Genomic DNA, 144,179 nt, shown 5'->3' on the forward strand with positions numbered 1-144,179 from the left:
TCTATTATTTAAGGAATAGTATATAATTGTATGTGCTGTAGAGTTGTAATGACATTTCATCTTCATGGATGCATGGCGCTGAACTCTCTTGGCTTCCTCTTTTCTGTATTTTCTTGGAAGAAAAGCAACTGAAGTGAATAATTGGGCCACAGAGCCTCTGTCCCTCATAGCACTCACTAATATAGTACTTTTTCCTTGTCAGTGGATAATGCTCTGAGCACGGAAATGACTCCTTGCTATATAAGCCTTTCTGAGGATGTGAGACGTGTGATATTTGGAGACGACCATCGCAGTGCACCCATGGATCCCCAGGGAGTGGAGAGCTTTGCTGTGTGGGGAGCGCAAGCGTTCAACTCTGGCAGGCATTACTGGGAAGTGGATGTGACCCACTCCTCCACCTGGATTCTGGGAGTCTGTAGAGATTCCACGACAGCAGATAGCAGTATCCTTATTGATTCTGATGAAACATTTTTGTTAATTTCCTCAAAGAGGAGCAATGGTTATAGTCTCTCCACCAACTCTCCACCTTTGATTCAGCATGTGCAAAGGCCTCTGGGTCGGGTTGGGGTGTTTCTGGATTATGATAATGGATCTGTGAGTTTTTTTGATGTTTCTAAAGGTTCTATTATCTATGGTTTTCCTCTTGCCTCCTTCTCTTCCCCTCTGAGACCTTTCTTTTGCTTTGGTTGTACATGAAAAGTTGGTTTCATGATGATTTATTGTGACCTCCCATATATGATGTAAATAGTGTCCTGAGACCTTACGTGTGAGAGCCTGTGAGCTCCTTGTAACTTCATGGAATGTAATTACTTTGTGGTTATACATGGTATAACCACCTTGAATGTGTACATTTGTTAATTAAGTTATTTTAAATAATAAATTATTGTGGAATCTTTACTAGAACATCAATAATGGCTTTTCTTGTGCAAGTTTTGTTGAGATTCATTCACTTACCGTGAAAGTCATGTTCTAATGTATTTAATTCAGAGAATGTTAGTATATCACACGTGTGCAGCCATCAGAACTCTCTACTGCCTGGGCACTTTTATCATTTCCAGAAGAATCCCAATACCCATTAACATTTATTCTCCATTCACCCTCCCCCATTCCTTCACAACACTTAATCTACTTTTTATGTTTTTGCATTCAGGTAAATAAAATCATACAATATAAGTTTTTTTAAATCTGATTTCTTTTTCAGAGATTATGTTTTCAGTTTTTACACACTGTAAACCATTTGTCTTACTTGTATATTTGAACACGCTGGGGTAGAAAAATGAAATGGTATATATCTTATCTTACAAAGAATAAAGAGTGCTTATTTTCTTTTTAAGTCTGACCAAGTTAAGTTGACCTCACAGACTTTACTATTTCTCAACATCCTGGTTATTAATCACATTTCAGCTCATACAACAGTTTCTCAGTGCTGGGTTGCTCTGCTATTACATATTCTCTGAGTATATTATATCAGATTATAATATTCTGAAAACTCTTATTACTACCAGATGGAAAATTCCAAGGGGGTAATGGCACTATTTGTCTTCTTTGCTAATGCAATTTTTAGAATAGATTACACAATAAATAAAATGAATAAATGGATAAGTAGAGGAGTTATGTAATACTATTCTAACATTAAGAAACTTTCCAAAATATAAGTAGCAAAATAAGATAGAACATACTAATGAATATCTAACCAAAAAGTAAGAAATACATTGATTTTCAGATTCATATCAAAGACAATACTGTTATGTTAGGGTTTAAAATAATTGTAGCATAATTTTTTATAGGGTTGATTTCAATTGTCTTTGGTTTTTTAATATAAACCATTGAAAGAGGAAGGTTCCTATATAAGATGATGGGGAACAGGAACAGGACTTAGAATAAAGGAGACTGTCCTGATTTTAACTGACATATACTTTTAATCACTTACTAAGCATAAAGTGGCATGAACATTCTTATGCAGTAGGAAGAACAACATTAGTTTAAATTTTAAATAAGAATCCAGATGATACAGAATGGAAAATTCTATAGTAGAATGTGATAGCTACGTCTCCTAAGGCACCAGCTTATCTGCTTTAACAAAGACCATAAATTTGACATGATTCAGAAGGTGCATTGCTCTCACATGTTTGTACCAATATAAGAGTTGGTCAAGAAGAAGACTAACATCTTCAACAAGTGAATTTTTTCTCTGTGTGCAGAAAACTCCCATTTATTGCCATGACCCATGCAGCAGGAAAGCCAAAAGAAAAGTAGGAGGGACAAGAGTATTGGCTATAGGGAAATCACCTGGTATTCTTCACAATGCTTTTATTCCCATCCTATAGGTTCAAAATTAGGCAGATGGCACACCAAGTTGTAAGATATATCTGGTAATGCTGTTAACATTCAAAACAATATTTATTCTTATCATTTGATTCAGAAAACAAATTAAATGACTGGCACAACAGAAAATAACCCAAGAGATTTGTTCAATGAAACAAAGCAGAACCTCAACCAAAGAGATAAGGTGCTGCCTAAGGTTATCACTAGTCCTTAGTATTCGAGAATGAGTAAACCCTGCTTTTTACCACTGTCAAAGTGTCCAGTGTTGTCCTTTTCAGAGCCTGGCTAGCTGAGGGTTATGTGGCAAGAAACATCTTACTTGTATTTTAGTCCCTCAAATGAATGATTTAGATAGGAATGATTCTCCAAATTTTGAAAATACTTATCAGAAATGTTCTCTTATTCCTTCACTCTATACCACACAGACTCTGTAATAATCTCTCTCTCTTCTGCCTCCACATGTTTATTGCAGAACATTAGGGGTTAGCAGAGAGAAAGCTTCTCACCAGCATCTTTTGGACTCGCTGCTTTTTTCCAAGTGATCTGAGAAGATAAAATTATTCACCTTAGGGCTCCAACCCAGCACTCCTTTTTGATTTTCACGTATGTTTGTGAGCTTTTCTGTTGATGCTAAAACTCTACGCTACAGTCAATGCCTCATAATTTAATTACATTAGTTGTTCCTAGCTTTCAAGGAAAAATTTATTCCCGACATTCTTCTAATTTAGCTCAGATTCACTTTTGCAAAAAGACAGAATTAGCTACTTTACGATCGTTTAGTATTTGACTCTGATTTTGGAAGATGAAAAAGTGTTTGTGTCTATTTAGCATATTTTCTTAGACATTTAACCAAGATAATCTTATTCTATTGATTCTCCCAGAGATACTTTATTTACTCTCTTCACCTGTCAGGATTTATGTTAGACTATTCACCTGTCAGAATTTATGTTAGACTATCACCAAGAATTACTTACAATTGAAATAAATCAAAGAGAGACCACTAAGATCATTGTCAATCATTAATCCAGAAATCTTGAACTTCCTGAGTTGTTTATCCCTAAAAGAAGTTATTTATCTGCCAGGCGCGGTGCCTCACGCCTGTAATTCCAGCACTTTGGGAAGCCGAGGTGGATGGATCATGAGGTCAGGAGATCGAGACCATCCTGGCCAACATGGTGAAACCCCATGTCTACTAAAAATACAAAAAAATTAGCCAGGCGTGGTGGCAGGTGCCTGTAGTCCCAGCTACTGGGTAGGCTGAGGCAGGAGAATGGCATGAACCTGGTAGGTGGAGCTTGCAGTGAGCAGAGATCATGCCACTCCACACCAGCCTGGGCCACAGAGAAAGACACTGTCTCAAAAAAAAAAAAAAAAAAAAAAGTTATTTATCAATAGCCTGGTTAGAGATTTTTTTAATACAATCATTTTGACTCTTTTCTAGTACAGAAAGTAAAAATTGATAAAGAGGATAACTTGGAAAAAATCTAACAAAACTGAGACACATTCTTGATTAGCACTCTATTTCTGTACTAAATTTAGGAGACATGTAAATGGCAGTTTTCTCCAGTGAAATAAGACAGACACACAGAGGAAAACACTTCATGGCCCCACTCATATTTGAAATCTATTTTTAATAGCTCAATACATTAAAAAAGGTGGTTACATTGATGGGAATAAAATAAGTAAACGAAGGGCAAAATTTGTAAAGGTGCAGTAATGTAGAATAAATGAATCTGATGCACAACCTGTAGGTATATTCGATAATCTTGTATTGTTTTAGGGAAATATTCTAAGGGACTAGATTTTTGATGTTCTTATCATAAAAAAGAAGCACAGCTAAGTGATATGATAGATTTGTTAATTTTCTTCATTATAGTAATCATTTCATTATGTATACGTATCTCAAAACAACATATTGTGCACCTTGAAAATATAAAATAAAACAAATTAAAAAATAAAGGTAATTTTGTTATTGTACGTAAGCTGAAAATAAGGGAAGACTGGGTCAGTAATAACACTGCTTTGCTAACTTAAGAGAAGTCTAATAAAATACTTTTCGTTTTGAAGTTATCTGTAATAAAAAAAATAAAAATTGATATAAGGCTTGTGACAGTGGCCATACTTATAATCCCAGGGCTTTGGAAGGCCAGGACAGAAAAATCACTTGAGGCCAGAAGTTTGAGATCAGTCTGGGCAACATAGTAAGACCTTATCTCTACCAAAAAGTAAAAAGAAAATTAGCCTTTCATGGTGGTGTGCACCAGTTGTCCCAGCTACTCAGGAGGCTGAGTTGGGACGATAGCTTGAGTCCAGGAGTATAAGACTGCAGTGAGTTCTGATTGTGCTATTGCACTCCAGCCTGGGTGACAGAGTGAGAATTTGTCTCAAAAACAGCAACTCATTATTTTATGTAGCCATTTTACCTGAAAGGTATACTTCCTTCTTCTACAATTAATAAATCTGCATATGTCTAGGCCAGCTATATGAGGTAGAGCTAGGGCTTCTCTGGGGATGCAGAAGCCAGAAGCAGGGAGCTTGGCGTGCTCGACTGGCTCTCCCTGATGTTGCCCTGGACCCCCGCCCACGCCTCCCGCAGCCTGCATGGTGCTGCTGGCTGGGACCTGGCCGCAGGGTGGCAAGGCGCTCTGCATGCCGTCCCCACCCCTAGGCGCACAGGTCGAGGAGGATCGCGCTTACTACAAAGAGTTCCAGGACTTCTCCAGTCTGCCCGACACCCACCCGCAGCATCGCCTCTGAGGACTTTTTTTTTTTTTTTTTTTTTTTGAGGGAGTCTTGCTCTGTCACCCAGTCTGGAGTGCAGTGGCATGATCTCTGCTCACTGCAAGCTCTGCCTCCCGGGTTCATGCCATTCTCCTGCCTTAGCCTCCCTAGTAGCTGGGACTACAGGCGCCCGCCACCACGCCTGGCTAATTTTTTGTATTTTTAGTAGAGACAGGGTTTCACTGTGTTAGCCAGGATGCTCGCCTGACCTCGTGATCCGCCCGCCTTGGCCTTCCAAAGTGCTGGGATTACAGGCGTGAGCCACCGCCCCTGGCTGGACAATTATCCTTTCCAGGACGAGTAGGAGCACGGCATCGAGAGCGTGGAGAGCGCCCTGGAGGTCGTCCCGGAGGCATGGGGCTGCTGTGGACGCTGGTGCAGCGTGGGGTGACCGTTGAGAAGGCGCAGGAGACTGACCACAATGGCTGGACCGGCCTTAATGTCGCCTGCTATCACGGCTTTGTGGGTAGACCCTGGTGGCCTTAGATGAGTGCTCCCACATTGAGGTCAACTGACAGGACAGGGAGGGGAACACAGCCCTAATCATAGCTGCACAGGCAGGAGCTGCCCCTGGCCCCATGGACACAGTTGCCTTAGACACTGCCTCTCAGCCTGGGCTTCCTGCGTCAGCATCACCTGGGCTGGTTCATTTGCGCTTTAACACAGATCTGGTGGAAACACAGGCTGCCAGGCCCTGCCCCTGGAGTCTTTCTTTGAATGGGCCTGGGGTGGGGCCCAAGAATGAGCAGAAGAACAGGTTTCCTGGTGAGGTTGATGCCGCTGGCCCAGGGATCCCACGTTGAGGACAGAGGGCTTTGAGGTTTTCATGCCTGATGAGGGCCAGGAACCCTTCCTGGTAGGCACTGAAGACCCGCAGAGTCACAGATCCCAGGAGAAATGTCGTCAGAGGGACACAGAGGCATCACGGAATTAAAGTGAAAATCGAGAAAGGAGCTGAGCATCTGTTTCATCACGTTCCTATGCTGTTTTACTAAAGAGGCTGTTCTGGCCCAGTCAGGGCACGCTATCATCAATCACCAACTACTTGTTGAACTATGTCCCGGGTCTTGACCTTGAAGGAGGGACGCGTTCCGGTTGAAAGCCGCCATGCCTGGTCGATCGCATCCCAGCCCTGAGCTGGCAGGGGCGAGTTTCCACCCGAGGGCCCCCGTCGTGGGATGTCGCCAGAGGAGTGGCCGTTTACAAGCTGGCTTCATGCAGAGGCTCCAGGAGCGCCCCTGCGGGTAGCAGTTCAGGGAAAAGTAGCAGCTTCAGCTGTCTCCGCTCCTCTAGAGGGCGCGGAAGCCCGAGTTCTCCAAGAACCGCCTGCAGAAGCTCAAGGACTGCTAGCTGTCCGCGCTGACGCTGCGCTCCGTGCGCGGCCCGGAGGATCTGGGCGCCCTGGATCACATGGTCAGGATGACCACGAGCCTCTAACAGCCCCGCCGTGGCCATCGCGTGCCAGACACTGTCCCCCGAGAGCACTCTGTGCGTGCGTAAGAGGCGGCTGGCGCTGCAGGAAATCCTGGCTCTGCAGGAAATTCTGGCGGCGCGGCGGGGGGTTGGGGGAGGGGGCGGGCGCAGGAGGCAGGGAAGCGGAGGGCGCAGAGCAGCCCAAGCGGCCCGGCCCAGCGGCCGCGGGCTCCCAGGAGGGCTCCGCAAGAGCCGGCCTCCCACCTGCCCCGCTACAGGGGTCCTGGGGCTCCGCTACCCCCGCCCCGCTGAAGGCCAGCCTCTGCCCCTGCAGGGCTTTCAGCGGAGCAGCTTGTGGCCGGCGTGGTGGTGCCCCAGGTCAGCCTCAGCATGGAGCCGGCGCCCACCTTCCAGTCCGGAGAGGTCGCGCGGAAGGGCAGCACAAAGGACAGCAGCCACCTGCGGATACCAAAGTGGCCTTACAAGGTGACCAAGGAGGAGAAACGGGAGGCGGAGGAGGCCTAGAAGAAGTGATAGGCCAAGGTGCAGGAAAAGCGCCCGCCGCCCTGTAAGAAGAGGACATGAGAGTCCGCGGATGCTTGACGTGGGGTTCGAGGGCAGGAGGAGGCCGCGGGGCTGGGCACCATGGCCCCACCCGGGACCACCGGGCCGCGTGCGTTTCCACGCTGTCTCTCTAGGATGCTCCCAGGAAGGGGCTGGGGGAGGAGCCACGTTGATTCGCCTGACACCAACCACCCTAGGAATCAGTACACCTAGCGGGCATGTGGCCTTAAAGACTCCCTTTAGAATACCTCAATGAAGATTTTTTTAAAGATCGATTTATTAGGCCGGGCGCGGTGGCTCACGCCTGTAATCCCAGCCCTCTGGGAGGCCGAGGCTGGCGGATGACCTGAGGTTGGGAGTTTGAGACTAGCCTGAACAAAATTGAGAAACCCTATCTCTACTAAAAATACAAAATTAGCCGAGAATGGTGGCACATGCCTGTAATCCCAGCTACTCCGGAGGCTGAGTCAGGAGAGTCGCTTGAACCCGGAGGAAGAAGTGGCAGTGAGCCAAGATCACGCCATTACACTCCAGCCTGGGCAACAAGAGGCAAACTCCGTCTCAATTAAAAAAAAAAAAAAATCAATTTATTGAAGGGTATTTTCTGTGTAATTTTGTATTTTTAATCGTCATCCGATTTGCTAAGTTTTACAAGTGATAGGGCCCTTGTATCCAAGGCAGTTTTAATACACTTGCCTGAAAACCTTTTATTTAAAATACTGTTTCTAGCAATAAATATTTATGTTACCTGTAGGAGTTTACACAGAAATCATGGGATTCTCTCCTTTTTGGCTGTTTGCTTTGGTCTTCTCATCGTGGGTGCACGTGCACACTGGATGTTCTTATTTATTAGGTTAAGTGAGGCCGGATATTTCTATTTGGTGGAGGTATTGACTCGTTCAGCCACTTAATCAAGTGAGACAGAGAGATCGGATTTTATTGTATCTTTTTAAAAAGTATCCATACAGTCATATATTGGGGGAAAACATTTATCATCAAATTATAAAACAATGCAGCGATAAGCATGTATAGCTTGCTAGAATTAAACCCATTTTAAGCAAGGAGTTTTAGATAAACTGGATACAAAATTTTTAACATATTAAAAATAGACATGAGAAAAACGTGTCATTTGATAAAATGGGGGAAATATAATAAATGATTACCAGAAATACAAAATTAAGCCTTATGTGCTCCTATGTAAATCGAATCCAGGCGTCCTTAAAATGTAAAAAAAGGATGCAGCAAAAGTAAGGAGCCCAGAATGATGCAAATTACAGGAATGGGGAGGAGGTGATATTTAGAACAAGCAAAGAGAATGCAATGGGAAGCAAACTTCTTTTAGGCATATTCTCCTGGAGTGGACCAGGCAGCCCTCTCTTCCAGACTCAGTTCCAAAGAGTCCATTATGTGGAGGTTTCTTTTATTTTTCCCTTGAGGACTGCCCTTGGTGTTTATTTCAACTTCATGCGGACCTCATGGAATTTCGAAGACGTGGGACCTTGGCATTGTGGCACCTTCCTGCCACACATACATAATTCACAGCATTACCAAGTCCCTATGAGCCCTACCCTCACCTCTGTCAGCCGAGGACCCAGCCAGGCAGTGCCACATCGTCTCCCAGGCACGCTTCTCCAAGCCACTTTCCCTGCTGCAAAAGTTCTCAAGGCACTGCTCTGGGCAGTGTCACACGGGAGAGATGGGGAGGTAAATACAGATCTTAAAATGTGATATTCTGTGAATCTCTTCACAGACTGTAAAACAAATGTATGTGGCACATATACACCATGGAATACTATGCAGCCATAGAAAAGGATGAGTTCTTGTCCTTTGCAGGGACATGGATGAAGCTGGAAACCATTATTCTCAGGAAGCTAACACAAGAATAGAAAAGTGAACACTGCATGTTCTCACTCATGAGTGGGAGTTGAACACTGAGAACACATGTACACAGCGAGGGGAACATCACACACCAGGGCCTGTTGGGGGGTGGGGGGCAGGGCAGGGATATCACTGGGATAAATACCTAATGTAGATGATGGGTTGATGGGTGCAGCAAACCACCATGGCACATGTATACCTATGTAACAAACCTGAACGTTCTACACATGTCCCCAGAACTTAAAGTATAATAATAAAAAAATGTTTATGTCTTAATGTTGATGTTAACTTACCATAAATTAAATTATGTGTGTGTGTATATATATACATATATATGCATTTGAAAAATTAGGCATAACATCAAATTCATTTATTTCAAGCTTCTTATTTTATACATTAAAATATTTTATATATGTATATAATTTTCTTCTGCCTGAAAAAATACTTAGTTTCTCTCTTTGATTGAAATGATTCCTGTATCTCATCCTGGTTAATTTTTAAGTTTCCTAACGATTACCTCCCAAAATATCATTCAATATTCTAACTTCTAGTATCAATTAATGGAGTTCACAATTTATCTAAATATATTTATCTATAATATAACATTTGTGTGTTTCAATTCTTCTTCTCATTGAGATTCATTAATTTATTGCAATTTCATCTTATCTTTGTTTTACAGAATTATTTTTTATGATGAGATCACAATTTATTTAGCAATTCTACTGTTGACTAGTATTTATTTTGTCTCCAATTTGGAGCTACAATAAAAATTGATGCAATGATCAACACTGTGTTTATCTTGAAATACACATAGGCAACCTGTGGAATCTATTTTAGAGTTAGAATATCTAGCCCATAAGGAATGCTCATAGTCAGTTTGCCAAGAAGTATTTCAGTTTACATCCCTCCAGCCATGAATAACTTTCACTGATTCTTTGTCTTTCACAACAACACAATATTATGTGTCTTTAAATTTTGCTAATTTTTATGGACGCCTGTAGTTCAACTTATGGATTAATTTTTATTATTCTGAGGACTAATACAAGTAATCCCTTTTACATATTTGTCCAGTTATTTATGCCTCCAATTTTATGAAGTGCCTGTTCAAATATTTTCCCAATTTTATATTGGGTTCATTTTCTTTTATTGATTACATTCATTAATCACATGTATTGTATTTTATTGCATATATGTTGGGTTAAATATTTTTCTCCACTCTTCCTTTGCATTTTAATTCTTGGGTGGTATATTTTGAAACGCAGAAGTCATCATTTTTGATATAAACTCACTAAATTTTCCTTCTTAATTGTTACATTTTTGTCTTGGTTAGGAAATCTTTCTCTGTGAGAATATTTTATTGTGTTCCCTTCACCTTCAGAATGTGAATCCATGTGGAAATGAACTGTGTATGGTTTGAGCTAGGGGTCCGTATTCAGTTATGTCCATTTGAATATTTAATTGATCCAGCATTGTCCTGATCACCTTGTAAATTTCACTGTAGAAAAACACTCTAATAATGTATGAGCATTTGTGTATATGAGATTTAGAAAGATCAGCACAGCATAGGAGGTCAAATAAGATGACCTCAAAGTATAGATTCATAAATAAAACACATGGATAAGTATGAAGAGACAGAAAATATTAGATGAAGAGGCAGAAAATATTGCCAGGTTACCATTGAGTCTTTTCCCTCCAAGTTTTTTCATGAAGCCCAAGATCCCTACTTTGTTCCTTTGATTTTAACTTTGTTTAGACAACTCTGTCATCTATTATTTCACTTTGTGACATTCAGAAATAATGAAAAACCAGAGAATATATTCTATTCCATACATCATGGGGAATGATTTTCCAAAAGCGATTAAACAAAGAACAAATACACGTGGTTTTAAAGTTTTCACCATATTTAATAGAAACACTATAAATGAGGTTTGATGACATTAGAATGCAACTAAAGACATTGAATATAACTTATTTGTCCTGTTTGATGAGGTGCAAAAAAGAGGGCTTTCTGTGACAAATGGGTTCCCACAGCATATAGACACACTTCTGACTTATCTCTCATCAGAAGTGACTACAGCAAAAGACAGGCCTGAGAGGAGGTGAGAAGGAGCAATTAGGGATGGTGTATATCAGGGAACTTTGATCAACATCAACAAAGGTCATGGTTCTACCTTCACAATCCAGGAATAATCCTACCTGACTGGTAGGTCTTGGAACATATTGCACCACAAGTGGGGAGGTGGTAAAGAGACTGCTGTGAGCGTCCTCCTTAACACATCCAAGAAGAAAGAGTCCCTCCTCTCCATCTATCTTATCATTCTGTCTCTTCTCTTTCCAATAATTGTTACAGACACCAAAAGCCCAATTCCAAGAGTCCCCCACATGAACCTCCCAATAATATTTGCCAGATGTGAAAGTCTTAGCACCCCATACAAGAAAACATTCAGATTTTGCAGTGATGTGGGGATCATCCTGAGGGTCACATCCAACATTCATGCTTCTCAAATCTCCATACAGGAAGATATGACTATTGGCTCTTTCAGGCTGCAGAGTAAAATCAACTGCAAAAATAACAAAAAATATATAGATATATGTAAATAATAGAAATTAGATTTCTTGAGGGAAAATTTGTTCTACCAAGAAATTTGAAGTTACAAGGACAGGAGAATTTTGATTACAACATTTAATCAAGTATAAGGATGATTAATATTCTCTATAGGAAAAACAACATCCTAAAAACAGACATTGAAAATGTATTGAAAACTCAAAAATTGAGAGTTGAATATAAAACCAGCCTGTTTTAATCCAATTTCCAATGTAAAAGTGAAATGTTATATGCCCCGAATGCCCTTCAGCTATCAAGGTCATTATTAAAATATTTCTTGTTCTTAAATACTAGTGATATACTTTTGACAAGAATGGGAAGATTTTAGTTTATTCAAGCACTGCTCTAGATAACTGGATAAAAGTCCATATGTTCAAATTATAAGTGGTAACTTAAGGCAGATTTTTGCAAAATATTTCACCAGTCACTCTGTGGACTTCCCTGCTAGCCCTAGATTGAAACTGAATTTTAGATTTTACATGTAGGTCTTCATGTTGTAACTGAACTGAAATTATCATTTCTATTTTTACTTTCTATTTACAAAATAATTTCTTCTTTCTTTTTACATAGCAAGTCAAATTTTTACATTGTATCAATAATACACATTTATTGTAAGAAGATACAAATACTCCAACAAACTGCTGTGAACTCTATTCCCCAAAAAACTGTTTTTTAACAATGCAAGTGAAATACAGTAAAGAAATGTAAAATTTTTATGTAACTTTGGATTATTAAGCTTCCTTCTGAGCATTGTTCCATTTATTCAATTTTTTATTTCTTATGTCATTCCATTTACCCAAAATATAGCTCTATCCATGTGAGCCCAGAACATATTTGTTTTTCACTATGTTTTACTCTTCATGTTATAAATTGGACTATAAATAGAAACACAGATAAAATAGGGTTGCATAGTCATATCGCTCACTTCCTTCTGAAATGAAATAACGATTTGATGAAGGGTAAAATATTACCCCCATGATTCTAACAAGAAGTGATACACTGTGGGAATTCTGCCAATGGGCTGACACTCACCTCTGAATCCATTGAGCCTGTCCAGCAGTCCAGTGATGGGCCCTGCACTGAGCTCTGGATTCGCAGGCTCGGGCACTTGCAGCAGCAGGGACTCATACCTGCAAGGAGAAAGATGCAGTTACCACATCTACAGCCAAAAGGTACATAAAAATCAACTACTTTTATTGAAAAGACATTTCATGAGACTCCCTTTAACCCACACATTTGCTAATTCCAAAATTATCATTTTCTGTTTCAGATTCATTCTTATTCACAGTTCCTGATTTTCAAGCATGATAGAAAAATCTGTCTGAGTGAGAATTCATTTGGGTCTTTCTTCTTATTGCTCCAAATTAGTAAGGATCATTAATCCTAAGACCAAGAGAATATTCAAAAATAAAATTCTGGGTTCCAGACTTCACCAGAATTTCCTGATATCACCATCTGGAAAGGTGGGTTTATTTTTAAGACTGCTGCATCTGTTGCTTCCTTCTCAAGGCCAGGGTGTTGAAATATGCTCCAGGCAGGGAGATCTGCCTTTTATATCTGAGGTTCTCTGGAGGCCTACACAGTTCAAACATTCCAAATAGTTCGTCTCATCTGTTTTTCAGAATTATATATTTAAATATGAACTAGAAATCATCAACACTTTTCACTGCTAAAATACTTTCCTTTTTCTCCCTGGCTTCCCCTGGTTGACTTTGTAGCCATGTAGTAAATGTAACATTTTCTCTTTCAAATATGCAGGTTTTTGAGCAATAAAAAGGAAATTAGGAATAGAGATGCTCACATTCTTACTCTTCTTTCACCGATTTTTTGTTTTCTTTCTTTTTTATTTTTATTTTTATATTTTGTCTGTTTTTTGGTTTTGCAGGACTTTCATTGAACTGCCTAATAAAATCACTGAGTATAGCAACAAAATAGAAGACAACATGGGGTGGGGGATGGAGAAAGTACAACCAGCACAAGGTAACATCAATATCTGAATCAATTATGCCTTCAGTGTCAAAGTTCCTGCTTGGTATTTGTGGAAACTGATAGAGCAGCTCCTAAAATCTTGGTATGCACTCACCTGTGTAATATGTCTTCAAAAGCCTGTAAGATAAAAAAGAAAAAGAAAGGCTTAGTGCTTTCCACATGATGCAATTTCCACTAAGTTCACTGTGAGATTTGGAGGCAGTTTCTGAAGATATTATTTTCCTACAATTTTCCCTCCTGGAAAGCATTTTTTGTTTCTTTTCTCATGAAAATCCCAGTCTGTCATATGTCATGAATTAATGTTCTGATAAAGTCTCAGTCTTGAAGACATTCTCTTTCCAAGTGAAGGAAGAGGAGGCCCCCAGAGTCTGTGCTCTGCTGTAACCATAAAGAAGCTACTCAGTCATCTTCCCTAAGCCCTGTTACCAAAATGAGTGGATCTCAAAATAATATTAATGTGATCCTAGTTTCGCCAACTTCTCCATCATGCCGTGTCTCCAAATTAACCTAAGTGCAAATGAATCACTTCTCATTTTATCCACTTTCAAAAATCCTAAATATATCATTGACTTTTGATGGGAAATATTTCTTGGGGCTGTTACCTTGGTCATTCCACAAAGTTTTGTTGCTGGTGGATAAAGTAGGAGGGACCTTCGGTTGGTAGAATCCATAGGAGAGGCTATAACCTCCCAACTGAGTAGCATTAGTTATAGAAACGTGTTTTTAGAAGCAAATCATGGAAGTAAAGTGGGGTTGGATTTCAGGAGAGAGGAAAAACACCCATGTATGTGAAAGTTCTACATCCTGATACCCCATGGTCAGCCCGTACCTGGAGTAGCTCCACATCTGCTTTATGGCACATTTCCTTCAGATCCTCATACATTCCTCTTAAAAGCTCCCTCGAATGTTCCATTCTGGCTTTGCTTTCATTGAGTTGCTGAAAAATGTCCTCGCCCTCCTTTTGCAGCCTCTCCAAGTGATGTTGCTCTTCTTCATGGAGAAATGCAGGCATCCTCTGATATTCAGCTCTGATTGCTTCTCTCCTTAAACTCACATAATCCTGCAGTGACAATAGTCAAAATAGAAATGTTGTATCCATCTTCTCTTGAAGTTCACTGATTCCTCTTAGCATTCTGAACATCCAATATTTCCACAACATTTTATTCCTCTCCTTTTTTCTGCATTAATATCAACATAGGTGTTTCTGCCCAGTTATGTTTACTTGATTAATGATAAAATGTTTTCTAAGATAGTTATATAAAAATGGATTTCTCTCTTCCAACACACATTTATAGAAAGAAAACACAGTTCTTGCTTAAGAATTAAACTATCGAGCAATATTGGCTAGATAGGAAACCATTCTTTCTCTTTTGGAGAATTGGGGCAATTTATGTAAACCCATTATATGAGAAATTATGCAATGACCACAGACTAGCATTGTCAACTCAATGCATTTCACCCAGCACCACATAGTCTAATTAGGTTTCATTTATTCTCATCCAAACTCACCCTAATCTGCAACATGGATTTCTTTGTGGTTCCTCAACCCCCCAAATAAATGGAAATGAAATATTACTGCACATGCTGTTTCCTATATCTAGAATTATTTTCATATATATACATATTTCTCATATATGTACTCATATATATATTTCTCATATATAGCTATATATGGATATATGAGGAATATCTATGTGTATCTGTGTGTGTATATATATTCCTCACATATATCCAAATATATATATATATATATACACACACCCACAGCCAGATACACATATATATTCCTACATTTATGAGGAAGGGGAAGGCAAACAGGAGGATATATGTATTTCTTATTGATCGATATTTTGTTTCAGTGTGAATTTTTCAATGAGCCTTTTTTCTGACCACACTAATTAAAACCCAAACCCTCATCCCCAGTCCCTAACCTCTGTGCTCCTTTTCTACTTTCCTGCTTGATTGTTCTCCAAATACACTACTACCCTCTAACACATCATGTACTTCACATATCTGCATGGTGACCATTTGCTTCTTTCATTTCAATTGCAAGATTTGTATGTTTTCTTTCTTCTTAAAAACCACTTAATTTTCTAGGTTGATATTTGACATATACTAGGCATTCATAAAATATTTTTCAATGAATTTATATTAGAATGAATTAATGAATTAATATTAGATATCATACCCTCAAGATAAACAGCCACAAAGACAAAATCATTTCTAGAATTCTTCTCAAGTCCCTAAAGTTCTCCTTATGTTACATACTAGTTCCCATATTTCTCGCATATTTGTGTCTTCATCAAGACACGAGTCTACATTTCTTACCACTTTTTCCATTACTTGTTATGACTTATTCAATATTAATTAGTTCTGATACTTAATTTCATGCTTCCTCTAAATTTGCACTCTTGCTCCTTCTGCCTGATATTTAACTCACATTTCAAATATATTTGCCCACCTGGATTCAAATTCATGCTGACTCAGCCTTAGAAAGTTCACCTGAAATTTCCATGTCTGCCAAATAACGCTTGTGCCCAGAAGTTATCCAGGCAGCCCAATGGGAACGCTGTGAAATGGCCCAGTTTCTTGTATTTGCTGGTGTATTGCTATAGGTTTGTATGGAGACAGATGAGCATGCTTGGGTAACATCTCTGGTCTGGTTAGAAATCCTACCAAAGAGTCACATTATCTTATATAAAAAATTAGGGTATTTTTTCTCAAGTGTTTTTTCCTTTTTTATTGAATTCCAGAAATATTATGGATTGAGATCAAGTTCCTATTTTAAGAGTCACCCATTTGTTCACCATAAGTTACTGAAGAAGGTAGAGTAACATGGTACTAACCTTCCAGCATCTGGTTCTGGTGGTTTCCATGTTCAGGTTTCTGTGATTTTCACAAGCTTTTTCCCATAAAGACTGCATTTTCTTCAGGAGCTTCTCCTGCAAAAGAGCCATGAATTGAAGCACAAGTGAAGACACTAAAGTATCATTCACTCTCTAATATACGAAGGACCCCAAATGAGAGACAAATTGGTCCATAGAAAATAGTTTGCTTTGTTTCTCCAAATGTTTGTCAAATCTGAGAGGCGTGAAGCCAAGGAAGCTCATAACAGACATGCTTAAAGGGACACAGAGATGGCATCATCCAATCTCCAAAGAAACAGACTTACAAGAATTTCCTGTGTCCTTTATAGAAATGGATGTTCAGAGGCATCACTTACCCGGTGTTCCTCAGCAGCCCACTCAATGGGACAGTGTTTGTGGTCTCGGTGCTCCTGAGAGTTGGAGCACAGCAAACAGAGCAGACTCTTGTCCACTTCACAGAACATCTTCTTTATCTCTCTGTGAGTCCCACATATCTGCTCCTCAGAGCTAAGGAATTGCCTGAGACTGGCTTTTCTGGCAATGGAAGCCATCTTATTCAAGCGAATGTTAGTTTTCAGGTTTCTCTGCCGTGTTGTCTTCTTGCATTTAGAGCACTGAGCAAGAACCGTGATGTCTTGCCAATTGAGGTAGAAACAGGGCCTGCAAAAGCTGTGCCCACAGTCTATGGTGACTGGGTCTATGAAGTAGTTCATGCAGATGGGGCAGGTGAGTTCCCTCTGGAAGACTTGCACGATTCCAGAATTCATGTTTCTGAGGAAGAAAGAGCAGCATGTCATTTTGGGGTCTGGTTTGGTGAAAATCTCTGAACATGTGGTGATATGTGATAGCTATATTTTCTTCTCAACAGTGCTCATTAAAGCAGAACAAACTATTTCCTCTGTAATAAAACTGAAAAATTTATACACAAAGAGAGTCTTCAAGCTTTATAGCAGACACCACTGACTAGATGACTCACAACCTCTTCTGCTCCTAGTTCCTGGCCATAACATGATGCAAATCTGTTCAATAACCTATTCCCTGGGATTGATACGAAACTTGGGTTTAGTCTTAAGTGGTCTAGATTAAATCATGTTTTTCCCTATTCCTCTTTCAAGTAACTACTGAATGACTATGGGAGAGGAGTAGAAAACCTACACTGGATAAGAAAACACGAGAAGATGGTCAGAGGGCTCTATGGCATATTTTCAGAAAGAGGGACCCAGAAGCCTGGCTCTTTAAAACAAAAGCAACCCCAAAACAAACCAACAAACCAGATAAACAAAAAGACAACAACTAAAGTAGTCTATGTTCACTAGGACAGAAAATAAATAATGAAAGATATTGGATTTATTTTTCTTGTGGCTTAAATTAACTTCTTCCTTGGGCTACTCAAACTGTGAACTCACATATTGTCAGTTTTTTTAAAACTGAAATATGTATAATTATATTACTATGGCATTATTATTAATTTTAGGTGTTGACTTGACTGGATTAAGTAATATATGGAGAATTGGTGAAGCATTATTTCTGGGGGAGTCTGTGAAGGTGTTTCCAGGGAGACATGTGAGTTGGTGATCTGAGTGGGGAACAGCAGCCCTCAATGTGGGTGGACACCATCCAATCAGCTGGGAGCTCAGACTGAAAAAAAGGGCAGAGAGAAGGCCATTTGCTTTCTCCCTCTCCTAAAGCTGATTCTAACTCAGCCAGGATACTGGTATCTCCAGGACACCAGCTTAATGACAGCCTATGTTCAACTTCTCAGACTCCATAATCAAGGGAACAAATTCTTGTAATAGACTTCCTGCCCTGTGCAGTTATGTGTTGAGTGAGGACAGATATATGGTCTGAGGAATGCATTAGGCAGTTTTTTAATTGTTCGAACATTGTAGATTATACGTGCACAAACCTAGATGGTATAGCCTACATATAGTATAGCCTGTTGTTCCTAGGCTACAAACATGGGCAGCATGTCATGTATGGTATACGAGAGGGAATTTTAACACAATGGTAAGTATTTTTTTTGTGTGTGTATATATATATATAAAAGTATCTTTTAATTATTTTGTATACATATGTATATATACACACACAATTTATATGTATTTATAGTTATAGTTATGTATACATCCTATGGTTCTGTCTCTCTGGAGAACCCTGGCTCATACAAACTATAATCTTTGCTTTGGCAGTTTGAAGTCGTTTACCTTACTCTCTCTTATGGAGCAGTGTTAAATTTAAGTGCCAAAAGTGAAAATTTAAGAATTGCAAATATTTAGGCTGGGCGCGGTGGCTCATTCCTGTAATGCCAGCACTTTGGGAGGCTGAGGAGGGTGGATCATCTGAGGTCAGGAGTTCGAGACCAGTCTGACTAACATGCTGAAACCCCGTCTCTACTAAAAACACAAAATTTAGCCCAGTATAGTGGTGGGCGCCTGTAATCCCCACTACTCGGGAGGCTGAGACAGTAGAATCGCTTGAACTCAGGTGGTGGAGGTTGTGGTGAGCCAAGTTCGTGCCTTTGCACTCCAGCCTGGGCGACAGAGCAAGACTCCATCTCCAAAAAAAAAAAAAAAAAAAAAAAAGCAAATATTTTTCAGAAGTCATCTGAGCCATTTCCAGGAAGTTTTCATAGTTTCATCTGACATAAGCCTCGATCAAAATGACAACTAGTATCATGTATCAAATTATGCCTTACACATTTATCCACTCAACAACTGTATTTTGATTTCTAAGCTAGGATATTTTGGAGAGCCTTCTTGTTTCCTTTAGTATCACCAGTTTCATCTCATCGTTGCTTTAGTAATTTAAAATCATGTCTAAAAGCTTAAGGTTATGAAAGCACAACATTTATAATATTCAATAATTCTCTCTTTTTACTTAATTCAATGTACCAATATTAGTACATGCAGTACACACACATATATGTTTTAATGTGAATTCCATGTATTCATTATATATACAAATCTATTGTAGCAAACACTAGACATCTAAAATTTTACAAAAATGTACTGAACACTTCTGGAATATACAAAATAACAACAATTAATACCTCATGTCGTAAAATGAATAGTAATATTAGGAGTTACAAATAATATCATTAAGTAGATTTAAGACAGGTAGATATTTTAATCACTGTAATTTACTATTTCATAATAAGTTGCACTCACCCCTCTAAGCTCTAAGAATGCTTCCTGCAGTGATTTTTCCAAAAAAAACTTATTTTAAGTACTCCCAAGATCAGGAGCTCATTCCCTGCAGAGCTGACTTTCTGAGGCCACCTGAATGCAGGTAACTCTAAGTGCTGTCCTCCTCTGGAGCAAAATGAGCTTCTCTCTTCTACATCCTTTTATATGAATCTTTGGAGACCACACCCACCTCTTTAGTGGTATTTAGCATATTAAGAAAGGTGGAGACATAGTTGATTAGGTTTATGCAATATTTAGCACACACCTTTTCATCACTGATTAAATTAGCATCACACTATCATTGTAAAAACCACTGCTTGAATGAGGCATACCTATCATCAATCTTATCAGGGTAAACATATGCTAGAAATTAACTAAGATTGATTAATACTGTTTCCTGAGTTTCTTCGAAGGCACAGGCTTTCCTCTAAGGGCACATTAATTCATTTGTTTATTTATTCTAGAGAAAGGTTTTCCTGGTGTGCAGTGGTACAATCTTAGCTCACTGCAGCCTTGAATTCCAGGGCTCAAGTAATCCTCTCACTTTAGCTTTCAAATAAGGACTAGAGTTTTATGCCATTGCACATAGCTAATTTTTTATTGATTTATTTTTCTTAAAGACAGGATATGGCTATGTTGCCCAGTCTAGTCTCTAATTCCTGCCTTCAAATTATCCTCTGACTTCAGCCTCCCAAAATGATGGTAATACAGGGTGAGCCACATCACCCAGTCATAAAGCCTCCTTTATCTACATGGTATTCTCAGAGTAGGCCAAAGGGAACTAAAATTTCCATTTTTGTTTTTTAGCACTCTATGAGTATTCATTAATTAATCAAATAATCCCACATAATAATTTAGCATCTTATCAAATTTTCAAAAGTTTTGCCAATCTCATGGGTAAAACACGAGTTATTCTTTTAACTACTTTCCTCCACATAGTGCATAATATCCTAGAATGGCTAGAAAAGTACTATGAGTATTGATTTTCGGATTATAAATATCTATTAGGATGTAGGCAAATTCATGAATGCAGAATCCAGATGATGGGGAAAGACTATGTATGCTTTTTTCTATTCCAAAGTTTGTTTTGTGATATGAAACTCCAAAAGAAGGAAAAGATTCCAGAAGGGGACACCCAAATATCTTCTCACAGCGGAATTATTTGCTAGTACCTCACAAGATTTATGGTCAAGACTGACGGAACTGTGAAAACATATCTATCAGCCATATATCAGTCAAGTTTCAAAGACAAAAGCAGAACCCTTAAGATATATGTACACTTAGGGAGATTCATATATGGATTTAGTACATGGAATTAGTTTACTCAATTGGGGGGCTGATGAAGGAAGTATAAGGTCTCTGGTACAGTCAATCAGGAAAAAACAATCTGCTGTTTGGATCCCAATGGTCCTGGAATAAAGCTTTCAGTAGGGATCAACTGGAACAATAGAGATCCTTCACACTTTAGTCTTGTCCAAGGAATGTCTAAGTCTTCCTTCAGAGGACTTTCACTGGTAAAGTCAGACTTACTGGGGTAGACTTCCTAGTCCTAGAATTAGAACATTTATTTACATCTGAAAACTGCTTTCCCAGCAGGGCCTAGGTTAATATTTCATTGAATAAGAAGGAGGTGTGTGTATGCTACAAAATGGTTGCTGCTGTCATTTCCCTCCTTGTAGTTAAAGCTCACCCACTTGCCACATTGAACAAATCATTACGAGGTTATATGGCATAAATTTAAGAAAGAGAAAACTAGGATTCCTTGTTCCTAAGTTTACTGTGAAGACCACCAACAGAATGAAGCCCCTGGTATACATTCTGTAACTCAATAGATTGAGGTAATCCAAGTGTCCACACAGAGGTGAGATCGGCCCCGGGTGCATGGAGGGTACTGGGGGCTCAGCCCTGCACTCAAGAGTGGGAAGCCTTTGAGACCTTAGTTCATGGACTGGACCCTGCAGATATTCTCTGCTGAGATTCAGGGGCTCCCTGGTGGGGCTCTGGTATTCCATCACAAGGTCTGATGACTATGTGTATCAGAAAGTGTTGGGGCAAGGAGAGAAAGGAAAAAGGGTAGCTTCTAGTTTAACTTCAACAACTTTTTGCACCACATAATTTACTCATCCCAACAGTCAACTTTAGGCAGATGAAGTCTAGAGCCTTGGAAATCAGGAGCTCTCAATCTAGACCTACTTCTGTCTACTGTGGCCTTATTAATGAAACAACTTATTTTCCTACATGAGTCTCAAACCATGAAACAAATATGAGAATGTAAGACCCTTTAGAGTTGACATTTTGTAGGTTCTAAAAGTCCAAGCTAGAAGCGGGATTAGAGATGGGTATGGGCATTAGAGATGTGTGTATGGGCAAGAACAATATATGATGTGGACAAAGAGCACTCTAACCAATTTTGAACACTTCCTCATTTCCCACTGCATCCCCTTTCAATACAAAAGGCTCTTTTTTGGACCTGAGAGTCTGTTTCCATTCTAGCATCTGAAACCTTCCTCTACAACAAAGATTTCTATTGATTTACCATTCTATTTTTGAGAACTGTAAGAGACTCTCTCCCTCATCTGGGTTTCATAATTCATTATAAAATTTTCATACAGGAGTTGGGGATCTATTTCTGCTTTCTCAATATGCATAGAAAACTGAATTTATTTTATTTTGGAAATGTTAATTTTTTAATGAAAATTCAATTACAGCAAATTATTCAAAATTCAACAGTTATAATTCCATTGAAATTGTAATTGCTACTTTATTTTATTTGCTCACATGGAGAAACCTGTGCACAATTTTATCCATGCTAATAAAAATGCATTAATTTAATAATAAATTATATTTTGCTTTGTGGCCTCTGAATGTCCAAGACTATATTTAAACCTCTTAAATTTCTTTCTTTGAAAACCCCATTTATTAGATATTCTTCTGGAAACCCCAGTCATTTTCTCTTCAAACCCCTTATTTATTTCTGTTAAGATAATAAATATATTAGAACAATGTACTCCATGGGCTATGATGTACCACATACTTTGCTATCTCCCTACCCACACCTTCCATAATCCCAACAGAAAATGTCGAATATGTATCCCATTGTCCCAACTTCATACATAAGCACATAAAGGATAAGCAATCTCTTTTCTATCCTGTTTCCTGTATGGGAGGGAGTCAGGAATCAGTCCCATGTCACCAACTCCATAAATCCTCAAATATTTCAATGTATTGCCTTATCTAGAACCACAGAAACATGTGGGATATCTTTTGTGTTTGTCTATCTGATTTTCAGCCTACATTTTGAGGTTTATTTATCTCATGAATAAAGCATTCAGTTGTTGAACATTTTAACATGAGAGAAGCCTGTAAAAATCAGAATCAAATAACACAACAATTCAACATGTCTTCCTTTATGCTACCATAGCTTTTATGTCACAAGTGTTATGCCTTTAAATGTAAGAATGTATTAAATTTATTATTATAAAATAAATCAGAATCAAATAGATTATATTCCTTAAGGAAATAATGAAGGCAGCAATTGCAAACAGTACCATAGATGTTCGATTTGAAAGACTTTTTTTTCTTTTCTTATTTATTTTCTTAGAGACATGGTCTGGCTGTGTCACCCAGGCTATAGTGCAGTGGGTGGTTCCTAGCTCACAACAGCCTCAACTTCCTGGGGTCAAGCCATCCTCCATCTCTGCCTCCTGAGTAGAAAGAACAACTGGCAGGAACTACCATTCTGTTTTTTTGTTTTTGTTTTTGTTTTTGTTTATTTTTATTTATTTCTATTTTTTGTAGAGACATGGCCTTCCTATGCCACCCAGGCTGGTCTCCAACTCCTAGATTCAAAACATCTTCCTGCCTTTACCTCCCAAAGCAGTGGGATTACAGCTATAATCCAACATTTCCGGCCTCAAAACATTTTCATAGCAGATTTAACAGAACATTTTCTTCTATGCTAATGTCTAAATTCAGTAGGCAGAAGATTAATATCCTTTACTCTTCCCATATCTGACTTAGTACCCCTTTCTTACACAGCCTACTGCTAAATTTGAATGCTTGTTTTCAATTTAACAGTTATGTTTCATAGCACAGAATAGTGAAATGAGTAATGTGAAGTAGAGTTCCCATCTTATTTCCTAGCCCCTGCCGATCTAACCGTAGATATTCTAAAATGGCTCATGATCTTACCTGTTTCCCTCCATTGGATTCCAGGTAATGAACTAATGAGTGTTGGGTTTAAAAAGTTTCAGGAATAGAGCAGAAAGTAAGACTAGCGCCTCTTATGGTTCTACCTACTCTAGAACCACTATTTTCACAGGAACTCTTATCGCAATGCTAGGCTCACACTGATTTCTCATCTGAACATGCTTGGAAATAAATATGTTAGCTCTTTCCCCTGATTTTAATTAAAACAAAATAAATCCCCACTCTACAGAAGCAGCCACCAAATATTTCCTTACACAAGCAACCACACCTATAGTTCTCATAATAGGTGCTCTCTTCAATAACCTGTTCTGTGGGCAATGAGCAATAATAAACATTATTAATCAGTTTTCTTCCTTAATAATGATAATCGCCCTAGTAATAAAACTGAAATGGCTCCTTTCACTTTTGAGTCCCAGAAGTAACTCAAGGAACCTCCCTAATGTCTGGTATACTTCTCCTCACATGACAAAAACTAGCCCCTCTCTCAAATACGTTTCAAATTTCTCCATCGATAAACACGAATATCCACGTATCTATCACATTCCTATCCATTATAGTGGGTGAGTGGTTGAGGAGGACTTAAACACAACTACAAAAAATTCTAGCATACTCCTCAGTTACTCACATAGGTTGAATAATTCCACTGTCAATTTATAATCCAAACATTACTATTCCAAACTTGATTATTTACTTTAACAATTACCGCATTTCTAGCACTCAACATGAATATAAGCACCACAAACTTGTCACTATCTTATGCCTGAAATAAATTAACATGATTAACACCCATGAGCCCACTAATCCTAGTATCCCTAGGAGATTTACCTCCATTAACAGGTTTTCGACTTAAAGGACTAATTATTCAAGAATTTACAAAAGACAATAGTCTTATTGCCCAAACCATTATTGCTGTTATAACTCTGCTCAACCTATACTTTTATATATGCCTAATTTATTCCATCTCAGTGACAATATTCCCCACATTGAATAACAAGAAAATAAAATGACAGTTCAAAAAAACAAAACCAATATTACTCCTCCCCCCACTTACCTTTTTCTCTGTCCTCCTCTTACCCATCTCTCCATTAATACTAAATATGATTTAGAAATTTAGGTTAAGTATGACCAAGAGCCTTCAAAACCCTTAGTAAGTAAATTACACTTAATTTCTGTAACAGATCTAAGTAAGGACTGCAAGACTCTATTTTGCATCAGTTGAATGCAAATCAACCACTTTAATAAGCCAAACCCTTACTAGATTGGTAGAATTCAAACCCATGAAAATGTAGTTACCAGCTAAACACCTTAATCAACTGGCTTCAATCTATTTCTCCCATCGGGGGGAAAAGGCGGGAGCAGTCCAGGCAGGATTGAAACTGCTCCTTTGAGTTTGCAATTCAACATGAGAAATCACCTCAGGGCTGGTAAAAAGAGGTCTTGACTTGTGTCTTTAGATTTACAGTCTAAGCTTACTCAGCCATTTTACAACCCCCCCCCCAACACACACACACACACACACACACACATATGTTCGTCAATCATTGTTTTCAACTAACCACAAGGATATGGGAACATGATATCTACTATTCGGTGCATGAGCAGCGATAGTGGGCACTGCCTTAAGCCTTCTAATTGGAACAGAATTAGGCCAACCAGGAACTCTGCTAGGAGATGATCCTTTATTGTTACCACCCACGCATTCATTATAATCTTCTTTACAGTTACACCAATTGTAATTGGAGGCTTTGGCAACTGACTAGTCCCTCCAATAATTAGTGCACCCGATATGGCACTTCACTGGAAAAATAATATAAGCTTCCGACTTCTCCCACCCTCCTTCTTACTCCTACTTGCATCCTCAACAGTAGAAGCCGGCGCTGGAAAAGCTGAGCAGTTTATCTCCCTTTAGCAGGTAGCCTGACACATGCAGGGGCCTCTGTGGATCTTACCATCTTCTCACTCCACTTGGCAGGTAGGTTTTTCTTCTATTTGAGGGGCCATGAACTTTATTACCACAATTCTTAACATAAAACCCCCAGCCATATCCCAGTACCAAACACCCCTCTTTGTCTGAAGAGTTCTCGTTACAGCAGTCCTTCTCCTCCTTTCTCTCCCAGTCCTAGCCGCCAGCATTACCATACTATTAACTGACCGTAACCTTATCACTACATGTTTGACCCCGCTGGCAGGGGTGGCCCTATCTTATATCTTACATGAACATTTATTCTGATTCTTTGGTCACCCTGAAGTCTATATCCTTATCCTTCCAGGCTTCGGGACAATCTCCCATATTGTAACGTATTATTCTGGAATAAAAGGAGCCCTTTGGGTATCTGGGCATAGTATGAGCAATAATATCAGTTAGCTTCCTAGAGTTTATTGTATGGGCCCATCATATATTTACAGTAGGAATACACGTAGACGCATGAGCATGTTTCACCTCCGCCACTGTAATTATTGCTATCTCTACTGCCATTAAAAGTCGTTAGCTAATTAGCTACACTGCAAGGAGGTAACATCAAATGATCTCCCACAATATTCTGAGCCCTGGGATTCATTTTCTTTTTCACAGTAGGAGGTCTAACCAGCGTTGTGCTAGCTAACTCATCACTAGATTTTGTGTGACATGATACATATTACTTTGTAGCCCATTTCCACTACGTCCTATCAATAGGAGCAGTATTTGCCATCATAGGAGGCTTTGTCCACTGATTCTCCTTATTTTCAGGTTACAGACTTAATGGAGCCTATGCTGAAATCCACTTCACCATTATATTTATAGGTATAAATTTAACCTTCTTCCCACAGTACTTCCTTGTCCTATCTGGTATACCTGGATGTTATTCTGATTATCCTCATGTGATCACCACATGAAATATTATCTCATCTGTAGGCTCATTTATTTCAATCACAGCAGTTATATTAACAATCTTTATAATCCGAGAAGCCTTTGCTTCAAAACGAAAAGTTCTAACAACTGAATAATCATCTCCTAATTTAGAATGACTACGGCTGTCCACCACATGGACCACACATTTGAAGAACAAATCTACGTTAAACTCTAGACAAAAAGTGAAGGAATTGAACCTCCAAAAACTGGTTTCAAACCAGTCCCATAACCTCTATGGCTTTCTCTATAATATATTAGTAAAATCATTACATAACTTTGTCAAAGTTAAATTATAGGTTAGATCTTGTATGTCTTAATGATAGTTCCGGTTCTATTAGGCCTTCAAGACGCTACTTCCCCTAGTATAGAAGAGCTACTTACTTTCCATGACCACGCTCTTATAATTATTTTCCTAATTAGTTCCCTTGTCCTATATATTATTTCCCTAATACTCACAACAAAATTAACTCACAGTAACACCATAGATGCCCAAGAAATCGAAACTGTGTGAACTATTTTGCCTGCCATTATCTTGATCTTAATTGCCCTCCCATCCCTATGTATTCTGTATCAAACAGATGAGAGACTCTGTATCAGACAGATGAGATTAACAACACTTCTTTTACTGTCAAAACAATTGGCCACCAATGATATTGAAGCTACGAATATACAGACTATGAAGAATTAGCCTGCGGTTCTTAATACAGTCCCAAGAGCAGACCTAAAGCCAGGGGAATTTTGACTCCTAGAAGTTGATAACTGAACAATTCCACCAATAGAATTTCCCGAATGTATATGAATCTCATCCAAAGACATCTTGCATTCATGAACTAGCCCCTCATTTAGTCTCAAAACAGATGCAATTCCCGGACACTTACATCAAACTACCTTGACGGCTACTCTAACAGGCCTTTACTACGGACTGTGCTAAGAAATTTGTGTATCAAATCAGTTTTATACCGACTGTCCTAGAACTACCTCCTTAAAATACTTTGAAGCCTGATCCACATCCACGCTATAACATGACTGTCAAGCTACTTAGCATTAACCTTTAAGTTAAAGACCAAGAGGACCTACACCTCTCTGCAGTGAATGCCTCAACTAGACACTGCCACATGATCTACTGTTATCCTATCAATAATCATAACTTTTATCTTCATTATTCAGCTACAATTATCAAATTACATTTACTATATACCTCCTATACCACATATAATCAAGGCACCAAAACATAAAACCCCCTGAGAATAAAAATGAATGAAAATCTGTTTACCTCCTTTACTACCCCCAGGATTCTAGGTCTACCTGCAGTAGTATTAATCATTTTATTTCCCACTATACTATTTTCACCTTCTAATTATCTAATTAGCAATTGATTGAGTTCCATTCAACAATGATTAGTTCATCTCGTACTAAAACACATGACAATTATACATAACATTGAAGGACAAACCTGGTCTCTTATACTGATGTCCCTAAGTCTCTTTATTGCCTCAAGAAATCTACTTGGGCTTCTACCCCATTCATTAACACCAACTACCCAATTATCAATAAAGCTAGGTATAACAAACCCATTATGGGCAGGCACAGTAATTACAGGCTTCTGCTTTAAAACGATAAACTCCTTAGCTCACTTTTTACCACAGGCACACCTATGCTACTTATCCCTGTACTAGTAATCATTAAAACTATTAGCCTATCCATTCAACCAATGGCATTAGCTGTGAGATTAACACCCAACATTACAGCTGGCCACCTACAAATACATTTAATCAGAGAAGCCACACTACTACTATCAACTATTAATTTGTCCACAGCTCCAGCCACTCTCATTCTTTTGATCCCATTGACCATTCTCAGCCTCATCGTAGCTCTTATTCAGGCTTACGTCTTTACACTTCTTTATCTATATGACAGCACATAATGCCCCACCAGACACATGCCTATGATATAGTCAAACCCACCGCTGACTACTAACAGGAGCTCTTTCAGCTCTCATAATAACATCTGGCCTGGCCATATGGCTTATCTTTAGCTCTCTTATTCTTTTAACCCTAGGCATATTAACCAACACACTAACTATATATCAATGATGACATGATATTATGCGTGAAAGTACATTTCAAGGCAACCATACAACAATCGTCCAAAAAGGCCTCTGATATGGAGTAATTCGATTTATTGTCTCAGAAATATTCTTCTTTGCCGGTTTATTCTGGGCATTCTACCACTGTAGCCCCAATTCCAGAATTAGGAGGACATTGACCCCCAACAGGCATTTTCCCCCTCAACCCCATAGAAGTTCCCCTCCTAATACATCTGTATTACTTGCATGAGGAGTCTCAATTACTTGAGCTCACCACACTCTAATAGAAGGTAATCGAAAGCTGATAATTCAATCACTATCCATCACAATTACCTTAGGAATTTACTTTACCCTACTACAAATCATCTCAGAATGCTTCAAAGCCCCGTTTACTATCTCTGATGGAATCTATGGCTCAACATTCTTCATAGCCATAGGCTTTCATGGACTTCATGTTATTATGGGGTCAACATTTCTTACTATCTGCCTCCTCCGCCAATTAAAATTCCACTTTACATCCAAACACCACTTCGGCTTTGAAGCCGCCACCTGGTGTTGACATTTCATAGATGTAGTATGGCTGTTTTTATATATCTCTATCTACTGATGAGGATCCTACTCTCTTGGTATAATCAGTACATTGACTTCCAATTAATTAGTTTTGAGAATACCTAAAAGAGAGTAATTAAGCTGACACTAGCCCTAGTTACTGACACCCTACTGGCCCTATTACTAATTATGATTACATTGTGACTCCCACAACTTAATATTTATATAGAAAAATCCAGCCCCTATGAATGTGGATTTGATCCAATAACCATCCGCCCACTTCCCCTTTTCCATAAAATTGTTCCTAGTAGTCATCACTTTTCTTTGATGTAGAAGAATCAAAAATCGCTCTGCTACTACCCCTGCCATGAGCCATTCAAACAAAGAACTTAACACTAATAGTTAGCACAGCCCTTATACTAGTTGCCATTTTAATCCTAGGCTGGACTTATGAATGAACCCAAAAAGGATTACATTGAGTTGAATTGTTAGATAGTTTAAGTCAAAAATAAATGATTTTGACTCATTAGATTATGATAGACCATATTTACCAAATACCCTCTATTTATGTCAATATTATATTAGCATACACCATGTCATTACTGGGAGTATTGGTCTATCGATCCCACCTAATATCATCCTTATTATGCCTGGAAGGTATACTATTGTCAGTATTTATTATAATTACTCTTATGACTTTAAATATACATTTTGCTCTAGCATCCATAATACCCACCATCCTCCAAGTATTCGCTGCCTGTGAAGCCGCAGTGGGCCTTGCCTTACTAGTTTCAATCTCCAATACACATGGTATAGATTATGTACAAAATCTAAATTTACTTCAATGCTAAAAATTATTATTCCAACAGTTATATTGCTACCAATGACATGATTCTCTAAAACTACTTCAATCTGAATTTGCATGACTACCTACAGCCTACTCATCAGCCTCATTACCCTACTATATTTTAACCAGTTTAATGATAACTTATACAACTTCTCATTAATTTTCTTTTCTGACCTGCTGACAACACCCCTTCTAATCTTAACAGCTTGACTACTAACCCTTATAATCCTAGCAAGCCAATATCACCTGTCCAATAAATCACTCCTGTGAAAAAAGCTCTATATCACTGTATTAATAGTGACTTGTATGAATGGACACACGAGGATTCAGCTGTCTCTTACTTTTAATCAGTGAAATGGACCTATCTGTGAAGAAGCGGATATAGATAAATAAGACAATAAGAACCTATGGAGCTTCATTTTATTAATGCAAATAGAAATTCAAAAAGCCTATAAGCCCTAGCCTGCATCAAAAAGTTTGATTAGGATGACCTCGGAGTGTGATTCCACCTCTGAGCAGCCTCAACTAAAACTGTACTATTCTAAGCGAATCAATATATATTGATCCAATAATTTGATCAATGGAATTAGTTACCCTAGGGATAACAGTGCAATCCTATTCTAGAGTTCGATCTCCTCACCTTGTGATCATCCCACCTCGGCCTTCCGAAATGCTGAGATTACAGGCATGAGCAACCGCGCCCTGCCAAACATATACATATTTTTAACAATCCTCTTGCTGTTCCTAAACAGTATGGCATTACAAGTATTTATACAGCATTTACATTGTATTAGGCATTCAAAGTAATCTAGACATAAAGTATTCAGGAGGATAGGTTTAGGTTACATGCAAATCCCACACCATTTACTAATAAGAGCCTGGAACATCTTAGGATCTTGGTATCTCAGGGAGTCCTGGACCCAATCTTCAATGGCTATTGAGGGAAAACTTTATAAATCCAGCATGTTTACATTTACTATGTCTCAGTTTGTAGTAGAGCTAACTTATTAGACATATTGGGCAGAGCTCAAGTAGACAAGGAAAACTGTCCACCGGCCTTTTTTTCCTTTTCATTGGCTCAAATAAAAACAAGAGAAAGAAATTCTCACTTTTTCTTTTTTAAATTTTCAGAAATATGGATTCATACAGCCTGCAAGCCTTCCAGAATGAGATCATTTGCTCCATTTGCATGAATTACTTCATAGACCCGGTCACCATTGACTGTGGGCACAGCTTTTGCAGGCCCTGCCTCTGCCTCTGCTGGGAAGAAAGCAGAGCACCAGTGCGCTGCCCTGAGTGCAGAGAAATCTCAGCGAAGCCCGACTTCAACACCAATGTTACACTCAAAAAGCTGGCTTCCCTAGCCAGACAGACGAGACCTCAGAACATCAACAACTCACACAATATCTGTGTGCTCCATGAGGAGACTAAGGAGCTCTTCTGTAAGGTTGACAAGAGATTGCACTGTGGGCCCTGCTCTGAGTCACCAGAGCACATGGCTCACAGCCATGTGAAAGACGAAAAAGTGTTTGCGTCTATTTAGCATACTTTCTTAGCCGTTTAACCAAGATAATATTATTCTATTGATTCTCCTAGAGATACTTTATTTATTTATTCTCTTCACCTGTCAGAATTTATGTTATTTTGTCACCAAGAATTACTTATAATTGAAATAAATCAAAGAGAGACCACTAAGAACATTGTCAATCATTAATCCAGAAATCTTGAACTTCCTGAGTTGTTTATCCCTAAGAGAAGTTATTTATCTGCCAGACGCGGTGGCTCATGCCTGTAACCCCAGCACTTTGGGAAGCTGAGGTGGACGGATCACGAGGTCAGGAGATCGAGACCATCCAGGCCAACATGGTGAAATTCCATGTTTACTAAAAATACAAAAAAATTAGCCGGGCGCTGTGGCAGGCGCCTGTAGTCCCAGCTACTGCGGAGGCTGAGGCGGGAGAATGGGGTGAACCCGGGAGGCGGAGCTTGCCGTGAGCAGAGATCAGGCCACTGCACTCCAGCCTGGGCCACAGAGAAAGACACTGTCTCAAACAAACAAACAAAAAGTTATATATCAATAGCCTGGTTGCAGATTTTTTTAATACAAGAATTTTGACTCTTTTATAGTACAGAAAGAAAAAATTGATAAAGAGGATAACTTGGAAAAAATAATCTAACAAAACAAACACCTTCTTGACTAGCCCTCTATTTCTGTACTAAATTTAGGAGACATGTAAATGGCAGTTTTCTTCAGTGAAATAAGACAGACACACAGAGAAAAATACTTCATGGACCCACTCATATTTGAAATCTATTTTTAAAAGTTCAATACAATAAAAAAGGTGGTTACATTGATGGGAAGAAAATAGGTAAACGAAGGACAAAAGTTGTAAAGGTGCAGTAATGTAGAATAAATGAATCTGATGCACAACCTGTAGGTATATTCGATAATCTTGTATTGTTTTTGGGAGATACTCTGAGGGACTAGATTTTTGATGTTCTTATCATAAAGAAGCACAGCTAAGTGATATGATAGATTTGTTAATTTTCTTCATTATAGTAATCACTTCATTATGTATACGTATCTCAAAACAACATATTGTGCACCTTGAAAATATAAAATAAAACAAACTTAAAAATAAAGGTAATTTTGTTATTGCACATAAGCTGAAAAAAAGGGAGGACTGGGTCAGTAATAACACTGCTTTGCTGACTTAAGAGAAGTCTAATAAAATATTTTTAGTTGGGAAACTATCTGTATTAAAAAAAAAAAAATTGATCTTAGGCTGGTGACACTGGCCATACTTACAATCCCAGTGCTTTGGAAGATCAAGGCAGAAAAATCACTTGAGGCCAGAAGTTTGAGATCAGCCTGGGCAACATAGTAAGACCTTATCTCTACCAAAAAAAGAAAAAGAAAATTAGCCTTGCGTGGTGGTGTGTACCTGTTGTTCCAGCTACTCAGGAGGCTGAGTTGGGAGGATTGCTTGAGTCCAGGAGTATAAGACTGCAGTGAGTTCTGATTGTGCTATTACACTCCAGCCTGGGTGACAGAGTGAGAATTTGTCTCAAAAACAGCAACTAATTATTTTATGTAGCCATTTTACCTGAAAGGTATAATTATGTCTTCTACAATTAATAAATCTGCATATGTCTAAGCCAGCTATATCAGGTAGAGAGCTAGGGCTTCTCTGGGGACGCAGAAGCGAGAAGCAGGGAGCTTGGCGCGCCACTGGCTCTCCCTGAGGGTGCCCTGGATCCCCGCCCACGCCTCCCGCAGCCTGCATGGTGCTGCTGGCTGGGACCCGGCCACAGGGTAGCAGGGCGCTCTGCAAGCCGTCCCCACCCCTAGGCGCACAGGTCGAGGAGGATCGCGCTTACTACAAAGAGTTCCGGAACTTCTTCAGTCTGCCGGACACCCACCCACAGCATCGCCTCTGCCTTTTTTTTTTTTTTTCTTTTTTTTTTTTTTTTTTGAGGGAGTCTTGCTCTGTCACCCAGGCTGGAATGCAGTAGCTTGATCTCTACTCACTGCAAGCTGCACCTCTCGGGTTCATGCCATTCTCCTGCCTTAGCCTCCGGAGTAGTTGGGACTACAGGCGCCCGCCACCACGCCTGGCTAATTTTTTGTATTTTTAGTAGAGTCAGGATTTCACTCTGTTAGCTAGGATGATCGCCCGACCTCGTGATCCGCCCGCCTTGGCCTCCCAAAGTTCTGGGATTACAGGCGTGAGCCACTGGCCCCGGCTGGACAATTCTTTCTACCCTTTCCAGGATGAGGAGGGGTACCCCGTCCGGGGCGTGGAGAGCGTACCGGAGGGCGTCCTGGAGGCGTGGGGCTGCTGTGGACGCTGGTGCAGCGTGGGGTGAGTACTGAGAAGGCGCAGGAGGCTGACCACAATGGCTGGACCGGCCTTAATGTGGTCTGCTACCACGGCTTTGTGGATATACCCTGGGGGCCTTAGATGAGTGCTCCCACACTGAGGTCAACTGACAGGATAGGGAGGGGAACACAGCCCTAATCATAGCTGCACAGGCAGGAGCTGCCCCTGGCCCCATGGGCACAGTTGCCTTAGACACTGCCTCTCAGCCTTGCGCTTTCTGCGTCAGCATCACCTGGGCTGGTTCATTTGAGCTTTAACACAGATCTGATGGAAACACAGGCTGCCAGGCCCCGCCCCTGGAGTCTTTCTTTGAATAGGCCTGGGGTGGGGCCCAAGAATGAGCAGAAGAACAGGTTTCCAGGTGAGGTTGATGCTGCTGGCCCAGGGATCCCACCTTGAGGGCAGAGGGCTTTGAGGTTTTCATGACTGATGACGGCCAGGAACCCTTCTCAGTAGACATTGAAGACCCGCAGAGTCACAGATCCCAGGAGAGATATCGTCAGAGGGACATAGAAGCATCACGGAACTGAAGTGAAAATGAAGAAAGGAGCTGAGCATCTGTTTCATCACGTTCCTATGCTGTTTTACTAAAGACACTGTTCTGGCCCAGTCAGGGCAAGCTATCATCACCAACGACTTGTTGAACTATGTCCTGGGTCTTGACCTTGAAGGAGGGACGCGTTCGGGTTGAAAGCCGCCATGCCTGGTCGATCGCATCCCAGCCCTGAGCTAGCAGGGGCGGGTGTCCACCCGCGGGCCCCCTTGGTGGGATGTCGCTAAAGGAGTGGCCACTTACACATCCGCCTCATGCAGAGGCTCCAGGAGCGCCCCTGCCTGTAGCGGTTCAGGGAAAAGTACCAGCTTGAGCTGTCTCTGCTCCTCTAGAGGGTGCGGAAGCCCGAGGTCTCCAAGAACTGCCTGCAGAAGCTCAAGGACTGGGAGCTGTCCGCGCTGACGCCCCTCTCCGTGCGCGGCCCGGAGGACCTGGGCGCCCTGGACCACATGGGCAGGATGATCACCAGCCTCTAACAGCCCCGCCGTGGCCATCGCGTGCCAGACAGTGTGCCCCGAGAGCACTTTGCGTGCGGAAGAGGACGGCTGGTGGTGCAGGAAATCCTTGCGGCGCGGCGGGGGGTGGGGGAAGGGTCAGGCGCAGGAGGCAGGGAAGAGGAAGGTGCAGAGCAGCCCAAGCGGCCTGGCCCAGCGGCCGCGGGCTCCCAGGAGGGCTCCACAAGAGCTGGTCTCCTACCTGCCCCGCTGCAGGGGTCCTGGGGCTCCGCCACCCCCGCCCCGCGGAAGGCCAGCATCTGCACCTGCAGCGCTTTCAGCCGAGCTCAAATTTTTCATTTCTTTCACATTTAGTAATTTTCTAACAAGTTATATTTTTCTTTTCGGACTCTGAATATCCAGGGCTATCTTTTCTTTAACCCCTCTTTTTTTTAAATTGCTTCTCAATTGCTTTACCCGTTTATTGTCTATTTTTCTACAAACCCCAGTCATTTTCTGTTGAAACCTCTTATCTATTAGAGTGGAGAGAAATATGTTAGAAAAAGGAAGGGGACAATGTGGTACATGGGCTGATGTACTAGATATTGCGCTGTCTCTATGCACACATTTTTCCTAATCTCCACTGAAAATATGCAATATGTCCCAAGTTTACATATGAGCACATAAAAGCTAAGCAATCTTTCCTTTTTTTTTTTTTTTTTTTTTTTTTTTGACACTGAGTCTTGCTCTGTTGCCCAGGGTGGAGTGCAGTGGCATGATCTCTGCTCACTGCAAGCTCCGCCTCCCAGGTTCACTACATTCTCCTGCCTCACCCTCCTCAGTAGCTGGGACTGCAGGTGCCCACCACTACACCCGGCTAATTTTTTGTATTTTTAGTAGAGACGGGGTTTCACCGTGTTAGCCAGGATGGTCTCGATCTCCTGACTTCGTGATCCGCCCGCCTCAGCCTCCCAAAGTGCTGGGATTACAGGCGTGAGCCACCGCGCCTGGCCATAAGCAATCTTTTTATGGTCCTATTTCCTGTATGGGATGGATTCAGGAATCAATCTCATGTCCTCAACTCCAGAAATCCTCAAATCTCTTAAGGTATTGTCTCACCTAGAGCCACAGAAACATATAATTTCTTTTGTGCTTGTGTGTTCAGGTGAGGTTCAGTCTACATTCTGAGGTTTCTTTCTCTGATGAATGAAACATTCAGTTCTTGAATATTGCTGCATTATCAGTAGCCTATAAAAATCGGAATCTAATAGGTTTTCTTCCTTAAGAAAATAATGGAGGCAGCAATTACACACAGCAGCGTAGGGGGTAGATTTCAATCATGATTTTTTATTTTTCTATTCTTTTTTTCTTTTCTTAGAGACAGAGTCTCACTCTGTCACCCAGGCTATAGTGCAGTTGCTGGATCATAATTATTGCAGCATCAACCGCCTAGTCTAAGCGATCCTCAACCTCGGCCTCCTGAGTAGCTCTGACTACAGGCAGGTACCCCCACTCCAGGTCAGTTTTTAAATTGTTTGTGGAGATACTGTCTTCTTAGGCTGTTCCGTCTGGTCTCAAACTCCTGGACTCAAACAATCCTCTTGCTTCAACCTTCCAAGGCACCGGGATTACACGTGTGAGCCACTGTTCCCAGACTCAAAGTATTTTCATGGCAAAGAGTTAACAGAATATTTTCTTCTCTAGATGCAGTAGACACAAGATTCTTGTCTTTTATTCTTCCCATATCTGGCTGAGTATCCTATTCTCAGACATTACATTGCCAAATTTGTTTTCCAGTCAGCTTTCCAGCACAGTATAGAAAAATGAGTACTGTGGAGTAGAGTTTTCACATTCTTTCCTGACCCCTGCCAGTTCTAATAGTGCTCATAGACTTAGCCATTATCCCTCACTGGAATCCATTGTTGTTTATAAACAAGAGTAAGTGTTGTTTATTAAATTTCCAAGGAATAGGGCAGAATGTAAGGTTAGCATGTCTTGTGCTTTTACCTACCCTAAGCCCAAAGGATCATGAGTACTACATACAGAAATCTTTCCTCCTTAACCCTGTCACATTCTACTTGGATGCTGTGGAGAAATAAACCCAGTGTATCCCCTTCTGCTATATAAAATATTAATATTTGGCTAAAAATGATGTTTGTAAAATTTCATCCACAGATTTCAGTCACATTTTCAAATAAATGCATCATAAAACCATGTAATACAAGTTGACTGTTATTCACAATGTTAGAGCAGAAGAATTTCAGGTTTTGGATATTTGTGGATTGTGGAATATTTGCATATGCATAATAAGATATCTTGTGTATCAACCCAAGTGTAAACACAAAATTTATGTTTCATGTACACCTTATTCAGATAGGCTGAAGATAATCTTAGATAATATTTTAAATAATTTTATTCATGAAGCAAAGTGTGTGTACACATGCCATTTTATTTCCTTTTGTGAGTGCTCTTCCTTGGGGACATCTGGGTGGACATAGAAAGATATATTGCAACTGAAGGGGCTGGGAGAGACTTTGGTCCACTGAGAACAGTTTTGACCGTAACTGCTCACATGAGGTCATGTGTGGGATATTTCACTTTTGGTGACATTTCAGAGCTCAAAACATTTGAGATTTTGGAGTATTTTGGATTTTTAGATTTTTTGATTAGTGGTGCTCAACCTGTGTGGTATTTCATATTTTTCTTCTCTAGGTAGGAATGGAATTTGCATTTTTGTTTTCACTTGTATTACACACTTTTTTCCAACTCAAATTCATTATGCATATTAGTTAGATCTCTTCAAATTTTGATGAAAATTCTCATTACATCAATTACTATTTTCAAAAAATTTTTATAATAAATCGATTAAATACCATGATAATCCACAGTTAAAAAATAAACATAAATTCATGTTCATGTATTAGAATTGGGTTTTTTTCCCAAATGATGAGCATTAATGAAATAGTATGCCTTAAAAACCTTTTTCTAAATATATTTGAGAATATTGTTTGAAAGTAAAAAATTGAAAAAGACTGAGCATGCTATAATAAATGACATTTGTGCTTAAGAAGACTTTTTCAGAGATTATTTATAAAATAAAAGTACACATTTCTAATATTCCTTGTCCCAGTTAAGAGTTTGTTACTGATGAGTTACTTATGATGTTGAAAGTTGTTAGGCTAACAGGATGCACTGGTAATAGTACACTGTCAAGCTGAACTTTCCCGATTTAAATGCTATCTCACCATTCCTGTGCTGTACGTTTTTATTAGAATTCTAGCAGTATGTACTTTATATTGTGGCCTAAATAACAAGCACACACAAAAATGATTTCACACTGTGTATGCTGATGTATTTTAAAGTATGTGAAAAATATTGTAGGTGTCAGCAAGTACAACAGTGCTTCGTACATAGAAAGGGACCAATTAATGCTAAGTAAATGTTATTAGTTACTTAAGAACGTTGTATTACGTAAATACATCCAAATCAATTATTATTTCGTTGGTAATATGATAGCAAGGCTAGATGCAGAGTTAAGGAGAATATTGAGCAAGAATGGGTTAGGAGGGTGTGAGGAGTAGGCCCCGGAGAAAGTGAATACCAACAGTTTGCTGAGTCAAAGTTGAAAGCACCCATAGGCTAAATAGATACCTCCCATTATGACCCAGTTCAGCAAAATATTTGAATCTTCCGTGGTTTTCATAATTCTGGGAGTTTAGAAAATGCTTTAGAGAAGTGAATGAGCTACTATAGTTTTATATTCATTTATTTATTGTATTTGGTGATTTGAGAATTTCTCTAAGTCACTAGAGATAGAGCTTCAGAATACTAATCTCAGGTTACAAATTAATTTTTCAATTTTATACCCTTAAACCAGTCCCCAAAGATCACCCCACTGTTAAGTAATAGTAAATTATCTTCAATGTCATTTAAGTTCACCAGTTTCTTGTGAAGTATTTTTAACTTTAAAAAGTTTAAAAACACAAAAAACTATTCTTTAAAACAAAACAAGTATAAATCAAGTTCTTAAAAACCAATCCAGGCTGGGCATGGTGACTTAACCTCAACACTTGGGGAAGCCGAGGTGGGCGGATCCCTTGAGGTCAGGAGTTGGAGACACGTCTGACCAACATGGCAAAACCCTGTATCTAATAAAAATACAAAAATTAGGCTGGCATAGTTGCACTGACCTGTAGTCCCAGCTACCCAGGAGGCTGTGGCAGGAGAATCTCCTGAACCTGGGAGGCAGAGGATGAAGTGAACCCAGATTGTGCCACTGCAATTCAGCCTGCGCAAGAGAGCGAGACAACATTTCCAAAAAAAAAAAAAGGCTTCAACTCTTTAAAAATCATGGAAAATATAGTATTGTAGATAAAAGTAGAAAGCAAAATTGTTGTTAATGTATGTTAGGTTTTAATAAAGTTATTAAAAAGTAATTACAAAGTCACTTTATGTGGACTTAAAAAAGTAACATCAGGCCGCTGTGGTGGCTCACACCTGTAATCTCAGCACTTTGGGAGGCCGAGGTTGGCGAATTACCTGAGATCAGGAGTTTGAGACCAGCCTGGCAAGCATGGAGAAATCCCCTCTCTTCTCAAAATAAAAAAATTAGCTGGGCATGGTGGCAGGCACCTGTAATACCAGCAGGAGATTTGCTTGAACCCCGGGGGTGGAGGTTGCAGTAAGCCGAGATTCTGCCACTTCACTCCAGCCTGGGTGAAAGAGCCAGACTCCATCTCAAAAGAAAAAAAAAAAAAAAGTAACATTGTATAATGACATCAGACATCCGATTTACTTATCTATCATTGGAATGTATTTGTTGAAGTTTTTTTTAATTTTAATTGATAAAGCAATTATAAAATTAAATAGAGCCAATCAAAAGGACTAGGTTTTGCCTTTGAAACTGCAGAAACCTAATCTTCAAGAGTGTATCCATGCATAGTTTAAATTTTTCAAAAAATACATACATAAAAAGAACATAGGGAAGTGTTTTAAGAAAAGTTTGTAACTTTGGAAATTCTACACAGTGTATATGGAACAAGGTTCTGTCTTTCACATTATTTAAAAAAATAGAAACCCTCAGTGTTGGCCATCAGGATGCCAAGATATATCCAGTGAATGCTCAATTATAAAGCATCTAGCCTGGCTCACTTTGAAAACTTGTCTTCTAAAATTGTCTTCCTGGGGCCTTTAATACTTGAGTCTAATTTAGAGTTTTAGAAACGATTGAGTTTAAAGAAAGTAAATTCCAATCTATCCTTCTTTTTAAAACTGAAGTAGGCTTAGGACTTTCTTCCTAAAATGTATAAACATTATTATTCAAGCCTGTCATCCCAGCACATTGAGAGGTGGACACAGGAAAGGAGTTTGAGACAAGCCTAGGCAACATGGCGAAACCTCGTCGTCTCTCCAAAAAAATGAAAATTAGTGGAGCATGGTGGTATGAACCTGTAGTCCCAGGTACTGGGGAGGCTGAGGTGGGAAGATTGCTATAGCCCGGGAGGTTGACACTGCAGCTAGACAGGATCTAGTCACTACACTCCAGCCTGGGCGACAAAGCCAGACTCTGTCTCAAAAAAAAAAGAATATAAAATATCTCACTAATATTTTTCATGTTTATTATGTTGAAAACATTTTGGATATATTGGGTTAGAAAGTGTTATTAAAATTAATTTCAATTGTTACTAGTTGTTTTAAATATCATTAGAAAAATGTACTCCCTCCCCTCTCTTTTATAGTTTCCCTGCAAATACATGCACTAAAGAAAAACAATGAAGAAAATATGTTTAATTAAATAATATTCAAAATACAAAACAAAAACCTTTTGAAATGTATTTAAGACAATGCGAACAAAAAATGTATATCATTAAATGCATCTGTTATTAACAAAGAAAGGTCTGTCACAAACAGCCAGGTAAAAGCAAATTCATGTTAAAAAACTAAAAAAAATTTTTTTAATTGCAGAAAATTGATTAAAAAACATGCACAAGATAAATCAATAAATTCAAAAGTAGGCTCTTTAAATAGATAAATTAAATTAATAAATTCCCAATGAGATTCATTTAAAAAACGGAGAGGAGGAGTTCAAATGAAGAATAAACAGGCAAACTCATAGGTCATCCAGATATCAGTAAGTCAGTACAAATATTTTAAGAACAATTTACGCCTATACATTTGAAAATTTTGCTGACTTGAGAAAATTTCTCAAAAAACACAGCTGACTAAAACAGACAGAAGAAAACATGGGAAAATGAAAGATACGATTTAGATTCTTAAAATTTCCTATGTTATTTAATAAACAAACCTCACAAAGGAAACTCCAGTGATCTCTTTCAGTGAAATTTTCAAAGCATTTTTGAAAGAAATAAGACATTTTTAGACAAATTCTTCTAGAGAACAGGGAAAAAAGAAACACTTCCTAACTTATAACTTTGTTTTTCTGTCATTTTTTTCTTTCCTTCATTTAGACAAGTTCTCCCTCCGTCACTCAGACCAAAGTGCAGTGAATGATCATAGCTCATTGCAGCCTCAAACACCTAGGCTCAAGTGATCCTCCTGCCTGGTCCTCCTGATGAGCTGGAACTACATGTGCTTGCTTCCAGACCTGGGTGAAATCATTTGGGTTTTTTTTAGAGACAGGAGTCAACCTATGTTGCCTGGGGAAACCTGGAATTCCTAGAGTCAAGTGACCCTTTTGCCCAGTTGTCCAAGTAGCTGGAATTACAGACAGGAGTCACCATACTCTATTCAAAGTTAGTTTTCTGTATGTACTTTGTTAAAGGTAATTGCACACATAATTATTGTTTAAATAATTATTTATGACATTGTATCATATTTTAATATAAATATACATGCTATACATCTTCTACATGTCCATACATATATACTTATGTAAAGTAACTAATTTAAAATTATTCACCACGGTGTAAAATCCAAAAAACACATTGATTTTTGCATAAATTACCCATTGAAAAGAGTCATAAATAGGGAAGAGACAGCACTTTGGGAGGCCGAGACGGGCGCATCGTGAAGTCAGGGATCGAGACCATCCTGGCTAACACGGTGAAACCCTGTCTCTGCTAAAAATACAAAAAAATTAGCCGGGTGAGGTGGTGGACGCCTGTAGTCCTAGCTACTTGGGAGGCTGAGGCACGAGAATGACGTGAACCCGGGAGGCGGAGTTTGCAGTGAGCTGAGATCCGGCCGCTGCACTCTAGCCTGGGCTACAGAGGGAGACTCCGTCTCAAAAAAAAAAAAAAAAAAAAAAAAAAAACCGGGAAGAGAACAAAAAAATAGGTGAATTCAGCAACTGTTGTATATAAAGGTATACTATTTAAAATACAGCTAAGTACCTAGGTGCACTATTTTATAAGAGAGTTCCACCGATGGGTTAGTTATTTCATTTAATATTTTAGAGTTGTACATATTCAGATAAATAATGACTGGAGACTTATTTAGCAATGATGTATTTTAAAAGTAGACTGAGACTTCACTGGCTTCCCATAATTTCTACGTAAGGAACTCATCTTTTCCATGTTCTGAAATCTGTACCTGCCTCTGCAGCCTCATCTCCCAACAGACCACGTTCATTCTTGTCACTCCAGCTCCAATGGCCTGGAGCTCAACTGTACCAGGTCTCTTCCATCCAGGAAGCTTTTGCATCTGCTGCTGTCACTGCAAAGAAAGTTTCTCTCTATCGCTCTTTGCCAAGTTAATGTGTTCCTATTCCTCAAATCTCAATGCTGTCATATCTTCATGAAAGCCTTGTGTAAGCTTGCATTCAGCACATACCTCCTACTACAGACCCTCAAAACATGTACTGCTCATTTACTGAGCTCATAGTTCCAATTGTGTATTTACTTGTGTGATTCTTTAATTATGACACATCTCATTCGCTAGTCTGGATGTTCTAGCAGGACTGAAATTGTCTATTACAGTTTAATATAATTTATGTCTAATAACTATTTCATTGTCATTAGTATATGCTTGTTGAAGAATAAACAAAAAATCTTTAATGGAAATATAGATGACACATTTCAGTTTAAAATAATAAAGCAATTGTTTTTCATTGCGAAGGCATTGTTCGTGAAATAAAACATTACTTAATGAAATAAGTGTTTCAGTTTTAATGTCCATGAACAACCTATGTCAGGTCAAGATTCTTGCATCTCACTCCAAAATCCTCTACCTTCTGTTGGGCTATAATGCCTTAGGCATGATTGTATATAATAAATCCAATCATCCAATGTTACACCCTTCTGTGTAACCTAATCTTCTATTTCCACCTCTTTCTCCAGACAGTAGCCAATCCCAGGAAGTGGGAGTCTAATCACTTAAAAAACACAGTTGTCCAGAGAAGACCTCTTCAGAGAAGTCAGATTGAATTTGTGGATGCTGGGCTTCGGTGAGCTCAGTGTTGCTGCTGACCTGGATAACCACGAATCTTCTAGACTTGGGACCATATATTGCAGATTCTGGTGTGTATGACATTTGTAGTAAAGACTTTCATGCTTAATTTTCTTATAAAAATACTTTAAACTCACCTGCCGGGACACTTATATCTTGTCTAAGCAAACAAGTAGCTTACCCAGTTATTTGAAATAACATAATTGTTCAAAATACCTGTTATTAGAGCATTTACAATATATTGATTTGTGTCATATCAAGTTATTTGACTGGGTTTTCTTTTTGAGATAGGGTCTCACTCTGTCACCTAGGCTAAACTGAAGTGGCACTATCGTGGCTCACTGTACTCTGGACCTCCTGGACTCAAGCAATCCTGCCCTCACAGACTCCTGAGTAGCTGAGACTACAAGCATGTGCCATCACACCAGCATTATTTTTAAAAGAAAAAAATATTTTTTCTCACTCTGTCCATTGTCTTCTCACTCCATTGATTGTTTCCTTTGCTGTGCAGAAGCATTGCAGTTTCAGATAACTCCAGTTGTTGATTTTTGCTTTTGTTGACTAGGCTTTTGTGATATTATTCGTACATTTTTTTTTCTCACATTAGTGTCCTGGAGCATTTCTCCTATGTTTTCCTCCAGTAGATTTGGTCTTTCAGGTTTTACATTAAGGTTTTCAATCTATTTTGAGTTGATTTTGGCATAGGATGAGAGGTGAGGGTATAATTTTATCCCCTGCATGTCAATATCCAGATTTGCCAGCAGTGTTGATTGAAAGACTGTCCTTTCCCCAGTAAATACTGTTGCTACCTTTGACAAAATTCGGTTGGCTCTAGAGAGGTGTAAGAGTTTCTGCGTTCTCTGATCTGTTCCACTGGTTTACCTGTCTATTTTTACACCAGCACCTTGCTGCTTTGCTTACTGTAGCTTTGTAATATACTACATGTCAGTGTGAGTTTGAAATGTGTAGGATTAATTGTAAAACCCTTGTTGTAAAGTTTATGTGTGTAGTCCTTTTCAAATCTTCAGTGAGCTGACTGGATTTGAAAAGTGTTCAAATATATCCCATGAACTGGTAAAGACTCCCAGGAAGTAGGGACTTTGATCACTGTGGGAAACACCGGGAATAAAGATAAATTGGTGGTCATGCTTCCATTAACTCCATCTCTGAATTCTTTAAAGAAAAAATTCCAGTGTTTACTTTCTTTTTTGGTTTGTTTTAGGTAAAAGTTGATTAATTGTTGCTGAGTCCTTTCATAGCTTGATTAGTCACCATTTCAAAATATGAAGATACTCTGATGGTCTGAACTCATTCTGAGCAAAAACATTGTCTTGAATAAGAAATAATCATTTTTCATTGTATTTATGTAAAGGTTGGATTTTGTGATTAACCTTAGAAGAATAAGTTCAGCAGTTTATAGCTATAGGAGTTAAGTGCTGAAGCCCATAATGATTAAACTAAACACACTTAGATTAAACTTAACCAATTTTTAACTGTCTTTAGAAAAGTACATCTGTTACTTGGGTGCCAGAGAGTGAGACTAAGTATCCCTTATGAGTTATACTCAAAGGATCTTGGAGGAAAAGAAGGAGAGAGAGAGAAAGGGATGGGTTTGTATGGATTTCTGGAACAATCAGCTAATAGAAGTAACTGTGAAGTTATCCTAATTATTCCTCTCTACCCCAATATTAAGCTTGTCCAAATAATTCATAATTGAGAATATTGCTTGTTTTAAATTACAATGACGCTTGTCTCATTTTTCCACTTGTGTTATAGTATAAACCCAACTTGCCTATATTTACCATATCTAGGTCTGTACTGGGCTTAAGCTAATGGGTAGATTGAACAGAGCTGAAGCAGACAAGAAGAACTAGCCACAGGCCCTTCCCCCTCCATGTGGTCAAAAAATAATTTTCTCACTTAAATTTTCCTGTTTTAAATTTCCAGAAACATGGATTTGGGCACACTGCAAGCCTTCCAGAGGGAGCTCTGTTGCTCTATCTGCAGGAACTACTTAATAGACCCGGTCACCATTGACTGTGGGCATAGCTTTTGCAGGCCCTGCCTTTGTCTCCTCTGGGAGGAAGGCCAGGCTCCAACGGGCTGTCCTGTGTGCGGGAAAATCCCCCAGAGGACTGACTTCCACACCAATATTGCTCTCAAGAGGTTGGCTTCTCTTGCAAGGCAGAGCAGACCTCACAACATCAACAGCTCAGAGAAGCAGATCTGTGTGCTACATGAAGAGGAAAAGGGGCTATTCTGTGAGGCTGAGCAGAGACTCCTCTGTGGGCCCTGCTCTGAGTCACCAGAGCATGAGGCTCATGGCCACAGCCCAATAGGACAGGCTGCTGAGGAGTGCAGGGTAAGTGACACCTCCAATGCAATTGGGAATCCACATGATCCTAAATGAGAGAGAAAATGAGAGCTTATGATAATAAAGGTGGAGAGAATGGAGATGGGGAAGATCTGAATTTTCTATATAAATCTCTAGATATAAATGTGTCCTGGGAACATGGTTTGCTTTTGCTGCAAGCTTGACTTCTCTAGATCCAGGGTATATGAAAGTCAATTTCTTAGAAAATTGATCAGCTGTTGGGTCTCCTCAAACCCTCTACGATATGCTTCGGTTGCCTCTGATATTCCAAATATTAGAATCAAATTAGGTTATCTTGTAAAAAAACCTGACCACTTCACGGGAACTCAAATTTACTGTTCTCTCAACAACAGGCTTTTCTCATAAAAAGGGAATAACATATCCAGTAATGTCTTATCTGCTACTGAAGGTCATGTCTACTTTGCAGGAGAAACTTCTAAAGAAAATGGATCCTTTATGGAGGAGCACTCAAGAAATGCAAAACAATCTAAATCAGGAAATTAGCAAAATCCATTCATTAATGGTAGGGATATAAAGGTTTTATATTTTTTCATGTAGATTGGCACAATGCTAGCTTAGACTTCTTAGCTGAATTCCGCTTACCAGTTACAAAATAGCAGTGTCTTCTTCCCAGAAAAAAACAAAGAGTGGTTTCAAATGATCTATCAGCAATTATCATTATACAGGCCAACAGGAGCTGGTGCAAAAAATACTAGTATGTATATGTATATGAAATAAACAGGGCATGATAGGTATTCCTGATGTAACCTTGAGGGTTTGCATAAAACTTCCAAGGCACTGAGAGTAGGATAGCATTGAGTTCTTCAAAGCATTGTATTCACATTGAGTAGTTTAAAGTTTTGCTGTGAAGGGGAGGAGAGAAATAGAGATATAAGTGGGGAAAAAAAAACCTGAAGTAATTTCTTTAAAAACTCGGTAGTAGAGTGTACACTGAAATATTTAAAATGTTTAGAAGAATCAGGCAAAGGAACAAGAGAAAATTAAGAAAAACCAAGTAAAAAAGACAATAATTAATGAAATAAGAATCCCGAAGAAGCATCACAAGAAGGGATCTTGAGTCCTTTTGAGGTATCGATTTATACAGGAAGGGAGACTAAGAGGAGCATGAAAAACGGATGGGCAGAGGAGATAGCAAATTTTCAAGAATCTTTCCAAGTATGAGACATAGAGTTTATGAGTTTACTGCTGGTATATCCTAGGAGAATAAAATTTGAAGTGTTAAGTGTTTTGTGGAGAGTGAAGAGATGCAATTCTTTTAACTGAGTATCTCTGCAGGACTATGCGGCCTTCAGGAAAGGGATGATCAAGTATCAATATCAGAAGATGCGCCAATTTCTCCTGGAGGAGGAGCAACTCCATCTGGGGACACTGGACAGAGAAGCAGAAGAGATTGTTCGGCAACTCCAAGACAGTGAAGTAAGAATAACCCAACATATAAAAAAGACAAAAGACATGTACAGAGAGCTGTGGGAGATGTGCCACATGCCTGATGTGAAGCTGCTCCAGGTGAGGAGGGAGGGTCCGTCATCCAGAGTCAGGAAACCTTTGTTGGGCAATGCTGCCAGGACATTCATATGTTACCTGCAAATGCAACTACTCTTAGCTAAGTGACACATGCTCCTTGACTCCGTCATTATGTTTGTCCAGTCACTTATTTTTGCATATTGCGGTAATCTTTGGGAGGTTTTTGCCATTTTGGTAGATCACTTAGGACAAAATCTTCTTCAGTATAATCAGGAGTACTAGCCACAAAGAAATGTTATCCAAAATCAATCAAATGCTAGGCCAGGAGAATATTAGCTTTGTTAATAAAACTCAATTTATGTTCCTAGTACATCCACACTTCTTGAGATTAAGCCTGGAGGATGAGTGACACTGACAACCTACATTGCCATGTACATCATTCCACAGTCTTATTCTCAGCTCCTCATTCCTATTGCCCACTGAGGAAGCCCACCATTGTTCAGTTGAGGTTCTGTTATTAACACAGCCTTGGATGGTTCCTTAGAGGTGTATCAATAAACCTACCTTGTTAACCCAGAAAGACAACAAAGAATACTAGGGAAAGTAGGAGAGAATTCTCCTGATTACGTACTTATGTTTTTCTTTGCAGGACTTGGAAAACATACTGGAATGGTGAGTTACACTAATGAACTTTGATTTCTGCGAAAGTCATTCCTTTATTGATAAAGTCAATGTACCATGAAAAATGTGGGTGTTAGGTTCACTAACCAGTTTCCTGCAATTCCCCAGAGCTGAAAATCCAAGTATAACTTCTGCCTTTTCCAAAACCAAACTATGAATCACCTCTTATTGACTGGAAGCCTGTCGATACCATAAATAGTCAATTAACGTATATTGCATGTTATATGTATTATATGCTGTATCCTAACAATAACGTCAGCTGGAGAAAAGAATATAATTGCAAAAATTGGAAGGAAGAGAAAATATATTTATTACCCATTAAGAGGTTAGTCACCATAAGGGTCTTCATCTTCATTGTCTTCACATTGAGTAGGCTGAAGAGGAGGAGGAAGAGAAGAAGGTGTCTCAGAGGTGGCAGAGACAGAAAGAAAAGAAATGGAGGAAGTTGAGCAGGAGGCAGGAGAGGCAGGCAAGCTAGGTGAAACTTTCATTGAAAAAAATCCACTTAGAAGTGGGCCCCCAAATTTCAAACCCTTGTTGCTTAAGGGTCAACTATATGTTTTGAGGTATTTAGCATTGATCTGTGGCTATATTCCACTTTGGTTTCAAAGGAGAACCTGAGACCTTAAGCTTCTTTGTCTCAGAAGTGTCCTTCTTATGTGGCTGAATGAAAATGTATCTAACAACAGTGTGCCATTCTGGATTTTCTTCTACCCACTCACCCCATCTTCTCCAGCCCTGCCCCAGCAAATCTTAAGAAGAAGATTACTCTGAGTTATCACAAAGGAGTCTCCTATTCTGGAGAGGGGAGAGGTGAAAAAGAGAGGAGGGAGGGAAATGCCCTAAGGACAGGAAAGGGAGGGAGGTTTTGTTCCCAGGGACATCAATAGCCAGGCCCTACTCCATCACTGCACTCCCCTGTTATAGGCAGAATCTAAGAGGGGAATGGCAGCCTCAGGAACCTCAGCACCAGGGCTGACAGGCTGGAAATTGACTCCTTTGGTTTGAACAAAAGTTCAAAACCTTTAGTGTCAGTGGGCATTCCCTGTAAGACCCTGACTGCATCATTGGTGACATCTACAGGTTGAGGTCCCAAAGGCTTTGGCTGAGTTTTCTTCTCTCAGCAAGAATCCCAGGATATCTGTATACTTTGAAGAGGCTGGAGGGGCAGAGGGAAGAAATGACACTCAGTAATTTTAAATTTGGATCATGTGTGAGAGAATGGAGAAACTGTACTTTAACATGTTAAATTTAGATAAAAGTAACATTGCTATATCCCCAATATGGTTGAATAAAATGTATACTGAATTTAACATAAAAGGGAGATTTCTCAAGAAATATCTTGGATGAAAATCTGAAACATTGGTATGACTGTGTGATTATCCCTGGGCCTGAAAGTGTAACTGAGGTTGTTCTTTGCAGGACAGAGTTGGTGCAAATGGAAAAGCCCCAGCCAGTCAAGCCAGAACTGACTTCCCGGCCCATCACTGGAGTGCTAGATATGCTCAACAAATTCAGAGGTTAGAGACAGCTGCTTGGCAGTACAGCCTCAACTTCTGTTTAGTGGGTTGCTTGGTTGAGCCATTTCCCATTTTAGTTTTATTTCTTCTGACATAAAAGTGAACTTACAATATATTATAGAATTAATATTTATCATAAACATTAGAAATCTTTGACCAACCAACAAACTAAAGCTTCCATAAACGAAACAACTCTACTGATGTAAGATACATTTCACAACAACTGGAAGCTGAAGGTTCTGTGAAAATGGCCCAAACATGTAAGGCAGCCGTTAGACAACAGAGGGCTAAAACCAGAGCTAGACTAAATGAAGCAGTGGCTGATCAGGTGACATAAAAGCAGAACATGATCATTATTTTCAGAAACTTCTCAACTGCACATGTATGGATGTCCATCAAATTTTGATGTTTAAAAATGGAGCAGGTGAGACTGGGCACGGTGGCTCATGCCTGTAATGCTACCAAGGCTGAGGTGGGCAGATCACCTGAGGTCAGCGGTTGGAGAACAGCCTGACAAACGTGGCCATCTATACCAAAAATACAAAAATTTGCTGGGCATCGTGGCACATGCCTCTAATCACAGCTACTCGGGAGGCTGAGGCAGCAGAATCGCTTGAGCCCAGGAGGCTACAGTGAGCCAAGATTGCACCACTGTACTCCAGCATGGGCAGCAGAGTGAGACTCTGTCTCAAAAAAAAAAAAAAAAAAAAGGAACAGGCACCATTTATATCCCATTGATTAGGAACATAATATAAGAGTGAAGTCTATTTGTTAATTATATTGAATACAAGCAATCCAAGTGGCATTTTCTACTAAATAAATAGTTACATGTCTCTTAAAACAAATCAAGCAAAGCCAGACATTAAATCATTGATTCACACAATTAATGACATTTGTTTATTTGTTTTTCTCAGTGATTTTAAGGATTCTTTTGTGCTGTGGAAATCATAACAACTCTTGATCTTCATAGACAAGAGCCTCCAAAGTCTTTTTTCTCCCTGTATTCTGTCTCTTACAGGAGGTACTAATAAAGCCAGTACATGGGCAGATAACATCTGAACCCCACCTAACTTCTTGATCTGATTTTGGTTCTTTTTGCAGTGGATGATCCTCTGAGTAAGGAAAGGGCGAGTCACTACATGAACCTTTCTGAGGATGTGAGAAATGTGATATTTGGAGATGACCATGATGGTGCGCCCAGGGAGTCCCAGAGAGCAGAGAACTTTGCTGCATGGGGAGCTCAGGCCTTCTCCTCTGGCAAGCATTACTGGGAAGTGGACGTAACCCACTCCTCCAACTGGATTCTGGGAGTCTGTAAAGATTCCAGGACAGCAAACACAAATGCTTTTGAGGAAGCATTTTTTCTATTTTCTTCAAAGAGAAACGACCTTTATAGCCTCTCCAACATCTTTGCTCCCTTAACTCACTATGTGCAAAGACCTCTGGGTCAGGTTGGGGTGTTTCTGGATTACGACAACACAGTTGTGAGCTTTTATGATGTTTCAAAAGGTTCCTTCATATACAGCTTTTTCCCTTCATCTTTGTCTTCCCTTTTGACACCTTTCTTTTGTATTGGTTCCCCATGAAAGTCAGGTTTCATTATGATTTCTTAGGGAGCTCTTTTGTCTGAAAAATATTCCAATCTCGAGACCTTCTCATGTGAAACAGTAGGACAATGTGTGAGCATCTTTGAGCTCATTGTAACTTGAGGAAACAAAATTATTATCTGGTATGAAATGGGATAACCACATTGACATTATACATTTGTTTCCTAAATTTTACTTTAATGAAGGGTTGTGAAAAACCATAACTGTCTGATTCCTGGACATTTTTTATACCCCAAAATGAAACCCAAAACCCTTTACCATTACTCTCTATTCATTGCACCTTCCCCACCCATTCGACTCACAACGCCTTTTGTACTTTAGATCTCTGTGGATTTGTGTATTGCAGACACTTTATGCAAAGCAAATAATACAAAATATAGTCTGGATCATCAGTTACTAAAAATTACTGATTTTTGTAAACGTGTAAAATATATTAATTATAAGAGTTAACTGAATTGTCTTACTGATATACACACTCAATGATAGCTCTTGTTTTCAATGGTCCTTGTGTGCATTCCAAAGTAGCATTATAAAATGTAAACTTAGACTGGAAAAACTTTGAAGAAGTTTGTTTTGATGTAAATAATTTTTAGCCGAAAAAATTTTTTTCTTTCTTTTTTTTTTTTTTTTTTTGGCTTGTAGCATAGATTACTTATTTATTATTTTAGTTTTTTGAGACAGTGATTCCCTCAATACCCCAGGCTGGAAATACAGATGTCTGACATGGGCTCACTGCAACCTCTGCCTCTCGGGTACAAGTGATTCTCAGTCTCCTGAGTTGCTGGGATTACACGCCCATGTCACCATGCCTGGCTAATTTTTGTATTTTCAGTCGAGACAACAGGATTTCACCATGTTGGCCAGGCTGGTCTCTGACTCCTGACCTCAAGTGATATGCACGCCTCAGCCTCCCAAAGTGCTGGCATTACATATGTGAGCCACCAAACCCGGCTGATTCTTATCTTTAAAGTTCTCAGAAACGCTGGATTCAGAAAAACTACTGGTTTATCAAAATCATTATATTATCATCTATGTTTTCTTCAATGTTAATGTCAAATTGGGAGTCTTGGTCCTAAAAGATCAGTAATTGTGGATTGTCATTCATGATAAATTTGCTCCATCCTTACTATGTGCCATTCTTTGCAAAGGATAAACAGCTTGTGAGTCAGATCTGGAGTTAATGAAACCTTCAGATTCTGTAAGCAAATAAGTAGAGATGCTATGTTTAAATTGTCTGAAACCATCTTTGCCTCTGTGACATTTCCCTCTTATTGGGAAGCTAACTGATATGGCTCTAGAAATAGTGTACTCCTAAGTATTGTTAAGAGTCTGCAGGTAGGTAAATCTTCAATGCTTTCAACGAATTTCCCTTTTCTTAAAAAGTCTCTGTGAAACCCATCTTCTAAAACTTCTTGCTTCAACGTAATTTTAGAAAAAACAGGAACCAAAGACAGAGGTGGTGGCAAAGGCTACAGCCAAATTGAAGGGTCACAGCAGCATCGGAGGCAGGATGCCCAGAAGAAAGCCACGCAGAAAACATCAAAACTTCTGGAGACTACGCATGCGCCTTGTGCTTCTCTTGAAACCCGTGCCAGCGGTGACTCCAGCACATCTATGGTCCTTCAGTCTTGCTGTCTCCAGATCCAAGTCCCCTATTACAAAAGTTTTAGAATCCGTTTTCATTTGGATAGAAAAGGGGGTCAGAAAATTTAGAACCTTACCAGATTTAGGCAGAGCAAGCTGGGATGGCATGGTCGGGATTGAGATTAGCTGTGGATAAAGAAACTTGTACTTGGAGAATAGGGGAATTTGTTGTGAATTTCTCAAAGACGATATTTAATCCCTAGTTAAAAGTTTGTAAATAGATTATTTTACAGGACTCTCCCTGAAAAGTGAAACTTGAAGAATGACCTGTGGGTGGTATTAGGAAAGAAATAGAGGCCATAGTGAAGGAAGAAAGGAGGGATGAAGGCAGAAGAGAATGTGAACTGGCATGCCAGACAGACTAAAAAATAATGAAAACAAAAGCAAAAATTACACATTTCAGACACTTATCAAAGGAAAACGTTTATGCAGCCATCAAACGTGAAAAAAATTTTATAATCCCTGATCATTAGAGAAATGCAAATCAAAGCCACAACGAATTATCATCTCAAGCCAGTTAAAATGGCAATCATTATAAAGTCAGGAAACAACAGGTGCTGAAGAGGATGTGGAGAAATAGGAACGCTTTTACTCTGTTGTTGGGAGTGTAAATCAGTTCAACCATCGAGGAAGACAGTGTGGTGATTCCTCAAGGATCGAGAACCAGAAATACCATTTGACCCAGCAAACCCATTACTGGGTATATAGTCAAAGGATTGTAAATCATTCTACTATAAAGACACATGCACACGTATGTTTATTCCAGCACTGTTCAGCATAGCAAAGACTTGGCACCAACCCAAATGCCAATCAAGGATAGACTGGATAAAGAAAATGTGGCACATATACACCATGGAATACTATGCAGTCATAAAAAAGGATGAGTTTGGCCAGGTGCTGGGGTCATGCCTGTAATCCCAGCACTTTGGGAGGCTGAGGCAGTTGGATCACAAGGTCAGGAAATCGAGACCATCCTGGCTAACACGGTGAAACCCTGTGTCTACTAAAAATACAAAAAAAAAAAAAAAAATTAGCTGGGCATGGTGGTGGGCACCTGTAGTCCCAGCTACTGGGGAGGCTAAGGCAGGAGAATGGTGTGAACACGGGGGTGGAGCTTGCAGTGAGCCAAGATCACGCCACTGCACTCCAGCCTGGGTGATAGAGCCAGACTCCTTCATAATAAATAAATAAATAAATAAGTAAATAAATAAATAAAAATGGATGACTTCATGTCCTTTGCAGGGACATAGATGAAGCTGGAAACCATCATTTTCAGCAAACTAAAACAAGAACAGAAAACCAAACATTGCATGTTCTCATTCATAAGTGGGAGTTGAACAATGAGAACATATGGGCACAGGGAGGGGAACATCATACACCAGGGCCTGTCTGGGGGTTGGGGGATAGGGGAGGGATAGCATTAGGAGAAATACCTAACGTAGATGACAGGTTGATGGGTGCAGCAAACCACCATGGCACATGTATACCTATGCAACAAACCTGAACATTCTACATATGTATCCCAGAACTTAAAGTATAATATTTTTAAAAAGCACAAAGAAATAAACAAAAACCCTACAGATTCCAAGAAAGTGTGGCTTAGGTATTTGATATGTAGAGGAGAAAAGGTAGGTGAAAATTATAGTAAAGCAACATTTACTTTGGAGTTTGAAGAAATCGGTGGGTCTTGCTTTCAATATGTCAAGGATGTGACTTCTGAATGTGTGAATAACAACATCCCCCAACAAATCTGTGTGCTAATTAATAACAGACACTCCCACATTTTTATCATTAAGGTCCAACCTAATCCTAATTCAGATATTCATTCTAATTAATGCCGTCATCTCAGAATTTCAAAGATATTTGTTGGCCAGTTAGTGACTATTAGTTATCCTTAGAAAGAAACTATTTGAGAGGAACATTTGGAGGTACCTATCAATTTTTAATTCTACATATATTTTAAACCTATAATATCATTAGTATGGAAATTTCCATAAAAATGCACAAGGATATATGTTTATTATGTATATTGTGGCAGTATTTTCAATTAACAAGGGAGAGAATATAGTTTAACAAAACACTGTGTAATCTATTGCACTCTCTATAAATATGAAGAACATCTGCACATACTCATAACCAGCCACTTGCTTAGCTAAAAAATGTGATCTCATGGAATTAAAAAGTAAAACAGAAGATCCTAGTGGCTAGGAAGTGTAGAAGGCAGAGGGAGAGGTACAATATTAAATATAATTAAATATAATGATTAATAAAAGAGAAAATAAATACAATTTAAAAATACAAAATTATACATAGATGGAAGGTATAACTTATAATGTTCTATAACATTGCAAGATGATTATAGTTAACAATAATATATATACTTTCAAATAGCTAGAATGAGGGTATTGCAGGTTCCCTAAAAAAAAAAAGATAAATGTTTGGGATAATGTTCTAAATAGTCTGATCTGATTACTATGCATCATATGTATCAAACCATCACTATCTACTCTACAAATATGTAAAAGTATGTATCTATAAAAAATAAAAAAATTTAAAGTACTGATTCCTTGATATCCTTGGATAGCGGTAGTTTATTTTTCTAATATTCTTTTAACGGGCAATCAGACAAAAAATGGTTTGATCTGCAAGATAACAAGAATAAATGTGAAAATATATGAGTCAGAGAACTCATATAATATTTTAGGTATGTTAGTGGTTCTTTCTTGGAGCAGGGGGCTATTGAATTTTCTCAAGTCAGCAAAATTTTCAAATGTATAGGCATAAATTGTTCTTAAAATATTTGTACTGACTTATGGATATCTGGATAACCTATGAGTTTGCCTGTTTATTCTTCATTTGAACTCCCCCTCTCCGTTTTTTAAATGAATCTCATTGGGAATTTATTAATTTAATTTATCTATTTAAAGAACCTACTTTTGAATTTGTTGATTTATCTTTTGCATGTTTTTAAATCAATTTTCTGCAATTTTAAAATTTTTTCTTAGTTTTTTAACATGAATTTGCTTTTACCTGGCTGTTTATGACAGACTTTTCTTTGTTAATAACAGATGCATTTAATGATATACATTTTTTGTTCTCATTGTCTTAAATACATTTCAAAAGTTTTTGTTTTGTATTTTGAATATTATTTAATTAAACATATTTTCATTGTTTTTCTTTAGTGCATGTATTTGCAGGGAAACTATAAAAGAGAGGGGAGGGAATGCGTTTTCCTAATGATATTTAAAATAACTACTAACATTTGAAATTAATTTTAATAAAACATTGTAACCCAATATATCCAAAATGTTTTCAACATAATAAACATGATAAATATTAGTGAGATATTTTATATTCTTTTTTTTGAGACAGAGTTTGGCTTTGTCGCCCAGGCTGGAGTGTAGTGACTAGATCCTGTCTAGCTGCAGTGTCAACCTCCCGGCTATAGCAATCTTCCCACCTCAGCCTCCCCAGTACCTGGGACTACAGGTTCATACCACCATGCTCCACTAATTTTTATTTTTTTGGAGAGGCGAGGTTTCGCAATGTTACCTATGCTTGTCTCAAACTCCTTTCCTGTGTCCACCTCTCAATGTGCTGGGATGACAGGCTTGAATAATAATGTTTATACATTTTAGGAAGAAATTCCTAAGCCTACTTCAGTTTTAAAAAGAAGGGTAGATTGGAATTTACTTTCTTTAAACTCAATCGTTTCTAAAACTCTAAATTAGATTCAAGTATTAAAGGCCCCAGGAAGACAATTTTAGAAGACAAGTTTTCAAAGTGAGCCAGGCTAGATGCTTTATAATTGAGCATTCACTGGATATATCTTGGCATCCTGATGGTCAACACTGAGGGTTTCTATTTTTTTAAATAATGTGAAAGACAGAACCTTGTTGCATATACACTGTGTAGAATTTCCAGAGTTAGAAACTTTTCTTAAAACACTTCCCTATGTTCTTTTTATGTATGTATTTTTTGAAAAATTCAAACTATGTATGGATAAACTCTTAATAGAAGATTAGGTTTCTTCAGTTTCAAAGGCAAAACCTAGTCCTTTTGATTGGCTCTATTTAATTGTATAATTGTATTATCAATTAAAATTAAAAAATAACTTCAACAAATACATTCCAAGGATAGATAAGTAAATCAGTTGTCTGATGTCATTATACAATGTTACTTTTCTTTTTTTTTTTTTTTTTTTCTTTTGGGATGGAGCCTGGCTCTTTCACCCAGGCTGGAGTGAAGTGGCAGGAAATCGGCTATTACCAAATTCTGAAAAATAGATTTGTAATTCAACAGGAAACTTTGTGGTAGAGGTAGGTTGCAGATGCTAGAATGTTCAAAAAAGTGTCTTTTTTATTAAAAAGAGAAGCACTGGGAAATTAAGAGGTATTCCAAATTGGCTGGAGTGTCCATTATCCATTATTCACATCATGGATTGTTCCTGCCTATACCCATCTCTACTCTCTCTTCTGGATTGGTTAGGACTTTTGGAACCTACAAAATGCCAACGGTAAAGAGAATTACTTTCTTATATTTGTTTCATGGTCCTAGACTTAAGTAGGAAAACAGGTTGTTTCCTTAATAATGCCACAGTAGACAGAGGTAAGTCTGTAATGGAAAGCTCCTAATTTCCAGTGCTCTAGGCTTCACCTGCCTAAAGCTGAGTGTTTGAATACGTGAATGATGTGGTGCAAAAAGCAGTTGAAATAAAATCAAAAGCTACCCTCCCTTCCTTTCTCTCTTTGCCCCAATTCCTTCCTGATAAACAGCATCATCAGACCTTGTAATGGAGAACCAGGGCCCCGACACGGAGCTCCAGAATCTCAGCAGGGTATGTCCACAGGATCCAGTCCATGACCTGAGGGTTTCACAAGTTTCCCACTTGGAGTCCAGGACTAGGCTAACAGGGCCCCCACAAACAACCAGCGCAGCTCTTACTTCTGTGTGGACACTTTGATTAATTACTTAGATTTATTGAGGTACAGAATGGATATACAGGGTGGTCAGTCAGTCAGTGGTCTTGGACAGTAAACTGACAATAGAACAAGAAAATTTAGTGTTCAATTTCTTGTATTTTATGAAATACAAACTCGAGATGATTTTATGATGGGTCAACCTGAGTACATATACGTACAAAGAGGGAAATGAGAGCAGTAGCCATTCTGTGGCATAGACATACCTTCTTATTCTTCAATGAAACACTTACTTAGGAAGCTGCTGGGAAGGCGTTTTGCAGATGCAAGCAAAGGTCCTAATCCTGTGACTAGGAAGTATATGCAAGTAAGCCTGACTTTGTCAGTGAATGTCGTTTAAAGAAAGACATGGGCATCCCTTGAAAAACATTTTAAACAACAAATGGGACTCTAATCTTCCAATTGCCCCCTATTGACTTTAAACCAAAGCTTTGATTCATGACCACTGGGATCCAGGCAGCGGGGGATTTCTTTTCCTGATGGACTGTACCAAGGATCTCACATTTGCTTAAGCAACCCCCTTAATTGTGTAAGCCAATTCCTTGCACTTACTTCACATGTGAATCTCCCTAACTATACACATATCGTATGGCTTCTGCTTTTGTCTTTGAATCTTGGCAGTCATGGGTCTGGTAGATTTGTCTTCACTGTTTTGACAATCTCGACCATAAGTCTTCTGGACCATTGGCAAAGAATTCCTCTGTTAGAAGATATTTGAGTAGTACCTTCTGAAATCTCTTTCTTTTAAAAAAAAAAAATTCATATAACTATAAAAGGATTTAGTACAGAAAGAAAAATATAGTCCATGCCTATCTTTTGGATTCTGCATTTGTGAATTTGCCTATATCCTAAAAGTTATTTATAATCCCCAAAATAATTCCTGTAGTGCACTCATAGTCATTGCAGGACATCATGCACTATGTAGAGAAAAGCGTTAAAATAATAACTCATCTTTCACCCGTGACACTGGCGAAGTTTTGTAAATTCAATGAGAGACCCCAAGTTAGTGGGTTTATTTGGTTAACCGGTGGTTTCTCTTAGAGTGGTAGAAAATGGAAAACAAAAAGGAAAGTTTTATCTTCTGTTGGACTTCTCCGGAAATATCATACAAATGTACTAAAGCAGTATTTAAACTGGATGAGGTGATTTATACCTGTACTCCTAGCAATTTGGAAGGCTGAGACTGGAGGACCACTTGAAGCCAGCAGTTGGAGAACAGCCCGTGCTACAGAGTCATACACTGACTTTACCAAAAAGAGTCGTTTGCGTCTGCAGAGGTTTCTGCTGCTTTTGTTGTTATCTGTGCCCTGTCCCCAGAGGTGAAGTCTACAGAGACAGGCAGGTTTCCTTGAGCTGCTGTGAGCTCCACCCAGTTCGAGCTTCCCAGCTGGTTTGTTTACCTACTTAAGCCTCAGCAATGGCGGGCGGCCCTCCCCCAGCCTGGCTGCTGCCTTGCCGCGAGATCAGAGACTGCTGTGCTAGCAATGAGGGAGGCTCTGTGGGCGTGGGACCCTCCCGGCCAGGTGTGGGATATTATCTCCAGATGTGCCTGTTTGCTTAAAGCGCAGTATTGGGGTGGGAGTTACCCGATTTAGCAGGTGTTGTGTGTCTCAGTTCCCCTGGCTAGGAAAAGGGATTCCCTTTCCCCTTGCGCTTCCCAGGTGAGGCGATGCCTCGCCCTGCTTCAGCTCTCCCTGGTCGGGCTGCAGCAGCTGACCAGCACCGATTGTCCGGCACACCCTAGTGAGATGAACCCAGTACCTCAGTTGAAAATGCAGAAATCATCGGTCTTCTGTGTTGCTCGCGCTGGGAGTTGGAGACTGGAGCTGTTCCTATTCGGCCATCTTGCTCCGCCCCCCCTCCACCTTTCTTAATATGCTAAATACCACGAAAGAGGTGGGTGTGGTCTTCAAAGATTCATATAAAAGGATGTAGAAGAGAGAAGCTCATTTTGCTCCAGAGGAGGACAGCACTTAGAGTTACCTGCATTCAGGTGGCCTGGGAAAGTCAGCTCTGCAAGGAAGGAGCTCCTGATCTTGGGGAGTACTTAAAAGAACTTTTTTTTGGAAAAATAACTGCAGAAAACATTCTTAGAGCCCTGGGGTGAGTGCAACTTATTACCAAGTAGTAAATTACAATGATAAAAATATCTACCTGTCTTAAACCTACTTAATGTTATTATATGTAACTCATAATATTACTACTCATTTTATGACATGAGGTATTAATTGTTGTTATTGGCTCAGATGACCTCTGAAAAATATTTGCATTTTTTGCTTTTTTTTTTTTTTTTTTTTTTTTTGGAGATGGAATCTTGCTCTGCCACCCAGGCTGGAGTGCAATGGCATGATCTTGGCTCTTGGCTCACTGCAACCACCACCACCTGGATTCAAGTGATTCTACTGTCTCAGCCTCCCGAGTAGTGGGGATTACAGGCGCCCATCACTATACCTGGATAAATTTTGTATTTTTAGTAGAGACGGGGTTTCAGCATATTAGTCAGGCTGGTCTCGAACTCCTGACCTCAGATGGTCCACCCGTCTCAGCCTCCCAAAGTGCTGGCATCACAGGCGTGAGCCACCGTGCCAGGCCTAAATATTTGCAATTCTAAAATTTTCACTTTTGGCACTTAAATTCAACACTGCTTAGTAAAAGACAGTAAGGTAAATGCCTTCAAACTGCCAAAGCAAAGATTTGGAGGTCAGGGATCTCCAGAGAGACAGAACCGTAGGATGTATACATAACTATAACTATAAATACATATAAATTGTGTGTGTGAAAGCAAATGGCCTTCTCTCTGCCCTTTTATTCGGTCTGAGCTCCCAGCTGATTGGATGGTGTCCATTCACATTGAGGGCTGCTGTTCCCCACTCAGATCACCAACTCACATGTCACTCTGGAAACACCTTCACAGACTCACCCAGAAATAATGCTTCACCAATTCTCCATATATTACTTAATCCAGTCAAGTCAACACCTAAAATTAACAATAATGCCGTAGTAATATAATTGTACATTTTTCAGTTTTAAAAAAACTGATAATATTTGAGTTCATAGTTTGAGTAGCCCAAGAAGGAAGTTAATTTAAGCCACAAGAAAAATAACTCAATATCTTTCATTATTTATTTTCTCTCTTAGTGAACATAGACTGGTTTAGTTGTTGTCTTTTTGTTTATCTGGTCGGTTGGTTGGTTTTGGGGTTGCTTTTGTTTCAAAGAGCCGGGCTTCTGGGTCCCTCTTTCTGAAAATATGCCATAGAGCCCTCTGACCATCTTCTCGTGTTTTCTTACCCAGTGTAGGTTTTCTACTCCTCTCCCATAGTCATTCAGTAGTTACTTGAAAGAGGAATAGGGACAAACATGATTTATTCTAGACCACTTAAGACTAAAACCCAAGTTTCATATCAATCCCAGGGAATAGGTTATTGAATAGATTTGCATTATGTTATGGGCAGGAACTAGGAGTGGAAGAGGTTGTGAGTCATCTAGTCAGTGGTGTCTGCTCTAAAGCCTGAAGACTCTCCTTGTGTATGAATTTTTCATTTTTGTTGCAGAGGAAATAGTTTGTTTCACTTTAATGAGCACTGTTGAGAAGAAAATATAGCTATCACATATCACCTCATGTTGACAGATTTTCACCAACCCAGACCCCAAAATGACATGCTGCTCTTTCTTCCTCAGAAACATGAATTCTAGAATCTTGCAAGTCTTCCAGCGGGAACTCACCTGCCCCATCTGCATGAACTACTTCATAGACCCAGTCACCATAGACTGTGGGCACAGCTTTTGCAGGCCCTGTTTCTACCTCAACTGGCAAGACATCACGGTTCTTCCTCAGTGTTCTAAATGCAAAAAGACAACATGGCGGAGAAACCTCAGAACTAACATTCGCTTGAATAAGATGGCTTCCATTGCCAGAAAAGCCAGTCTCAGGCAATTCCTTACCTCTGAGGAGCAGATATGTGGGACTCACAGAGAGGTAAAGAAGATGTTCTGTGAAGCGGACAAGAGCCTGCTGTGTTTGCTATGCTCCAACTCTCAGGAGCACCGAGACCACAAACACTGTCCCATTGAGTGGGCTGCTGAGGAACACCGGGTAAGTGATGCCTCTGAACATCGATTTCTATAAAGGACACATGAAATTCTTGTAAGTCTATTTCCTTGGAGATTGGATGATGCCTTCTCTGTGTCCCTTTAAGCATGTCTGTTATGAGCTTCCTTGGCTTCATGCCTGTCACATTTGACAAACATTTGGAGAAACAAAGCAAACTATTTTCTATGGACCAATTTGTCTCTCATTTGGGGTCCTTCGTATATTAGAGAGTGAATGGTTCTTTAGTGTCTTCACTTGTGCTTCAATTCATGGCTCTTTTGCAGGAGAAGCTCCTGAAGAAAATGGAGTCTTTATGGGAAAAAGCTTGTGAAAATCACAGAAACCTGAACATGGAAACCACCAGATCCAGATGCTGGAAGGTTAGTACCATGTTACTCTACCTTCTTCAGTAACTTATGGTGAACAAATGGGTGACTCTTAAAATAGGAACTTGATCTCAATCCATAATATTCTTGGAATTCAATAAAAAAGGAAAAAACACATAAGAAAAAATACCCTAATTTTTTATATAAGATAGTGTGACTCTTTGGTAGGATTTCTAGCTAAACGACAGATGTTACCCAAGCATGCTCATCTGTCTCCATACAAACCTATAGCAATACACCAGCAAATACAAGAAACTGGGCCATTTCACAGCATTCTCAATGGGCTGCCTGGATAACTTCTGGGCACAAGCGTTATTTGGCCATCATGGAAATATCAAGTGAACCTTCTAAGGCTGAGTCAGCATGAATTTGAATCCAGGTGGGCAAATATATTTGAAATGTGAGTTAAATATCAGGCAGAAGGAGCAAGAGTACAAATTTAGAGGAAGCATGAAATTAAGTGTCAGAACTAATTAATATTGAATAAGTCATAACACGTAATGGAAAAAGTGGTGAGAAATGTATACTCGTGTCTTGGGGACACAAATATGTGAGAAATATGGGAACTAGTGTTTAATATAAGGAGAACTTTAGGGACTTGAGAAGAATTCTAGAAATTATTTTCTCTTTGTGGACATTTATCTTGAGGGTATGATATCTAATATTAATTCATTAATTAATTCTAATATAAATTCATTGAAAAATATTTTATGAATACCTAGTAATATGTCAAATATCAACTTAGAAAATTAAGTAGTAAAAAAGAAAGAAAACACACAAATCTTGCAACTGAAATGAGAGAAGCAAATGGTCACCATGCAGATATGTGAAGTACATGATGTGTTAGAGGGTAGTAGTGTCTTTGGAGAATAATCAAGCAGGAAAGTAGAAAAGGAGCACAGAGGTCAGGGACTGGGGATGAGGGTTTGGGTTTTAATTAGTGTGGTCAGAAAAAAGGCTCATGGAAAAATTCACACTGAAACAAAATATCGATCAACAGGAAATATAGATATCCTCCTGTTTGCCTTCCCCTTCCTCATAAATATAGGAATATATACGTGTATCTGGCTGTGGGTGTGTGTGTGTATATATATATATATGTGGATATATGTGAGGAATATATATCTACACACACAGATACACATAGATATTCCTCATATATGCATATATAGCTATATATGAGAAATATATATATGAGTACATATATGACAAATATGTATACATATGAAAATAATTCTAGATATAGGAAACAGCATGTGCAGCAATATTTCATTTGCATTTATTTGGGGGGTTGAGGAACCACAAAGGTGTCCATGTTGCTGACTAGGGTGAGTTTAGAAGAGAATAAATGAAACTTTCTTAGACTATGTGATGCTGGGTGAAATGCATTGAGTTGACAATGCTAGTCTGTGGTCATTTCATAATTTCTCATATAATGGGTTTACGTAAATTGCCCCAATTCTCCAAAATAGAAATAATGGTTTCCTATCTAGCCAATATTGCTCGATAGTTTAATTCTTAAGCAATAACTGTGTTTTCTTTCTATAAATGTGTGTTGGAAGAGAGAAATCCATTTTTATAAAACTCTTAGAAAACATTTTATCATTAATCAAGTAAACGTAACTGGGCAGAAACACCTATGTTGATATTAATGCAGAAAAAAGGAGAAGAATAAAATGTGGAATCTGAGAATTGACAAGACTGAGGGTTAAAATATTGGATGTTCAGAATGCTAAGAGGAATCAGTGAAATTCAAGAGAAGATGGATACGACATTTCTGTTTTGACTCTTGTCACTGCAGGATTATGTGAGTTTAAGGATAGAAGCAATCAGAGCTGAATATCAGAAGATGCCTGCATTTCTCCATGAAGAAGAGCAACATCACTTGGAGAGGCTGCAAAAGGAGGGCGAGGACATTTTTCAGCAACTCAATGAAAGCAAAGCCAGAATGGAACATTCGAGGGAGCTTTTAAGAGGAATGTATGAGGATCTGAAGCAAATGTGCCATAAAGCAGATGTGGAGCTACTCCAGGTACGGGCTGACCATGGGGTATCAGGATGTAGAACCTTCACATGCATGGGTGTTTTTCCTCTCCTGAAATCCAACCCCACTTTACTTCCATGATTTGTTTCTAAAAACACGTTTCTATAACTAATGCTACTCAGTTGGGAGGTTATAGCCTCTCCTATAGATTCTACCAACCGAAGGTCCCTCCTACTTTATCCACCAGCAACAAAACTTTGTGGAATGACCAAGGTAACAGCCCCAAGAAATATTTCCCATCAAAAGTCAATGATATATTTAGGATTTTTGAAAGTGGATAAAATGAGAAGTGATTCATTTGCACTTAGGTTAATTTGGAGAAACGGCATGATGGAGAAGTTGGGGAATCTAGGATCACATTAAAATTATTTTGGGATGCACTCATTTTGGTAACAGGGCTTAGGGAAGATGACTGAGTAGCTTCTTTATGGTTACAGCAGAGCACAGACTCTGTGGGCCTCCTCTTCCTTCACTTGGAAAGAGAATGTCTTCAAGACTGAGACTTTATTAGAACATTAATTCATGACATATGACAGACTGGGATTTTCATGAGAAAAGAAACAAAAAATGCTTTTCAGGAGGAAAAATTGTAGGAAAATAACATCTTCAGAAACTGCCTCCAAATCTCATAGTGAACTTAGTGGAAATCGCATCATGTGGAAAGCACTAAGCCTTTCTTTTTCTTTTTTTTCTTACAGGCTTTTGAAGACATATTACACAGGTGAGTGCATACCAAGATTTTAGCAGATGCTCTTTCAGTTTCCACAAATATCAAGCAGGAACTTTGACACTGAAGGAATAATTGACTCAGATATTCATATTACCTTGTGCTGGTTGTACTTTCTCCATCCCCCACCCTATGTTGTCTTCTCTTTTATTGCTATACTCAGTGATTTTATTAGGCAGTCCAATGAAAGTTCTGCAAAACCAAAAAAAACAAAAAAACAAACAAACAAATAAAATAAAAAAGAAAGAAAAAAATGAAAGAAGAATAAAAAAGTGAGCATCTTTATTCCTAATTTCCTTTTTATTGCTCAAAAACCTGCATATTTGAAAGAGAAAATGTTACATTTACTACATGGCTACAAAGTCAACCAGGGGAAGCCAGAGAGAAAAAGGGAAAGTATTTTTGTAGTGAAAAGTGTTGATGATTTCTAGTTTATATTTAAATATATAATTCTGAAAAATAGATGAGACAAACTATTTGGAATGTTTGAACTGTGTAGGCCTCCAGAGAACCTCAGTTATAAAAGGCAGATCTCCTGCCTGGAGCAAATTTCAACACCCTGGCCTTGAGAAGGAAGCAACAGATGCAACAGTCTTAAAAATAACCCCACCTTTCTAGATGGTGATATCAGGAAATTCTGGTGAAGTCTGGAACCCAGAATTTTATTTTTGAATATTCTCTTGGTCTTAGGATTAATGATCCTTACTAATTTGGAGCAATAAGAAGAAAGATCCAAATGAATTCTCACTCAGACACACTTTTCTAACATGCTTGAAAATCAGGAACTGTGAATAAGAATTAATCTGAAACAGAAATTGATAATTTTGGTATTAGCAAATTGCGGATTAAAGGGATTCTCATGAAATGTCTTTTAAATAAAAGTAGTGTTTTTATGTACTTTTTGGCTCTAGATGTGGTAACTGCATCTTTCTCCTTGCAGGTATGAGTCCTGCTGCTGCAAGTGCCCGAGCCTGTGAATCCAGAGCTCAGTGCAGGGCCCATCACTGGACTGCTGGATAGGCTCAATGCATTCAGAGGCGAGTGTCAGCCTATTGGCAGAATTCCCACAGTGTATCACTTCTTGTTAGAATCACGGGGGTAATATTTTACCCTTCATCAAATCGTTATTTCATTTCAGAAGGAAGAGAACGATATGACTATGCAACCCTATTATATCTGTGTTTCTATTTATAGTTCAGTTTATAATATGAAGAGTAAAACATAGTGAAAAACAAATATGTTCGGGGCTCACATGGATAGAGCTATATTTTGGGTACATGGAATGACATAAGAAATAAAAAATTGAATAAATGGAACAATGCTCAGAAGGAAGCTTACTAATCCAAAGTTACATAAAAATTTTACATTTCTTTACTGTATTTCACTTGCATTGTTAAAAAACAGTTTTTTTGGGAATAGAGTTCACAGCAGTTTGTTGGAGTATTTCTATTTTCTTACAGTAAATGTGTATTATTGATATAACATAAAAATTCGACTTAATATGTAAAAAGAAAGAATAAATTATTTTGTAAATAGGAAGTAAAAATAGAAATGATAATTTCAGTTCAGTTACACCATGAAGATCTACATGTAAAATCTAAAATTCAGTTTCAATCTAGAGCTAGCAGGGAAGTCTACAGAGTGACTGGTGAAATATTTTGCAAAAATCTGCCTTAAGTTACCACTTATAATTTGAACATATGGACTTTTATCCAGTTATCTAAAGCAGTGCTTGAATAAGCTAAAATCTTCCCATTCTTGTCGAATGTATATCACTAGTATTTAAGAACAAGAAATATTTTAATAATGACCTTGATAGCTAAAGGGCATTTGGGGCATATAACATTTCACTTTTACATTGGAAATTGGATTAAAACAGGCTGGTTTTATATTCAACTCTCAATTTTTAAGTTTTCAATATATTTTCAATGTCTGTTTTTAGGATATTGTTTTTCCTATAGAGAATATTAATCATCCTTATACTTGATTAAATGTTGTAATCAAAATTCTCCTGTCCTTGTAACTTCAAATTTCTTGGTAGAACAAATTTTCCCTCAAGAATTCTATTTTCTATTATTTACATGTATCTATACTTTTTTTGCTATTTTTGCAGTTGATTTTACTCTGCAGCCTGAAAGAGCCAATAGTCATATCTTCCTGTATAGAGATTTGAGAAGCATGAATGTTGGATGTGACCCTCAAGATGATCCCCACATCACTGCAAAATCTGAATGTTTTCTTGTATGGGGTGCTCAGACTTTCACATCTGGCAAATATTATTGGGAGGTTCATGTGGGGGACTCTTGGAATTGGGCTTTTGGTGTCTGTAACAATTATTGGAAAGAAAAGAGACAGAATGATAAGATAGATGGAGGGGAGGGACTCTTTCTTCTTGGATGTGTTAAGGAGGATGCTCATAGCAGTCTCTTTACCACCTCCCCACTTGTGGTGCAATATGTTCCAAGACCTACCAGTCGGGTAGGATTATTCCTGGATTGTGAAGGTAGAACCATGACCTTTGTTGATGTTGATCAAAGTTCCCTGATATACACCATCCCTAATTGCTCCTTCTCACCTCCTCTCAGGCCTATCTTTTGCTGTAGTCACTTCTGAGGAGAGATAAGTCAGAAGTGTGTCTATATGCTGTGGGAAACCATTTATCACAGAAAGCCCTCTTTTTCGCACCTCATCAAATAGGACAAATAAGTTATATTTAATGTCTTTAGTTGCGTTCTAATGTCATCAAATTTCATTGATAGTGCTTCTATTAAAAATGGTGAAAACATTAAAACTATGTGTATTGGTTCTTTGTTTAATCGTTTATGAAAAATCATTACCCATGATGTATGGAATAGAATATATTCTCTGGTTTTTCATTATTTCTGAATGTCATAAGGTGAAATAATAGATGACAGAGTTGTCTAAACGAAGTTAAAATCAAGGGAACAAAGTAGGGATCTTGGGCTTCATGAAAAAACTTGGAGGCAAAAGACTAAATGGTAACCTGGCAATATTTTCTGTCTCTTCATGTAACAATATTATACTTATCCATGTGTTTTATTTATGAATCTATACTTTGAGGTCATCTTATTTGACCTCCTGTGCTGTGCTTATCTTCCTAAATCTCATCTTAAATACAAATGCTCATGCATTATTAAAGTGCTTTCCTGCAGTGAAATTTATAAGGTGATCAGGACAATGCTGGATCAATTAAATATTCAAATGGACATAACTGAATACTGACCCCTACCTCAAACCATACACAATTCATTTACACATGGATTCACGTTCTGAAGGTGAAGGGAACACAATAAAATATTCTCACAGAGAAAGATTTCCTAACCAAGACAAAAATGTAACAATTAAGAAGGAAAATTTAGTTAGTTTATATCAAAAGTGATGACTTCTGTGTTTCAAACTATACCATCCAAGAATTAAAATATAAACGAATTGTGGAGAAAAATATTTAACCCAACATACATACAATAAAATACAATACACGTGATTAATGAATGTAATCAATAAAAGAAAATGAACCCAATATAAAATTGGGAAAATATTTGAACAGGCACTTCACCCATCCTGGCTAACACGGTGAAACCCTGTCTCTATTAAAAAATACAAAAAACTAGCCGGGCGAGGTGGCAGGCGCCTGTAGTCCCAGCTACTTGGGAGGCTGAGGCAGGAGAATGGTGTAAACCCGGGAGGCAGAGCTTGCAGTGAGCTGAGATCCGGCCACTGCACTCCAGCCTGGGCGACAGAGCGAGACTCCGTCTCAAAAAAACAAACAAACAAACAAAAAAAACAGGCACTTCATAAAATTGGAGGCATAAATAATTGCACAAATATGAAAAAGAGATTACTTGTGTTAGTCCTCAGAATAATAAAAATCAATCCATAGTTGAACTACAGACCTCCATAAAAACTAGCAAAATTTAAAGACACATAATATTGTGTGTTGTGAAAGACAAAGAATCAGTGAAAGTTATTCATGGCTGAAGGGATGTAAACTGAAATACTTTTTGGCAAACTGACTATAAGCATTCCTTATGGGCTAGATATTTTTACTCTAAAATAGATTCCACAGGTTGCCTATGTGTATTTCAAGATAAACACAGTGTTGATCATTGCATCAATTTTTATTGTAGCTCCAAATTGGAGACAAAATAAATACTAATCAACAGTAGAATTGCTAAATAAATTGTGATCTCTTCATAAAAAATAATTCTGTAAAACAAAGATAAGATGAAAATCAACAAATTAATGAATCTCAACGAAAAGTTTAAGAAGAAGAATCGAAACACACAAATGTTATATTATAGATAAATATATTTGGATAAATTGTGAACTCCATTAATTGATACTAGAAGTTAGAATATTGAATAATATTTTGGAAGGTATTCATTAGGAAACTTAAAAATTAACCAGGATAAGATTCAGTAATCATTTAAATCAATGAGAGAAACTAAGTATTTTTCATGCAGAAGAAAATTATATATAATATATATTTTAAATATTTTAAAGTGTAAAATAAGAAGCTTGAAATAAATGAATTTGAAGTTATGCCTAATTTTTCAAATGCATATATATATACACACACACACACATATAATTTAATTTATGATAAGTTAACATCAACATTAAGACAAAAACCTTTTTTTATTATTATACTTTAAGTTCTGGGGACATGTGCAGAACATTCAGGTTTGTTACATAGGTATACCTGTGCCATGGTGGTTTGCTGCACCCATCAACTCATCATCTACATTAGGTATTTATCCTGGTGATATCCCTCCCCTGGCTCATTATCCCCCAACAGGCCCTGGTGTGTGATGTTCCCCTCGCTGTGTACATGTGTTCTCAGTGTTCAACTCCCACTCATGAGTGAGAACATGCAGTGTTCGGTTTTCTTTTCTTGTGTTAGCTTCCTGAGAATAATAGTTTCCAGCTTCATCCTTGTCCCTGCAAAGGACATGAACTCATCCTTTTTTATGGCTGCATAGTATTCCACAGTGTATATGTGCCACATACATTTGTTTTACAGTCTGTGAAGAGATTCACAGAAGATCACATTTTAAGACCTGTATTTACCTCACCATCTCTCCTGTGTGACAAAACCTAAAACTACAAAGGGAAAGATAAGGAATGCCATTGCCCTTGGGACATTGGTAAAACTAACTGAACTTTGGAAAGGGGAAAAGGAAAAAAGAGGAAAACCATATGTGGATGATTTAGATCTACACCTGAAGGTTGGACAGGATCATTAAGAGGGTTCCAATCATGAAGACCTAGAAACAGTGTCGACCTGTCATTGAGCTTCATCAGAATGACAGAGAATGCTTCTCTATTCTCTTCACCGCCCCCAACTTGTTGAGTAACAGGTCAAAGCAGTGTCTTCTGGGGGACTGAGTGGAATTTCGAGGGAAACTTAAGGATGAGGATACAGCAGATACTGAGAAAAGCTGCTAAACTAGTCCAATCCGGAACACAAAGTATTGCTAGATGAGCAGGAAACCTATGGTGCACCGGAGTTAACTCTAAGAGGAATAAGTCCCAAAACCAAATCAACTCCTGATTAGATTGATTCCACCTTCTCCCTCAAAACACACATACACAGCCTAGTAAAAGGGAACACATGTGGGTTTTGCTTTCTATATTAGTCTACTCTACATAGTTCACTTTTTGAGTAAAACTTACCAGACATATATAGAAACAGAAAAGATACATAAAGGAAACACTGTTAAGAGACAAAGCAATTAATAAAAGCGGATTCAAATGTGGCAGAAGTGTTGGAATTATCTTTCAAGTAGATCTCATGGGTACTGTTCTAGAAGCCCTTAGTAGGGTATAAAGCCCCTTTATTTTTTTATTATACTTATGTGACAAGATCATTCTTATATCCTCTTATATAAAAGGTATTTCCAATCCACTTTCATCTCTGTATTGGCAGTCACATTTTTTGACACTTTGCAAATATTAGTCCACTGTCTTATTCTTACATTTACAATTGTGGAGCAGTCTGTTGTCATTCTGTGAAGTGTTCCCTCACAATGAAACAGTTTACTTTGGCTGATTTTAAGAGATTCTTCATGTTTGGTGGTGGTTTCCAGCTTAAACACATCATAATGAATCAGCCACCAAAGAAGAGAAATACTAAGGATCAGGCAAAAATATATTGTTTTGCACATTCAAAACAAAGTAAATTTATGTCTTACACATCCAAAATGAGGATTGTTTGACTTCCTGAATACAATTCATTTGTTTACTTTGAAAAAATTATCAAACGTTATACCCTCGAATATGTACTCTCCTCATCTTCTCTACTTAGCTCTAATTTGTGCTACAGCCAATCACACATTATGCTGTTTGTAAAGCACATATATGATACTCTCATCCTCCATGTGTCACTATCACTCTCCTAGTTTACCTCTATTTGTCCATCTGTGAAGCCCTCATGATATATCTTTATTATCCAATTCACACTTTCTGCAGCTTCATTTAAGTTGCTAAACAAAGTTTTCACTAAACAGCAAATATTACTTATTTCACTTTTCACCAATATAAATTCTAATTTTTATTCTTCAATGACTGCCAAATATGAAAAAAATTCATGCATATATTATATATATAGATGTATGTATGTGTTATACATACATACACAAAATTGCTACTGGTAACGGTGGTTTTCATAGGAGTCTATAACTACTGGAGATTTTGGGTTTCCTTAAAGATATAGTATAGTATTTCCTTAAAGATATTATATTCCTTAATTTATCATAAAGATAATTCTTATGCTTTTATTAAAAACATAAATTAATAGGCTGGGTGCAGTGGCTCACATCTGTAATTTCAGCTTTTTGAGAAAATGAGGCAAAAGGATCACTTGAACATAGCAGTTTAAGGCTGATTTGAGCTGTGATTGCATCACCGCATTCCAGCCTGGGCTACAGAACCAGAATATATATTTTTTTATATATATAATGTATAATGATATATCCTTTATATATATTATATATTTTATATATATAATTTGTATATACATATATAAATTGACAGTAATACATTAAAATCTAGAATCAAGTTCTAAAAGCAACAGCAATGTGCATTTCCAGTCTAGTTTAGTGACTATTAGAATTAAAGCCAACTTCAGGCAAGACATTTCCAAAAACATAAGAAAAAAAACAAAAAGAAAAAGGAGAAAATATATTCCAGACTTTTGAAGACATTTATTAAAATCATAACTTGATGGTATCCTCTTTCTCATCTTTTGATGAGTAAAATATTAAAGTACTCCAATACTTTAATATTTGATGAGTAAAATACTTTAATATTTGATGAGTAAAATATTAAAGTACACACTGGGTCAACACTGCCTTTCAGTAAAGACGTGGGCTATGATGACTCCAGCTGTGTTCTGCGCCACAGTGGGCAGAGTGCTCACAGTGGGTCCCTGGACCATCGGAGACCCTGTTAAATACACTGAACAACATGCCATCGAAGCACTTCCCATCTGACACTGCCCAGGGCCCACAGCAAGCTACAGCATCATCACAACCTTTGCCAGCACAAAGCCCGGTGTCCTTTCACTTTATCTGTGTGTATGAACACACACACTTATGCTCGCCTGTGCAGACCCTCACACCATAGTGTACACTGTCACAGTGGCACCGCCAGCTACTGAGGGCTGTGCCTTTTACCAAGTCTTATTTCAGGCTGGCTCAGCATGAGGACATTGTGCATGCAATACTGACTTTGAACTGAGTCACTCAAAAATTAGTCAAATCAATTCAGGTAGTGTGTGTTTTTCTTTCTCCTGCTTTTGAAAACAACCTGCAGAGGAGTTTTTTTAGCCACTAATTTAAAATGTTAATGAAGGAACCTGTGAGTGCAGAGGCACAGAAAAGAGCAGTTGATTTAAGAGTCATTCCAATGCATAAGCAAGTTCCAAATGCTCTGAAAGGCGAGGAGGGGAAGACGCAAAGGGTGCCTTGAGAAGAACTGCTTTTGCAGTAATGCCCTGGCAGCTCCCAGCATGCTCGCTGTGATGGCATTCACCCCACTGAGGTTGTCATCATGAATGTGACTTTGTTGTTTTACAAGGATCTGTTGGGTCAGGGTTCCACCTGTCCTTCTCCATATCACGGCCCTCCAGGCAGTTCCTGGCAGGTGCTGACCAAATGGGACTTGGGTAGAAAAAAAGGACCAGGCCTGCAGAAACAGGAACCCCGGGGGCTTCCAAGGGGGAGAGCTGACTGCCAGGTGCAGAATCCATAGAATTATCCACTGTGGGAGCTGGAGGGACCTGTGCAAATCCCTGGGGAGTGTGTTAGAATTTCCCCAAATACTGTACAAGGGAAAAGTACTCACATTTTATCACGTGAAAGACTAATGATGTCTAGGAGCTGACACAGAACAGGGGGACTCTGTCCACTGCAGGGACAGTGAGCTGTGTCAGGACAGAAATGAGCAAGCTTGAGTCTCCGGGGACACCTGTGGAAAGAGTAATGCAAGGCACACACCAGGGCTGTGACTCACTCCTCAGAGCAGGCTTGGGTCCCCAGAGTAAGCATGAACAGACAGCCTTCCCACATCATGTAGTGCGAATGGCAGGGCTGCAGGGGATGTAGTGCTGTTGCCGGTGGGCTGCCAGAGACCTGTCAGTCAGAACCACTTCTTAGTGAGGTTCCCTTCATTTCCTCTCTGTGATGTATTTCATCATATTCACTTGTTACCCACGATTTTTCCTGACAGTCTGCAAGCGTGGCATCTTTTTCAGGCCTGTCGTCTGGCCCTACCCCAGGGGATTCTCGCTTGCACACCAGGGACCTGGTTGCTGCTGACAGCAGGGAGAGAAGCAGGCAGAGAGGTCCAGCACGGGCCTCCCGCATTCATAAATCCTATTTTTCAAACAACATCGAGAACTGCCTGTCTCCTGCTCAAAGAGGAGCCTCAGGTCTCCGGAGTGGTCAATGCTGAGCTGACAAAGCTATTGCAATTCTGATCTCCATAGTCTTGAGATCTCTAGTGTTGCCAGGAGACTGTCGGGAGGACCTTGAGAAGAAAGAGGCACAGGATGTTTCACACTGCTTTGTCCAAGTGCAGTCAAGGGACAGCCCCTGCACACTGAGGTAATTCTAGATGAATGTCTCCACGCTGTTCCCTCCTCCTTTCTGGAGAGTTTAGTGCTGGCTGACTGTAGAAGACTTTATTCACAGAAGCAGTTAGAAAAAAACGTCACTCTTAGTTCACATGCTCCAATGTCAGACTGGGAGTAACCGGTTCTAGAGGGAAAAGCCAGGACTGGATCATTTGTATTCTCATCAGCCGCCTCCACGCACATGGAGATGGATTTCACTGGTGTCGATACATGTGTTCACGTCCACAAGAGGCCACTCAGAGGGACTGAAGTGACTTCACACCCACCGCAAAGCCATTTCTGCTGCCAGAGTCTCCAAACTCCAATCATCAGGAAATTCTCCACCAAGGGGCCAGCTCCAGGCATCTCACTTGTAATCAGTAGCATCGACATTGTCTGAGAAATATTTATTCTGTCCAGTTTAAGCTTAATTTACACAAACACTAAAAAGTGTAAAATAGACTTTAGCTTTTCCTCTAACTATATTTATATATCAATCCCTGAGCAGGTAGCTGTCAACTTGAAATTCCCTATGTACAGTTAATAAACATCAGGGTGCAGGGAGGGACCATGAGCCCCTTCCCTGTGCACAGTAGGGGCTGGGCTGTCATTGCAGGAGAGCAAACCTGGCCTCCCATCAGAGCAAAGAGGAGGGGGTGGGAAGGGCACGGTGGTGTAGGAATTCTTACACATCAGCACAGATGCTTGAAGGCCTACTGTTCAGTCACTTTGGGAGCCAGGATGTCCCACCCTGATAACACCACATTGCCTCACAGAGGTGCCGGCTTTTCTGTCCTTTTAGACCTCCAGATAGGTGGTGTCAGGGATGATAAATAACTTAACCACCTGGGAGAAGAAAACAGGCAAAGGAAGGAAGAGTGAATGAGGAAGAAGAGACAAGGCCACAGGGGTGGGAGAACGTAGTGATAAAGCCGGGGTGACAGTGTGGTGGTAACTAACAGGAGAGGAGAGGGTGGTCCATGCCCATCAGTTTCCTCCTTCCTGAAAAACATGAGGGGTGCAGGGAGGGCGAGCCCTCAGGGAGTGAATGCAGCAGTTCAAAGAAACAAAAATAGACAAAAATAATAAACATTCTCCAAGGACACCAGGATTTTGGAGAGGAAACTGTGAGACCTCTGAATGCCTGATGCCCAATAGTGCTGAGTGGGTAAGTAACAGGAAGCCTGCACCCCCCAGCCCTGTGCACAACCGGAGACCAAGGAACCTGTGTCACCACTACCTAGGGCTAGAGGAAAGGGCTTCCAAATGGCTCAGGAAGATGAGGGGGCATTTCACTCCACCTCTGGGACCAGATGACCACAACTCCCCTGAGGAACCCCATACCAAAAAGAATTGAACATAATAGTATTGCTTAAATATAAGCTGGCTCATCTGATCAACCCGATACTGACCCCAGGACACCTCCCTCAAGGTGGCTCCAGTTCCCTATCATCTCGACTTTTCTCCCTGGCCTCCCATACTCCCTGAGCCCGCCTGGAGGGCCCCTGTCCCCTCTGCTGCCCACTCCAAAGAGAATAAGAAACCAAGAGCATAAGCACCCCACAGGTCGAGGAAAGTGGCTTGGCAACACTTCTTTCCCTTGGAAAATTCCTCTACTAGCAAATCTGCTTCCAGGTGGCAAAAATGAGAAGTGCTGGGCCAGCAGCCAGGTGCACAGCTGCAGAAGCTACATAGACCTGCCTCAGGGGCCAAAGGGAAGGGCTGCCCACAGGCAGGCCACGTCTAGAGTGAGTCTAGAGGGACCAGAGAGAGTCTGGGATCCAATCAGGGATGACCCTTCTTTCAGTTGGGTCTGGCAGATTTTCAAAATCCGGTCTTTCCACTGAGGCCATACCAAAGCTCCCCAGGACGTCAGACTCCCCAGTCCCCCCAGATACCCCCATGAAGCTGTCATTTCCTCTCAAGTTGCATGCACTGGCCAGGTAAAGGCAGTTTCTACTCACCAGGCAAGTGGCCAGCTCGCCTTCAGATTTACCAAAGAAATCCGGGTCCTGCCCCACACTTGCTGGCTGAGCAGGCTTTTCAAAATGCAGGTATCTCTGGAACTGTTTTGTGGACACCAGGAGCATTAATGCACACGCCCTGTGCTGGTCCCATGGTACCCTGTGCACCTGGGTAAGGCTGGAACACATTGGGGTCAGGGCCCCGAAATGCCCACTCTGGGACAGCGTGGGACCTGGGGAAGTCGTCAGTTGTTTGCTGTCCTGTCATTGCTGTTCTACACATCCCTGGAGACTATGAGCATGGGTTGTGGTGCTGTAGTGGCTGGGCAGGACTAGAAATGTCCAGTTTTGACCTGGAAGCAGCAGACACCCAAGGCTTAGGGTAGAAGTAGGGGCTCCGTAGCATTCCCAGTGCCAACTTCCCATGGCGGAAACAGGAAGGAATGTCTGGCAACCCACCAAGGGTCAGACGCCATGGCAACCCTAGCAGAAGCTGCCTAACCCTGGCTGTTCCAATGACAGTTAGACATTCTCAGGAAGGTGGAGCCCTTTGTGGGAGCTCAGGATGGGTGTCCTGGAAGTACCACTTAAAGGCCACTGAGGCCTCTCAAAATCCCTGTGTTAGAGCTGCAGCTCTCCATGTGGGCTACAGTGTAGTCACCTACAGAGCTTTAGGACAAGCCCAGGGCTCAGCTGCCCAGACCAGTGCCTTGAGAACTTTTGCAGCAGGGAAAGCGGCTTGGAGAAGCGTGCCTGGGAGACCATGTGGCACTGCCCGGCTGGGTCCTCTGCTGACAGAGGTGAGGGTAGGGCTCATGGGGACTTGGTAATGCTGTGAATTATGTATGTGTGGCAGGAAGGTGCCACAATGCCAAGGCCCCACGTCTTGGAAATTCCATGAGGTCCACATGAGGTTGAACTAAATAACAAAGGCGGTCCTCAAGGGAAAAATAAAACAAACACCCACATGAGGGACTCTGTGGAACTGAGTCTGGAAGAGAGGGCTGCTTGGTCCACTCCAGGAGAAGTTGCCTAAAACAAGTTTGCTTCCCATTGCATTCTCTTGGCTGGTTCTAAACATCACCTCCTCCCCATTCCTGTAATTTGCATCATTCGGGGCTCCTTACTCTTGCTGCATCCTTGTTTACATTTTAAGGATGCCTGGATTTGACTTACTTAAGAGCATATAAGGCTTAATTTTGTATTTCTGATAATCATTTATTACATTTCCCCCATTTTATCAAATGACACGCTTATCTCATGTCTACTTTTAATATGTTAAAGATTTTGTATCCAGTTTATCTAAAACTCCTTGCTTAAAATGAGTTTAATTCTAGCAATCTATACATGGTTATTTCTGCATTGTTTTATAATTTGATGATAAATGTTTTCCCCCAATATATGACTGTATGAATACTTTTTTAAAAGATACAATAAAATCCGATCTGTCTCACTTGATCAAGTGGCTGAACGCGTCAATCTCTCCATCAAATAGAAACATCCGACATCACTTAATCTAATTAATAAAAACATCCAGTGTGTATGTGCACCCACGATGAGAAGAAAAGACCAAACAGCCAAAAAGGAGAGAATCCCATGATTTCTGTGTAAACTCCTACAGATATCATAAATATTTATTGCTAGAAACAGTATTTTAAATAAAAGGTTTTCAGGCAAGTGTATTAAAATGGCCTTGGACACATGGGGCCCTATCACTTGTAAAACTTGGCAAATCGGATGAGGATTAAAAATACAAAATTACACAGAAAATACCCTTCAATAAATTGATTTTTTGTATTTTTTTTTTTTTAATTGAAACAGAGTTTGGCTCTTGTTGCCCAGGCCGGAGTGCAATGGTGCGATCTTGGCTCACTGCCACCTCTGCCTCCGAGTTCAAGCGACTCTCCTGACTCAGCCTCCGGAGTAGCTGGGATTACAGGCATGTGCCACCATTCTCGGCTAATTTTGTATTTTTAGTAGAGATGGGGTTTCTCCATTTTGGTCAGGCTAGTCTCAAACTCCCAACGTCAGGTCATCCACCAGCCTTGGCCTCCCAGAGGGCTGGGATTACAGGCGTGAGCCACCGCGCCCGGCCTAATAAATTGATTTTTTTTTTTAATGTTAATTGAGGTTCTCTAAAGGGAGCCTTTTAGGCAACATGCCCACTGGGTGTACTGATTCCTAGGGTGGCTGGTGTCAGGCGAATCGATGTGGCTCCCCCTGCCCCCTCCTGGGAACATCCTAGAGACAGGGTGGAAACGCACGCGGCCTGGTGGTCCCGGGAGCGGTCATGGTGCCCAGCCCCGAAGTCTCCGCCTGCCCTGGAACCCCATGTCAAGCACCCGCGGACTCTCACGTCCTCTTTTTACAGGGCGGCGGGCGCTTCTCCTGCACCTTGGCCTGGCGCTTCTTCTAGGCCTCTTCTGCCTCGCGTTTCTCCTCCTTGGCCACCTTGTAAGGCCACTTTACTATTCGCAGGTGGCCGCTGTCCTTTGTGCTGCCCTTCCGCGCCGACCTCTCGGGGTTGGAAGGTGGGCGCCAGCGCCTTGGTGAGGCTGATCTGGGGCACCACCACGCCGGCCACAAGCTGCTCCGCTGAAAGCCCTGCAGGGGCAGAGGCTGGCCTTCCCCGGGGCAGTGGTGGCGGAGCCCCAGGAACCCGGCAGCGGGGCAAGTGGGAGGCCGACTCTTGCAGAGCCCTCCAGGGAGCCCAAAGCCGCTGGGCCGGGCCGCTTAGGCTGTTCTGCGCCCTCCTCTTCCCTGCCTCCTGCGCCCGCCCCCTCCCCCACCCCCCGCCGCGCCCCCAGAATTTCCTGCAAGGCCAGGATTTCCTGCACGACCAGGATTTCCTGCACCACCAGCCGTCCTCTTCCGCACGCACAGAGTGCTCTCGGGGCACACTGTCTGGCACGCGATGGCCACGGCGGGGCTGTTAGAGGCTGGTGGTCATCCTGACCATGTGGTCCAGGGCGCCCAGGTCCTCCGGGCCGCGCACGGAACGGGGCGTCAGCGCGGACAGCTCCCAGTCCTTGAGCTTCTGCAGGCAGTTCTTGGAGACCTCCCGCTTCCGCGACCTCTAGAGGAGCCCAGTCAGCTCAAGCTGGTACTTTTCCCTGAACCGCTACAGGCAGGGGCGCTCCTGGAGCCTCTGCATGAGGCGGACGTGTAAGTGGCCACTCCTCTGACGACATCCCACCAAGGGGGCCCCGTGTGGACACCCGCCCGTGCTAGCTCAGGGCTGGGATGCTGTCGACCAGGCATGGCGGCTTTCAACCCGAAGGCGCCCCTCCTTCAAGGTCAAGACCCGGGACATAGTTCAACAAGTAGTTGGTGATGATAGCGTGCCCTGACTGGGCCAGAACAGCCTCTTTAGTAAAACAGCATAGGAACGTGATGAAACAGATGCTCAGCTCCTTTCTTCATTTTCATTTTAATTCCGTGATGCCTCTGTGTCCCTCTGACGACATCTCTCCTGGAATCTGTGACTCTGCCCGTCTTCAATGCCTACTGAGAAGGGTTCCTGGCCCTCATCAGGCATGAAAACCTCAAAGCCCTCTGCCCTCAAGGTGGGATCCCTGGGCCAGCGGCATCAACCTCACCAGGAAACCTGTTCTTCTACTCAATCTTGGGCCCCACCCCAGGCCTTTTCAAAGAAAGACTCCAGGGGCAGGGCCTGGCAGCCTGTGTTTCCACCAGATCTGTGTTAAAGCTCAAATGAACCAGCCCAGGTGATGCTGACGCAGGAAGCGCAAGGCTGAGAGGCAGTGTCTAAGGCAACTGTGTCCATGGGGCCACGGGCAGCACCTGCCTGTGCAGCTATGATTAGGGCTGCATTCCCCTCCCTGTCCTGCAGGTTGACCTCAGTGTGGGAGCACTCATCTAAGGCCACCAGGGTATATCCACAAAGCCGTGGTAGCAGACGACATTAAGGCCGGTCCAGCCATTGTGGTCAGTCTCCTGCGCCTTCTCAACGCTCACCCCACACCGCACCAGACTCCACAGCAGCCCCAGGACTCCGGAACTCCCTCCGGGACGCTCTCCACGCCCTCGATGCCGTGCCCCTCCTCATCCTGGAAAGGGTAGAAAGAATTATCCTGCTGAGGGCAGTGGCTCACGCCTGTAATCCCAGAACTTTGGGAGGCCAAAGCGGGTGGATCACGAGGTCAGGCGATCATCCTGGCTAACACAGTGAAACCCCGTTTCTACTAAAAATACAAAAAATTAGCCAAGCGTGGTGGCAGGCGCGTGTAGTTCCAGCTATTCGGGTGGCTAAGGCAGGAGAATGGCATGAACCCGGGAAGCGGAGCTTGCAGTGAGCAGAGATCAGGCCACTGCACTCCAGCCTGGGTGACAGAGCAAGACTCCCTCAAAAAAAAAAAAAAAAAAAAAAAGTCAGAGGCGATGCTGCGGGTGGGTGTCGCGCAGACTGGAGAAGTCCTGGAACTCTTTGTAGTAAGCGCGATCCTCCTCGACCTGTGCCCCTAGGGGTGGGGACTGCATGCAGAGCGCCTTGCCACCCTGTGGCCAGGTCCCAGCCAGCAGCACCATGCAGGCTGCGGGAGGCGTGGGCGGAGGTCCAGGGCACCTTCAGGGAGAGCCAGTCGCGCGCGCCAAGCTCCCTACTTCTCGCTTCTGCGTCCCCAGAGAAGCCCTGTCTCTACCTGATATAGCTGGCCTAGACATATGCAGATTTATTAATTGTGGAAGAAAGAATTATACCTTTCAGGTAAAATGGCTACATAAAATAATTAGTTGCTGTTTTTGAGACAAATTCTCACTCTGTCACCCAGGCTGGAGTGCAATAGCACAATCAGAACTCACTGCAGTCTTATACTCCTGGACTCAAGCAATCCTCCCAACTCAGCCTCCTGAGTAACTGGAACAACAGGTACACACCACCATGCAAGGCTAATTTTCTTTTTCTTTTTTGGTAGAGATAAGGTCTTACTATGTTGCCCAGGCTGATCTCAAACTTCTGGCCTCAAGTGATTTTTCTGCCTTGGCCTTCCAAAGCACTGGGATTATAAGTATGGCCACTGTCACCAGCCTTATATCAATTTTTTTTTTAAATACAGATAGCTTCCCAACTAAAAATATTTTATTAGACTTCTCTTAAGTCAGCAAAGCAGTGTCATTACTGACCCAGTCTTCCCTTATTTTTAGCTTATGTGCAATAACAAAATTACCTTTATTTTTAAGTTTGTTTTATTTTATATTTTCAAGGTATACAATATGTTGTTTTGAGATACATATACATAATGAAATGATTACTATAATGAAGAAAATTAACAAATATATCATATCACTTATCTGTGCTTGTTTTTTATGATAAGAACATCAAAAATCTAGTCCCTCAGAATGTTTCCCCAAAACAATACAAGATTATCGAATATACCTACAGGTTGTACATCAGATTCATTTATTCTACATGACTGTGCCTTACAACTTTTGTCCTTCATTTACCTAATTTCTTTCCATCAATGTAAGCACCTTTTTTAATGTATTGAACTTTTAAAAATAGATTTCAAATATGAGTGGGGCCATGAAGTATTTTGCTCTGTGTGTCTGTCTTATTTCACTGGAGAAAACTGCCATTTACATGTCTCCTAAATTTAGTACAGAAATAGAGTGCTAGTCAAGAATATGTCTGTTTTGTTAGATTATTTTTTCCAAGTTATCCTCTTTATCAATTTTTTTTGTACTATAAAAGAGTCAAAATTCTTGTATTAAAAATGTCTGTACCCAGGCTATTGATAGATAACTTTTTTTTTTTTTTTTTGAGACCGTGTCTTTCTCTGTGGCCCAGGCTGGAGTGCAGTGATGTGATCTCTTTATATTGAGTGAAACAATAAGAGAACATTTCTGATAAGTATTTTCAAAATTTGGAGAATCATTCCTATCTAAATCATTCATTTAAGGGACTAAAATACAAGTAAGATGTTTCTTGCCACATAACCTTCAGCTAGCCAGGCTCTGAAAAGGACAACACTGGACACTTTGACAGTGGTAAAAAGCAGCGTTTACTCACTCTGGAATACTAAGAACTGATGATAACCTTAAGCAGCACCTTATCTCTTTGGTTGAGGTTCTGCTTTGTTTCATTGAACAAATCTCTTGGGTTATTTTCTGTTGTGCTAGTCATTAATTTGTTTTCTGAATCAAATGATGAGAATAAATATTGTTCTGAATGTAAACAGCATTACCAGATATATCCTACAACTTGATGTGCCATCTGCCTAATTTTGAACCTATAGGATGGGAATCAAAGCATTGTGAAGAACACCAGGTGATTTCCGTATAGCCGAATACTCTTGTCCCTCCTGCTTTTCTTTTGGCTTTCCTGCTGCATGGGTCATGGCAATAAATGGGAGTTTTCTGCACACAGAGAAAAAATTCACTTGTTGAAGATGTTAGTCTTCTTGACCAACTCCTATATTGGTACAAACAAGTGAGAGCAAAGCACCTTCTGAATCATGTCAAATTTATGGTCTTTGTTAAAGCAGGTAAGCTGGTGCCTTAGGAGACGTAGCTATCACATTCTACTATAGAATTTTCCATTCTGTATCATCTGGATTCTTATTTAAAATTTAAACTAACTTTGTTCTTCCTACTGCATAAGAATGTTTATACCACTTTATGCTTAGTAAGTGATTAAAAGTATATGTCAGTTAAAATCAGGACAGTCTCCTTTATTCTAAGTCCTGTTCCTGTTCTCCATCATCTTACATAGGAACCTTCCTCTTTCAATGGTTTATATTATAAAACCTAATTGAAGTAAACCCTATAAAACTTATGCTACAATTATTTTAAACCCTAGCATAACAGTATTATCTTTGATATGAATCTGAAAATCAATTTATTTCTTATCTTTTGATAGATATTCATTAGTATGTTCTATCCTATTTTGTTACTTATATTTTGGAAAAGTTTCTTAATGTTAGAATAGTATTACATAACTCCTCTACTTATCCATTTATTCATTTTATTTATTGTGTAATCTATTCTAAAAATTGCACTGGATAATGGTAATATATTAGCAAAGAAGACAAATAGTGCCATTACCCCCTTGGAATTTTCAATCTGGTAGTAATAAGAATAAGAGTTTCCTGAATATTATAATCTGATATAATATACTCAGAGAAGATGTAATAGCAGAACAACCCAGCACTGAAAAACTGTTGTATGAGCTGAAATGTGATTAATAACTAGGATGTTGAGAAATAGTAAAGTCTGTGAGGTCAACTTAACTTGGTCAGACTTAAAAAGAAAATAAGCACTCTTCTTTATATATATAAAGATACATAAGATATCCACCACTTCATTTTTCTACCCCACCCTGCTTTAAATATACAAGTAAGACAAATGGTTTACAGTATGTACAAACTAAAAACATAATCGCTGAAAAGGAAATCTGATTTAAAAAGAACTTATATTGTATGATTTTATTTACCTGAATGCAAAAACATAAAAAGTAGATTAAGTGTTATGAAGGCATGGGGGAGGGTGAATGGAGAATAAATGTTAATGGGTATTGGGATATTTCTGGAAGTGATAAAAGTGCCCAGGCATTAGAAAGTTCTGATGGCTGCACAAGTGTAATATACTAAATTCTCTGAATTAAATACATTAGAACATGACTTTCAGGGTAAGTGAATGATTCTCAACAAAATTGTACAAGAAAAGCCATTATTGATGTTCCAGTAAAGATTTCACAATAACTTATTTAAAATAACTTAATTAACAAATGTACACATTCAAGGTGTTTATCCCATGTATAACCATAAATTAATTATATTCCATGAACTTACAATGAGCTCACAGGCTCCACACATCGGGTCTCAGCACATTATTTGCATCATATATGGGGGGGTCACAATAAATCATCATGAAACCAACTTTTCATGTACAACCAAAGCAAAAGAAAGGCCTCAGAGGGGAAGAGAAGGAGGAAGGAGGAAAACCATAGATAAGAGAACCTTTAGAAACATCAAAAAAACTCACAGATCCATTATCATAATCCAGAAACACCCCAACCCGACCCAGAGGCCTTTGCACATGCTGAATTAAAGGTGGAGAGTTGGTGGAGAGACTATAGTGATTGCTCCTCTTTGAGGAAATTAACAAAAATATTTCATCAGAATCAAGAACGATATTGGTATCTGCTGTCCAGGAATCTCGACAGACTCCCAGAATCCAGGTGGAGGAGTGGGTCACATCCACTTCCCAGTAATGCCTGCCAGAAGTGAACACTTGTGCTCCCCACACAGCAAAGCTCTCCACTCCCTGGGGATCCATGGGTGCGCTGCCATGGTCGTCTCCGAATATCACACGTCTCACATCCTCAGAAAGGCTTATATAGCAAGGAGTCATTTCCGTACTCAGAGCATTATCCACTGACAAGGAAAAATATTATATTAGTGAGTGCTATGAGGGACAGAGGCTCTGTGGCCCAATTATTCACTTCAGTTGCTTTTCTTCCAAGAAAATACAGAAAAGAGGAAGCCAAGAGAGTTCAGCACCATGCATCCATGAAGATGAAATGTCATTACAACTCTACAGCACATACAATTATATATTATTCCTTAAATAATAGAGAAAAAATGTGACCATATCACTGGGCGAAGTAATGATTAAATGTCTACCTCTGTACAGTTTCTTTCAGGACTTATCTAAAATTTTTTTTTCTTTAATAGAAAATCTTCTTGTATTATTTGTCTTTAAGATCATCAACAGGCAGACATCACTTTCCCGTGATGTGAGTATTAATTGGAATGTAAGTTATGCCTGTTATAGTCTCAAACCTCTAAACTTTGCTAGAAATTGACACATGTAAAGTTTATAAGTTTCTGAAAGGAATACTCTGGCTTTACAATATCTCTTTAGCTCCTGATTCAATCTACTCTGCATTCCTGCCCTCTGGTACCTAGACCTGCTCTCTTGAATGGAGCTAACATGTTTAGGCCATGTTCACAGATCCCTCCCCTTTCAGTTGTTACATATCTGATGGCATTAAAATTGTCCTGATTATGGATATTTTAGTCATTTTTGTATCAAAATGCTCTGATTTTGTAAATAATAAAGGTTACTTGTAGAATGCATGTAAATGCACATAGAATAGAGCCAATTAAAAACCATTATGCGAAATCTAACCCTCAAAATTGAATTAAATTGAATAAACACAAAATACTGATGCCACCGTGACAACTAGTGTCCTCATAACTACATGATCTGAATATTCTTTATCCTCTTATTCTGAAGACAAAGTATGTACATTGCTTTACATTTTTTTCAAACTCTAACTCAGGAAATTGAGTTTTGATCTTTGTAGTATTACTATGCAGGTGGAGAAGATGCACATGTTTTGGAAAACTATGTATTACCTACATATCAAAAATTATAAAACATAAATGGGAAAAGCCACCACCAAGGGATCCAATAAGGAAATGATTTGAGGCTGGACTGCCAAGCAGCTGGCTCTTACCTCTGAAGTTGTTGAGCATGTCTAGGACTCCAGTTATGCGCCATGAAGGGAGCTCCGGGTTCACTGGCTGGGTCTTTTGCATCTGTGCCAAATCAGCCCTGCAAAAAAATGGTCTCAGTTATATTTCCAGGCCCAGAGCTAATCACACAGTCATACAAAGATATCATATTTTCATCTAAGATGTTTCCTCAGAATTCTGCCAGTTTTGGTTAACTGCACGTGCATTTTATTCCACACTCTAGGGGCCATACAAATGTTACTTTTTCTGAATTTTCTTGCATAAAAACCCAATTTCCCCAGATATGTTGTTTTCAGACATTACACAACTTCTAAACTCATTAAAAGACATTGCATCCCTCTGCCCATTACACCCCGAGGGTATGCAAAAATCCTGGAAATATTTCAGAGAGCAAAAATCTCAGACAAAAGTCTTTGGGACCTCAGCCTGTACCTGTCACTAACACTAGTCAGCGTCTAACATAGAATATGAACTGAGACAAAAAGCTTTAATCTTTTGAGCAAAACAAAGGAGTCTAATTCCAGCCTGAGAACACTGATGCTGAGGGTCCTAAGGCAACCATTTTCCTGTGGTCTTTCCTAGAACTGGGTATATTGTGATGGAGCAAGTCCTGGTCATTGATGCTTCTAGGAACAAAACCTTCCTCCTCAGCCCACCCAGAGGGAATCTCTCTCCTCCTTCTGTCTTTTTTTTTTTTAACCTCCCACCCTCTACAGTAGAAGAAAACACTATGATTCTGCAGATTAATTTTGTATTAAGATCTGTGGGGTGAGGCTGGTAAGGATGGATGGACTGGGAAGAACAAACTTCAGAATGGCAAACTGTTTTTACATATATTTGAATTCATACAAATTTTAAGATGAAAACTTTCCAGACCTAAGAGAAGAAGACCTCAGGCCCTCTTTTGAAACAAAAATGGAAATAGCCACTCAGAATGATATTAGTACCTCAAAATGTATACATCCCCTTCATTCACAAGAGAATGAACTTTTCAGAAATAGCATTTTTTTTTAGTGTGAACTCACCTTGCCGATACATTTCTCATATCCTGCAAAAAAATAAAAGATAATGTTAATTGTGAGAGATTTTTCCTTCTGCATCTTTTCTCATACTCTTGTTTCTTTCTGTTTTACTGTTTTAAAAATGTCAATCTTTTTATTCCCCTCTAAGGAATCATTCTAGGCTACGTTAATAACAGAACCTCAACTAAATATGAAAAGCTTCATCAGTGGGCATGAAGAAGAAAGGAGCTGAGCAAGAGATGGTGGAGTAAAGCAAAGATATCTAGGTTTCCAGTGTCATTAATTTCCTAATCATATTTCCAAGGAAAGGTCTGACCACACATGACAACTATTAAAACAAAACAGAACCATATGAGAAACGGAGTACACGGACATTGATGAGCAACTTTTACAAACCTCACCCAGACAAGGGGAAAACCCTCAACGTCTTCAGCAAATCACTGTTGTATGGGACATCAGAGAGTGAGGAGGAACTAGGGCATATAAATGGAGTATTACTAACCTTCCCCTAGCCTCAAGTTCTAATGATTTTAGATGATCTCACTGTGTGGATATTACTCCAAATTATATTGAAGAGAATTTTGTTATATGTGATCTGCGAAAATGGTAAAAATTTCCCAAAGATTACCAAAGTATGCAGTAATAAGTGACTGGACAAATGTAATGTAATGGTGGGAGTCAGACAGCATGTGTCACTTAGCTTAGAGCAGTGACATATGCAGGTGACATGTACATGTCCTGGCAGCAATGTCCAGCAAGGGTTTCCTGTCTCTGAAGATGGACCCTCCCTCCTCACCTGGAGCAGGTCCACGTCAGGCATGTGGCACGTCTCCCACAGCTCTCTGTACATGTCTTTCATCCTTTCTAAATGTTGGGTCATTCTCACTTGACTGTCTTGTAGTTGTTGGAAAAGCTCTTTTGTTTCTCTTTCCAGTGCCTGCAGATGCAGTTGCTCCTCCTCATCGAGAAATATATGCATCTTTTGATATTGAATAGTGATTATCACCTTCCTTAATGAGACATAGTCCTGCAGAGATGTTTGGTTAAAAGAATTACATGTTCTCACTCTCAATAGAAAAGTTCAAATAATTATATGCTGGGTGTAATCAAACAATTTGTAAACTTTCTGCTTCACTCTTGCAAAGAGTCTTGAATATTTGGTGTTGTTTTCTGTCCATCTTTTTCAATATTCCTATTCTCTCTCCGCTTTTAAATCAAAACTTATATAAAGACTTCTGGTTTCTGTCACTGTGATGCTTCTTTACAGTTCTTACTGAGTCCATTATTTCCTCTATTTATTTCTCTTTTAGGATTTTTCCATATGTGATTCGCCTAAATGTTAAAGAACATTTAGCCATACAACATATTATGCTTTTTTTCTTTTTTACTTTTACTATATTTTAACTCTATATACTCTTCTATTTCTGTCCTCTTCCTCACACCCAGTCTTAGTGAAATGTTGTCTCATCTGCAGTGTCTGAAAAGGTTTATACCAAACTTCAAATTTGACTACAATACATATCATACCATTTATCCAGTATACTAGAATTAATTTGGCTAGCTTGTGTGGGCTGCTCTCTTTGCGATTCCTATTATATCAATTGAAATCACTACATTTTCTTGTGATGAAATCACTATCTTTTAACTGGTAGTTGGAATTTAGCTAAAAAGTATAAGCCAACATTATGTTTATTTGCATAAAAATAAAGGAAATACTTTCATTCTTACCACTAACGAACGAAATTTGCTAGTTTCCTGATTTAGATTATTTTGTGTCTCTTGATTGGTTTTCCATAAATAGTCCATTTCTTTTGTAAGTTTCTCCTGCAAAAGAAGCAAGAAGCTTAGCAATAATGAAGACAGTATACTAGATTTCATTCCCTTATCAATTAAATAAAAAGGCTGTAATTGAAAGAAACATAAATTCAAGTTAGAGTGGAGTGGTCAGATTTTACCATGTTAAACAAATTTGGTTCTAATAATTTAGATTTGAAAAGTCATAGAAATATAATAAAGAGTTTTAAGGGACCCTGCAGATAATATCATCAATTTTCTGAGAAACTGGCTTTTATATTACATGACTTTGAAAAGTGTTCTTGGTGCTGGTCACCTGTTCCACAGCTCCATTCTACACGTTTGAACAATGTTTCTAAAGAAACCTCCCTTAGTGAAGTGTCAACACAGCTATGATTAGAGTGCCAAATTAGTCAGCAACATTGAAAGGATACATTTGTGTTATGATTGACATGGAATAATCACCACCTCCACCATCTGCATTCTCATCACCATCATTGTCATAGGCCCTCATCATTCTTATTTGGGATTATATACATATCAAACTGCCTTAGAGGCATCACATACCTTGCATTCCTCAGCAGCCCATCCTATTGGACTGTGGCTGTGAGCCATGTGCTCTGGTGACTCAGAGCAGGGCCCACAGTGCAACTGCTTGTCAACCTCACAGAAGAGCTCCTTAGTCTCCTCATGGAGCACACAGATATTGTGTGAGTTGTTGATGTTCTGAGGTCTGGTCTGTCTGGCTAGGGAAGCCAGCTTTTTGAGTGTAACATTGGTGTTGAAGTCGGGCTTCGCTGAGATTTCTCTGCACTCACGGCAGCGCATTGGTGCTCTGCCTTCTTCCCAGCAGAGGCAGAGGCAGGGCCTGCAAAAGCTGTGCCCACAGTCAATGGTGACTGGGTCTATGAAGTAGTTCATGCAAATAGAGCAAATGAGCTCATTCTGAAAGGCTTGCAGGGTGTCTGAATCCATATCTCTGAAAATGAAGAAAAAGGTGAGAATTTCTTTTTCTTATTTTTATTTGCCCTGATGAAAAGGAAAAAAAGGCCAGTGGACAATTTTCCTTGTCTACTTGAGGTCTGCCAATATGTCTAATAAGTTAGCTCCAGTACAAACTGAGACATAGTAAATGCAAACATGCTGGATTTATAAAGTTTTCCCTCAATAGCCATTGAAAATTGGGTCCAGGACTCCCTGAGATACCAAGATCCTAAGATGTTCCAGGCTCTTATTAGTAAATGGTGTGGGATTTGCATGTAACCTAAACCTATCCTCCTGAATACTTTATGTCTAGGTTACTTTGAATGCCTAATACAATGTAAATGCTGTATAAATACTTGTAATGCCATACTGTTTAGGAACAGCAAGAAGATTGTTAAAAATATGTACATGTTTGGCAGGGTGCGGTTACTCATGCCTGTAATCCCAGCACTTCGGAAGGCCGAGGTGGGAAGATCATGAGGTCAGGAGACCGAGACCATCCTGGCTAACATGGTGATACCCTGTCTCTACTAAAAATGCAAAAATTTAGCCGGGCATGGCGGCACGTGCCTGTAGTCCCAGCTATTCAGGAGGCTGAGGCAGGAGAATTGCCTGAACCCAGGAGGTAGAGGTTGTAGTGAGTGGAGATGATGCCACTACACTCCAGCATAGGTAATAGAGTGAGACTCTGTCTCCCAAAAAAAAAAGGGATATGTTGTTCAGTACAGCTGCTTTTTTCTTCCTGTAAATATTTTTTTCTGAGATTAGTTGAATCCACGGGTATGAAACTTATGGATATGAACAACCACTACGATTCAAATGAGAAAATGAGATGAGAGCCCTCATGGTATTTTGTTAAACAAGCCATGCTCTCAATCATTCCCAGTTACTTAGCAAGCTTAAAGCCTGGGTAGACGCTAAAAGCTGAGATGATTTCTCAGTCACTTATATAAGCTGATTCTTATTTCTTAATCTCATTCTTAAGAACATTCTTAATCTCGTTCTGTCTCTGTCATTCTCTCTCAACGATTCCATGATGATAATATATGAAAGACACTTAGTATCTCTGCTATTATTCTGTACTCCCTGCCTCCAAACTCACCTATGAAGTTTGCTCACACAATTATAAATGAAGTAGGTTTTATCTAAGATTGATTAATCAGAGTGGACTATCAGCTCCTAAAATTATCAATCATTAAATTTGTCCTTTTAACTTTAATATCAAAACTCTTCCTTTCAAAACATTAATTGTACATAATATCTATTATTTTTAATTTAGAAAATTTTTTCCATAGTCAGTTCAGATGATTAGAGAGAACACTGTCACATTCTGAAATAACGAATATTTAAACTGTAATAATTTAAAAGAATTAATCAACAATTAATTATCTTGTAAAATAACAATAAAAGTGAACACATGTATTAGATTTTCCACTCTACACTAGAAAATCTGGGAATGCAGTTAATGGAAGCCTGGCCACAAATTCATCTCTCCTCTTAGTGACTTGGGAGTTGCAGCCTCTTGGGAGCCCTTGTCAGAGGGTTATATCTATTTTCTTTCTTTCTTTCTTTCTTTCTTTCTTTCTTTCTTTCTTTCTTTCTTTCTTTCTTTCTTTCTTTCTTTCTTTCTTTCTTTCTTTCTTCTTTCTTTCTTTCTCTCTCTCTCTCTTTCTCTCCCTTCCTTTTTTTTTTTTTTTTTTTTGTTGTTGTTGTTGTTGTTGAGGTGCATTCTCACTCTGTCACCCGGGCTGGAGTGCAGTGGCGTGATCTCAGCTCACTGCAACCTCCGCCTCCCAGGTTCAAGCAATTCCCCTGCCACAGCCTCCCAAGTAGCTGGTATTACAGGCACCCATCACAATGCTAGGATAATTTTTTGTATTTTAAGTAAAAATGTGGTTTCACCATGTTTGCCAGGCTGGTTTCTAACTCTAGACCTCAAGCGATCTGCCTGCCTTGGCCTCTCAAAATGCTAGGCTGCAAACATGAGTCATCATGCCCGGTCAATTAAAACTATTTTCAACGGCTTTCCCATCTAGTCTGCAAACTGCAAATTTTGAAGAGACGCAAATAAGACCTTTGCAACAAGAATTTTCAAAGTAATTCAACATTTTTAACATTGACTTTGGTGTACATTATAACCATTACTACATGCCCACATTCTACCGAACATTTTAGGTATTTTATGGGTTCTATCATTGCATGAAACTATCGAAATATATCTTTTCACACTTAAAAAAATCTAACAATACAGAAAATAGTCACATAAGAAGAATCAAATGGCAAGGCAACACAAACCAGATGTTACAAATTGAAGATGCTTTATACGGATTTTCTGTAAAATCACTAAAACAGTTACCTGTTTCCTTAGAAAAGAACCAAGCATGCTGCCAGGTAAATTTAAAGTATTTTTAAGAGAAAAAGTGAGCATGATGGGTTTACTGCAAATTTTATACTCACAAGGCTACTATGAATGGTCTCAGTCTAGAAGCTCAGTAGATATCCAGATACAAGTAACTCCTGGTGCTCCAAAGCCCAACAGCCACAAATCTGGTGGGTCCTCACTGAAGGAGAGAGAAGTCTCTGGACAAGCATCCTTTTAAAGGGTATGGGCCTATGAAAGACCACACCCACTTCCTGAGGTTGATTAGATTGCGCAGAAAGGAGTAAATTGGCTGATTAGGTTTATAAAGTATTGAAAACCACACTTGGGGGCTCAGAGCTCAACAGACAAGTTCGGAATGAGATGTAAGAAAGTTGACTTAACACAGGTTAATCAAAGAAATATTTTAAGTACAAGAATTATTTTATTAAACATTATCACATGCTAATTTTTTTTTTTTTTTTTTTTTTTTTTTTTTTTTTTTTGAGACGGTATCTCACTCTGTCATCCAGGCTGCAGTGCAATGGCTTGGTATTGGCTCACTGCAACCTCTGCCTCTCGAGTTCAAGCAATTCTCCTGCCTCAGTCTCCCAAGTAGCTGGGATTACAGGCACCCGCCACTAAGCCCAGCTAATTTTTGTACTTTTAGTAGAGACGGGGATTCACCGTGTTTCTCAGACTAGTCTTGAACTCCTGACCTCAGGTGATCTGCCCACCTTGGCCTCCCAAAGTGCTGGGATTACAAGCGTGAGCCACTGCACTGGGCCACATGCTAATTTTAAAATTTTGTTTCTCACTCTGTTTTAAAATTATAATTGCTCAAGTGCCTAGCCATTATGTATCTGAATATGTTCAAAGATAAAACATTAACTGTGATTACCAGCACATCTGTACTGTGTAACTCTCTTGTTTCAAAAAGTATAGCAAAGAATACAATTGTGTTTCACATAACTGTATATATGATGGTTGATAGAATTAGTTGTATCAGCTTGTTTTTCTTATATTTACTATTTTGACTATTTCCTAATGATTGTTTTCACTATTTCCTAATGGATTTACTGCAAATTTTGTACTCACAAGGCTACTATGAATGGTCTCAGTCTAGAAGCTCTGTAGATATCCAGACTACAAGTAACTCCTGGTGCTCTAAAGCCCAGCAGCCACAAATCCGGTGGGTCCTCCCTGAAGGAAAGAGAAATCTCTGGACAAGCATCCTTTTAAACTGTATGGGACCACGGAAGACCACACCCACTTCCTGAGATTGATTAGATTACACAGAAAGGGGTAAATTGGCTCATTAGATTTATAAAGTATTGAAAACCACACTTGGGGGCCCAAAACTCAACAGACAAATTTTGAATGAGATGTAAGAAAGTTGACTTAACACAGGTTATTAAAAAATATATTTTAACTATAACAATTATTTCATTAAATATTATCACATGCTAATTGGTGTTTTTGTTTGTTTTTGTTTTTTGCTTTTTTTGAGATGGTATGTCGCTCTGTAGCCCAGGCTGGAGTGGAATGGCTCGGTCTCGGCTCACTACAACCTCTGCTTCTCGAGTTCAAGTGGTTCTCTTGCCTCAGACTCCCAAGTAGTTGGGATTACAGGCACCCACCACTATGCCCAGCTAATTTTTGTATTTTTAGTAGAGACGGGGTTTCACCATGTTGCTCAGGCTGATCTTGAACTCCTGACCTCAGGTGATCTGCCCACCTCTGCCTCCCAAAGTGCTGGGATTACAGGAGTGAGTCACTGTACCAGGCCACATGCTAACTTTAAAATTTTGTTTCTCACTCTGTTTCAAAATTATAATTGCTTAAGTGCCTAGCCGTTATTTATCTGAATATGTTCAAAGATAAAACATTAACTGGGATTACCAGCACATCTGTACTGTGTAACTCTCTTGTTTAAAAAAGTAGAGCAAGGAACTCAATTGTGTTTTACATAATTGTATATATAATAGTTGATAGAATTAGTTGTATCAACCTGTTTTTCTTATTTTTACTATTTTATGATTATTTCATAATGACCGTGTTATATGAAAATAAAATTTGTTTTTTATTCATCCACCTTTTTCAATAATTTTAAAACTGATACTTTACATATATATGTACATAACTATCTATATCAATGTTATGTATTCATATTTTTTAAATTATATAATAATTATTTACACAATAATAATAATTATTATTACTTTTTTTTGAGACGCAGTCTCCCTCTGTCACCCAGGCTGGAGTGCAATGGCACGATCTCGGCTCACTGTAACCTCTGTCTCCCAGGTTCAAGTGATTCTCCAGTCGCAGCCTCCCGAGTAGCTGGGATGACAGGTGTCTGCCACCATGACTGGCTAATTTGGGTATTTTTAGTTGAGATAAGGTTTCACCAACTTGGCCAGGCTGGTCTCGAACTCCTGACATCAGGTGATCTGCCCATCTCAGCCTCCCAAATTGCTGGTATTACAGGCATGAGCCATGGCACCTGGCTGCTATTTACACAATAATTATGTGCATAATTACCTTTAACAGTGCATGAAAGTTATTTTTAACACAGTTGCCATACTAACAGATTTTGTTGTTGTTTACCATGATTTAATAAATTCATAAATTATCTAATGTTTGGGGATTTAGGTCATTTTTATAAACTGAAAATTACAAACCTTGCTAGAAGTTGAAAAAGTAAAAATCTATATAAAAATCACCATTTATATATTAATAGACACTTAAAAAGTATAAAATTTATAAAAGCCAGAATATCCTAGGAAAAGATGAAGTGGCTGTCTTTTTCATCAGTCCATGGCATTGCAAATTAGTATGTTTTCTGAAGTGTCATTTGATCAGCATTATGCTTCAAAAAAAAATCCAATAAAGTTAAGAAAAGGTAATCATAGATACTTATATGCAGACTTTTCCAGAAATGTCGTTCTTTGAAAACTGCTTCAAACACTTCTTAAAATGTTGCATATTATCTAGCTAAGTGTAGAGAAGAAAGACTTTCTAGCATTCTCACTTCTCAGTAAAAATTCAATTCTATATTTTGTAGACTGCCCTGTATTAGACAGAAATAAACAATAAGCAACTTATGAGATGCATATAAAAGAATAGAAAATAGTTGCAAATTGTATCGTTAGTAGCTGAAAAAGTTATTATCTATTTTACTACAACTGTGTTCCCATGCAGGATAGGTAAGAGAGAAAAAGCAGTATTTCCTTGCCTAACTAAAAAATACCCTGTCATTCAAGTGAAAATATCAGACATTTATTGATTACCAACTCTGTGCTAAAAACTGTTCTGAGTGCTTCACATGTTCTAACTTACTTAATTCCTACAACAACCCCATGAGATAAATAATATTTTACACTGATTTAAAGATTAAGAAATGTAAGAACAGGAAACTTTAATAATTTGCCCATAGGCATACTCTAATGAAGTAGGAGAGCTAGGGTTTGAAACCAGGCAGTCTCTGAAACCTGTTTTCCTTTTAGTGACATGACATACGTTGCCAAAGTATGTTCCTAAGCCACCAAATTACATACGATATTTTTGGGGGGATGCTTCTTGCATGCTGGCAGAATTGATTGAAAGTTCACTAATCTTTCAAGTAGTCCATTTTTTTTGAATAACAATATGCACACTGTCCCACATCTACCATACTGTCCAACTCTCTATCAATGACATGACAAAAAGCCTGTGAGCATGCTCAGCCAAACCCTATAACAAAGGCATTGTGGAAATCCTAGTGTGCAGTGCAGCTCTTCTTTTCAAAGCACAGAATGTCTCAGAGGGTCTCATATGCGCGCTATTCTGATCACTCACAAAATGAGTGTCTACTATGAACTCTCCTTACTGCTAGAGATTGAAGCCAAAATAGTAACAAACCTGCACATTCTGCATATGTATCCCGAAAATTAAAGTAAATTTTTTTTTAAAAGTATAAATTTAAAAAAAAGACTAAGTCCTTAAGGAGCTCATGGTTTAATAGTTGATAGAAAGGAAGGGACAGTCATCCTAAAAGTCTTCCTAAAAGAAACAATACCTAAGCTAAAACCCAAAGGATGAGGGTAGTCTTATCTTTTCTGATAGTAAAATCTATGTGACAGTAGTTGTCATGAGAAAAGATTTCGGGACGTGGCATGGTGGCTCATGCCTGTAATCCCATCACTTTTGGAGGCCTAGGTGGTTTCACCAGTCAAGCTGAGAAATTCGAGGTCAGCCTACGCAACATGGTGAATCTCCATCTCCACAAAAAATAGAAAAATTAGACAGACATGATGGTGCACGCCTGTAATCTCAGCTACTTGGGAAACTCAGGCTGGACAATTGCCTGAGCACAGGAGGCAGAGTTTGCATTGAGCCGGGATTGTGTCACTGACTCTCGCCTGGGGGACAGAGTGAGATCCTGTTTCATACACACAAAAGAATATTAGTTCTGTCTTCTTGCTGGCTTGATGTCCTTCCATTACATCTAGGCCAGAATGCTTGATGAAATGCAAATGTGCCTATATTCCTACCTGCTTAATCTCATTATGGGATTTAGATAAACTATAAGAAAGTAGTTACACTCCTCTCAATGTCTTCCAAAACGTACTTGATGTATTTGGTCCTCAATGTATGAAGTGTTCCTCCCACAAATGCCTTGGACTCTAGTAAGGGTGAGTTCTTTGTATTTCTTTAACTTGCCACAATCATCCATACCACTATTATATTGTATAACATGATTACCTTGTCAGTGGAAATATAAATAAGTGAAATTAGTTTGAATCGCTGTGGCATTGCCCAGTAGAATTGATGATCCACAAATTATATAACCCAGACATTCCACCTATCAGAAGATACTGTCAGGAAAGAAAATCTATTGAGTATTTGCATTAGGAGACATGTTCACAAAAATCAAAATATGAAAATCATTCCAAATATACAACAGCAGAAAATGAATAAATATATTTTATGATGCACCATTTATCCAACTTTGGGTTATCCGCTACAAACTCACTCTTGATTGTTTACATAAATAGATCTGGATCCTTTAAATGTTTTTCCTTTGCCACGTGTTATGATGTCAATCTTTGTGAGTAGAAAGCTTTGGAGAGAAATTCCAAAAAAGAGCTTCCAATCTGCTTTGGAAATGACACCTCCAGTGTCTGGCCCGGAGGGCATACAGGGATACACCAATGCCCAGATTGTGTAGTTCAGGCTGCTGCTGTAGCACCCACTTCCTGAAGTTCACTGGGGCCCACGAGAACTCAGCAGCCACGAGCTTCTCCTGATACTGCCCTTTTCCATATTTGCTGTGGAGCCCGTCTGGCATGACATTTCTTCATAAACAGCTTCACCAGTGGCCCAGAAGGCAAGTCTCTGGGAGCTCTGAAGTGTGGATTTAAAGCAAGTTTTTCAAGAGCAACAGCACAGCGACTTCTAAACATTCTGTGAGGCCGAGGGGTGAGCGGAATCTTCATTGGCTACTCCAACTTCACCCTGGAAACAATGGCAATTCCTTATACGTGCTCACCACATATTATTTAGACTTCCCCTTACATTCTACTAGACAATATGTCCTTGCTCAAATGCTGTTATAATTAATTATTCTTTATATTAACTTTCCCCATTCACATTATTATATGTTTTCTCTTTCTTGACAGACCATGAATCTTACTTTCATTTGAATAAATGCTATCCATCTATCTGTCTATCTACTTACCTATCTATCTATCTGAACACTTAAACACCAGTGAAAAAAAAATCAAGTACCATAAAACTATACATGGTATGACTTTATTTTAAAGAGTTCAAAACTACCTAAAGCCAAACCATGAAACATGTAAATAATATAGCCATGTGTGATAAAATTATAAAGAATAACAGAGGAAATAAAGATAAACATAAAATTCAAGAAAGTGAAAAAACACAACTGTCATTAGTGCATGGGGAACCCAAAGATATTGGAAATGTTATTTTCTTAATACGGTTAGTAAGTTCACAGATATTCATTTCATTATTATTTTCCTCTATACTTGTGTGTTACATGAGAGTCTTTTATATAAATAAAATATTTTCAATTAAAAAATAACTATTTCTTATGCTATAGAGGGATTACGTTTACTAAACGTGTAATTTAATCAGTGTCCCAACTAGTGTGCTGAGATCATGATCCTCTCAGCCTTGGGAGGCCTCAGGCAGGGCGTGAGACCTCTGGCTTGGAGCAGTTGTGCATATTCTACACTGTGCTCTATGACAAACTGATGTTTTCCCATGTGTGAAGAGACATGAACACATTAGACTTCATTCCTCGATAATACCAGATGAGAGTTTTATGATATTTGTCTGTTCCCCTTGGATTTAATACTGAGTTTGGGTCTTCCACTTCAGAATAACCTTGTATGATTATAAATTTTAATTTTTTTATTTTTTAATCCATTACAAGAAAACAAAAGAAAACATATATGCAAACATATATATGGACACTCACATAACTGTATATAATATCTAGCTTTATTTCTAATATACTAATTTAAAAATTCATCAGTAGAACCCATCATGATTCTTCCTGAGTGATATACCACACAAATTCAATATAGGTTATCTAAAGAATCCCCATAGGCTACTTGTTTCAAAGCCTCGGAAACTGCCTGCACTGTGAAGGCTGCAACAGAAATTTTTCTCTTCACTTCTCCCCTAGCCTTGCAAGGGTCCACTTTGCTTTTCATTTCAAACAGAGCATTAGAAATTCCTGGAAATGACTCCCCTGAATACTTGCTGTGGCTGCTTGGAGCATAGATGACATGCCTCCTGATAAAACAGCTGCTGTTTACTAGTTCCCAAATGATATAGAGGAGAAACACAAGAGCACTCTACAATTCTAACACTGAATATTTCTAATTTAACAATTTGAATCAGCCACTTGTCAACTGAACTTCTACATTCAATCATCTCTAAAGACTCCTGTGGCCGGGTGTGGTGGCTCAAGCCTGCAAGCCCAGCAATTTGGGAGGCCAAGGTGGGTGGATCATGAGGTCAAGAGTTCAGGACTAGCCTGGATAACATGGTGAAACCCCTTCTCTATTAAAAACACAAAATAATTAGCGAGGCACGGTGACACGTGCCTGTAATCCCAGCTACTCAGGAGGCTTAGGCAGGAGAATTGCTTGAACCTGGCAGGCGGAGGTTGCAGTGAGCTGAGACGGCGCCACTGCACTCCAGCCTGGGCTCCAGAGCGAGACTGTCTCAAAAACAAAGCAAACAAAACAAACAAACAAAAACAACCAACAAAACAAACAACAAAAAATGTAAAGTGATAAGTGGTTCAATGCTATAATAGTAGCAACGATATAGTAACCACAGCAATCATGCTCGGTATTAAAGTAATTACTTATAATTTTCCTAATTCTTTAAAATAAACTACATACAGTTGATATTAGTATTTCACAAAGGAGGAAACTGAGGTCTGAGAAATCAAGTGACTAAATGATTTGTCCCAAGGCACATTACAAGTAAGTGCTGAATTTTTATTACATTACGAAAAATTATAGCACAACTCTGATCATCAAAGTCTTGTGATTAGCCAACCTTCTATTCTGTTTTTTGTCCTTTTTAAAAACTTCACACTACTATGTTAGAATATTTAACATAAAACATGAAGAATCATCAAAAACAATTTTGTAATGTTTCACATGACCACAGCAGAAGAATGTTTATAGAATGGGCTAAGACAGTTCACACGACAGACCTAGAAAGGAAGGACGAATAGAAGTAAAGAGATAAATAAGGCCAGGAACAGTGGCTCATGCCTGTAATCCCATAAATTTGGGAGGCTGGGCTGGGAGGATTGCTTGAGGCCTGGAGTTGTAGACCTTCCTGGGCAACACCGGGATACTCTGTCTTGACAAATCTAAGTACAAATATTAGCTAGGCATTCTGGCACGTGACTGTCGTCCTAGTGATTTTGGAGGCTGAGGTGGAAAGATTGATCAAGCTCAGGAGTTTGAGGCTGCAGTGAGCTGAGATTGCACCACTGAACTCCAGTTTGGGAGACAGTGTGAGACCGTCTCTTAAGAACAACAACAACATAAGTGGGGGCGATGGGTAAGTTAAAAAATATGTTGCCATTGGCCAAACAATCAAACTGTTTGAACATGCTCTTACTCCCGATCCTGACCCTTTGATAATCCCTGGACAGAAAGATGGAGCCATTTCTGGTTGTCCAATGACCTAACACCTTTGGCAATATATATAAGATCAACATGGGGATAGTCAATGTTTGGCAGAAAAAAATTGCAATAGTCAACATTTAGGAGGGAAAAAATCTTCTAAATATAAACAATGGGAAAAAGAATAAATAAATATGTTTATTATATAAATTATATAGAGAGAGATTTACTCGGTTTCCTGTATACATAAACAAAAATATATTTAAAATAGGAAAGGAACTACAATTATACACACAAGAATATAAATATGACTTTATATTTTTCTGACGGAATTAGAGAGATATTTATTTTCTGTTGTTGCTTTCTTGATCTTTACATTTTCTAAAATAAAAATATATTCTTTTAAAACAAGAAACAAAAAGATACTGAAAATAAAGCTATGCAGAATTATGTTACATTGTATGAGAAAATATGATATTTATCATTTACTACATATATTTTGAAATTTTCTATTGGCTTGCAAGAAATCAACTATGATATTTATCCACAGTACAAAAAAAAAGAAAAATTGATATTATAAGAGGGGGTCATTTTTTAATTTCCTACCTATAAAAAAGCCTATCTGGTAACCCTAAGGATCAATAAATATTCATTACAGAAACATCAGTTGATCATTCATAATTCTTAATAATATTGGAATGAGAAATGAACATAGTTATAACTTCGTGAAAATTTTCAACACACAAAATAAAATTTTCAGAACGAAACTGAACTTAATCAGTCATCTCTGGGAATTGGTTCCAGGACCCTGATAGATATCAAAATTTGTGCATACTTAAGTCCTGCAGAAAAGACATATATCTATGAAAAGTTGGCCCTTCTCTTCTGTGGAGTTAACAAGCAGAAAGTGAACAAACAACTAAACAAATCAAATCGACCTATCAGAATAATAATCCAGATTTTAGTATAAATTTTTTAATATTTCATCTTTTCAACTGATTTTCAGAATAATGTAAGTACAGCATTCTCACAGTCTGATAAGACTTTCTGGATTACCTTGCTCTGCCTCAGTGAGGAAAGGTAGCTGTGTATGTGGAATCTGAAGTCAGATTAACTGGCCATAATATAACTCTCACCACATGCTTAATGCCCTTTGACATCCTGGTCTTCATATTAAGACAGTGAAGTAGGCAATAATATAAAACAGAAAATATTTCTGAAATACATGGCTAAGAGTCCAAATGGAATGTAACAGTATTGTTTTATTTACTTTTGTTTTTTAGAAAAGCATTCATAATTCTCTTACTTTACATTATTCATTAGTTCTTTATTAGCTACATCTGAGGTTCTCAGATTCAAGCTCATGTAATGAGTGTCATTCTTTGATAAAAGTTCTAACATATCAAAGCTAAAGGAAAAATAATTGTTGAGATTTGTTCCATAGAACTAAATTTGCTCACTTAAAAGCCTTGTTTCTGGATTTATGTCCTTCCTACTTCGTAATATTTTTAACAAAATCATTTATGCAATACTAATATTTGAAAATATAAGTTTGAAAACAAAAAAAAAATTTTGGCAAAATAAAGCTTACCATCTTTAAAAATAAAAAGTTGGCCCCCATATGTGTGGATTTCTTTCCTTCAGTACTGCATTTTATTTCATTTTCTTAAGAAATGGAGTCTCACTCTTTCATCAGGCTGGAGTGCAGTGGCTTGATCATACCTCACTAAAGCCTCAAACTCCAGGGCTCAAGCAATCCTCCTTTCTCAGCTTCCTAAGTACCTGTGATTACAGTGAATAAAACTGTATTTTCTTTTTTTTTTTTTTTTTTTTTTTTGAGACGGAGTCTCGCTCTGTCACCCAGGCTGGAGTGCAGTGGCGCGGTCTCGGCTCACTGCAAGCTGCGCCTCCCGGGTTCACGCCATTCTCCTGCCTCAGCCTCCCGAGTAGCTGGGACTACAGGTGCCTGCCACCTCGCCCGGCTAGTTTTTTGTATTTTTTTAGTAGAGACGGGGTTTCACCGTTTTAGCCAGGATGGTCTCGATCTCCTGACCTCGTGATCCGCCCGTCTTGGCCTCCCAAAGTGCTGGGATTACAGGCTTGAGCCACTGCGCCCGGCCTAAAACTGTATTTTCTATCCACCTTTGCCTGCTGATGTGAAATCTACAGATAGAAAGGGCTGACTATATATATTTTTTAAAAAATTGTGACCCGGGCATGATGGCTTACTCCTGTAATCCCAGCATTTCCGGAGGCCAAGGCAGGTGGATCACGCCATTCTCCTGCCTCAGCTTCCTGAGTAGTTGAGACTACAGGCGCACCACACCATGACCGGCTAATTTTTTGTATTTTTTTTTTTTTTAGTAGAGACGGGGTTTCACCATGTTAGCCAGGATGGTCTCCATCTCCTGACCTTGCGATCTATCCGCCTGGGTCTCCCAAAGTGCTGGGATTACAGGCATGAACCACCACACCTGGCCAAAAACAAATGATATTAAAGACACTTATAAACACTAAGAAAGAAATCCAGTGGCTCTTTGTGAACACTTCTATGTACTAAGAAATAAATCAAATAGCTCTGTCTGAAAGACAGAGAGAGAGATCATCAGCTTAATTATTCATAAGTCATCCTGATTATTTAAAGGTGATATCTTTAAGGATATTACTTACAATACTTTGTTCTTCAATATATCAAGTGCCTACTGTGTCTTAATAAGCATTCTAAGCCAATGCATAAATGAAAAAAAGGAGACAGATTTTCTTGCACCTAAAGAGCTAGTGAGGTTGTAGGATGAGAAACACAAGTCAACAAGTCAAAATGTAACATTCAAAAAGTGAAGCTGGCACAGTGACTCTGGCATGTAATACCAGCACTTCAGGATTCTGAAGCAGTAGGATCACTTGTGCTTAGGAGTTAGAGACCAGCCTCAGCAACAAAGTGAGAGCCCATCTCTAAGAAAAGATAAACAAAATTAGCTGGGTGTTTTGGCAAGTTCTGTAGTCTCAGATACCGGCTCAGGTGAAAGGATTGCTTGATCCTGGGAAGTCAAGGCTGCAGTGAGCTGATATTTCACCACGCTTACGCCTGGGTGATAGAGCAAGACCTCGTCTTGAAAAAACAAAAATTTTTTTTTGATAGAGTGGCACATTGTGATAAGTCCTTTAGAGAAAAATACAGCAGGAAAGGAAAAGAAAGAAAGTAGCATAGACAAAACTGAACTTTTAATATCGTATTCAGAAAAGATATAATATAGCATATCTGTGGGCAGATACCTAAAGGATGCTAGAAACTAAGGCAGGTGGCTGTTCCATGTATTTTGGCTTTTTCCTAGCTTTTTAGGAAGCGATAACTACATTAAAAATATCTCAATCCAAACTGATTTCTCCACACCATATTTGCCCCCATTGTCTATTATGAAGCTTCTGATACGAAGGAGAAAGAAAGAGAATAGAGAAAATTGAAGCCAGGCCTCAAGGTTGAGAGTAACTTATTTATGATCAGTAAAGTCTCGTAATATGTATAGCAATTTAAACATGGTAGGTGAGTTTTATTCTGTGTGAAATGAATCAAAATCTTACTCAGAATACTGAAAGTAAATATGACAAGAGTATATGGAGACCAGAGACAAGTGCCCTGCTGCCTTTGGCACAGAGCACAAGCAATACTTTTATGTTTCATTTCTTGTTTCTGAATATAAGAGGAGGGGCGAATGTCTGTCTATTGACCTTGACAGCGCTCTCCTGCAAATACTCAGCCCTCATTTCGCTTGTCTTAGAATTCTCTTGACCTGCCCCTCCTTCATTTGATTGGCTCTGTGTACTTATGTTAGAATCAGAAGATCTGGGGGAACTATGGCTTCTAAACATGTACACTAGACTCTACCCATATCCAGTCCTGTGACCTTATAAACCTGCTCAACTGAATTTTCTTCCCATAGAAACTCTCTTCCTGCTGAGTTTCTCTCCTCTGCTCCTAGAACCAAATGGCATCTCCTGTCCTATCCCTGGATGGTTTAACCCAGGAAACCTCCTGGATCCCAGAGGAGTCAGACAAAGAAACAGGAGCCTTGTGGGTCCTGAGTTTCTCAAAGATATAAAGGGGACATTCTGAAATCTAGAGTTTCTTCTTCGCCTTTTCCCTCCCTTACAGCTTCTGCTGCTCCTGGGAGCTTTACTCTATCTCTCATCCAGCTCAGACTGTTGCTGGACCTGATAGTTTTTGCATAGCCAAGGTGGTTCTTGAAGAACTCTTGTCTGCATGAGGTCTGAGCTGCTTCTCCAGAATCTGCAGCATGGTTTTCTACGACTGCGTGAAGATCTGGAGCCACTGGTAACTAGGCAGAGAATGTTCTCATGTGTCCAACATGGCATGCCATTCCTCTCCATGAGCAGTGGCATAAACGCATTCAGATGAAGCCCTGTCATCATTACTTTGTCAAGTAGAAATACATTTCAATTTACCTTAGAGCAACATGTCCTACACTACCATGGACCTGGGAGGTCCCTGAGATGGAGCTTTCTAGACTTTCTCTCCATTACCCTTGAGTTGGGTTGGGCAGTGCCAGGTAATATAGGAGGGAATCCTACATCCCGTTGTTGAGAGACCCTTGGAAGGCTTCATCTGGAGCATGAGGAGCAGGAGAAATATCCCTTCTGGAATGGATGCCAACAGTGTTCTTAAATTCTTATATTACAATAAAAAAACCAATCAGCTGGGTGTGGTGGCTCACGCCTGTAATCCCAGCACTTTTGTAGGCTGAGGCGGGTGGATCTCTTGAGGTCAGGAGTTCCAGACGCATCTGGCAAACATGGTGAAACCCCCTCCCTACTAAAAATCCAAAAAAAAAAAAAAAGAGAGAGAAAAGAAAAGAAAATTAGCCAGTGACAGTGCCAGAATCCTTTCAAAAAGTACATATATATATAAATAAAAATAAAATTTCTATTTTGAAGAGATTTAATCATCTATATTAACACCCTCCTACACCCTCTGAAATGCAATCAATTGGAAGAAAGGGGTGTGGTCTTCAGAGATTTATAAAAGGACACTTCAGGAGCCAAGCTCATTCTTCTCCAGAGCCCACAGAGCAACTTTGCAAGTGGCCTTGGAGACTTCCAAAAGCTACCAACACTGCACTGTGAGACTCTCATCCCTGAGCGGAATCCATCATATTCGACAGCAAGCTTTGGTGAGAACATAGATACATTTCTGAGGTAAGTACACAAATTCCAGAGTAGGAGCTACTATTAGCTTACAAACCAAAACAAAATTTGGGGAATTTAATTTATCCGCAAACTTAGATTATTTTTGATTCAATGATCTCATTTTCTGAGTTTTAAAAATGGCTCCATTTCTTTTTTTAAATTATATTAAACATAATCCATAGGTTTATGGATTAAACATGGGCCACCATGTTCAGCTACTTATTTATTTTAATTAATTAATTAATTAATGTATTTTGAGATGGAATCATGCTCTATTGCCAGGCTGGAGTGCAGTGGCGCCATCTCGGCCCACTGCAACCTCCGCCTTCCAGGTTCAAATGATTCTTCAGCCTCAGCCTCCAGAGTAGTTGGGACTCCAGGCGCCTGCCACCACGCCCATCTAATTTTTGTAGTTTTTTTTTTAGTAGAGACGGGGTTTCTTTATGTTGGCCAGGATGGTCTCGATCTCTTGATCTTGTGATCCGCCCACCTCGGCCTTCTAAAGTGCTGGGGTTACAGGCGTGAGCGACGGCGCTGGGCCTATTTTTTAAAATTTATGTAAGTTTTTTTTTTTTTTTTTTTTGAGACGGAGTCTCGCTCTGTCACCCAGGCACTGCACTGAGTGCAGTGACCGGATCTCAGCTCACAGCAAGCTCCGCCTCCCGGGTTTACACCATTCTCCTGCCTCAGCCTCCCGAGTAGCTGGGACTACAGGCGCCCGCCACCTCGCCCGGCTAGTTTTTTGTATTTTTCAGTAGAGACAGGGTTTCACCGTATTAGCCAGGATGGTCTCGATTTCCTGACCTCGTGATCCGCCCGTCTCGGCCTCCCAAAGTGCTGGGATTACAGGCTTGAGCCACCGTGCCCGGCCAATTTATGTAAGTATTTTTAGAGACAGAATGATCTAGACATTTTGCTGTGTTGCCAGTCTAGAGCTCCTGAGCTCAAAAAAACCTGCCGGATTGGCCTCCCAAACTTCTGGGATTACGGGCTGGAGTCACCTTGCGTGGCCTAGGTTTTTATTTCTATTTTAGCAAAATATACATTCATTTAAAACGCTGACTTACTGTCTAGTGCCAATGTTTTATTTTTATTATTATTTTTTTGGAGACAGAGTCTTGCTCTGTCGCCCAGGCTGGAGTGCTGTGGCGCCACCTTGGCTCACTGCAAGCTCCGCCTCCCAGGTTCACGCCATTCTCCCGCCTCAGCCTCCTGAGTAGCTGGGACTACAGCTACTGGCGCCCGCCACCACACCTGGCTAATTTTTTGTATTTTTTAGAAGAGACAGGATTTCACCTTGTTAGCCTGGATGGTCTCCATCTCCTGACCTCGTGATCCACCTGCCTCGGCCGTCTCGGCCTCCCAAAGTGCTCGGATTATAGGCGTGAGCCACGGTACCCGGCCTCTAGAGCCTATTATTATTGCATGATACTTACTGTTTTTCTGACTGTGTGAAAGAATAATGATAATGCTTCAATTATCATTATCTTTCTGTAAATTTAATTATATGTCTTTTAAGGATGTTGTAATATTAACCAGTATATCCCCAAATTAACAGACAGTGCAGGAACAGTAAATATGCCAGAAAGTTTTTGTTGATTGAATTACCATAGCAGCCTAGAAAAACAATGATTCTTAGCTTTGCCTTGGAGAGGTACCTTACCTTGATTTGACTGTTTTACCTTGGAGAGTAAAGGCTAGCTTTTTCAGATTTTGGTCAAGGCATGAGTTCTGCTCTACGTTTTCAAGCAAGGTCCTTCTGAAAAAGTCATTATAGATGGTTGTTGTAGTTAAAGAAAATAATGAGAGTAGAAGAGCTTAGTGAGCTTTCCTTCTCTAAACCAATCACTGGCAATTAAGAGTGTTACTGATTTTCAGATCATTCAGACTCACCTCTTGAGTTTATAGGTTGATGAAACCTTTGAAGCCTAAGCAATTTAGTGGACACTAACACCTCAGAAAATCTGACATTCTTCTATGCAAGAAAGTAGAGTTTGGAAAGCTGGACATGTGTCGATTGGAGAACAGTCATTTTTTCTAGAGGTTGATGTCTCTTTGTGCCTTAGTTTTCCATTTTTCCTATTTCTGTCATTGCAAATTAAATCCTATACTTCTCTAGAAAAAAAGGATATTATTCAATCACAACCTGATTCAAACTTTGCTTGGATCTTTGTCTCTTCAGGGTAGGAGAATAAATTCTTGTGGTTTTCTTTCCTTAGGAAAATGGACTCAGACTTCTCACATGCCTTCCAGAAGGAACTCATCTGTGTCATCTGTTCGAACTACCTGGTAGACCCTGTCACCATCTGCTGTGGGCACAGCTTCTGTAGGCCCTGTCTCTGCATTTCCTGGGAAGAAGCCCAAAGTCCTGCCAACTGCCCTGCATGCCGCGAACCATCACGGAAACAGGACTTCAAAACCAATATTCTTCTGAAGAATTTAGTGACCATCGCGAGAAAAGCCAGTCTCTGGCAATTCCTGAGCTCTGAGAAACAAATATGTGGGACCCATAGGGAAACAAAGAAGATGTTCTGTGACGTGGAAAAGAGTCTGCTCTGTTTGCTGTGCTCCAACTCTCAGGAGCACGGGGCTCACACACACTATCCCATTGAAGGGGCCGCTGAGGAACACCGGGTAAGAGATAGCTCTGCAATCACCTGGAAGCTGGAGGGTGGCAGAGTTAAAGAGATTAGAAGGACGATGAGAATCATCATGGTGATTACTCTCTTCTTTACTGAGTGCCAGGTGCTGTTCTTGGTATCAATTATGACATTTGGATAAAATGTGCAACTCTACGTTCCTTCATGGAGCTTGCACCCAAAAAGAGACTAAGTAAATGTTCTTATTATTGACTCTACAGTTCAATGCTAAAGGCATTGAAAAGCAACCAAAACTACAAGTGCAAAGAAACGTATTTTTGAAATATATTTATATTACTGGACAAATGAGTAAGGGGATAGCACACTACAAAATCAGGGGGCTAGCATAGTGGGTTCTGAAGCAGGATGTTTCACTGAACATTAGCCAGGTTACAGGAAATCTTGACTCTTCAGTTTTCTAAACTGTTCTATATTCTGAAACCTCAGAACTGAAAATATCAATTGAGGATGAGCAGTGAAAAAATTGTTTTTTTCCCTTCTCTCTAATGTATTTATAGATTACATCCCTTGCCTGCGTATATCATTCAGAGTGTGGAATCTATGGTATTTGACTTTCTGTTTTTTAACCTCATAATTCTTTTGCAGGAGAAGCTCTTAGAGCAAATGAGGATTTTATGGAAAAAGATTCAAGAAAATCAGAGAAATCTAAATGAGGAGAGAAGAACAGCCCTCCTCTGGAGGGTAAGTATGAGACCGTGAGTCCTCACAACCAGCTTGAGATAAGCATGCTGACAACATTTATATTAGCAACTTGAGTTGAAATTCTCATATGCCAGATTTTGTCCTGTGTTTATTCATAGGCTGGAAAACAAGCAGACTCTTCAATATAATGCTTGTTCAGGTTTTTTGGAAATGTTCTTCAGATAAGTAAAAAATAAATATAAATTCTGAAGGGCAAGTATGTGCTTAAAATTAATAAATATTTCAGGCAGAGTTTTCTGAATAAGTTGAATTATATAATATTGATTACATAGTACATAATTGAGAAATAAAGTTATTTAATGTTGAATATGATGTTGGCCAGGGGGAAGAAATCAGGTAGGAACAGTCATTTAAGAAATGTGCCTGTGCTGGTGAAGTCTGATAGCAAAGGACCCAGATGATGCCAGTGCATGTAGGAGAAAATGTAACATGATGAAAAGCTGAGGAGAAGGGGTAAAAAATGACTGGGGGAGTGAGAGAATAACTATGTCAATATTGAGAGGAGAGACACAATGGAATGGAGATTCATGTTCTTAGAATGGCAGGGCAATACAGAGCCTATGGCTTTTGACAGAAGAAAGATAGGAGACAGAAAAGAGGTAGTCGGTTTGAGAGATGGGGGTTAAATTTTTTACTAAGATCCTTTTTGTGTGATGGCTTCTGATTCTGATTATAATATACTAAAATCATTTCTACTGACAGTGATTCTTTAGTCTGTGAAGTACAGAGATTTGAAACAACAAACTAATTGAGTAACAAAGATTATATATATTATCCATGACAATTTGACAATCAATCATAAATTTTACTTGTTTTCTAATGGTATTTCAGATTTAAGAGGACATATATTTAAACATTTAAATCTGCAGGGCTAATTTGCAGGTGTTTGGGAATTGATGAATTACTTAAATTTTGAAGGAAGGTCTTGTTTAACTCATCAGACTGTTTGTAAATGATGGAAAATAAAAGAAGGAATGAGGAGGATGAATTTGTGGGTTCTGTGAGGTGGAAGTAGGCCTGGGTATGTAACCTACAAAATCCATGTCCCTACAGGGCGATGTGGTTTTACGGGCACAGATGATCAGGAATGAGTATAGGAAGCTGCATCCAGTTCTCCATAGGGAAGAAAAACAACATCTAGAGAGACTGAACAAGGAGTACCAAGAGATTTTTCAGCAACTCCAGAGAAGTTGGGTCAACATGGATCAAAAGAGTAAACACTTGAAAGAAATGTATCAGGAACTAATGAAAATGTGTCATAAACCAGATGTGGAGCTGCTCCAGGTAAGAATGGAGGATGCCCCTTGAGATACTTTGTATTAGCTGCCCTTTACATCTTTGCCTTCCATTGGGTACCCAAGACATTATTTCTTCTTCTCCCACATTGATGGTGAGAGCCATATAGAGATAAACGATAACTGCTAACCTAATCTTCGAAATAAACCTTTATGAAATTGTGCAACTAGATTTCCATAGAACATTTTCTACCACAAGCTTCCTCCTCCAGCACATTTCATTAAAACTGTGGAAGAAAAAATTTCATGTGAAAATTCTACTTTTGTCTCCAGTGGATAATCCATAGAAATTATGGAAAAACTAATATTTCCTTCTTCCTCTTTTTGGGAAGTCCTAGGTTTGAAATGCTCTTAATTTCAGCCATATTAACCTTTGGGGGCTAGCCCTAAAAAAGACTACATTGTAGACAGCTGCAGCAATGCGCAGTCACTACTCACACCTTTCTCTCTCATGCAAATTTAGGGTCCTGAATTTATCAGAAATTGATTCTGTCAATAGGTCTTACTGGTATAATTGCTAGAGATGAGAACACATTTTAAAAGAGTTGCAGTGATAGTATATGGCAATTCTAAAGTTTTCAAAGCTAAAGACCAGATAGGCAGAATAACAACGTTTTTGTTTGTGTGTTTGGAGAAAGAGTCTTCTTCTGTCACCCAGACTGAAGTCAGTGGCCCAATCTCAGTTCACTGCAACTTCTGCCTCCTTGGTTCAAGTAATTCTCCTGCTTCAGCCTCCCGAGTAGCTGGAACTACAGGCATGCACCACCACATCCAGCTAATTTGTTTGTATTTTTAGTAGAGATGGGTTTTTGCTATGTTGTCCAGGCTAGTCTGGAAATCCTGACCTCAGGTGATCCACCCACCTTGGCCTCCCAAAGTGCTGGGATTACAGGTGTGAGCCACCTCACCCAACAAGAATAACAACTTTCTAAAGAAGTCATTTTTTCTTTCTCTCTCCCTCTCTACAGGATTTGGGAGACATCGTGGCAAGGTATGTCTTTGGTCATCAGTGCAAGCTGGAGCACAAGGCATGCTATGAAAACATCAAGCTGTTTCCAACAAAATGAAAACATAATTTACTAACACCATAATGTGCCAGTGTGATGGTGTGTGTATGCGCGTGTACTCGTGTGTTTGTGTGATGTGTTGAATGTTACCTATGCCTTTTATCAGACATTAACCTTTTCTTAGTTTCCCAAGTGACTCAGGGGGTTATGTTTTGAATAGTTCAATGCAGAAGTTGCTAGAATACAATTGCCTGTTTTTAGGATTCAGAATCCTAATTAGAGATAAACTATTTGGTGGCAGATAGGGAGAGAGGCATTTATCTTTCAGTGGCAGTAGGTTAGAAATGGAGTGAATAGTTAGAAAGATTCCCTAAGAGCCACAAACCCATCCTAGGATTGTGAAGGTACATTACCATATCAGAAGTGGATTTGAATGAAGCATTTTCTGTTGGAATCTATTAAACACAGACATGGGAAACTTAACCAACTCAACCAACTTCCTTGCAGGAGTGAGTCTGTGCTGCTGCACATGCCGCAGCCTGTCAATCCAGAGCTCACTGTAGGGCCCATCACTGGACTGGTGGACAGGCTCAACCGCTTCCGAGGTGAGTGTCGCCCTCTTGGTGGGATCAACATGTAATGCCTTCATTTATGGTTTTCTATGGGCAGCTTTACCAGTGTAATCATCTTTCATCTAGAAGAAGTGAATAGTCTGTGAATAGGTATTTCTATTTATAGTTTCACTATCATCAAACTGACCAGAATAAATAAAATCTGGTGAAATGTAATAGGAATCAGCCACATAACAAATTTCTTAGAAAAATAAAACATGCAGAAGGGCCCTTGAGGACTTTAGGAAGCATTCCCTGATACAATTTCATGTATACAATTATTACATGAAATATACAGAACTAAATTAATTTAGGACATTTCCATTTCAAATTTAGTGCAGTTAACAACTGATTTGAGTGACAGTGTTTTTTAAAATACATTTCAGGTGAAGTTTCACAGCATTTATAATTTTAGTCACGTTTTTAATCAACAAAAGCATACATGAGTAACTTATATAACAGCGCAAAAACTGAGAATCTGTGAAGCATAGAAACGTGATTTAGTGGTTGATGAGGCCTTAGATAGAACTCCAGGATAGATGATGATAAATCTAGCAGACGAAAGAAGCCTGTGTCTGAATCTGACATGAAAGTCAGATAATTCTTGCAAGGAATCTGCACTTTTCAGAAGGCAGATTCAGATTTTCTCTTTAAGTATGAATTTGCTAGCTTCAGTGACAGATTATAATATTTCTGGCAAAATGGTAACTTTTTATTTGGGTCTAGGAATGCTCCCCACCTCATCTCCCGTCCCCAGCCTCCTGCTCTGCCCTGACAGAGAAGAGGCAATGGAGGTTAATTTTATTGCTATGGACTTGGCTGCAGGGCAAGAGCTTCCAGTTTTTCAGTTGTTACGAAAGGTCGCTCAACTAGACATAGACATGACCTTCCTCCCCTTTATACTTTTTGAGTTTATCGAAATTGTGATCATTGTAGTTTAGCTAATTACTTGTACAGATATACTAACACCCTTTGATTCCAACATTTTTCCAGACAGAAGTTTCTTTCTAATCTTGACCTGTGTTTTCTAGTGAGAGTCTCTTTCTTATCTGAACATGAGAATTGATAAACTACTTTTCACTTGAACATTCTCTTTTTTCTACAGTGGAAATTGCCTTCACTTGGGAAGTCACCAATCACAATATCAGGCTGTTTGGGGATGTGAGAAGATTGATGTTTAGACGTGGATCTTTGAATTCTGACAGATCTGACTATTTTGCTGCATGGGGAACCTGGGTCTTCTCCTCTGGGAAACACTACTGGGAGCTGGATGTGGACAGCTCTTGGGACTGGGCTCTGGGAGTCTGTAAGGACTCCTGGATGAGGAAGAATAGCACAATGGTTACATCTAAGGACATATTTCTTCTTTTGTGCGTGAAGGTGGATAATCGTTTCAGTCTCTTGACCACCTCCCCATTGTTTCCTCACTATGTAGAGAAACCTCTGGGCCGGGTTGGTGTGTTTCTTGATTTTGAAGCTGGAAGTGTGAGTTTTTTGAATGTCACCAGGAGTTCCCTCATATGGAGTTACCCGGCTGGCTCCTTAAATTTTCCTGTCAGGCCTTTCTTTTCCACTGGCCACAGATGATCAGGATTAAGAACCCTGACTGTTTGGTAACTCCATATAGAAGGGATCCCTTCACTGTTGATACAAAGAAATCATACTGTTCAGGCTTTTATCTATGTTAGTGTCACTTCATTTTGTTGCTATTAAATAGAAAATATGTAAAATGCAAAACCTTTTTGTACATTTTCTTACAAGTAAAATAATCTCCTATGGCCAATTTCCTAAAATATGTATTGTGATTTTCAAGTGTTTGTGAATTTATTGGATGCAATTCTGGAAATATGTGGGTGTATGTTTCCAACTTAATGATCTCATGCAGAAACAAAATTTGCACATCACGGACAGACAGGATTTTGTACAATGCACTTGTAAGTGTGAACGTTCCCTCCTATTAATACAGTAAATACTACACCTCATCACTTTAGGGGGAAAAATGTACTTTACACAGAAGTTTTCACTGAATCTTTGGGCTAGAATTGGAATTTAAAAGTCATGCATCCTATGGAGACAAAATACATTCTGAGAAATGCATTATTAGGCGATTTTATCATTGTGTAAACATCAGAACACACTACAAAAACCTACGTAGAATATCCACCTACAGACATAGGCTAATGGTACAGTCTATTGCTTCCCTGAGAAGTTGCTAGCAATGTCTGAGCAAGAACCAAAAGAGTTTAACCCACATGGAATTCTGGAGCTATTTATTAAAGCAAACAGCATCACCCGGGGAAAAATAGACAGATGAGCAGACTGTCTGTATTAAATGTGTTTATACTTCCAATTCACACAGACTGAATCCTCATTGATAATCTAGAGACCTGAGACATAACCATCACCTCATGTTACAGTGGAAACATATTAGTATCAGGGAAAAAAAAAACAACTAACTAAATTAAACCAAATCAAAAAACAAAACAAACATAACCCAGTTCTGATGAAAACCCAGTTTATAGTGAGTCCATTGAGTCTGTCTGCCCACCAAATGGTCATTTTCATGATCACTGATTAAATAATGGAAACAAACATTCTACTTCCAGTCCAGCAGATGATCCTGGCTGATATCTGGGGTTCTTTGGTTGGGGCTGTTACCTAGAATATATTCAAACGGCCTCTCCAGGTAGTCGCTTGGCCTTGCTCACAGCATGGTAGATAATTTTCTACAGTGAAGATTCCCATAGAGTCAGGAGAAGTCTATACTACCATTATGCTACAGAGTAAAACATCAGCTGCTGTCACAACCCTACACAAAGTAAAGGAACTAGAACACACACAGCAGTAGCAGTCTTGAAGTTACATCACAGAAAGACAATGGGGGACTGAATATATATTTTAGCACTTTTTAGAGAGAATGGGGGAGGAATATAACCTACTACACCTACTCTTCCTAAGAAGTGGACCTTGAGTATCTATATCCAGAGACTCAGGGTCCTGTAAAACATGAGATCCAACGAGCCCCTTACAGAAACACCATTCAAGTTCCAGATTCCTGTAAAGGGGCAATCAACAATTAACCACGTTAATATTCTTTTGGAAATTTTCTTCAAGATTTGGTATCAACTGGACAATCATTATGAACACAACACAGCAAAATCACTGAGGTAGATGCACACGATACTAGAGTAGAGGGGTGGAAGGAGTGGTCCATCTCCTTCAAGATGACCATGTACAGATACAGTAATTCTAGGACAGTGAGATAAAAAAAGGTCAGTGAATCCTTGTCAGGAACCCCCTTCTGATGTCTATATGTGGCTGCAAGCTATTCATGCAAGTCTTCTGAATGCCTTGTGCTTCCCAAGATTTCTTGATATTAAGATTCACTGACTGGGGTTCCTAGTACATAGAATACCTTCAGCATAGAGGGTGACAAAGTCTTTCCCTCAAAAGCCAGAAGTTCAGAAACCTGTAGCCTAGTCATCCACTGGACCTTACCAGTAATTGTGGACTGAAGAGAGAGTCATTGGTTTTAAGCTCAGATAAAAGCTGTTCCATTGTAGACTCTCATACTCAAAAGGGAAGGTGAGGCTAGGTCCTGTGACTCTTCATTCTTCCAGACTGTGGAAGTTTTTGATGCTGACTCAGAGATATGTTCTCTGTTTACTAAAATCTAATGTCTATTAACATTCTGCTGCAAAAGAGATAGGCCGCGTCCTGTCACAGGCCTCTCACCCTGTGCCCATATGTTCCACTCCTCTGGCCCTTACTGAACCATGATGCCTGCCAGAATCACTCTGAAATTCTTCTGTGCCTCTGTCAGTCTTCTGGCCCAGTTCTCAGAACACAGGTCCCTGTCTATCCGCTTTCCAATGATCTGCCCTTGCCCTTCAAATTCACAACATAAGAAAAGTTGGTCATTAAAATAACCCAGAATGGGAAATAGGGGTTGCCTGTTTTGTCTGAGACCAGTAATGCAGATGCAGGACCCGAAAGGAGAAGGAGAAAGCAAAAGTTGATGCCTTTGAAACTGCTCGGTCACACCCTTATGACATCTAAAAGGGTAAAAGGTATTCGGGGTTAACTAATGGCAACAGAAAGAGGACAGTCAAGTTCAGGCGTATATGGAGAAAGAGAGTTTCTATCAGTGTCTGACACAAAGTAAAACTCTCTTTCTTTACCGGAATGCACCCATAAATGTGTCAGAAAAGTAAAGTTTGGTGAGGAAAAGCCAAGTTGTAGAGAACAAGGGATACTGATAAAGAAGACAAGAAGCAACATTTCCTGCACATGTCAAAATAATTCTTGAGTCGTTACATTTCCTGGAATTGGCATGAGGTTTCCACTGTGTATTTTCCACTGTGAAAAAGTCAGGCGAGAGTAATATGGTATCATGGTTAAGAGCGATGTCTTGAAGCTAAATTGCCTGGGTTTGACTCCCAAACTCACTGCTCATAATCCTCATTCCCAGAGCTCATACCCAGAGCAAAGTGCCTTTCTCAATGCCTTATGTGTGGGTGTGGGATATACATTTTTTGTTCGCATTGTCTTAAATACATTTCAAAAGTTTTGTATTTTGAATATTATTTAATTAAACATATTTTCTTCATTGTTTTTCTTTAGTGCATATATTTGCAGGGAAACTATAAAAGAGAGGGGAGGGAATACATTTTTCTAATGATATTTAAAACAACTAGTAACAATTGAAATTAATTTTAATAACACTTTCTAACCCAATATATCCAAAATGTTTTCAACATAATAAACATGACAAATATTAGTGAGATATTTTATATTCTTTTTTTGAGACAGAGTCTGGCTTTGTCACCCAGGCTGGAGTGTAGTGACCAGATCCTGTCTAGCTGCAGTGTCAACCTCCCGGGCTATAGCAATCTTCCCACCTCAGCCTCCTCAGTACCTGGGACTACAGGTTCATGCCACCATGCTCCACTAATTTTTATTTTTTTGGAGAGACGAGGTTTTGCAATGTTACCTATGCTTGTCTCAAACTCCTTTCCTGTGTCCACCTCTCAATGCGCTGGGATGACAGGCTTGAACAATAATGTTTATACATTTTAGGAAGAAATTTCTTAGCCTACTTCAGTTTTAAAAAGAAGGGTAGATTAGAATTTACTTTCTTTAAACTCAATCGTTTCTAAAACTCTAAATTAGATTCAAGTATTAAATGCCCCAGGAAGACAATTTTACAAGACAAGTTTTCAAAGTGAGCCAGGCTAGATGCTTTATAATTGAGCAATCACTGGATATATCTTGGCATCCTGATGGCCAACACTGAGGGTGTCTATTTTTTTAAATAATGTGAAAGACAGAACCTTGTTCCATATACACTGTGTAGAATTTCCAGAGTTAGAAACTTTTCTTAAAACCCTTCCCTACGTTCTTTTTATGTATGTATTTTTTGAAAAATTAAACTATACATGGATACACTCTTTTTTTCTCTTTTCTTTTTTTATTTCTTTATTATTATTATACTTTAAGTTCTAGGGTACATGTGCATAACATGCAGGTTTGTTACATAGGTATACTTGTGCCATGTTGGTGTGCAGCACCCATCAACTCGTCATTTACATCAGGTATAACTCCCAATGCAATCCCTCCCCCCTCCCCCCTCCCCATGATAGGCCCCGGTGTGTGATGTTCCTCTTCCCGGGTCCAAGTGATCTCATTGTTCAGTTCCCACCTATGAGTGAGAACATGCGGTGTTTGGTTTTCTGTTCTTGCGATAGTTTGCTGAGAATGATGGTTTCCAGCTGCATCCACGTCCCTACAAAGGACACAAACTCATCCTTTTTTATGGCTGCATAGTATTCCATGGTGTATATGTGCCACATTTTCTTAATCCAGTCTGTCAATGATGGACATTTGGGATGGTTCCAAGCCTTTGCTATTGTGAATAGTGCCGCAATAAACATACATGTGCATGTGTCTTTATAGCAGCATGATTTATAATCCTTTAATAGAAGATTAGGTTTCTTCAGTTTCAAAGGCAAAACCTAGTCCTTTGGATTGGCTCTATTTAATTTTATAATTGCTTTATCAATTAAAATTAAAAAATAACTTCAACAAATACATTCCAATGATAGATGAGTAAATCAGATGTCTGATGTCATTATACAATGTTACTTTTTTTTTTTTTTTTCTTTTGACATGGAGTCTGGCTCTTTCACCCAGGCTGGAGTGAAGTGGCAGGATCTTGGCTCACTGTAACCTCCACCCCCCGGGTTCAAGCAAATCTCCTGCTGGGATTACAGGTGCCTGCCACTATGCCCATCTAATTTTTTTATTTTGAGAAGAGGGGGGGTTTCTCCATGCTTGCCAGGCTGGTCTTGAACTCCTGATCTCAGGTAATTCGCCAACCTCGGCCTCCCAAAGTGCTGGGATTATACGTGTGAGCCACCACAGTGGCCTGATGTTACCTTTATAAGTCCACATAAAGTGACTTTATAATTACTTTTTAATAACTCTTTATTAAATCCTAACATATGTGAACAACAATTTTGTTTTCTACTTTTATATACAATACTATATTTTCCATGATTTTTAAAGAGTAGAAGACTTTTTTTTTTTTTGGAAATGTCTCGCTCTCTTGCGCAGGCTGAATTGCAGTGGCACAATCTGGGTTCACTTCATCCTCTGCCTCCCAGGTTCAGGAGATTCTCCTGCCACAGCCTCCTGGGTAGCTGGGACTACAGGTCAGTGCAACTATGCCAGCCTAATTTTTGTATTTTTATTAGTTACAGGGTTTTGCCATGTTGGTCAGACGTGTCTCCAACTCCTGACCTCAAGGGATCTGCCCACCTCAACTTCCCCAAGTGTTGAGGTTAAGTCACCACGCCCAGCCTGGATTGGTTTTTAAGAACTTGATTTATACTTGTTTTGTTTTAAAGAATAGTTTCTTGTGTTTTTAAACTTTTTAAAGTTAAAAATACTTCACAAGAAACTGGTGAACTTAAATGACATTGAAGATAATTTACTGTTACTTAACGGCGGGGTGATCTTTGGGGACGGGTTTATGGGTATAAAATTGAAAAATTAATTTGTAACCTGAGATTAGTATTCTGGCTCTATCTCAAGTGACTTAGAGAAATTCTCAAATCACCAAATACAATAAATAAATGAATATAAAAGTATAGTGGCTCATTCACTTCTCTAAAGCATTTTCTAAACTCCCAGAATTATGAAAACCACGGAAGATTCAAATATTTTGCTGAACTGGATCAGAATGGGAGGTATCTACTTAGCCTATGGGTGCTTTCAACTTTGACTCAGCAAATTACTGGTATTCACTTTCTCCAGGGCCTACTCCTCACACCCTCCTAACCCATTCTTGCTCAATATTCTCCTTAACTCTGCATCTAGGCTTGCTATCATATTACCAACGAAATAATAATTGATTTGGATGTATTTACGTAATACAACGTTCTTAAGTAACTAATAACATTTATTAGCATTAATTGGTCCCCTTCTATGTACGAAGCACTGTTGTACTTGCTGACACCTACAATATTTTTCACATACTTTAAAATACATCAGCATACACAGTGTGAAATCATTTTTGTGTGTGCTTGTTATTTAGGCCACAATATAAAGTACGTACTGCTAGAATTCTAATAAAAACGTACAGCACAGGAATGGTGAGATAGCATTTAAATCGGGAAAGTTCAGCTTGACAGTGTACTATTACCAGTGCATCCTGTTAGCCTAACAACTTTCAACATCATCAGTAGCACATCAGTAACAAGCTCTTAACTGGGACGAGGAATGTTAGAAATGGGTACTTTCATTTTATAAATAATCTCTGAAAAAGATAGTCTTCTTAAGCACAAATGTCATTAATTATGGTATGCTCAGTCTTTTTCAATTTTTTACTTTCAAACAATATTCTCAAATATATTTAGAAAAAGGTTTTTAAGGCATACTATTTCCTTTTTTTTTTTTTTTTGAGACGGAGTCTTGCTCTGTCACCCAGGCTGGAGTGCAGTGGCCGGATCTCAGCTCACTGCAAGCTCCGCCTCCCGGGTTTACGCCATTCTCCTGCCTCAGCCTCCCGAGTAGCTGGGACTACAGGCGCCCACCACCGCGCCCGGCTAGTTTTTTGTATTTTTTTTTAGTAGAGACGGGGTTTCACCGTGTTAGCCAGGATGGTCTCGATCTCCTGACCTCGTGATCCGCCCGCCTCGGCCTCCCAAAGTGCTGGGATTACAGGCTTGAGCCACCGCGCCCGGCCCAAGGCATACTATTTCATTAATGCTCATCATTTGGAAAAAAAAAAAAAACCCAATTCTAATACATGAACATGAATTTATGTTTATTTTTTAACTGTGGATTATCATGGTATTTAATCAATTTGTTATAAAAATTTTTTGAAAATAATAATTGATATAATGAGAATTTTCATCAAAATTTGAAGAGATCTAACTAATATGCATAATGAATTTGAGTTGGAAAAAAAAATGCATAATACAAGTGAAAACAAAAATGCAAATTCCATTCCTACTTAGAGAAGAAAAAAATGAAATACCATACAGGTTGAGCACCACTAATCAAAAAATCTAAAACTCCAAAATACTCCAAAATCTCAAATGTTTTGAGCTCTGAAATGTCACCGAAAGTGAAATATCCCACACATGACCTCATGTGAGCAGTTACGGTCAAAACTGTTCTCAGTGGACCAAAGTCTCTCCCAGCCCCTTCAGTTGCAATATATCTTTCTGTGTCCACCCAGATGTCCCCAAGGAAGGGCACTCACAAAAGGAAATAAAATGGCATGTGTACACACACTTTGCTTCATGAATAAAATTATTTAAAATATTGTCTAAAATTATCTTCAGCCTATCTGAATAAGGTGTACATGAAACACAAATTTTGTGTTTACACTTGGGTTGATACACAAGATATCTTATTATGCATATGCAAATATTCCGCAATCCACAAATATCCAAAACCTGAAATTCTTCTGCTCTAACATTGTGAGTAACAATCAACTTGTATTACATGGTTTTATAATGCATTTATTTGAAAATGTGACTGAAATCTGTGAATGAAATTTTACAAACATCATTTTTAGCCAAATATTAATATTTTGTATAGCAGAAGGGGATACACTGGGTTTATTTCTCCACAGCATCCAAGTAGAATGTGACAGGGTTAAGGAGGAAAGATTTCTATATGTAGTACTCATGATCCTTTGGGCTTAGGGTAGGTAAAAGCACAAGACATGCTAACCTTACATTCTGCCCTGTTCCTTGGAAATTTAATAAGCAACCCTTACTCTTGTTTATAAACAACAATGGATTCCAGTGAAGGGTAATGGCTAAGTCCATGAGCACCATTAGAACTGGCAGGGGTCAGGAAAGAATGTGAAAACTCTACTCCACAGTACTCATTTTTCTATACTATGCTGGAAAGATGACTGGAAAACAAATTTGGCAATGTAATATCTGAGAACAGGATACTCAGCCAGATATGGGAAGAATAAAAGACAAGAATCTTGTGTCTACTGCATCTAGAGAAGAAAATATTCTGTTAACTCTTTGCCATGAAAATACTTTGAGGCTGGGAACAGTGGGTCACACGTGTAATCACAGTGCCTTGGAAGGTTGAAGCAGGAGGATTGTTTGAGTCCAGGAGTTTGAGACCAGATGGAACAGCCTGAGAAGACAATATCTCCACAAACAATTTAAAAACTGACCTGGAGTGGGGGTACCTGCCTGTATTCAGAGCTACTCAGGAGACCGAGGTTGAGGATCGCTTAGGCTAGGTGGTTGACACTGCAGTAATTACGATCCAGCAACTGCACTATAGTCTGGGTGACAGAGTGAGACTCTCTCTCTAAGAAAAGAAAAAAAGAATAGAAAAAGAAAAAACATGACTGAAATCTACCCCCTACGCTGCTGTGTGTAATTGCTGCATCCATTATTTTCTTAAGGAAGAAAATCTATTTGATTCTGATTTTTATAGGCTACTGATAATGTAGCAATATTCAAGAACTCAATGTTTCATTCATCAGAGAAAGAAACTTCAGAATGTAGACTGAACCTCACCTGAACACACAAGCACAGAAGAAATCATATGTGTTTCTGTGGCTCTAGGTGAGACAATACCTTGAGAGATTTGAGGATTTCTGGAGTTGAGGACATGAGATTGATTCCTGAATCCATCCCGTACAGGAAATAGGACCATAAAAAGATTGCTTATGGCCAGGGGCGGTGGCTCACGCCTGTAATCCCAGCACTTTGGGAGGCCGAGGCGGGCAGATCATGAAGTCAGGAGATCGAGACCATCCTGGCTAACACGGTGAAAACCCGTCTCTACTAAAAATACAGAAAATTAGCCGGGTGTGGTGGCGGGCACTTGCAGTTCCAGCTACTGAGGAGGGTGAGGCAGGAGAATGTAGTGAACCCGGGAGGAGGAGCTTGCAGTGAGCAGAGATCTCGCCACTGCACTCCACTCTGGGCGACAGAGCAAGACTCAGTGTCAAAAAAAAAAAAAAAAAGGGAAGACTGCTTATCTTTTATGTGCTCCTATGTAAACTTGGGACATATTGCATATTTTCGGTGGATTAGGAACAACGTGTGCATAGAGACAGCACAATATCTAGTACATCAGCCCATGTACCACATTGTCCTCTTCCTTTTTCTAACATATTTCTCTCCACTCTAGTAGATAAGAGGTTTCAACAGAAAATGACTGGGGTTTGTAGAAAAATAGACAATAAACGGGTAAAACAATTGAGAAGCAATTTAAAAAAAAAGGGGGGGGGGTTAAAGAAAAGATAGCCCTGGATATTCAGAGTCCAGAAAGAAAAAATGTAACTTGTTGGAAAATTACTAAATTTTGTTAACATTGGAAAATATATGCAGAATTCTCTCCATGTGAGCAAATAAAACAAACAAAATGTCAAAGGAGTTATATTTACTCGGTTTTAAATGGTATTTATCATAGAATGGCATTTGTATAAAAACTTTAAAATTTCCAGAATTAAATAAAGTCAGATTTCTACATATGTTAAGGAAGCAGAAATAGATCACCAAATTTCATACAAAGATTTTGCAATAAGTTTTAGAACTCAGATGAAAAAAATACTCTATTACCAGATTCTGAAAAATAGATTTGTAATTCAACAGAAAACTTTGTGGTAGACGTAGGTTTCAGATGCCAGAATGAAAACAGTCTTATGTACAAAAAACTATCTTTTTTATTAAAAGGAGAAGCACTGGAAAATGAAGAAGTATTCCAAATTCGCTGGAGTGTCCATTATTTACATCATGGATTGTTCCTGCCTATACCCATCTCTACTCTCTCTTCTGGATTGGTTAGGACTTTTGGAACCTACAAAATGCCAATTTAAAGGGAATTACTTTCTTGTGTTTGTTTCATGGTCTGAGACTCAAGTAGGAAAACAGGTTGTTTCCTTAATAATGCCACAGTAGACAGAGGTAGGTCTGTAATGGAAACCTCCTAATTTGCAGTGCTCTAGGCTTCACCTGCCTAAAGCTGAGTGTTTGAATGAATAAGTGAATGATGTGGTGCAAAAAGTGGTTGAAATAAAAGCAGAAGCTACCCTCCCTTCCCTTCTCTCCTTGCCCCAATTCCTTCCTGATAAACAGCGTCATCAGACCTTGTAATGGAGAACCAGGGCCCCGCCACGGAGCTCCAGAATCTCAGCAGAGAATGTCGGCAGGATCCAGTCCATAACCTGAGGGTTTCACAAGTTTCCCACTCGGGAGTCCAGGACTGAGCCAACAGGGCCCCCACACACAACCAGCGCAGATCTTACTTCTGTGTGGACACGTCGATTAGTTACTTAGATTTATTGAGGTACAGAATGGATATAGAGGGTGGTCAGTCAGTTGGTGGTCTTGGACAGTAAGCTCACAATAGAACAAGAAAATCTACTGTTCAATTTCTTGCATTTAATGAAATATAAACTCTGGATGATTTTATGGTGGGTCAACTTGAGTACATGCACGTACAAAGAGGGAAATGAGGGCAGTAGCCATTTTGTGGCATAGACTACCTTCTTATTCTTCAATGAAACACTTACTTAGGAAACTGCTGGGAAGGCATTTCGCAGATGCAAGCAAAGGTCCTAATCCTGTGACTAGGAAGTGTGCCCAAGCAAGCCTGACTTCATCTGTGAAAGTCCTTTAAAGAAAGACATGGGCATCTCTTGAAAAACATTTTAAACAGCAAATGGGACTCTAATCTTCCAATTGCCCCCTATTGACTTTAAACCAAAGCTTTGATTCATGACCACTGGGATCCAGGCAGCGGGGATTTCTTTTCCTGACGGACTGTACCAAGGATCTCACATTTGCTTAAACAGCCCCCACTGTTTGTAAGCCAATTCCTTGCACTTAATTCATACGTGAATCTCCCTAACTATACACATATCTTATGGCTTCTGCTTTTGTCTTTGAACCTTGGCAGTCATGGGTCTGATAGATTTGTCTTCACAGTTTTGATAGTCTTGACCATAAATCTTCTGGACCATTGACAAAGAATTCCTCTGTCAGAAGGTATTTGAGTAGTCACTTCCGAAATCTTTCTTTAAAAAAAAAAATAATTTTCATATAACTACAAAAAGATTTGGTACAGAAAGAAAAATATAGTTCATGCCTATCTTTTGGATTCTGTATTTTTGAATTTGCCTATATCCTAAAAGTTATTTATAATCCCCAAAATAATTCCTGTGGTGCACTCATAGTCATTGCAGGACATCATGCACTATGTAGAGAAAAGCGTTAAAATAATAACTCATCTTTCACCCGTGACACTGGCGAAGTTTTGTAAATTCAATGAGAGACCCCAAGTTAGTGGGTTTATTTGGTTAATCAGTGATTTCTTTTAGAGTCGTAGAAAACAGAAAACAAAAAGGAAAGTTTTATCTTCTGTTGGACTTCTCTGGAAATATCCTGTAAATGTACTAAAGCAGTATTTAAGCTGGATGAGGTGGTTTATACCTGTACTCCTAGCACTTCGGAAGGCTGTGACTGGAGGACCACTTGAAACCCGCAGTTGGAGAACAGCCTGTGCTACAGAGTCATACACTGACTTTACCAAAAATTTCAAAAAAAAAAAAAAAAAATTAGCCAGGTTATATAGTGTCAGCCTAAAGTCTTAGCTACTTGGGAGGCTGAAGCAGGAGGATTACTTGGAATTCAAGGCTGCAGGGAGCTGCGATTATGCCACTGCACTCCAGAAGGAGACCCTTTCTCTAGAATAAGTAAATGTGCAGTTAGAGGAATGCCTATATCATGGAAGAAACCCAATAAACAGTATAAAATGCATCTTAATTTATTTCTAGCCTAGGTCTACTCTGACAGGATTTATGTTACATATGATTCATTCAGGCACTGGTTTTCAGAATGAAAGTGTGACGATAATTTAATCAGAGCTGCAAAGGTGTGTTCTAAATGCTGCATAAACCTAATCATCTTTGTCTCCACCTTTCGGAATGCTCTAAATACCCTTAAAGAGGTGGGTGTGGTCTTCACAGATTCTTATAAAAGGAGGCAGAAGAGACAAGTTCAGTTTTCTCCGAAGGAGAAGGACAGCACTTAGAACTGCATTTTGGTGACCTCTGAAATTCAGTACTGCGGTGAATGAGCTTCTGACCTGGAGGAGTACTTAACAAAATTATTTTTGGAAGAATCGTTGTGGGAACCATTAAAAGAACTCCAGGGTGAGTGAAACATATTGATAAAATTATATCATCTTTCCTTTACACAATAATAAATGAGTGTTAAAATATCTCATTTTCTTAAATCTACACAATGATACCATTTGTAACTCCTGTTGTTACCATAGATTTTATCAATTGTGAGGATATTAATTGTTATTTTGTGTTTTCTATGATTGTCTAATATAGTTTTGAAAAACTTTAACTAATGTTTACTGCAACAGATATGTATGCATAATGAATATATGTAATTGATACATATATGTACACATAGGTGTTTGTATATGTTTGTAATAAGTGTATTAATATTGTTGAATTCAATTGAGAATACACTAATGAATGATGTAAGTTATGTGCTTTCATAACATTCAGGTTTTAGACATGACTTTTAATTAGTAAGGTAATGATGAGCGATGCAAAATAGTGAAACCAAGACAATGAGAAAGCTCCCCAAAATATCCTACTTTAGAAATCAAAACACAATTTTTCGACCAAATAAATTTATGAGACCTAATTTGATATGTGATTGTGATTGTCATCTCACTTGAGTCTTAATCTTATCAAACTGTGAAAAATTTCTTAAAATGTCTTAGATGAGCTCTGGCAAATATTTGCAATTCTAAGATTTTTCATTTCTTTCACTTAAATTCAGAAGTGATATCAAAAAAAGCAGCGTAAAGGACTTAAAATTGCCAAAACAAAGATTATAGTTTTTATACTAGTCAGGGTTCTCCAGACAGAACCATAGGATGTTTATATATATGTGTGCAGATATATTAATAGGCCATTTGAGTCAACCACAAACCACATATGGCGGTCCCATAAGATTATAATACCAATATGTTTACTGTACTTTTTCTGTATTTAAATATGTTTGGATACACAAATAGTTATCATTGTGTTACAATTGCCTACCGTATGCAATACAGAACATACTGTACAGGTTTGTAGCCTATTGTAGGAACTATAAGCTATAGTGTATACCATAGGTGTGTAGTAGGCTATAGCGTCTAGGTTTGTGTAGTATATTCTATCATATTAAAACAATAAAACCGCCTGGCTGGGCACTGTGGCTCATGCCTGTAATTCCAGCACTTTGGAAGGCCAAGGCAGACAGATCACTTGAGACCAAGAGTTCAAGTGCAGCCTGGCCAAGATGGCAAAACCCCGTCTCTACTAAAAAATTACAAAAATTAGTCAGGCCTAGTATCACGTTCCTGTAATCCCAGGTGCTCGGGAACTTGAGGCAGGAGAATCACTTTGACCCTGGAGGTGGAGGTTGCAATGAGCCGAGATCATGGCACTGAACTTCAGCCTGTGTGACAGAGGGAAACACTGTCAAAAAAAAAAAAAAAAACTAAAAACACCTGACACATTTCTCAGAACATACATCGTGCACAAGCTATACATGATTCTACATGGGGTAGAATTCATTAGGAAAATTAATTTGCTTGATTATGGAGTCTGGGAGTTCCAATATAGGCTGTCTTTAAGCTGGCGTCCTGAGGATACTGGTATACTGGCTAAGCTCAAGTCTGAAAGCCTCAGGACCAGTTTCAGGAGAGAGACGGAGGAAATTGCCTTTTCTCCGCTTTTTTCTTTATATCTGAGCTACCAGCCTATTAGATGGTGCCTACACACATTGAGGGATGAGGTTCCCACTCAACTCACCAACTCACATGTCTCTCTCCTCTAGAAACACCTTCACAGACTCACCCAGAAACAGTGCTTCACCTGTTCTATAGGTATTGGTTAATCCAGTCAGACTGATACCTAAAATTCACCATCACACCATGGAAATATAATTACACCTCTCTGAGTCTAACAAAAAGCTCCTATATGTTAGTTCAGAGTTTCTGCAGCCCTAGGGGAAGTTAATTTAATCCGCAGGAAAAGAAAAAGACCAGATATCTTTAATAATGTTTCTTTTCTCTACTAGTAAACCTTGATTGGTTTAATTGTAGTCTTTTCCTTTATTTGGTTGGTTGGTTGGATTTTTTTTTTATTTTGTTTTGATTTGGGTTTTTGTTTTTAATGTAATTTAATTTAATTTTAAGTCCTGGGATAACTGTGCAGGACATACAGACTTGTTACCTAGGTAAACTTGTGCCATAGTGGTTTACTGCCCGGCTTTTGCGTCCCTCTCTAAAAATATGTCACAGAACACTCTGGCTATCTTCTCATATTCTTGGGCCCAGGTAGTTTTTTCCCACTCTTTCATAGTCATTCATCAGTTATTTGAAAGAAGAATAGGGAAAACTACGATTTATTCTGACCACTTAGAATCAAAACCCAATTTCCAGATCCACATTCAGAAAATTGGTAATTGAATAGATTAGTATTATGTTACAGACAGGAACTAGGAGCAGAAGCGACTGTGAGTCATCTAGTTAGTAATATCTACTCTAAAGCTGGGAGAATCCCTCTGTGTGTGAATTTTTAAGTTTGTAACAGAAGAAAGAGTTTGTGGTATTTTAATGAACATTGACAAGAGAAGAAACTAGAGCTATCACATATCTCCACATGTTTAGAAGCCTTTCATCAACCCAGGCCCCAAAATGACACGTTTCTCTTTCTTCCCCAGAAACATGAGTTCTGGAATCTTGCAAGTCTTCCAGAGGGAGCTCACCTGCCCCATCTGTATGAACTACTTCATAGACCCAGTCACCATAGACTGTGGGCACAGCTTTTGCAGGCCCTGTTTCTACCTCAACTGGCAAGATATCCCACTTCTTGTTCAGTGCTCTGAATGCAGAAAGTCAACAAGGCAGAGAAACCTTGAAACCAACATTCATTTGAAGAAGATGGCTTCCCTTGCCAGAAAAGCCAGTCTCTGGCAATTCCTGAGCTCTGAGGAGCAAATGTGTGGCATTCACAGGGAGACAAAGAAGATGTTCTGTGAAGTGGACAGGAGCCTGCTCTGTTTGCTGTGCTCCAGCTCTCAGAAGCACCGGGATCATAAACACTGTCCCATTGAGTGGGCTGCTGAGGAACACCGGGTAAGTGATGCCTCTGAACATCTACTTCTATAAAGGACACATGAAATTCCTGTGGGTCTATTTTCTTGGAGATTGGATCAAGCCAACTCCTCCTCCCTTTAAGCAGCTCTGTTTGGGCTTTCTTAGCTTCAAACCTCTGGGCTTTGACAAACATGAAGGGAAACGAAGGAAATGCCATTTACTACTAGGAGCTTATTTGTCTCTTATTCTGGGCCCCCTCCCTGTGTCACAGTCTGCACTGGTGCTTCAGTTTATGGCTCTTTTGCAGGAGAAGCTTTTAAAGAAAATGCAGTCTTTATGGGAAGAAGCTTGTGAAAATCACAGAAACCTGAACATGGAAACCACCAGAACCAAATACTGGAAGGTTAGTCCTTTACTACTCTCCCTTCTCCAGGAGCTTATGGTGGGCAAATGGATGACTCTCAAAATAGGAACTTGATAGCAAACTGTATTGTTTCTGGGATTCAGAAAAAAAAAAAGAAAAGAAAAAAGAAAACATTGAGAAAAAGTGGCCTCATTTCTTATATAGAACAGTATGCTTATTAGGTAGGATTTCTAAGAAAACCACTGATGTCACCCAAAGCATGCTGGTTTGTTTCCTTACAAACCTGTAGCTATACACCAAGAGATACAAGAAACCGAGATACATCTCACAGCATTCTATAGGTGCTGGTTGGATAAATGCTGGGCACAAGATTTATTTGGCAGTCATGGAAAGCTCAAGTGAACCTTCTGAGGCTGGGTCAGCATTAATCTGAATGCTGGTGAACAAGTAGTATGTGGAATTGTATGGAAAATTTTAGGCAGAAAGTGACAGGGGAAATCTAGGGAAACCATGAAATTAGGAATCTCAACTATTTAATATTGAATAATACATAACATATGATGAGAAAAGTGGTGAGAAACACAGATTTGTGTCTTGAGGGAACCAGTATCTAAATATACGGAGAACTCTGAGGACTTCAGAAAAATATTATAAATAATTTTCTCTTTGTGGATATATACTTTGAGGGTATGATAGCTAATATTAGTTTGTTGAAAAGGATTTCATGAGAACGTAGTCTATGTTGAATATTAAATTAGAAAATATACTAGCAAAGAAGAAAAGAAGCACTTTTGTACTCACAGATCATACAATCCAAATAAGAGAGTCAAATGGTCAATATGCAAATATATGCAATGCATGATGTACTTGAGCGTTGTAGGTTTTTTGTTGGAGAATAATCAAACAGGGAAGTAGAAAAGGACAATACAGGCCAGAAACTGGAGATGAGTGTCTGAATTTTAAAAAGGGTGGTCAGAAAAATGCCTCACTGAAAAATTCAAATTGAAACAAAGTTTTGAAGAGGAGAGGGAACAGAGATGTGTGTAGGGATATATATGTGGACCATGAGTGTGTATATATGTATATGTATGTATGTGTGTGTGTGTTTGTGTGTATCTATATAATCCTAGTTGGAGAGAAGAGCATATGCTGTAATTTTGAGTCTGTGTATATTTGGAGGCCTGAGGAACCACAAAGAAGTCTATGTTTCAGATTGGGATGAGTTAGAGAAAGAATGGAAGGAAATGAATTCAGAGAGACAAAAATGGCCAAATCATAAATGCAACCTTATTAGGATAGGTTTCGCTGGGTGAAATGCATGTAGCTGGACATGCTAGTCTAAGGTCATTTCACATAGACTGAGTTTAAGCAACTTGCATGTGTCAATGAGACAGAAAATAATTATTTCCTTTCTAGTAACAATAGCTGTATACTCCAACTCTTAAGCATGAACTGTTCTTACTTTTCCATAATATGGGCTGGAATAGCGAAATTCAAATTGTGTGTGTGTATGTGTGTTTATTTACAACTATCTTAGAAAACACATTATCTTGAATAAATTTAATGTAATTGGGCAGATACATCTATGTTGATCTTTATGCAGAAAGAAAGGAAAGGAGCAAAATTTTGTGGATTCTAAGAACTGGCAAGACTCAGGTTTAAACTCTTGGATGTTCGAGAGACAAAAGGAATCAGTGAGATTTCATAGGAGATAGATAAATACATTTCTCTTTTGATTAACCCATTATCATTGCAGGATTATGTGAATTTAAGGCTAGAAGCAGTTAGAGCTGAGTATCAGAAGATGCCTGCACTTCACCATGAAGAAGAAAAACATAATTTGGAGTTGCTGAAAAAGAAGGGGAAAGATATTTTTCATCAACTTCATTTAAGTAAAGCCAAAATGGCTCATAGGAGGGAGATTTTAAGAGGAATATATGAGGAGCTGAAGGAAATGTGTCATAAACCAGATGTGGAGCTACTTCAGGTACGAACCCACAATGTGGTTCAGGTTTTTGAATATTCACATGTATAAGTATTTTCCTCAAGGCTGAAATCCATCTCCCTACCTTTATTTCCATGATATGTTTCCAAAAACACATTCCACTCATTTGGGTAACTGGCTCAGCTAAAGATGACTGAGTAGGTTTTTCGAGGTTACCACAGAGCATGGACCCTCTGGGCCTCTTCTCCCTTCACTTATTTATAGAATGTCTTCAAGACTCAGACTTTCCCAGGACGTGAATTAATGACAATACAACTGACTGGGTTTTTCATTACAGAAAAAACAGAAAATGCTTTCCAGAAGCATATGGTAGGAGAATGCTATCTTCAGAAACTGAATACAAATACAAATCTGAATACAAATCTCACATTGAAGTTAGTGAAAGATGCATCTTGTGAAATGCACTGAATCTTTCTTATTTTTTTTACAGGGTTTTGGAGACATATTACACAGGTGAGGGTGTACCTACATTATAGCATATGTTCTTTCAGATTCCACAAATATCAAAGAAGGCTCTAGTAAGGTCATGGCATAAATAATTAAGATATTGATATTACTTTTTTTTGCAGCTACTTTTGTTCCCACAACTTAAAAGACAAGGCCAAAGAGTAAATAAATGAATACAAGAAGAGTGAACTAAAACAAACATTTTTATTCCTGATTTTGTTTTATTGCTTAAAATCCTGCATAGGTGAAAGATAGAGTTTTGTTTCGTGGATGGTAAGAAAGTCACCAGAGGAAGCAGGAGAGAAGAGGGGGAAGTATTTTAGCAGTGAAAATGTGTTGATGTGTTGTTTTTTATACATATATACAAATCAGTTAAGAGTTCTGAAAAATAGATTGAAAAAAACTGTGGAGTGTTAGAAGTGTGTAAGTCTCTAGGGAAGCTCTTTGCTAAAAGGCAGATCTCCCTGCCTAGAACAAGTTTCACAGCCTTTATGTTGAAAAGGAAGCAGTGGATGCAGCAGTCTCCCCAGAACCCTGCTGTTTCAAAGATGTCCGGGGAGTCTGCCAAGAAGTGGAACTCGGAATTTCAATTCTAAATATTATCAAGGCCATAAGGCTGAGGGCAACTTACACATTTGGGGCGAAAAAAGAAGGATCAGATTGAATTCTGACTTAGACTCTTCCATCGTGCTTTAAAATTTAGGAACTCTAAATAAGAATTAATTTCAAAAAAGGAAGTAATAATTTTTGAATTACCAAATGTGTAGATTCAAAGGATTCTCATGAAATGTCTTTTACATACAAATAGTGATTCTTACTTATTTTATGGTTGTAGATGTTGTAACTGCAGGTTTTTCCTTGCAGGAGTGAGTCCGTGCTGCTGCATAAGCCCCAGCCTCTGAATCTAGAGCTAAGCTCAGGGCCCATCGCTGGACTGATGGACAGGCTCAACCAATTCCGAGGTAAGTCTCCACCCACAGGCAGCACTCCCACTTTATCTAAATATTATTATTGTTAGGATCACATAGGTAATATTTCATCCCTTACCAAATATTTTACTTCTTTTAAGACATAAGTGAACAATATAACCATGCACCCCTTTGGTGTCTGTGTCTATTTATAGTCACATTTATAGCATTAAGTTTGAAAGATAGTGAAAAGCAATACTCTCTGGCATAATATGTATTGAGTTATGTAATGGGAAAAAGGTGTAGGGTAGCAAATTTCAAAAAGGAGCAAAAGAAATAATGCTCAGAATGCAGGTGAATTATTTAATGTTAAATAAAAAGTTGTACATTTCTTTAGTGTATTTGTTGGAACTGCTAAGACTGTTCTTTGGGGGAATATAGTTTACTGGAGATTCTTGGGGGTTTTGTATTTTTTAAATGGGTATATATTCATATATTGCAAACATTTGAATTAATGGGTAAAAATAAAAGGAGGAAATCATTTTGTGAATACAAGTAAAATTACAAATGAAAATAAGTTCAATTTAATTGCAATATGAGGAGCTACACGTTAATTCTAAAATCCAGCTTCAGTCCAGAGCTAGCATGGAGGACCACAGAGAGACTGGTCAAAGATTTTGCAGAAATCTGCTTTAAATTATCACTTATAACATGCACATATACATTTTTATCCAGATATCTAGAGCAGTTCTTGAGTAAGTGAAAATCTTCACATTCTTTCCAAAGTGATAGCATTAGCTTTTAAGAATAAGGAACATTTCTAAATAAAAATCTTGATAACAGTACAGCATTTAGGGCATATAATGTGTACATTTTACTTTGAAAATTGGATTGAAAGAAGTTGGTCTCACATTTGGCTCTCAATATAGAAGTTTTCAAAAAAATTTCATATCTGTGGTTAGGGTTTGGTTTGTCCTGTATATAATATTAATCATCTCTATACTTTACTGGAAGTTACAAGCAAAACTGTCTTTCTGACTTTACATTTCCTGGTAAAGTAACTTCTTGATAGAACAATTATTTTTTTCTAATTTACACGTGTCTATGCATGTTTTTTCTTTTTTTATTTTTTGCAGTGCATATTACTCTGCATCATGAAGAGGCCAACAGTCATATCTTTCGATATGAAATTTTGAGAAGCATGTGTATTGAATGTGACCATCAAGATGTGCCCTATATCACTGCAACACCTAGAAGTTTTCTTGCATGGGGTGCTCAGACTTTCACCTCCGGCAAATATTACTGGGAGTTCCATGTGGGGGACTCTTGGAACTGGGCTTTTGGTGTCTGTAATACATATTGGAAAGAGAAGAATCAGAATGAGAAGATAGATGGAGAGGAGGGACTCTTTCTTCTTGGGTGTGTTAAGAATGACATTCAATGCCGTCTCTTTACCACCTCCCCACTTATGCTGCAATATATCCCAAGACCTACCAGCCAAGTAGGATTATTCCTGGATTATGAGGCTAAGACTGTGAGCTTTGTTGATGTTAATCAAAGCTCCCTAATATACACCATCCCTAATTGCTCTTTCTCACCTCCTCTCAGACCTATCTTTTGCTGTATTCACTTCTGATCAGAGACAAATCTGGAACGTGTTCACATGCTGTGGGAATCCCTTTATTCCACGAAATCCTCTTCCTTGTGCCTTAACATACACGACAAATAGGCTCTATTTTATGTCTTGAACTACCTTCTAATGTTATCAAAACTCATTTATTGTGTTACTATTAAATATGCTGAAAACACTAAAAGTATATGTATTGGTTCTTTATTAACTAATTTTTGAAAAATCATTATTCATGACCATGGCATACAGTATATTCTCTTTTTTTTTTTCTTTATTTCTGACTGTCACTGAGTGAAATAATAGATGACAAACATGTCTGAATGAAGTAGAAATCAATGGAAGACAGTCAGGATCTTGTGCTTCATGCAAAGAAACTTGGAGTGAAGTCTGAATGATAACTGGGATATGTTTTTCTTCCTTTTTATCTGACTATATTACACTTATCCATCATGATTCATTGTATTAATCTATCCTTTGAGATACTATTATTTGACCTTCTATGTTCGGCTTCATTTTGCAATTCTCACTACAGATGTAAATAATCCTTCATTATTAGTGTGCTCTTCTACATTGAAATACCCAAGGTGATCAGACCAATGCTGGATTAATTAAATATTGGAAAAATGTGACTAAATATTGACCCCTACCTCAAAGCATACACACTCATTTCCAGATAGATTCAAGTCCTGAAAGGAAGGGGAATCTGATACAATATTCTCATAAGGATTTCTTAACCAGGGCACAAATTAATAATTAAAACAATTCATTCATTTATATTGATAATGATGACTTCTGTGTTTCAAAAAACATTACGCAAACTAGTAGTGGAGAAAGATATTCACCCCAACATACATAAAATAAAATATAATACATATGCATGATGAATACTTAAAATGTAATAAATAAAAGACAGTGAACTCAATAGAAGATGGGGTAAAATATCTGAACAGACCCATTACAGAACTGGATACATAAATAACTAGCCAAATATAAAAAAGTGCTCACTTTCATTAGTCTTACAAAATTAAGAATTAATCCACCAGTTGTAACACAGGCCCCCATAAAAAAAATACCAAAATTTGAAGTCACATAATATTGTGTGTAGTCAAAGAATAAATGAAATTTATTCATGACTGGGGAGACGTAAATGGAAATTCTTTTTGGGAAACTGACTATTAGCATTTCTTATGGGCTAGATATTCTAATTCTAAAATATAGTCAACTGATTGCCTACATGTACTTCAGCATACACAATATTGTTCACTGCATCAATTTTTATAGTAGCTCCAATTTAGAGCCAAAATATTCTTCAACAGTAGAATAGCTAAATAAATTTGGTGTTATTTATTATTATTGGTGCAAAATAATCCTGTAACACTGAATGCAACAAAATTGATGAATCTCAGAAACAAGTTAATATATATATGCCAATTTAAATAATAAAATTGAAGTTAAGAAAGGACTCTTCCATGTATATAATATATTGGCAATTGTAAGCTCTTTGTGGGTTCCATAATTACATGAACACTATGGAATTAGAACTCTTAAGACCCAAAATGTCAAATAATGCATAAGATAGTAGAATACAAAAGGAGCCCAGGCATGGTGGCCCACACCTCTAATCCCAGCACATGGGGAGACTAAGGTGTAAGAATGGTGCCGGGCGCGGTGGCTTAAGCCTGTAATCCCAGCACTTTGGGAGGCCGAGACGGGCGGATCACGAGGTCAGGAGATCGAGACCATCCTGGCTAACACGGTGAAACCCCATCTCTACTAAAAAAAATACAAAAAAAAAAACTAGCCGGGCGAGGTGGCGGGCTCCTGTAGTCCCAGCTACTAGGGAGGCTGAGGCAGGAGAATGGCGTAAACCCGGGAGGCGGAGCTTTCAGTGAGCTGAGATCCGGCCACTGCACTCCAGCCTGGGCGACAGAGCGAAACGAAACTCCGTCTCAAAAAAAAAAAAAAAAAAAAGAATGGCTTGTGGCCAGGAGTTCCAGACCAGTGTAGGCAACATAGTGAGACCTCATGTCTACTAAACTTTCTTTTAGAAATCAGCCTGGCATAACGGCACATGCTATATTCCCAGCTACTCAGGGGGCTGATGCAGCAGGATGGTTCGAGTCCAGAAGATCCAGGCTGCAGTGAGCCATGGTGGTGCCGTGCGGTCCAGCCTGTGACAGAATGACAGTCTGTCTCAATAATAAAACAAACCATAATTACTTGATGTAACACAAACCAACATATTATAAATGCTCGAATTATAGATATTTTAAATATTGATGTTATTTTAAATAACTGAGAAAGCTGGGATAGCTATGTGTTTGTATAGACAAAAGTGCCCTGGGAAGTAAGTTTAAAGTATTTTTATTAGAGTAAGTGAGGAGGAAGTGCTTTATTGTAACTGTGATACACACTAGAATCTGCTATGAATAGTCTCATATCTGGAAGATTTGCAGATATCCAGGTAAGCAGTAATTCTTGGGTGCCTGAAGCCTAGCAGCTGCATATTCAGTGTGTCTTCTCTGGAGATGTCTTCTCTGGAAAGTTTGATTTTTTTTTTTTTTTATTTTACTTTAAGTTCTAGGGTACATGTGCACAACATAAAGGTTTGTTACATATGTATACATGTGCCTTGTTGGTGTGCTGCACCCATTAACTCGTCATTTACATTAGGTATATCTCCTAATGCTATCCCTCCCCGCTCCCCCCACCCCACGACAGGCCCCAGTGTGTGATGTTCCCCTTCTGTGTCCAAGTGATCTAATTGTTAAATTCCCACCTATGAGAGAGTACATGTGGTGTTTGGTTTTTTGTCCTTGTGATAGTTTGCTGAGAATGATGGTTCCCAGCTTCCTCCATGTCCCTACAAAGGACAGGAACTCATCCTTTTTTATGGCTGCATAATATTCCATGGTGTTTATGTGCCACATTTTCTTGATTCAATCTATCATTGATGGACATTTGGGTTGGTTCCAAGTCTTTGCTGTTGTGACTAGTGCCACAATAAACATACGTGTGCATGTGTCCTTATAGCAGCATGATTTATAATCCTCTGGGTATATCCCCAGTAATGGGATGGCTGTGTCAAATGGTATTTCTAGTTCTAGATCCTTGAGGAATCGCCACACTGTCTTCCACAATGGTTGAACTAGTTTACAGTCTCACCAACAGTGTAAAAATGTTCCTATTTCTCCACATCCTCTCCAGCACCTGCTGTTTTTTTACTTTTAATGATCACCATTCTAACGGGTGTGAGATGGTATCTCATTGTGGTTTTGATTTGCATTTCTCTGATGGCCAGTGATGATGAGCATTTTTTCATGTGTCTGTTTGTTGCATAAATGTCGTCTTTTGAGAAGTTTCCGTTCATCTCCTTTGCCCACTTTTTGATGGGGTTGTTTGTTTTTTTCTTGCAAATTTGTTTGTGTTCTTTGTAGATTCTGGAAATTAGCCCTTTGTCAGATGAGCAGATTGCAAAAATGTTCTCCCATTCTGTAGGGTGCCTGTTCACTCTGATGATATGTTTCTTTTGCTGTGCAGAAGCACTTTAGTTTAGTTTAGTTAGAACCCATTTGTCAATTTTGGCTTTTGTTGCCATTACTTTTGATGTTTTAGACATGAAATACTTGCCAATGCCTATGTCCTGAATGCTGCTGCCTAGGTGTTCTTCTACGGTTTTCAGGGTTTTAGGTCTAACATTTAAGTCTTTAATCCATCTTGATTTAATTTTTGTATAAGGTTTAAGGAAGGGATCCAGTTTCAGCTTTCTACATATGGCTAGCCAGTTTTCCCCGCACCATTTATTAAATAGGGAATCCTTTCCCCATTTCTTGTTCGTGGCATTCTCTGTATTTGAATGTTGGCCTTCAAATTGGCCATCAAATTGGCCAAGCCAATTTGAATGTTGGCCTGGTTTGCTAGGTTGGGGAAGTTCTCCGGGATAATATTCTGCAGAGTGTTTTCCAGCTTGGTTCCTTCTCCCCATCACTTTCATCACCAATCAGACGTAGATCTGGTTTTTTCACATAGTCCCATATTTCTGGGAGGCTTTGTTCGTTTCTTTTTATTCTTTTTTCTCTAAACTTCTCTTCTCACTTCATTTCATTCATTTGATCTTCAATCACTGATGCCCTTTCTTCAAGTTGATCGAATCGGCTACTGAAGCTTGTGCATTCATCACGTAGTTCTTGTGCCATGGTTTTCAGCTCCATCAGGTCATTTAAGGGCTTCTCTACACTGATTATTCTAGTTAGCCATTTATCTAATCTTTTTTCAAGGTTTTTAGCTTCTTTGCGATGGATTCGAAATTTCTCCTTTAGCTCGGAGAAGTTTGATTGTCTGAAGACTTCTTCTCTCAACTCGTCAAAGTCATTCTCCATTCAGCTTTGTGCCTTTGCTGGCGAGGAGCTGTGTTCTTTTGGAGGGTGAGAGGTGCTCTGATTTTTTAAATTTTCAGCTTTTCTGCTCTGTTTTTTGCCCATCTTTGTGGATTGATCTACCTTTGGTCTTTGATGATGATGACGTATAGATGGGGTTTTGATATGGATGTCCTTTCTGTTAGTTTTCATTCTAACAGTCAGGACCCTCAGCTGCAGGTCTGTTGGAGTTTGTTGGAGATCCACTCCAGACCCTGTTTGCCTGGGTATCAGCAGTGGAGGCTGCAGAACAGCGAATATTGCTGAACAGCAAATGTTGCTGCCTGATCATTCCTATGGAAGCTTCGTTTCAGAGGGGTACCTGACCATTGAGGTGTCAATCTGCCCCTTCTGGGGGGTCCCTCCCAGTTAGGCTACTAGGGGGTCAGGAACCCACTTGAGGAGGCAGTCTGTCCCTTCTCAGATCACAAACTCCATGCTGGGAGAACCACTACTCTCTTCAAAGCTGTCAGACAGGGACATTCAAGTCTGCAGAGGTTTCTGCTGCCTTTTGTTCGGCTATGCCCAGCCCCCAGAGGTGGTGTCTACAAAGGCAAGCAGGCCTTCTTGAGCTGCGGTGGGCTCCACCCAGTTCCAGTTGGAGGGTCCTAGCTGCATTGTTTACCTACTCAAGCCTCAGTAATGGCAGGCGCCCCTCCCCCAGCCTCACTGCTGCCTTGCAGTTCCATCTCAGACTGCTGTGCTAGGAATGAGCCAGGCTCTGTGGTGTGGCAGCCTCTGGGCCAGGCACGGGATATAATCTCCTGGTGAGCCATTTGCTAAGACCATTGGAAAAGCACAGTATTAGGGTGGGAGTGACCCGATTATCCTGTCTGCCACAGTTTCCCTTGGCTAGGAAAGGGAATTCCCTGACCCCTTGCACTTTCCAGGTGAGGCGATGCCTCGCCGTGCTTAGGTTCACACTTGGTGGGCTGAACCCACTGTACTGCACCCACTGTCTGACAAGCCCCAGTGAGATGAACCTGGTACCTCATTCAGAAATGCAGAAATCACCTGTCTTCTGCGTTGCTCATGCTGGGAGCTGTAGATTGGAGCTGTTCCTATTGGGCCATCTTGGAAGACAAGTTTGATTTTTAAATGATTAGACTCACCTAAGACCACAACCACTTCATGAGATTAGCTACTTTCTGGAGAGAGAAGTGGAAATGGAAGATTAGGTGACACAGAAGGGTGTAACATTGGCTGACTGCAATTATAAAGTATAGACAATGGGGGCTTACAGCCCAAGAGAATCTAGATGACTCTGGAGTGAAATGTAAGAACCTTGGCCTGACATACCTTGCTCAGAGACATTACATCTGAAATAATTATTTCATTAAGTAATGTTTTATTCCACAAACAATTCCCTCACAATTTTAAAAGTTTGCTTTACTGCTCCATTTTTAAACTCTGAAATTTCAGATATGGTTTCCCACTATTTATTATTATTATTATTATTATTTTGACACAGAATCTCACTCTGTCATGCCAGCTGGAGTACAATGGCATGACCTTGACTCACTGCAACTTCCGCTTCTTTGGTTCAAGCAATTATCTGCCTCAGCCTCCTGAATAGCTGGGATTGCAGGCACCCGCCACCACGCCTGGCTAATTTTTTTGTATTTTTTAGGAGAAACGGGGTTTCGCCATCTTGGCCAGGTTGGTATTGAACTCCTGACCTCGTGATCCACCCTCCTCGGCCTCCCAAAGTGCTGGGATTATAGGCATGAGGCACTGCATGCAGCCATTCTAGATTTGTCATTCTTTCTTCAAAAAATGTTTACTGATGACAGTAGAGCAGAAATAGGAAACAAATTACAGTGAACAATAATAAACACTTTCAGTCCTACTAGAATACCCAGATTAGTGAATGAAATGTATCATAATGGAAGAATCACACAAGTACATATATAATTAGAATTAGAGTATAAGCTCAATGAAAGAGCAATACATGCTCTGAGGGTCTGTAATGGGAGAGAGGTGCTGAATGTTAGATCACACAGGGCTTTCATGAGGATATGACAGAACTGAGATCTGAGGGATAGGAATACATTAACTTGGCAAAGTGAGATAGAGAAAAAGTTTCCTTGCAGTGACAGTGCAGATGCAAAAGCTTCCTGGGTGGAAGGAGCCCAATGTAGTTGAGCTCAGGGCCACTGAAGCTAAAGTAACAAGAATGACAGCAGTCTGATGGGAAATGAGGCTGCAGGGGCAGGTTCAGGTTTCAGAACATGGAAAGGAGGAGTTCTGTATCTAGAAACTATGAGAAGCCAGTAAAGTCTCACTCCCCTTTTAAAATATATCATTGCTAAATAACCATCCAGCCATTATTTATCTGAATATGTACAACCATAAAATTTTAAATGAAATAAACAACCCATCTTTGGAACTCTCTCATAAAAAATGCACCTAGCGTTTAGCAGTGTTTCAAAGAATTTAATATACAATCATTGGTGTAATTACTTGCATAAAATTGTTTTCTTCCATTCGCTATTTTATGACTATTTTTAATGGTTGATTTATGCAAAAATAAAATGTTTTTGGACTATTATACCATAATGAAAATACTTTACATTAGATACTTTATCTAAATACACATATATGAACACAATGCTTCCCATCCCAAACCATAGGAAAAAAAACCCTTGAAAGATTGATTAAAAAGGCTTCCATTTCTGTTATGGCACCACTAATCTGACCAAATAGAAGTATGCATGTATCCTTCTGCCATGTGCTAATTCTAGAACATTTGCTAGACCTATGTAAATTCACCCAAGCATATGGATTTAGTTTGATACAAACCTCTTGTAAACATAAATACAAAATTTGATGTTAAAAAATATCTTGTATTAGGCAAAGTAAATTCTAACAGCACAAATAGCAGGTAATTTGAAAACAAAATACAGATGTACCAAATCCTATTTTCAGAAGAACAGTAATGATCTATTAGACCTAGAGATGCTCGTGAAAGATCAGCTTGCATCAACCAGATTACAAAAACATGCACTTCATTCATCTCATATCACAAGGCCTGACACATATGGAGGATCTCAGAAAGCCAGGACATAAACAGTGACCCACCCATCTAGATGGCTACATGGATTTTGCACGTGTCAGGCTGGTGTCAAGCACCCTTCAGATTTTGGCGTCTCAAAATTCTGAGTGGTGCAGAGTAAGTTTCCTACTACCAAACAATGGTGAAGTCCAGATTCACATTGTGGCTGGTGGAATACAGTTGCTGAGTCTTTTCACCAAAATTGCTATAAGGGCTACTTGAACATCTAGAAATAGATATGAACACTGCCTTAGGGAAAACAGCCCAAATCAGGCTCACCAGGTCACGTGCTTTTATGAGCAACTTTTTGTTAGAAGATTTGAAAGTCAGTTTTCCACCTGACATTGTCAACACACTGGACGGCAAGTATCTGAATGCAGCAGCCATGAGGTCCTTCAGAATTGAATTTCAAAAGTACATTTGAAAGTACATTGTAACGTAGCTATCTTCAGAGCATAGTGTGTTTCCTAACATGCCTGAGATGCAGGTACTGCTAACTATCTTACTAGGGATACCCTTTAATATCATCCAGTTTTCAAGTGAGACTCCTTAAGTGGTGCTCAAGAAACCCAAAGGGAAGAAGATGAAGTGGGGAAGTGGCTGGGCAGGAAAGATCCTGTTGACTTGGTAGAAAATGGTGATTCCTTTACGTTTTCCATGTTCTTGGAGAATTGAAAAGGAGCTCACTACATTTTAAATCTTGAAAGAGTTTCATGTGGTCAGTGACGAGTAATGCATAAGCTTGTGACTTCCTGTGAATATGAGTCTACTGCACAATAGAAGTCCACTATATTCTGAGTGAGCTCAGATGGCCTACTTGCAACAATGCAAAGTTATCAAGGGCTTTTCTAGACAGATATTTATGCTCTGTTTCTACTGGAATGTATCACCTGTCTTGCACAATGTCATCCCCGACAGAATGATGACAATTTTTATCTGTGCCATTCAGATATGAATAGAGGTGATGAGTCTGATAACAGAGTACTAACTCCTCTGTAGTGTTGTGGTCTGACCCTTGCACTCCACAGCTAAAAAATGCTTTCAGAGCCCAAACCACATATATACATTTAAAATCAACTTCTGAATGTTCATACACATGCAAAAAAAAACAAGCAAAACAAAACAAAAACTCATTTTCTTATTTGTTGAATTGGCATTCAAATCCAGAAGCACAGGATAGCTTCAAATCTTACCTTCAAATCCACAAACATAGGATATCTCTTCATTTACTTATATTTTAAACATTTCTTTTAATAGTGTTTTATGGTTTTTATGCACAGACTTGTGCATCTCCCATTAGCTTTATTTCTATGTATTGATTCTTCGTATAATATTTAAATACATTTTAACTTTATTCTCACTTTTAATTGTTGTCTAAGAAGCATGAAAGATTAAATCTCTTTCTCATTTCAATAATATGTCTAGTAGTTTATAGAGTTCAGGTAACTTTTAATGTCACATCATGTTATGCTAATCATGCAATTATCATAGATTTATTTCTATCCAACCCTCACATTATTTGTTTCTTTTCCTTGTCTGGTTGCATTGAAGAGGACATCTTGAAAGGTGTTGAAAACAAGCAGTGACAGCAGAATTCACATCTCATTTCCATTCTTGGGTAGAAGCTTTCAATTCTCCATTAAATATTGAATTGGTTCTAACTTTTTATGTTCTTATTAGATTGTGAAAGTTTCCATCTATTTCAGCTTTTTAATAATATCTTTAAAATCATAAATGACCATTTAATTATATCAAATGTTTCCCTTCTCTATCTACAGGAACAATAACATGTATTTTGTCCTGTTCCTGTGGTGATTCACATTTATTCCACATTCTGATGTTAAATTACTCTACTGTCCTAGAATAAGCTCTACTTGCACATGATGTATTATGCCCTTGTCTGTCACAAGATTTGATTAGTTAATAACTTTTATGAATTTTGGTCCCTATGTTTATGTTAAAGTCTGTATGGCAATTTTCATTTCTCATACTACATGTGTATCAAGATTGGGTATTAAAGTTATACGCTTGGGCTGGGCAAAGTGTCATCCCAGCACATTGGGAGGCCAAGAGAGGAGGAGCACTTAAGACTAGGAGTTTGAGACTGCTGTGAGCTATGATCCTGCCTCTGAACTTCAGCCTGGGAAACAGAGAGAAAAGCTGTCTACAAAAAGAAATAATAATAATAATAAAAGAACAACATCATGAATTGAGAAGTATAACTTTTTTTTCTGTTCTCTAGAAGGGTTGTCTAAGTGTGCTATTTCTTTCTTAAATGTTTTCAAGATTTCACTGAAAGGTATCACTGGAGTTTTCTTTGTGAGGTTTTTTTCAATAATAGGGCAAACTTTTATAATCCAAATCATATATTTCAATTTTCTATGCTTTCTTTTGTTAGGTTTTGTCAGTTGGTTTTTCAAGAATTTTCTCATTTCATTGAAATTGTCAAATGTGTAGATATAAAGTTGTTCTTAAAATCTTATTGACTATTTAATGTGTGGATGACCTGCATTTCTGCCTGTTAACTCATGATTTGAACTCCCTTTTTCTGTTATTAAATGAGTCTTGCTGGAAATTTATCAATTTATTTTTCCTATTTAAAGAGCCTGCTTTTGACTTTATTGATTTTATCTATTTTATGCTTTTTAACTAATTTTCTGCAATTATTTTTTCAATTTTTCTTTGTTTTCTTTGCATGAAGTTCCTAGTATTTGTCTGGTTGTTTGGAATAGACCTTTCCTTGTTAGTGACAGATGGATTTAATGATATACATTTCCTTCTTAGCATTATCTTAATTATATTTCAAATGTTTTAGGTATCTTGAATATTATTCAAGTAGACATATTTTCATCATTGGTTCATGGATTTGCAAGGGAACTATAAAGGAGAGGAAGGGAATAAATTTTTCTGGAGATATTATAAAACAATTAGAAACAACTGAAATTAATTTTAATAATATACTTTAACTGAATATATCCAAAATATTTACAACATAATAAACATTGCATATATTAGTGAGTCGTTTTACATTTTTGTTCTTCTTATTATTATTTTGTCACAGAGTCTCACTCTATTGCCCAATGTGGAGGGCAGTGATGGTATCCCGAATAACTGCAGCCTCAACCTTGTGTGTTCCAGCAAACCTCCGACCTCAGCTTCCCTAATCGTTGGGATTACAGACTTAAGCTGCAAGGTACCTTTCTGTGTCCACCTAGATTTCCCCAAGCAAGTACACTCATAAAAGGTAATAAAATGATATGTGCACACAAATGTTGTTTTATG

At 39.1% G+C, this 144,179-nt stretch overlaps 7 protein-coding genes across 8 annotated transcripts; 5 read left to right on the top strand and 2 right to left on the bottom strand.

Annotated features, from left to right (window-relative positions):
- Positions 1-6,199: 6,199 nt before the first annotated feature.
- LOC135967098 (ankyrin repeat domain-containing protein 33B-like) lies at positions 6,200-9,747 on the top strand. The gene is made up of 2 exons (XM_065528844.1): positions 6,200-6,594; positions 6,854-9,747. Exons 1-2 carry the CDS (start codon positions 6,285-6,287, stop codon positions 7,042-7,044), a joined length of 501 nt encoding a protein of 166 aa, XP_065384916.1. The 5' UTR covers positions 6,200-6,284; the 3' UTR covers positions 7,045-9,747.
- On the bottom strand, positions 7,359-17,418 carry LOC135967097 (tripartite motif-containing protein 51). Its single transcript, XM_065528843.2, has 6 exons — positions 16,779-17,418; positions 16,402-16,497; positions 14,385-14,615; positions 13,650-13,672; positions 12,599-12,696; positions 7,359-11,522 (listed from the first exon to the last, which is right to left on the bottom strand). The coding sequence occupies exons 1-6, from the start codon at positions 17,217-17,219 to the stop codon at positions 11,023-11,025; spliced, it is 1,389 nt and encodes a 462-aa protein (XP_065384915.1). The 5' UTR covers positions 17,220-17,418; the 3' UTR covers positions 7,359-11,022.
- A 16,545-nt stretch (positions 17,419-33,963) lies between these two features.
- LOC135967260 (tripartite motif-containing protein 64-like) lies at positions 33,964-51,111 on the top strand. The gene is made up of 9 exons (XM_074015744.1): positions 33,964-34,054; positions 34,958-35,433; positions 43,357-43,463; positions 45,413-45,827; positions 46,267-46,362; positions 47,136-47,276; positions 47,974-47,996; positions 49,428-49,525; positions 50,627-51,111. Exons 1-9 carry the CDS (start codon positions 33,964-33,966, stop codon positions 51,109-51,111), a joined length of 1,932 nt encoding a protein of 643 aa, XP_073871845.1.
- Positions 51,112-60,970: 9,859 nt separating this feature from the next.
- On the top strand, positions 60,971-67,690 carry LOC102145949 (tripartite motif-containing protein 51). The gene is given in 6 exon segments (XM_065529741.1): positions 60,971-61,850; positions 62,132-62,227; positions 64,035-64,265; positions 64,976-65,002; positions 65,945-66,041; positions 67,118-67,690. Coding segments are annotated over 6 exon segments (1,392 nt in total). The 5' UTR covers positions 60,971-61,409; the 3' UTR covers positions 67,618-67,690.
- A 16,305-nt stretch (positions 67,691-83,995) lies between these two features.
- Positions 83,996-89,395, bottom strand: LOC102115028 (tripartite motif-containing protein 64C-like). Its single transcript, XM_015436043.3, has 6 exons — positions 88,988-89,395; positions 88,355-88,450; positions 87,423-87,653; positions 86,630-86,652; positions 85,586-85,683; positions 83,996-84,497 (listed from the first exon to the last, which is right to left on the bottom strand). Exons 1-6 carry the CDS (start codon positions 89,393-89,395, stop codon positions 84,004-84,006), a joined length of 1,350 nt encoding a protein of 449 aa, XP_015291529.3. The 3' UTR covers positions 83,996-84,003.
- A 17,889-nt stretch (positions 89,396-107,284) lies between these two features.
- LOC102115404 (tripartite motif-containing protein 43) lies at positions 107,285-113,173 on the top strand. Its single transcript, XM_005579334.3, has 6 exons — positions 107,285-107,767; positions 108,379-108,474; positions 109,549-109,779; positions 110,759-110,781; positions 111,305-111,402; positions 112,514-113,173. Exons 1-6 carry the CDS (start codon positions 107,357-107,359, stop codon positions 112,993-112,995), a joined length of 1,341 nt encoding a protein of 446 aa, XP_005579391.3. The 5' UTR covers positions 107,285-107,356; the 3' UTR covers positions 112,996-113,173.
- Positions 113,174-123,632: 10,459 nt separating this feature from the next.
- LOC102115792 (putative tripartite motif-containing protein 49B) lies at positions 123,633-133,912 on the top strand. 2 transcript variants are annotated; one of them, XM_005579335.3, is made up of 9 exons: positions 123,633-123,765; positions 124,019-124,023; positions 124,931-125,116; positions 127,698-128,112; positions 128,381-128,476; positions 130,194-130,424; positions 130,873-130,895; positions 131,754-131,851; positions 132,934-133,912. In XM_005579335.3, exons 4-9 carry the CDS (start codon positions 127,702-127,704, stop codon positions 133,431-133,433), a joined length of 1,359 nt encoding a protein of 452 aa, XP_005579392.3. In that variant the 5' UTR covers positions 123,633-123,765; positions 124,019-124,023; positions 124,931-125,116; positions 127,698-127,701; the 3' UTR covers positions 133,434-133,912. The 2 variants fall into 2 exon arrangements, with proteins under 2 accessions (XP_005579392.3, XP_065385814.1); XM_065529742.1 differs by lacking the exons at positions 123,633-123,765; positions 124,019-124,023; positions 124,931-125,116; positions 130,194-130,424 and having other exon boundaries at positions 132,934-133,463.
- The last annotated feature ends 10,267 nt before the right edge of the window (positions 133,913-144,179 follow it).

Source organism: Macaca fascicularis, chromosome 14 (genome assembly GCF_037993035.2).
Source record: "Macaca fascicularis isolate 582-1 chromosome 14, T2T-MFA8v1.1".
Lineage (NCBI taxonomy): Eukaryota > Metazoa > Chordata > Mammalia > Primates > Cercopithecidae > Macaca > Macaca fascicularis.

Bases quoted from the DNA above. Each gene is read 5' to 3' on its own strand.
- LOC102115028 (XM_015436043.3), bottom strand. From the start codon at position 89,395: ATGGATTCAGACACCCTGCAAGCCTTTCAGAATGAGCTCATTTGCTCT. The intron at 88,451-88,987 runs GTATGTGATGCC...CTTCTTTTGCAG, and splicing joins GGGCTGCTGAGGAATGCAAG to GAGAAACTTACAAAAGAAAT. The intron at 87,654-88,354 runs GTAAGAATGAAA...ACATCTCTGCAG, and splicing joins GCAAATTTCGTTCGTTAGTG to GACTATGTCTCATTAAGGAA.
- LOC102115404 (XM_005579334.3), top strand. From the start codon at position 107,357: ATGGACTCAGACTTCTCACATGCCTTCCAGAAGGAACTCATCTGTGTC. The intron at 110,782-111,304 runs GTATGTCTTTGG...ACTTCCTTGCAG, and splicing joins TTGGGAGACATCGTGGCAAG to GAGTGAGTCTGTGCTGCTGC. The intron at 111,403-112,513 runs GTGAGTGTCGCC...TTTTTTCTACAG, and splicing joins CAGGCTCAACCGCTTCCGAG to TGGAAATTGCCTTCACTTGG.
- LOC135967097 (XM_065528843.2), bottom strand. From the start codon at position 17,219: ATGACATGCTGCTCTTTCTTCCTCAGAAACATGAATTCTGGAATCGTG. The intron at 16,498-16,778 runs GTAAGTGATGCC...GCTCTTTTGCAG, and splicing joins GGGCTGCTGAGGAACACCGG to GAGAAGCTCCTGAAGAAAAT. The intron at 11,523-12,598 runs GTGAGTGTCAGC...TTATTTTTGCAG, and splicing joins CAGGCTCAATGGATTCAGAG to TTGATTTTACTCTGCAGCCT.
- LOC102115792 (XM_005579335.3), top strand. From the start codon at position 127,702: ATGAGTTCTGGAATCTTGCAAGTCTTCCAGAGGGAGCTCACCTGCCCC. The intron at 128,113-128,380 runs GTAAGTGATGCC...GCTCTTTTGCAG, and splicing joins GGGCTGCTGAGGAACACCGG to GAGAAGCTTTTAAAGAAAAT. The intron at 130,896-131,753 runs GTGAGGGTGTAC...TTTTCCTTGCAG, and splicing joins TTTGGAGACATATTACACAG to GAGTGAGTCCGTGCTGCTGC.
- LOC135967260 (XM_074015744.1), top strand. From the start codon at position 33,964: ATGAGGAGGGGTACCCCGTCCGGGGCGTGGAGAGCGTACCGGAGGGCG. The intron at 47,277-47,973 runs GTAAGAATAACC...TTTTCTTTGCAG, and splicing joins GGCAACTCCAAGACAGTGAA to GACTTGGAAAACATACTGGA. The intron at 47,997-49,427 runs GTGAGTTACACT...TGTTCTTTGCAG, and splicing joins TTGGAAAACATACTGGAATG to GACAGAGTTGGTGCAAATGG.
- LOC135967098 (XM_065528844.1), top strand. From the start codon at position 6,285: ATGTCGCCAGAGGAGTGGCCGTTTACAAGCTGGCTTCATGCAGAGGCT. The intron at 6,595-6,853 runs GTGCGTGCGTAA...CTGCCCCTGCAG, and splicing joins CTGTCCCCCGAGAGCACTCT to GGCTTTCAGCGGAGCAGCTT.